The sequence below is a fragment of the Pinus tabuliformis genome, chromosome 1_2 (genome assembly GCF_031772625.1).
Source record: "Pinus tabuliformis cultivar Carrire ecotype Pingquan chromosome 1_2, CPIR1, whole genome shotgun sequence".
Classification (NCBI taxonomy): Eukaryota; Viridiplantae; Streptophyta; class Pinopsida; order Pinales; family Pinaceae; genus Pinus; species Pinus tabuliformis.
In genome coordinates this window covers 3,594,992-3,739,170 of record NC_142298.1, presented here as the reverse complement: position 1 = coordinate 3,739,170, position 144,179 = coordinate 3,594,992, and the positions used below count along the sequence as shown (strand labels likewise).

Genomic DNA, 144,179 nt, shown 5'->3' with positions numbered 1-144,179 from the left:
AAGGTTTTTCTACCTTATATCCATGGGGTTACAGACAAAATCGCTAAAATCCTAAGAAAGAAAAACATTATCACTCATTTCTCAGCTCCTGGTACTATCAAGCAAGGATTGAAGTCGGTAAAAGATGATATTGACAATCATCAGCTTAAGGGAGTCTATAAAATAGACTGTTCTTGTGGAAAAAGCTACATAGGCGAAACAGGTCGTTCCCTCCAGACTAGGCTCAAGGAGCATGGCGCTGATATTAGGAATGGAAGATCTCGTACCTCAGCCTTGGCAGAACACTCCTCGAAGACTAAGCACCATATTTGCCTGGAAAACGCATCAATTATCGCAAGGGAAGAGCAGCATCAGAGACGAAAGATCAGAGAAGCCCTTGAGATTATTAAGCATCCTCATAATCTGAACAGAGACAATGGTATGGAAATTAGCAGTAGCTGGCTTCCCTTGATCAGTGAAATCAAAAAGCGTCAACCCATCCCCAGGTAAAGCCTTCAGCAGGTAAGTTATCCCTCTCCTATTCTATTTTTATTGGTCAGTAGCTTTTATTTATATCATATGTAGTATTATTAGCATTAAAATACTATAGTATATTAATTTCTATATAGCTATTAATTAATATATTTTAATTATTATATTAATTAAATATAAATATGAATTATTTATATTTGTTAATATGATTTGATATAAATATATTAATTTAGTTTATATAGAAATTAATATATATTGCCCTAGGATTTTGATTAGAATTAATTTATTATCCATTTATTTTATAGAAATGGCCTCTTTAATATAATACTTAACACTTTAATGCTATAATTCATTAATTTCTATATAATTATTAATTAATATATTAATCATTATATTAATCAATTATAAATATTTATTATTTATAATTGTTAATATAAATTAGTTTAATATATTAAATTAATTTATATAGAAATTTAATACATTTTAGTTCAATCAATCAATTTACTAATGTTAGTTTGAGTTCTATCCTTTTTATTCAATAGGTTTTAAACCTAGATATAAACTTTGCAAAAATTTTAATAAAAACTTTAATAAAAATTTTAATAAATATTAATATAAAATAAAGTAATTTATTAAAATTAAAATTAAAATAATAAAAATAAAATTTTTGATTCTAGCCGACAGTGGGTTATTCCTTGAGATTTGTCCTCATTAGTATTTATTCTATCTGAAGTGCTCTTCTTTATCATCATTCTTTAACCCTGAAGATGGATCCCATTTGGGATTTGAAACGTTGGTGTAAAAATGTTCATATTGTGGATTCTCCGGTTCCTGATTCACAAGATAAAAACCACAGATCTCTTAAATCCAATAACCATGTTATTTATGGAAACATCCCTTGTCAATGGAGGATCTCATGTGAATATCTATATGCTTGCCTTATTCTAAGGGTTCTTTGTGTTAGAAGTCTTTTGCTATATTTTTGAATCAAATTTGTACATAATTTAACAAGAATTAGTTATAATTTTAAATTTGATTTATCAACTCCACACAATCCTTATTTATAAAAACTTTTATACTAGTTTAGTTAAACTCATTTAAACATTCAAAAGAAATTTTAAATAACTTAAAAATAGTTTTACCAAGTTCCAACCCAAAACTCTATAAATAAAAAATCCCCACTTTAGTGTTTTGTGTCATATTTGATTTAAAAAATGGCTACAGACATGTTGAAGAGCATTAGATAATCATAAAGTTGGAGAAAATGGTGTAGTGTTGTAATACATTGAATAATATGTTCAAAATTAATGTTCTTCTCTATATATAATTCTGTCAATGTGTACTTAAATCTGTTTTGCAATTTTGTTTCTTATTTTATATCTATTTCCCAATAGCTACCGACCCATGCAGATAATTGAATTTCAGTGTGGAGCTATTTTCAACAGAAATAAAAAGGAACAAAAAGAAATGGTATAAAAACAAAAAGCAATGGTAGAAGAGACCATGCATCTGGTTTTAAAACAAACAAAACAAAAGTGAGACAATAAAAAGGATGTCTAATGTGGAGAAATACTTGTGAAACCATGTTGGAATTTGGAATTCTGATGTCCTTCTCTCGGTTCTTCTTAGCTGGCAGGGACAACATATATATTTTAGTAGTTTTTCGTAATCATAAGACAAGTAGATTGGTTCATAATCAGAGTTTCCCCTTCCAAGAGTTGGCATCAAATCAATTTGTTTTTATTTGCTAGACTTCCTTGCTCTCCCTTTGGTCATGCACCTCCCTTAGGTTCTACACCCTTACTTCAAAATAGACATAATACTATGTCTTGCAGTAAAAAGCTTACAAAAGTTTTTAAGCCCTCGACATAGGGTTTGAACCCTTGACCAATAACCCCCACCAAATAAGCAAATCAAAGGAATTGATATAAAAGAATGCACCAAGGTAGATTAGCCTTCCTCATGGGTGGGCTCTATTCCATTGTATGAATCAGCCAGTTGAGTTGTGAACATTGAGGAGTTCTAAAATGGGAGTGACCAAGCACTTTTTATCACAACCCTCGTGTAAATATTTTTACATTGATTAACAGAGGAAGAAGGTTGGACTGACTATTGGATGTTAATCCAACAACCTCTGGGCTCCATTACATTTATTTATTCATTCAACAACCTATTGCCGCCAAGTAATTAATAGAGGAAGAAGGTTGGACGCTCGTCATTATGACTGTTGGATGGTAATCCAACAACGTCCATGCTCCATTACATTTATTTATTCCTTCAACAACCTCCTGCCACTGCCAAGTAGTGGCATACTTTAGACTCTAGAACTTATAGGTTAGGTTGTCGAGGAACAAGGTAGACTGATGGTCAGCCAGGCTGCAGCCATTTTGTAAGTTAAATTTTCAGAAATGTCCAATGGATTGGCAGCCCTTCTTACGACATTTTAAAATATTACTTAATTTTTTTTAAAACGTGTAAAATTCAATTTTTATTTTTTTTTTTACTGGTGATTTTCGGTTAACACTTCTCTGACGTGTTGGAGGCCTCTTGACTGGTTGCGACGTGTTCAATTTTGAAAAATTTGATGTGATAAGCCAATGTATTTGGGTTTGGTGTAAATAGGCATGGCAGAGATGTACTTCTGGAGAACAACTGCAAGTGCATCCCTAATTCAACGACTACAAGTGCAGTTGTAATTACCAGTGTGGTGCTTGTAGTTGTACACTTGATTCAATATATAGTCTCTTCCATAGTACTAGTCTCTCTAATCGTTTGATAAATCCATTAATATCACATAATATGTATTTTCATCGGATAGAATCCACTACTACATAAGGGGGGGTTTTAAGACAATATTTAAGACAATTTTTGGGTAAATTGTTTTAAATTGAGATAAAAAAAACTTGTGTATTGTCTTTAAGAGAGTGTCTCAAAAATTATTGTCTTAAAGCTTATTGTTTTAAAAATTATTGTCTTAAAGATTATTGTATTAAAAAATATTTTCTTAAAGATTATTGTCTTAAAAAATTCTCTCTATAAAGACAATATATAACACAAGAATTATTGTCTCTTAGGAGACAATTTCATTTTTGTCTCTCTGGAGACAACTCTCAGATTAGAGACAATGTCTTTAATAATAGCTATTGTCTCTCTAGAGACAATAAAATATTTAAAGATCACTTTTGTTTCTCTATATAGACAATATAAAACAATGAAACTAGAAATATCTCACCATTGAAATAAATCGATATAAAAAACATTTAATTAAAAATAAACTACAAAATCGTTGATTAATTCATGTTAGCGCATAGTGGAATCGAACCACCAACCTCCTGCTTGTAAGGCAGGCACTCTTCCATTGAGATAGCATACTTTAAACAATTACGTGAAGAGTTATGTCTTTTCTATCTTGTTTTATTAAAATATAATTCCAATCTTAATTTCATTTGAAATTTCAAGTTTCCTACTAGTTTCATAAATTTCCAGCATGTTTGGATACAGTTCTCTGTTGTGGCCCATTCATTAGAGAGTTCTTGAGAAGCACCATTTAAAAATAATTCAATGCTTCCATAGCTTAAGACTCTTGTTTACAAATATTCTGTCATTGGGTATTGTGACAAACAAAAAAGTGAAGGCAAAGATGAAATTTTTTAACAACTCCCCACTTCCATAAAAAAGTTGTTCCGCCTAAATTTGAGGATTGTTTAAAACTGATATTCTATAAAAAAGTATTTCCACCTAAATTTGAGGTCTGTTTAAAACTGGCATTCTAGCTTTGAAATAAAACATGCTAATTTGTTTCCAAACAAAATATCACAAATTACTTCAAAATATCAATGCAAAGATTTCATGTATAAACTTTATGCCAGTACCATGCTAAATTTATCAAAATCATATAATGATGTCTAAGACAAGTCAATTATGACTTCTGAAATGATATCCTTCAGAATTTATTATTGCATTCCTCTACTGTCAAATATATTTGCACTTCCTATCCTCTGCAATGAGGAATAGTTTTAGTTATGGCATAATGTTCATCTACTAGACTTAATCCTATCATAACATGTATCCATATATTTTGTTGCTTCATGTCTGTTCTTGAAGATCGACATACACAACAAAATGCAGAGGCAGGAAGTAGTTTACCTTGACCAAAACTGGATGCAAGACTTATCTTTGTGCACTTGCATGTGATCGCCATCAAACTTGCACTCAACAATAATTTCTTTCCCTCTCATCTAAAACATGGGACAAAATGATCAGAATGCCTAAGAATCCAATATATAGTGGAACAAAGTTAAAACAGAGAATTTATACATTATAGATTTTTATAAACACAGTTTGTATTTGGGCAATAGAAAACAAACATTCTTTACATAAACGATGCATACAAAAGGCCTTATTTCCAAGGGTAAGGTAGAAATCTCGAGAGTAAGATTACTATCGAGAGTGACCACTGAAGGCATATTACACTTTGATACCAACTTCCAAGTTATGTCTTTCCAAAAAGTGGGAAAAAGATTAATTATATTTGTAGAAGAAGGTGGGATGTTGTTTCTATCATAAGTATTCAATTAGCAACTTCACATGACAACTTGTACAATGTGATTCCATTTTGAATGTGGATCACAAAGCGAGGATTAGAAGATAACATTACTAATCCACATAGACGTTAACATCTACCTTATGTAGTTCCCTATACAAATAAACATACTCTTGAATTTGAGAGCAAATTTACATTCATGTAATCTGCTTAGTTAAGGAATAGTTTCAAGCATGCTAGGATTGTCCATATTTGAAGTTGCATACACTGGTTGATATTGTACATGCTAGTCAATCTAGTATTGGCATCCCCTCATTCAATTTGTAATGCATAGCCATAGATGTAACAACACATTGTGTGTGTATTCGATGTCTATTCCTTGGGAGATGGCATTTGGTTTTGGTCCCAAAGGCATGCCCACGAAGACTTCTAGAAAATCACACATTATTGCTAAGTTGCTAACTTTTTCATCAAAAGAAGAATGTTTTTCCTTTCCAATTTATGTTATATCACTCTAACTGACTACACAATAAAACTACTAGTAAACATTATACTATACAACAAAATTGGTAAATATTATTCTGTATCTCTACATCCAAATTGCATAGACAAAATAATCCAGATGTCATAACAGTATCAACAGATATAATCACACTAGCCGTAAACAAAAAATAGGAAATAGTAGCAATATACAACAAAAAATAGCCACAATATTGGCTAAATTAAGCAATAAAGGTTTATGTCTTACAAATTCCCAAGTAATGTCAATAGAATTCATTCGCTTGGAGTGCTGACACTTGAACGGCTTGCCTACCACAAGATCCTGATGAAGCTTTGAAAAGAAAATATATTAGCTCAAGAAAAAAATATAATAAGATTGAAATTAATATGATAACGAACAACATGTCTTGTTTAAAATAGAAACAAAACCTTTAAATGGAGCCCGAGAAAGAAAAAATAATGAAAATGGTTAACATCAACCAGAAATTAAACGACTGAATGAAAGACATATTTATCGGTTTTTATGGGTCAAAAGAAGTGTTGATAGGTATCATTCATATCAAAGCTCAATGGAAGATCTAAAAAAAACCTGGAGCAGATACCGAACATAACGACTCTGTATAGGTAAGCAGAAATTTTCTAAATCTACAAAAGAAGCCATCATGTCCTGAGTATCAAGGTGAATCTCATAAAGAATAGAATTTTCTCCCAACCCAATCCTGAGATCTACAAATATGGATTTTGAAGAAGAGATTGGTTGGAAAAGAAGATATTAATACAAATCAAGAACCATGACCTGATGAAATAAACACCATCTCTACCTCCTAATTCATAAAGAGTAACATGCAGTTAACTCTTACATAAGCCAGGTTTGTTCTAGAGAGATTGGGGATGGAGGATTGGGTAGCCCTTATACATCTGTGTGACTAAAGAACTTCATCTTTTTGGTATGCCTAGACATCCCAAAGGGATTGCCCCTCACTTGGACAAACAATGGGTGGCCAAGGATCTTATCACCCGCTAGTTGACAAGGTACTAGTCCACTTGAAAATAACATTCTTATAAGCACAAAGTTTGGAGATAGATTCTACTATTACAAGGGTCGTTTGTCAAGATATTGGGGATGGATTTTGCTTGTGCTTTGTGTTGCAAGGATGAAATGGAAGCTACAAAATATTTATTTTGGATGTGTTATCAGGCTAATTTTGATTTCTTCAGCCCTACCGTGCTTTTGTGGAAATGTCCTCTTATGGGTGAGACTTGGATTGTTCAAAACAACTGAAACTATCTATGGTATCTAACACAGTTGATTGTTATTTCCTTTTTGCCGAAGCACCATTGTAAAGTTATTATTTAGGATCCCTCTTATTTTAGCCTAGGGGATGTTAGAAGCTTTAAACAAGAGTTGGCTCTGCTTGTGAGAGTGAAACTCTGTGCATGTCATGATGTTGAGTCTCTCTCTTGGTGTGAAAGATCATATGCTTCGCTATTTTGGCAAGTTTCATTATAGGATTTTTATAAAATCAATAGTTCTCACATTGCACATGAGAAGGAACTATGAATGAGGTTGTTATCCCTCCAAAGTCCTTCCACTTTGCTGTAATCTGGAATATTGGGGAATTTGCAGTTATAACTACAAATTTCGTATGGCACATGTTATGTGTTGCTAATTCATGAGTTGCGTGTTATAATGTGAAAACTGGATGGGTTGCTCATTAATTAGAAGGGTCACTACCTAATTCTATTTTCTTATGATCTCATGTTATAATTTTCCTTCATCATTCTATGGTTTCACATTATCTTTCGGCTACATCTTCATAATGTCAATGGTGCCTCTTATAGAAGGACCCTGATGTACTCCCATTAACCTAAAGGATCTACTTGGACTAGTAACGATACATCAATGTATGGCTTGACTACAACTTCTCTATTTAAATGCAAACCCTCTTTGTTTGTATTACTTGACTTCATAACCCTTGGTTTAACCTCTACTAGAAAATCATCTTGAGGAATTGGATTGATGCCAATAAAGAAAGAACACCCTCCAAGCATCTGCCTGCTTCCTGCTGTAATTCTAGAGGGTAAGGAGGGGTAGTGATAGGGTTAGGGAGGGACAGGCAGCTCGGGATATGGTTGACAGGGCAGAAAGACTGCATCACCGACTACCCTGTGTCTTTTCTATCTCAACTTATTAAAATATAATTCCAATATTAATTTCATTTGAAATTTCAAGTTTCCTACTACTTTCATAAACTTCCAGCATGTTTGGGATACGAATCTCTGTTGCTTCCTGCTGTAATTCCAAAGGGTAAGGAGGGGTAGTCATAGGGTCAGTGAGGGACAGGCAGCTCATGATATGGTAGTCAGAGCAGAAAGACTGCATCACTGAGCACATTTTGTCTTTTCTATCTTGATTTATTAAAATATAACTCCAATCTTAATTGCATTTGAAATTTCAAGTTTCCTACTAATTTCATAAATTTCCAGCATGTTTGGGATACAATTCTCTATTGTGGCCCATTCATAAGAGAGTTCTTGAGAAGCACCATTTATAAATAATTCAATGCTTCCATAGCTTAAGACTCTTGTGTAAAAGTATTATGTCATTGGGTATTATGACAAACAAAGAAAGTGAAGGCAAAGATGAAATTTTTTAAGAACTCCCCACTTCCATAAAAATGTTGTTCCACCTAAATTTCAGGACTGTTTAAAACTGATAATCTAGCTTTGAAACAAAAAATGCTAATTTGTTTGCAAACAATATATCACAAATTACTTCAAAATATTAAGGCAAAAATTGCATGTATAAACTTTACGCCAGTACCATGCTAAATTTTTCAAAATCATATAATCATGTCTAATACAAGTCAATTATGAGTTTTGAAATCATATCCTTCAGAATTTATTATCACATTCCTCCGCTGTCAAATAAATTTTTGCTTCCTATCCTCTGCAATCAGTAATAGTTTTAGTTATGACACAATGTTCATCTGCTAGACTTAATCCTATCATAGCATGTATCCATATATTTTGTTGCATCACATATGTTCTTGAAGATGGGCATACACAAAAAATGCAAAGGCATGAAGTAGTTTACCTCAACCAGAACTGGATGCAAGACTTATCTTTGTGCACTTCCATGTGATTGTCATCAAACTTGCACTCAACAGTAATTTCTTTCCCTTTCATCTAAAACATGGGACAAAATGATAATAATGCCTAAAAATCTAATATATAGTGGAACAAAGTTAAAACTGAGAATTTATACATTTTAAGTTTTTATAAACACAGTTTGTATTTGGGCAATAGAAAACAAACATTCTTCACATAAATGATGCACACAAAAGGCTTTATTTCTAAGGGGAAGGTAGAAATATCCATAGTAAGATTACTATCAGGAGTGACCACTGAAGGCATATTACACTTTGATACCAACTTTCAAGTTAAGCCTTTCCAAAAAATGGGAAAAATATTAATTATCTTTGTAGAAGAAGGTGGGATGTTGTTTCCTACAGAAGTCTTCAATTAGCAACTTCACATGACAAATTGTACAACGTGATTCCATTTTGAATGTGGATCACAAGGTGAGGATTAGAAGATAACATTTCTAATTCACACAAGCATTAACAACTGCCCTATGTAATTCCCTATACACATAAACATACACTTGAATTTGAGAGCAAATTTACATCCACGTAAACTGCTACTAATTTCAAGGATGCTAGGATTGTCCACACTTGATGTTTCATAGACTAGTTGGTATTGTACATGCTAGTCAATCCAGTATTGGGATCCCCTCATTGAACTTGTAATGCACAACCATAGATGTAACAACACATTGTGTGTGTATTCGATATCTATGCCTTGGGAGATGGCATATGTTTTTGGTCCCAAAGGCATGCCACCTAAGACTTCTGGCAAATCAAAGCTTACTGCTAAGTTGATAACTATTTTCATCAAAAGAAGAATGTTTTTCCTTTCCAATTTATGTTATATCACTCTAACTGACTACACAATAAAACTACTAGTAAACATTATATAGGTACAACAGAATTAGTAAATATTATTCTATATCTCTACATGAAAATTGCAGATACAAAACAATCCAAATGTCATAACAGTATTAACATATATAATCACACTAGCCATAAATAAAAAATAGGAAATAGTAGCATTATACAACAAAAAATTGCTACAATATTGGCTAAATTAAGCAATGAAGGTTTATGTTGTAGGTTTTAACCCCGTACAGAAATTACCTGCATATGAATTCTAAAACACAGAAAAATAAACAATGCAAGAGCATAACACATAAAACACATATACATAGAGATTTTCCCACTTGTTATAGACATTTTTGGGCACTGCAACCCCAAGCATAAATGTCCATAAACCAAGGGCTCCTAAGTCCCTAAAGGTGTTGTTCCAACCCCTAAAAGAACAAGGTCAACTAATTACAGCATCTCCCAGAAGTTCGCCATGAAAAACTACTCAGAACTGGTCAAAACTTGACCATTTCACCTGCTCCATAGTCAAAGTGCATTGCATCCCACCTGAATACACACAGTAGGTGCGATGCATGTTGAAAAGCTATTCTATGGGGTGCGATGGGCGAGAGTGGACAAATGGCAGGGTCAATCCGCAAAGTGGAGGAGCATGGAATCTTCCAGAAACTTCTCCTGTGACACTTGCCTCTCTGCATTCGACCAGGGATGAGTAAGAGATCATCAATCTCCAAGTGGAATCAAGAACTATCAGAGAGAGGACACTAATCAAATCTCAAAAGCTAACTCATTCCCCTTGCAAACATCTATATATGGATCCCTCATCCCAAAGATCCAGAGGCTGGAATTTTGTATCTTGTAAGGAAGTGTTGTTGGTTTCTTGGTGCAACATCATAGTGTTGGGTGATTTAAGCTTTTCATGAGGTGAAGAAGGGCTTTCCTGCTGAGAGGATGATGCTGGGTCAGAACAATTGGTTGTAATCCTCTTTGCTCTTTCTTGATTATCATTAAAGCTATTCACGTTTTCCTCCACATTCTTGTATGATTGATGATTTATGCATTTGTGTGGTCAATATACATCTGGTCCTATATTGTTTATGATAATAGATCTATGTTCTTGGATAGTGTTATGCTACTTTGATTCTACAGGTACTCTTTGAAGTTGGGTAGACAAGGAAGCAAGTGGTAAAGACCTATCAAAAGAGAGAGGAAACAAGCAAGGAACCAAGCGCAAGAGAGAGGTTGGTCTCCTTATTCTTCTCTCATCTATTTCTCATAAAGGAAAATGAAAGTAGTTTTTAGTTTGTTTGTTTCTAAGGTAGCTACCAGCCTTAGTGGGACTAGCAGCTCTGCATAGACACTAGTTTTCCTGATAACAAAATGGCGACTCCACTCGGGAGCAAATAGATTGTTTGTTTGTCTACATTTGTTTACTTTATAAACTTACAGATGGAGCCTGAAGTCAAGCCAGCTAGCCTTCGAACTGCATTTCCTATGCAAGTGCAAAGTAGATCAACACTGCTTCAATCTATCTCTGGGTTTTGTTTATGAATTAAACAATTGATTTACAAGCTCTCTAATTGCCCTCGGGGTGGCTCTAGTAACCTCTTTAGATCTACCCCTGTGATTGATTTACTGATTACCACTTGCTCAGCCTAAATCCCTGAACTGAACTACAAACTCTGACCTGGAACCCAATCAAAGTCTCGTCCTTGGTCCAGCGCACTGTCTATTCTGTGAACTCCAAATGCATCGCACTTCCCGAGTGTAGTAGGTGCGTTGCATTTCAGTTTCACTGTGCTACAGCTGCGCTGATCAGACAAGGCTTTGTTCCTAAATTTTGGTTTCTGTGTTCATGCTTTTCAGCTCTATTCAGGAGTTTTGCTGCCTGTAGTCAGTACACCTCTGTTTGAAACCCCTTTCCTTGCTATTATTCCGCCTCCATTGTGCAAAGAACTGTAAATGTTTATGTATTTTTGAGTCATTTTCAGTTCTCCTTTACAAAGAAGTAGCGTAATCGTACTGTCGTTTCTTGATTTGAATGTGTCGCAAGTGTCGTTTTCAATCATAGAAGAGAATCTGATTGTTCTTGATAGTCGATTACACTGTTACTCTTGTATTTGATTTGAGTTAGTAGTTTTTCAAGTGTCGAAAGCAAGTTTTCAATTCCAAATAACAAAGTGTCATCATTGTCCTCATTTTGTTTTGAAAAGAATCTTGTTAGCAATTGCCGCTTTGAAAAATAATTCAGATTTGCGCTTAGCTTTCTTTTTATCATTCACACATTAAGAAGGCTGAAAACAAATACATGCATGTGCATTTGCATTTAGACTGTTTGTTGGTTTGATTTAGGACAGTGCATATAGTGTGTGCTCTCTGCTCTTTGTTGAAATAAAATCGTCTCTCTTTCCTTAGTAGCTAGGATTTTCATTGCAAAAAGAAGATTAAACGACTGTTTATCATCTTAGATTGCATTTTAGGAACTGTACATCTACATCACGCGATGAACCTGAAAGGCAAATTTCTTAAGCAAGATCAACTATAAAATAAATTTAATGAATCTAAAAACACTTTGGAACCTAACGCACAACATTTAGAAGTCTAGGCCAGAGACGTATTTCGGCGTCGTAAAGCCTGATAACTGTTGTTTTCACTATTGGTTGGGTGATTCCTCCACTTTGAGACAATAAGTGCCAGTACGGACTTGTGCTCCCATGTACCGTCGAGTATATTTTGGGGGACCACAATAGGCTTAATCCTTTATCCATAGGAAGCCGTGTCTACTACCCTATCGATCGCAATGCACTGAACACAACATTCAGGAAGATTGACTGTCGTACCGTAAAAAGTATTCCGCAATTTTGCGATTGGTTTGGTAATCCCTCTGTCTAAATTTCCAGAGCAGTCCCTTTCGTTCCTTTTCAGACTCCTTAATGGAAAAGGTCCATCTGAACACTTGTCACTTCAGGCTCATTAAAAATCGAAGGCGACTAGAGTCATCTTTTGTTGTTTCTCGACTCTTAAAAATTGAAAAAACAAGTTGTGTCAAAGCGTCTAAAATTCATCTAATTCGGAAACATACTTCCCCTTGATTTTTAGTTGATCGAGTAATCCGCAATCGTGGAAGAAAGTCAATTGAAACCTCGTCGTTCGCGGAGGCTTACGAGTCAACTGTTTTTGTCTCCAGAGTCGAAATTGTTACGGACAAAGCGAACTCGTTTAACCTGTTCCAAATCCCCTGGTAAAGTTAGAACAAGTGTTCCAACACCATCGGAGGCTCCGGTTACTCCAAACATTTCTGGTATCCCTGCCTTTACAGAAGAAGTTCAGCAGCCACCAAAGGAAAGTAGAACTAATCATATTGTGAAGGTAAACACTTGTGTTACCGAGCTAGCTCCATCTACAGCTGATTCGGAACGTGTTATTCCCCAAACATCTGTCGCTGCAGATTCTACACCTTCTCCTGCACCAGAAATATTTTACGGACCTGACGGTCTACCTCTTCCACCTAGTCTGATTGCTATAGAAGAGATTGTGGATGATCCTCCATCTAGTACTCTATCGCGATTTGGAGTCGGGATCACTCTATATCCTTCTTCGTCAGAAATTAGTCTATCGCCATCGGAATCTCCTGTAGAATCGCTAGGCAATCTTTTGGATAGATTAAAAATGTTTGAACAACCGTCGACATCTAGGACTGTGTCATCCGACACAGCGACGGCAGAACTTCCTGCCATCACTCCAACAATGTTCACCGGCATACCATCTGTCCCAACTAGCTCTCAATCACTAGATGGGGCCCACTCAGGGGCTATTTCGACAGTATGGTCTGTTCCTATTTGTTCATCTGGAATAGTATCCAGGAACTCTTATGTTGAGTCTCAGCAAATTGATCCTTCAGGGCATCAATTTGGGCAGTCTGGTCCTCAAGGGCAAACAATTCCTTTAAGTACCGAATTATCGCCATATGGGGGGCAGTATACCCTTTCAATGACTTCTCCGGGAGGACAACTATACGAGAGTTCACAACAAGATTCAGGTTATGCTGGAATTACATCTAGCGGTTGGGTACCAATACTACCTCAACAACCAAGAGTTGTATATTCAATGCAACACTGTTTACCTATGTCAAACATACCAACTGCACCGACTATTGTGACGGTGTCACAAGTACAAGCGCTGCCCATTGTATGCCAACCTCAGGTTTCTCAGGTTGTAATGCAACAGCCTCTTGTCCCTGCGACACAACCACAATCGCCAACTAGTGGAATGACACAGGTCCAAATGGGTACAATTACCCCTCATCTTGGTCAAACAGTCAATATTGGACAACAGCACATGGCTTCGCAACCATGGCTGGTGCAATACCAACAACCGCAATTCCAACAAGTATACCAAGGATCTGAGCAACAAATATTTGCAAATAGTGGGCAGCCGTACATTCAAAACGGTCAAAATCAACCATTCTACAATGGTTACGCCCATCAACCTTACCAAATTTACCAGCATCAAATGCATCATGCTGGTATGCAAAGACCAACTGCTCAGGCAATACCATCTTATCCTGGGTATGCTTCGCCAAACCTGAATCAACAGTTACCCTTTGTGGCAAATTTGGAGTTACCAGATCTAAATAGGTTAACAAACGATCCAATTGCTTACGCCCCTTGGTGGCCGGCGATTCCGCATAAACTTCTGTCAGATATTCCTAAATTTAATGGAAATCCGGGTGAAGACCCATCGAATCATGTGATGACATTTCATCTGTGGTGTTCATCAAACACCCTAAATGATGATTCGATTAGGCTTTGCCTTTTCCAGAGGACGTTAACTGGTCTGGCAGCAAAATGGTATATCGAGTTACCCAGAGCTTCGTTTTACAACTTCAGTACACTAGCCACAACCTTTTTAACCCATTTTCAGTTACCGATAAGGTACGAAACGGGAACAAAACTTCTTACCAATTTCAAACAAACAACGGCCACTCACATATCCGATCATATTCATGAGTGGCGACGTCATCGTAGAATGGTAAAAACGTATATTCCTGATCAACTTTTAGCTGAATGGTTTATTAAGTCATTATTACCTTCCATTACAGAAGATGTGGCAAAAGGAGGAGTCGTCATTGAAGAGCAAGTTATTGCTCGTGTGCAATATTTAGACTTGATTTATACTCAGTCTGGCATGCTCTATGATAAAATCCCTGACGCTCCCAGACCGGAATTTTCCGTCCCCCCTCCTCCTAAATCGAACAATGAATTTCATGCTGGCAATGGCGTGATTGGTACGACAGACACGAAATCAACAAAGGCTACATCTAAAAAGGCCCGTAATATTTCCAGTCAAAATGAAAAAGAAGAACTTCTCGCCTCAAAAGTAAATGTCGTCTCGACAGATAAAGGCAAAGAAACCAAGGAACCAGGAGGCAAGAAGAAAAACAAAGGGAAGAAGAAGAAACAGGAGGAATCATCACCTGAAAAATCTTCAGCAAACCCTCCTGGATATAGGAAACCAAAAAATCCATGCATAATATGTGATGAGGATCATTGGGCAAGAGATTGTCCACATAAGGCTGAGCTTAAAAGATTCTTCAAGAATTCAAAAACCTACGTAGTATTGACTGATCCATTTCCAAATCCAGGAACAAATCTGGTTGCTAGTGAAAATGCTTCCCTGTGCCAAGTACTGATGTTGTCGGTTTCGAAACAGCAAAATGATGCTTTGATATCGACAAGGAACAAAGATTACGGGAATCCACAACTGTCGAACAACAAGGATAAAGATCAACCTAGTAGTTCGACAACAACTTCGACAGAAGTTGCGCCGCCCATCATTCCTGAGTTAACAATAAAACCGCCAAAGGGAGTAGTACAGAAGTCAACATTTAATCCTCGTGCCAGAGCAGCACAACAGTATAAAATAGTGGAAGATCTGGCCCTAATCGCCATCCGCTATGTCGACACTTGAGGTACTGCAAAATTGTCCATCCCAAAAGCAGGCTTTATTATCAGCTATAGGTGGGATAGACCCAAAGGATTCTAATCTTGTATCCTTTAATCATAAAGGATACGATCCTCAGTTACCAGCTCAACTAGCTTTCCTCATTCAAGTGAAAGCCCTCAATAAAATTGTTCATCAAACAATTATTGATGAAGGGGCATCTACATGTATTATGTTGATGAGTTGCTGGAAAACTTTAGAATCGCCAACCTTGTCGCGATCTTCGACAACATTAAAAGCATTTGACGGACGAACGTATACCCCATATGGTATTCTAAGTAACTTGCAAGTTGAACTAGGAGGGAAAACAGTAGAAATAGATGTTGAAGTAATCGACGGAAACCTCGATTACAACATCCTACTGGGAAGACCATGGATATATGCTATGGCTGCAGTTGTGTCGACCTACTTTAGGAAGATTGCATTTCCTTTTCAAGGAGGAATTACGATCGTCGACCAACAAACATTTCTCCCGAATAGTTCCCAATTTATAGGAAGCATTCCGATGATCCATGGAAGCCCCCATACGCTTCAAAATATCAAAGTAGGCCTACTAAGAGATCCTATATTAATGGGGACCTTTGCCCTTCTGCCTCCAATCAATCTAGCAGAAGTGGCGACGGTAGGAACATGCAATATGATATCTTCGATTCAAAAGATCTCAGAAAACGATATAAACATGGATCATACGCAGGTATTGCCTCCAAGCCCAATAGAAATATTGTAGCAATCAATGTTTTCAGCATGGGAGGCAGACCCGAATCAATGCTCATCAAGCGTTTGGATAGATAGGTCTAAGGAATATGACACCCCTTTAGATCCTTGGTCGCAAGTGCATTACACCGACGAAGGAATTTTCAATCAATGGTAATTGAAGGGGCGCCATGGGAAGATTACCACCATCCTTCCCATCTTCCAGATTGTAAAGAAGATACTCCTGATGACCTTCATCATCCTTCAGTTTTTGATTTCCTATCAAATACTGTAAACACAGTGGATTCCAAGAAAAACTTGTCTAGCATTGAAGAGACTATCGCCATAAATATCTCGACCAAAGCAGATGTTGTAGAGAATATTTATGTTGGCAAATGTTGTTCTCCTTCAGAACTAGAAATATACAACGCTCTTTTTCGCGAATTCAGAGATGTCTTTGCTTGGTCATATGATGAAATGCCAGGCATTGACTCGAGTATAGTTGAACACGAAATCAAGATGTATCCAAATTTCAAACCAGTACGACAATGGCTACGATAGGTGCACCCCAAGAAAGCCGTTGCCATCAAGGCAGAAGTTGAAAAGCTTCTCCATGCTAGTTTCATTTACCCAGTTCCTCTAACTGATTAGGTATCGAACATTGTTCCTGTAACGAAAAAACAAAGAACGATTAGAGTTTGCATCGATTATAGGGATGTAAATCAAGCTTGTCCAAAAGACAACTACCCTACACCCTTTATTGACCAGATAATTGATGAATGCACCGAATGTGAAATCTTTTCATTCATGGATGGATTCTCCAGGTATAATCAAATAAATATCCGCCCACAGGACCAGTCAAAGATTGCATTTATTTGTCCGTGGGGCACATTCGCATATCGCAAATTACCCTTTGGTTTAAGAACACAGGGGCAACGTTTCAGAGGGCCATGAATTATGCCTTCCATTACATCAAAAACATCGTTCAACCATATCTTAACGACCTTCCGGCTCATTCGTGAAAGCGGACCGATCATCCGCAGCATTTGAGAGCAATATTCTACGTTGCCGACACTACAAGATACGACTCAATCCACACAAATGTGTGTTTTGTGTCAGTTCTGGTCGTTTACTTGGCTTTGTAGTGTCAAAGGATGGGATTCGTCTCGACCCATGTAAGGTTCAGGCAATCATAAATTTGCCTCCACCTTCAAATTTGCTTCAGATTCAGAAACTCCAAGGGAAAGCAAACTTTCTGAGGAGGTTCATTCCAAATTACGCCGAAATTGCTAAAGGTTATACACGTCTATTAAAAAAGGAAGTGCCCTTCGTCTGGGATCAAGTTGCGCAAGCTTCCTTTGATGCTTTAAAAGAATCCCGAATGAAAGCATCATTAATGTACGCTGTTGATTATCAAAAAGACTTTAACCTGTATCTGGCTGCAGCGGATACAACCATCGCAATGGTTTTAGTTCAAGAAGACAACGGAATTGAACATCCTATATATTATTTAAGTAAGAACTTAAATGATACAAAAAGAAAATACTCCTATGTTGAAAAGCTGGCACTCGCAGCTGTTCAAGCGATACAGAGATTTCGACACTATGTCCTCTTTCAAAAAACTACCATTCTGTCAGATTGCAACCCCATGACTTAAATATTTTCGCGACAATTGTTGGGGGGAAATATTCAAAATGGATAGCAATTCTACAAGAGTTTGATCTGGAATTTGTAAAATCCAAGTCAAAGAAAGCCCTGATTTTCGCGGAATTACTATGCGATCTCCCATCGTCGTCCAATGATGAAACATCAGATGAAACAATCGTGGATGAATCTTTGTTTCTGATATCTTCAAGCAATCTGTGGTATGGAGATATAATCATCTATCTCCAAACCCAAAAATATAGGCCTAATACCTCCCGCTCCAAACAAAAACGTATTCGATACCAATCAAAAGACTACATGATCGTTGGTGATACACTTTACCGTCGTGGTGTCGATACAGTTTTGAGGAGGTGCCTCACCCATGAGGAAGCCAAAAAAGTCCTGAATGATTTCCATCCAGGCACATGTGGGGGGCATCAATCTGGTTACGTTACCGCGCAAATTTTTTTACGAGCAGGATACTTCTGGCCAACAGTGTTCAAAGATTGCATAACCGCAGTCAGAAGTTGCCATGCCTGTCAAATTTTCGATAGCAAAACCAGAAGACCACCCACACCTCTGCAGCCAATAGTTGCTGTTGGGCCATTTTCCAAATGGGGCATTGATTTCGACATGTAACCCCACCTCGACCGAGGGGCATGGGTATATCATAGTTGCAGTGTACTATTTTACCAAATGGGCCGAGGCGATGCCTACATTAGATAACACTGGTGAAACAACTACCCTTTTCTTTTTCAATCATGTAGTTGCCAGATTCGGCATTCCACAGGCTATAGTCACAGATCATGGATCACATTTTCACAATCACATGATGGCCGAATTAGCTTCCAAATTAGGGTTGTCTCACGACAACTCTACTCCATATTACTCGCAAGCCAAAGGACAAGTTGAAGCAATCAACAAGGTCCTGAAGCGCATGCTGCAAAGGGTGATTGGAGTCCACAAAAGGAGTTGGCACCTGATCCTATACTCGACCTTATGGGCATACCGAACATCGGTAAGGAATGCAACCGGGTTTACACCCTTCCAACTGGTGTATGGCCTGGAAGCAATCTTACCAGTTCAGTGTGAAATCTCGTCCCTCAAACTCGCAATCGATCTTCCCCCTGGAACTTCAGAAGAGGAGGCTCGTTTCTTGGAACTAATCCAATTGGATGAAACCCGTTGTGATGCCACTTTGGCTAACGAAGCCCATAAGAAATGAGTCAAGGCGCAGTTCGACAAGAATGTCAAATCCCGTATCTTCTCAGAAGGTGACTTGGTCTTACTTTACGACCAAGAATCCGATAAATTGGGAGCAGGTAAATTCAATTCTTTATGGATGGGCCCCTATATTTTTAAACGTGTATTAGCAAAAGGAGTCTACGAGTTAATGCATTACGACAAAATTCCACTGGCGCAACCCCGTAACGGGTTGTACCTTAAGCGTTACTATGCATGATTCAGTGTGGTAACCCATATGCTTTAGTTAACTTTTTTTTTTTTCGCTAAGGGTAATCGTTTTGGTCAAGTAAATCCACTTTTTACATTTGTCGCAGATGTCGAACCTATTGGAATTTTTTGTTAGATATGCCGACGGAGCAATTCGTAGTTCGCAAAACCTATCTTCTACGGCCTGGGCCATTTTTGATCCAAGCGGCGAGTTAGTAAGTTTTAGAGGGGTATGTATTGGTCGATCAATGAATAACATCGCTGAATATAGTGCATTGATAGAACTCCTCTCTGATGCCATCACACATGGCATACGCCGACTTGTTGTTAGGCTAGACTCACAGCTCATCATACTACAACTCACAGGTATCTACTCCGTCCAAAATCCAGCTATCTATCGCATGTTCCTAAGGGTCAAGATTTTGGGAAGGCAATTTGATTTTATTCAATATCAGCATATTTCCAGAAGCTTAAACACATTAACTGACTCATTGGCAAATTATGTGTTAGATAGACATTTGCAACATTTATAAAAAGAAGCATTTCATCAATATTTGCATTCGGATCATGTAACATAACCAAAATGAAACTCTGAAAATCAAAAATATATATATAACTATTTATGGTTTACACATAATCTTCTGTAACCAAGACAAAATTGGTCAAGTGACCCAAAACTCAAAATGCTAGGGGGCACCCTAGTCTAATGATGCTGGTGATAACAAGTCACCACCTGTGCAATCATGCGTAAAAGCCTAGTCCATCGACTTGGCACGCCGGTAGTATGTCACTGCAACCTCAGAGGCATCTCATCAATCCTCACATCTAGAATACCAAGAGTGAGGCCCTCGACCTGATCCTGTAATTCTGAAAGAGTCTCGGCCACATCGAGGTCATGAAGAATAGCCCTTCCCACAGCCTCTCCTGCTGGAGCGGCAAGTGGCACTCTCAGGCGTACCACTGGCCGAACGGGACCAACATCTGCATGAGCACATGAGTTCCGATTAGTCTTGATAGAATATAGCACAAGGACATTATAAAGAGAAACGATAAATAGAAATATGGTCAAAGAATTTACCAATGGCACCCCACTACTCGCCAGCCTGTAGTACCAAATCTGGGTCACCCCAGAAATCCATACCAGCATATGGATACTCGGAAAAAACCATCTCCCGACGATCAAACCACCTGAAGAAGGTATCAGAAAAGGAAACCTGAGACTGACCAACATGTCTGGACATATGGTTGACCCATCTCTGCATCCGTGGCTCAATCAGTGGAGGTAAACCAAGTGAAATATACTACGGCTACATCAGCGGGATCTTTTCCAAGGCAAAGGCAGTCAAAATAGAACCATATCCAAAGTTCTTCAATCTTCCATTTTTCACCTTGGTCAATTGTTCTTTCATCACAAAGAGTATTGCATCACACCAGTTGAACACCTTCGGTTCGAGGCATTCTAAGGCATACTACATATAAGACCGGTTGGCCACATGAAGAGCTGCACTACCATCCATCCTACCAAAGGTGAACAGAATGGTCCTCAGGGACCTGTCAGTGACATCTCGGATGTTGATCTTGCTGTCTTTACTCGGCTGAGATCCCTCTCTGCAATACCTGCAAATGTAATCTCTCACAGATTCACCCCCACGGGCCGAACCTGATAATGAGATAGGGGCACCCCGCCTCGATAAGCCGGTCAAAAAATAGATGTCCACGATAGTCAATGGGATGGATTTGCCCCTAATCTGGAACACCTGGCTGGTAGGGTCCCGAGCATCGAGAAAATACTGCAACAAGTTGATTTGTTGCCTCATGCTAGAGATGCGGAAAAACTTGAACAGGCCATAGTTCCGCAGTGCATTTACCGTAATCGGATCATGTAAAGAAAGCATGTCCTCTTCTTCATGCTCACGTTCTCACCATGTAATAGGCATTTTTCTCCAATGAATCTCTGAAAACAAACAAGAGAAGAGTTAGATCCTGATTTGGTGAAAAACAGGCAAAAATTTCCATTGAAAACTGTGCACAAATTTCCCTCCTTACGCCCATCGCACCCCCAGCAGTGTTCTGGGTGCATTGCATGCTAACTGTCCAGTGGGTAGGCCAACATGCAATGCACCTTTCGATATAGAAAGGGTGCGATGGAGCCAGGGCGAGTTTTTCAAACCCTAGAGGCTCAGAAAAACCAGAAATCAGGCTCAGAATGCAAAATGGAAAGGATGAAATGAAAGAGCTCGGGTTTAGCTCCTACCTGGTCCAGACGGCGCCAAAAATCATCCACAGAATCTCCCGGAATCAGCTGGTGAAAATCAAGGGGGAAAGCACCTCCAAGGCTCCAACAGACCAAAGTTCAAATGAAATGGTAAAATGAGGGGTAAAAGCACTTTTAAATTACTTTTTACGTAATTCAAGTAAAATATTAGTGTCTTAACTCATTTTCCAAACATATATTGTTCATTTCTAACTAGTTTGATGAAGCAATTGAGCATGCAGTACAATATTTGAAGGAACAAAGTTATTAATGGTAAAGTCAAGAAATGACCATTATATCGAGTAGTTTTAACGCGGAATTCAAGCTCGTTAAAAAATAAACATAAGAAATGAGCAAGTGTTTCCCCCAGCATTTAAGCTCATTAAAAAATGAACCAATTTCCGGTAAATAACCATCGTGAATGTATTACTTCAGCCTTTGAAGCCTTGGTCGTGTTCTCATCATCACCTCCACTCTATATTGGCCGATCATTCACCTCCACTTGATTTTTTACCCCTTTTGAGGAACAGCTACGAAGAGTGATCTTGTTAGCCATCCTTGTGACACTGCCATGATTGGAAAATTCCAAACCTTACCTGGAATCAGCTGCTACCCGAATCTATCACTCGTTCCTCAAAAAACAAGTCTCCTTTAAGCTCTTTTCAACTGACTCGTAAAATATGAAAAGATTGCCAAGCCATTGGCCTCTCCAGCTCGTTAAAGTGACCGGAAGTGCTATCTCTCCTTTAGATTTTAATCTTTTTGGACCTGAGGGATTATTACACAAAACGATCGAGCACTTGTTTTGTTCGGCACGTTAAAATTACCGAAAATTCATCCCTTTTGTATTGTTTTATGCTTTTTCAGACTCAAGGGATTATGTGACGAAAAAAGATTTTTGGAGTTTCCTTTGCGTCCCTTTTCAGACTCTCTAAAATTGAAAAGGACCGAGTTATCTTTGTCGTTAAACTCTTTAAAACCTAATAGCGACAAAATTTCCCATAACAGACAAGAACGAGTTTCACTATCGCTAGGCTCATTAAAACATAGCGATGGGTTTGCCCGAAGGGCAAATTATAGAACAAGCATATGTTATCCTCCTCAAGCTTGACAAAAATAAAGAGGTACTGGTCAACAATGACTGGGGAAAAATTGGGAAGAAAACCTGAAGAAGCTTTGTTGGTAGCAAGTCGCTCTTGAACATGACACTTTCACTCCGCATCCGAGTTGGGTTGGGTTGTTCCATTCGCTAGTCACATCACCATGGTTCCATCACACCATCCACATTTGGGGTTAATGCTACCAATCCATCATGTTAGTGTCCCCGATATGTTCAAGAGAAGTCACTCAGAGAATTCACCTGTGTCTCGCCCACTATAATACATTTTCGCTCCATTCTTTCATGACCGCCACCCTGAACCTTATATCACCAGATCGTTTTCACCTCCATTAAAATCATTTGCTCTGTTTCGTGTCATTGATGTGGGATTCACTAAGGCCCTCCTATGACGGATCGCTTCTTGTCGACATCAGCTCATTATCCAAGAAGTCGATCTAGGAACAACCCTTTCAGTACTTTGAAGCTTGCATGCCTCAATGGCAAGTTTCTCACTTTCGGTGACAGGTTTACATCAATGGCCTTCGACCGAAAGATTTTGTGTGGTGTTCGATGCCAAGTCCCTTATTCACACCACGTGAAGTGTACTACAGTACCTTGAGGGTCATCACCATTATCGGTGATTCCTCTCGCGCCTGTTAATAGCTTACATCATTGGCTGGTAATCAGGCGATGTCTTTCCATGTTCGACTCCAGAACATCTCTCACGTGGATTGACTTGTACTTTGAGTGAAGATCAAACGAGATTGAAGACCCTAGATCTCGTTTCATCCATCTAGGCTGCGATATATATTCAAGAAAATAAAGACATCAAATGTACATCATTGCTGCACAGATAATCATCCAATATAAGGGATGATGGCTCTACCAGAATCATCAGTCTACACTCAGACGATTTTCTGTCCTATGTACACGAAAATGAATTTATAAAGCTGAGCATGGGAATGCCCGCCTCAACTAGATCATGAAAATATTATGAATATAATGTATTGTATTGTATCTTATTACAGGTCGCCTTCCAGCTCGAAAAAACTTCGGATCCTCATGATAAAGCATTTCACCCGACATCAAAAGATTAACGACCTCATGCTTTAGGGGGCAACTTTTATAGACATTTTTGGGCACTGCAACCCCAAGCATAAATGTCCATAAACCAAGGGCTCCTAAGTCCCTAAAGGTGTTGTTCCAACCCCTAGAAGAACAAGGTCAACTAATTACAGCATCTCCCAGAAGTTCTCCATGAAAAACTACTCAGAACTGGTCAAAACTGGACCATTTCACCTGCTCCATAGTCAAAGTGCGTTGCATCCCACCTGAATACACACAGTAGGTGCGGTGCATGTTGAAAAGCTCTTCTATGGGGTGTGATGGGTGAGAGTGGAAAAATGGCAGGGTCAATCCGCAAGGTGGAGGAGCATGGAATCTTCCAGAAACTTCTCCTGTGACACTTACCTCTCTGCATTCGACCAGGGATGAGTAAGAGATGATCAATCTCCAAGTGGAATCAAGAACTATCAGAGAGAGGAAACTAATCAAATCTCAAAAGCTGACTCATTCCCCTTGCAAACATCTATATATGGATCCCTCATCCCAGAGATCCAGAGGCTGGAATTTTGTATCTTGTAAGGAAGTGTTGTTGGTTTCTTGGTGCAACATCATAGTGTTGGGTGATCTAAGCTTTTCATGAGGTGAAGAAGGGCTTTCTTGCTGAGAGGATGATGCTGGGTCAGAACAATTGGTTGTAATCCTCTTTGCTCTTTCTTGATTATCAATAAAGCTATTCAAGTTTTCCTCCACATTCTTGTATGATTGATGATTTATGCATTTGTGTGGTCAATATACATCTGGTCCTATATTGTTTATGATAATAGATCTATGTTCTTGGATAGTGTTATGCTGCTTTGATTTTATAGGTACTCTTTGAAGCTGGGTAGACAAGGAAGCGAGTGGCAAAGACCTATCAGAAGAGAAAGGAAACGAGCAAGGAACCAAGCGCAAGACAGAGGTTGGTCTCCTTATTCTTCTCTCATCTATTTCTCATAAAGGAAAACGAAAGTAGTTTTTAGTTTGTTTGTTTCTAAGGTAGCTACCAACCTTAGTGGGACTAGCAGCTCTGCATAGACACTAGTTTTCCCGATAACACCACTGGATCCCAAAACTGGGACTACAACTTGATTTTTCATTATGTTCCTTTCAATGTTATAATACATATTTATACATGCCGAAGCATCCAATACCATGGACCGAAAACCATCGCGTCCAATACCATGTGCAAAAATCATGCACAGAACCATAGGTGGGTCCACCCAACCTAACATAGGGTCCAAAATCAAAATTTTCCAGGGCGCTACCCCGGACCCCATAAAATGGGGTTACGGGTACCCCTCAAACCCCTTGTTAACTACGTGGAAAGAATATAACAGAACCCAACATTCTCCCACTTCTTGTTTTCTTTCCACAAGAGGGCCACAGGAGAGCTTAGTCATTTTTCCAACCCTAAAACGCCCATTGTTTCTCTACACCAGGAGAACTTCTCAAGGCTCACAGATTTTGTCAATGCATCTACAGTATTGTTCTAAGTTTCCACCTTTACCAGCAACGCCCTTTTGTCTTCTATCATATCCCTCACAAAGTGATATTGAACATCAATGTGCTTTGCCTTTGAATGATAAGAAGGGTTCTTTTCCAAGAAAATTGCACTTTGGCTACCACAGTATATCCTTATAGCTCCCTGTACTAACCCCATACTTGAACACAATCTCTGCAACCAAACTGCTTCCTTGCTTGCATGAGTGGCTGCCATGTATTTTGCCTCTATAGTTGATAGTGCCACTACAGATTATTTTTTACTCATCCAACTAACTGCACCTACAAATAGGTTAAACACATACCCACTTGTAGATCTTCTTTGATCCAAATCTCCAGCCCAGTCTGCATCAACAAAGCCATGAATATCCAACACTCTGTCCAATCCTAGTCTTCCTTGGTAGCACAAACCATAATCACTAGTGCCATGCAAATACCTGAAAACCCACTTCACTGTTGTCCAATGCTCCTTTCTTGGTTTTGACATAAACCTGCTCAATACTCCCACTGCATGTGCAATGTCTGGTCTAGTACAGACCATTGCATACATCAGGCTACCGACTGCACTTCTGTTGGAAATAACACTGAGGGGGGGGGGGTGAATCAGTATTATCAGATCAATAAAACCTTTCCAATTTCATACTCAGAAACATATACGCTACTTCAATTAAGTGAACCTGCGTGTACATGCTACTGTGTCTAATGCAACTAGCGTATATCCAGAGATCTTATGATTCAGTTAGCTTAATCTTCAGTAAATGCATCAGAACATTATTAAGCATATTAACAGTAAACAGGTGCAGTATAACAGAACAGAACATCACACAAGAGCCACACACATGAACACCATGATATAAGGTGGAAACCCAATGTGGGTGAAAACCACCTACTGCAATTCGTCTCTTTCTTCTTTAATAAGAAACTTCTTTTACAATGTACTGGTGCAGTCCTTTACCAGTACGCAGGCTACAACCTGCAGAGGGCTACAACCCTCTCTCGTTTTCCAACTACTTCTGGAAAGGAGCTACAACCCCCTCAGCTCTTGTACTAGCCGATCCATTTACTAGTACGTAGGTGCTGACCCTACAACCTTCTTTCCTTCAGGGACCACGTTTCATCAATTTTCAGACTGGATCCAAGAGTACAAAACAAACATTACTGCAATACAATCATCAACTTATACTTGCATCATAATTCATTAAACAACCCAATACTGAATCACTGAAACCCTATCATCAAGAACACAGAACCCAAACCAGAGCCCAGAACTCTGCAACAACCACCAGAATCAACAGCAACCTGAAATATCAAATCTTATTATGCATACGCTACTTCACTGTACCAAAACCGCGTGTATACGTGCTTTCTCCACAGGCAACCCGCGTGCAGATCTAGAAATAATTACTTATACCTTCGCTGTCAGATCCGACCCTTGCCAAGCGTCCCGAACAGATAACCAGCAATACCAGATCTTCTCACTTCGTCAGACACACAATGCTTGCCCCCTTTTGCCTAATGATCTTCTCCTTATATAGCCTTAGGCACTTCACAATACCACGGACCAAAACCATAGTAACACAATACCATCAACCTCGAAACTAGGGATCGACACGCCCGTCGAGACACCATGGTCCAAAACCATAGGCACAACTTCCAAGGACTAACCGCCACAGACCAAAGGTACTTTTCACATGTACGCGCTTTTCCTGAAGCCAACCTGCGTGTACATGCTGGTTTACCTTAATGAACCTGCGTATATCTCTTTCTTGTCCTGCTGTACTGAGATCTGTCCTCTGATCAAGTTGCCATCACTTGTACCTGTCTCTGAGTGAGTTGCCATCAAGGACAACACTTGTATCATAATGCCAACAATCTCCCCCTTTGGACTTGATGGCAACCACCACACCAAGTCACTCTCCCCCTTTGACATCAAGGGCAAAGGGCGGACCAAGATATTCTCTTCTTTGGTATACCTTCTGCTGTCCATACTCCCCCTGAGTACATGCTGAAGTTTCTAATTTGGCTCCCCCTTTGTATATGCCGAATTGTATCAATCCATCCATGCTCCCCCTGAGCAGATGCAGGTTCTAAGACCAGCAATAACTATTTATCATAAGCCTGCAAAACCATTCCTCAAACAATAAGATGTATCATTTAGTTTCATCATCAACTTCTAACCATAATGCCAACAATGAATTATTTGAAGAATATGCTCCCCCTGAGTGTGAGCCAACCATGACTGAACCCTTTCCTGAGTCTGTTCTGCTGCTCCTGAGCCTGAGTCAACCATGACTGAACCATTTCATGGGTCTGTTCTGCTGCCCTTTCTACATATACGCGACTTTGCAGCCTGTAACTCGCGTATATACGCAACTTGTCTTCATTATATCAGCGTATGCAAGATGGAATACTGAATTTCATCACTTTCAGATTCCCCTGTGTCTGTTATGTCAGCTGTCTGAATTATGCCACACCTTTCTGTCTCTGTCTTCTTCAATTCCTGGAACTGTGATGATGTATGGTCCTCTTGTTTTGAATTTTGAAATCTGCTCCTGCATTCCCTTGCTTTATGTCCATAGTTGTTGCATGTATAACATCTTACATTTTTCATGTTCCTTTTATCGCAATCAATTGCTTTGTGTCCATATGCATTGCAGGCAAAGCAATATCCTCTGAAATACTTGGGATGCGATGATCTTTTTTGAACCATTCTACTTCTACATCTGGCTGCAACATGTCCAAGATTATGACATACATAACATTCAACATTATTCAGTGGAGGAAATAATCATCTATCACGTCCATAGTTAGGAGTAAAGGATCTTCCTTGAGGAATTTCTTTCCTTGGTTGTTCCTTGTTGAGCATTTCAGATTTCTCATTAGAGTTTCTTGCCTCACCTTGTGAACTAGATTCACCTTCAACATATTCATGAAAACCAAGACCAGTCTTGATAGCAGGAGACCTTTGACTATTAAGAATATCATCCAAGACTTTAGTACTATCTTGAAATCGTAAAAGCTTATCCTTTTCTTCTATTTTACCTTTCAAGATATTTACCTCAACTTGATGTTGTTCTTCCTTTCTCAGATACTGATTCCTTAGGTCTTCTCCAGCTTTTCTTCCTTCTTCCACTTGTCGCTTTAGTTTGGTCACTTCATGTTCTTGATCTTCAAGATCTTCTCTGTTCTGTTCTCTTGATTTTTTAAGATCTTCTTTTAGAGAGAGGATCTTTGATTCAAGTCTCTGAATAGTTGTGCTCTGATCCTTTACTATATCCTGCAATTGCTCCCTTACCCTGATTTCTGTCTCCAATTGTTCTTTTAATTTGGCAACTTCTTCAGTTTCTGCATTCTTCTTTTCATGTGCCATGAGACTCTTAATATCTTCGCTATTATTGGATGAAGCATGTGCCATGAGACTTCTAATATCTTCACTATCATTGAATGAACCTTTAATATGGGTATAATAGCTTCTACCATCTTCTTCAGATATCTTTCCTTTGTTATGAGGGCATCTAGCCGCATAGTGACCAACTCTACCACATAGAAAACATTTGAAAGGTAGCTTACCTTTGAACCGTCCAGTTCCCCGTTCAAGATTCTTGACAAAATTTACCTCATCTTCTTCCTCTGACACTTCGAATGCGGCTTCTGGTGGTACCTCTTGTCGCATTTCAAAAGCAGTTAAGATCCCGTGAAGCTGTGACATGGTGATTTTCTACACATTCTCCTTTTCTTCTATGGCAGATACTTTAGAATCAAATTTAGTAGACAGAGATCTCAAAACCTTTTCAACTAAGACAACTTCCTCAAATTCTTCACCCAGATCCCTCATACAATTCACAATCTCATCCATACGCAGGAAATAATTAGCTATGCTTTCATTACTATGCATCTTAAGAGTTTCATACTGGATTCTGAGAGTTTGAAGCTTTGCTCTTTTTACCTGATCATCTCCTTCGTAGCTTGTAACGATTTTGTCCCATATTTCCTTAGCTGATTTGAAATGCATGATCTTCATAAATTCTGATTGAGTCAAACTACTCAATAGGACAGTAACAGCTTTGGCATTGAGCTCATATTTCTTTTTCTCTGCTGGATCTGTAGGAGTTGCTGATGGGAATTTGTATCCTCCTTCTACGATTCCCCAAACTTCTGCTCCAAGTGATTGTAGATATGCAGTGGTTCTTATCTTCCAGTGAGTAAAATTGTTCCCGTCAAAGACTGGTGGCCTGATGTGTGCCTCTCTTTCTAGATTAGCCATTCTGATGGATCTTTTCCTTCAAGCGATCAAGCTTCCTCTGAAGGACCTGCTCCGATACCAATTGTTGGAAATAATACTGAGAGGGGGGTGGGTGAATCAGTATTATCATATCAGTAAAACCTTTCCAATTTCATACTCAGAAACATATACGCTACTTCAATTAAGTGAACCCGCGTGTACACGCTACTGTGTCTAATGCAACTAGCGTATATCCAGAGATCTTATGATTCGGTTAGCTCAATCTTCAGTAAATGCATCAGAACATTATTAAGCATATTAACAGTAAACAGGTGCAGTATAACAGAACAGAACATCACACAAGAGCCACACACATGAACACCATGATATAAGGTGGAAACCCAATGTGGGTGAAAACCACCTGCTGCAATTCGTCTCTTTCTTCTTTAATAAGAAACTTCTTTTACAATGTACTGGTGCAGTCCTTTACCAGTACGCAGGCTACAACCTGCAGAGGGCTACAACCCTCTCTCGTTTTCCAACTACTTCTGGAAAGGAGCTACAACCCCCTCAGCTCTTGTACTAGCCGATCCATTTACTAGTACGTAGGTGCTGACCCTACAACCTTCTTTCCTTCAGGGACCACGTTTCATCAATTTTCAGACTGGATCCAAGAGTACAAAACAAACATTACTGCAATACAATCATCAACTTATACTTGCATCATAATTCATTAAACAACCCAATACTGAATCACTGAAACCCTGTCATCAAGAACACAGAACCCAAACCAGAGCCCAGAACTCTGCAACAACCACTAGAATCAACAGCAACCTGAAATATCAAATCTTATTATGCATACGCTACTTCACTGTACCAAAACCGCGTGTATACGCGCTTTCTCCACAGGCAACCCGCGTGCAGATCTAGAAATAATTACTTATACCTTCGCTGTCAGATCCGACCCTTGCCAAGCGTCCCGAACAGATAGCCAGCAATACCAGATCTTCTCACTTCGTCAGACACACAATGCTTGCCCCCTTTTGCCTAATGATCTTCTCCTTATATAGCCTTAGGCACTTCACAATACCACAGACCAAAACCATAGTAACACAATACCATCAACCTCAAAACTAGGGATCGACACGCCCGTCGAGACACCATGGTCCAAAACCATAGGCACAACGTCCAAGGACTAACCGCCATGGACCAAAGGTACTTTTCACATGTACGCGCTTTTCCTGAAGCCAACCTACGTGTACACGCTGGTTTTCCTTAATGAACCTGCGTATATCTCTTTCTTGTCCTGTTGTACTGAGATCTGTCCTCTGATCAAGTTGCCATCACTTGTACCTGTCTCTGAGTGAGTTGCCATCAAGGACAACACTTGTATCATAATGCCAACAACTTGCATATGGAACACGGGACATATCCTCTTCTCTTCTTGTGTCTTGGGACACTGTTCAACAGATAACTTTACACCTACAAGAATAGGAACCTTCACCAATTTACTACCCTGCATATTAAACCTCTGCAATATTGTCTCAACATACATCCTCTGGTTTAACTAGAGTTTCCTCTTTTCCCGATCTCTTTTAATGTCCATGCCAATAATACAGTTTGCAGCGACAAGATCTTTCATGTCGAATTTGGAGTACAATTGGGTCTTCAAATCCTGGATAATTTCTTTGTCATTTCCAACCAGCAACATATCATCCACATACAAGACTAGATAAATAACACGGTCACCAACTAATTTAAAATACACACAATGATCTGCTTTGCTTCTAGTGAAGCCAAGTCCCTGTATAAATGTATCAAATTTCTGATACCACATCCTTGGTGACTATTTTAACCCATGCAGAGACTTCTTTAACTTGCATACCAGTTCTTTCTTACCCTTCACCGCAAAGCCTTCAGGTTGTTTCATGTAGATCTCCTCTTCGAGATCCATGTGAAGAAATGTTGCCTTCACATCCATTTGTTCTACCTCAAAATCAAAAGCAACAACAATAGATAAAAGTAATCTAATAGAATTTACCTTGGCAATAGGAGAAAAAATATCACCAAAATCAATTCTCGGCACTTGGGAATAACCTTTTGCTACCAACCGAGCTTTGTATTTCTCCACTTTTCCTTCTACATTTGTCTTCTTTTTGAACTCCCATTTGCTGCCAATGGGTTTCCTTCTAGTTGGAAACTCCACCAAATCCCAAGCCTCATTTTTGTGCAAAGATGCCATTTCATCAACCATGGCCTCTTTCTAGAGTTTTCCATCCTCTGAATCCACTGCTTCCTTGACAGTTCTGGGATCATCATCAATAGATAAAGCAAAATTTGAATAGAAAGCAGATGGACTATGCCTTTCTGGTTTCCTTCTTTCTCGAACTGATCTTCTTACACCCGGAGTTTGTGGCTCTTCATCTTCTGATTCCTCCTCTGTTGTAGAGTTTGATTCTTACTCCTTTAGCTCAAACTATATCTTCTCAGGTTCCTTTGCTTTAACTTCATGTTTAATAATATCTCTCACCTCTCTGAACACCACATCTCGACTATACACTACCTTCTTTATTAATGGGTTCCAAAGCTTATAACCCTTTAAACCATCCTTATACCCAATAAAGATGCACTTTTCAAATTTACTATCCAACTTGGTTTGTTTCTCCTTTGGGACATGTACATATGCATCACATCCAAATACCCTCAGATGTGAAAGAGAGGGTTTCTTACCAGTCCATACCTCTTGTGGAGTCTTGTCATCCAACACTGATGAAGGTGACCTGTTGACCAGGTATCATGCAATATCCACCACCTCTACCCAGAATTCTTGTCCTAACCTGGCACCACTGAGCATCCCTCTTGCCCTTTCCATCAACGTCTTATTCATGCTTTCTGCAACTCCATTTTGCTGAGGTGTATATCGAATAGTCTTCTGCCGTGCTATACCACACTTCTTACAAAATTCTTCAAATTCCTTACTGCAAAACTCTCCACCATTATCTGTCCTCAGCACCTTTATCTTCTTCTCTGTCTGGTTTTCCACCAGAGCCTTGAATTCTTGAAACCTGTCAAAGACTTTAGATTTCTTCTCAAGGAAATATATCCATGTATTCCTTGAGAAGTCATCTATAAATGATACATAGTACACAGACTTACCTAGTGATGGAACCTTCACAAGTCCAAACACATCACAGTGCACAAGCTCTAATATCTGTTTTGCCCTCTTACTTCCATAGGGGAAACTCACCCAATTCTGCTTCCCATATACACAATTTTCATAGAAATCAAAATCTAGAGAGCTATTACTCATACCTTCTGCCATACCTTTACCATGAAGTATTCGAAGGCCCTTCTCTCCAATATGTCCAAGCCTTTGATGCCACAACATGGTCCTCTCTCCAAAGACCACTAGATTTTCTGCTCCACCTTTAGGAACCACAGAATTGTTGCACCCATCAACAACAGTGATACCTTGTAGCTTGTATAGAGTTCTAATCCGAACTCCCTGCATCAATACCAGCGCTCCCCAAACCATCTTGCAGGTATCCTTCTCGAACACTGTTTTTACACCTGCATCATCCAACTTTTTGACAGAAATTAGATTTGTGGCCAATGCAGGAATATGTAGAACTCCTGGAAGTGTTCTAACCCTTCCACCTTGCAACTTCAACTTTAATTTTCCACGACCAATGATTCTAGCCTTCCTATCATCCTCCAAGAAGACATCACCACCATCATATTTCTCATACTCGCTGAACCACTCTCTATGGGGAGTGAATTGAAAGGATGCACTTGAATCAATCAACCATGCCTCATGATCTACATGTGTACTTGAAGAAGCCAAGTACACATCCCCACCTTCATCTGAGGTGGTTTTGGGCTCTGTAGAAGGAGCATCATCAGATCCCTTTCCTTTATCAGGAGCTTTAGATTTATAGTCCCTTTTGAAGTTCCCTTCCTTTCCACATTTCCAGCACACCACCTTTACAAGTTTTTCTGGAGATTTAGATATCCCACTCGATGAATTATTTTTGTTTATGTTCTGGGACCATCCTCATACAGACAAGGCATCACCATTCTGGCTCTCCATATTTTTCCATCTCATCTCCTCTGTCAACAAGGATGAGACTATTTGATCAAAATGCAAGGAAGTTGCATTGCTACCTATTTCAATAACTAGACTATCCCACGAATCTGGTAGAGAACACAACAAACTGATGCACTTATCTTCAATTGAAATTTTAATATCAACTGATGCTAACTGACTTACCACAGTATTAAATGCATTCAGATGCTTTGTCACCAAGTCTCCATCTTTCATCCTTAGGTTATACAGCTTTCTCCGCAGGAAAAGTTTATTCACCAGAGACTTAGATTGGTACAAAGTCCCTAACTTGTCCCACAAAGCCTTCGTCATATCTTCCCCTGATACATTCAACAATACTGAATCTGAGACACACAATCGTATTGTGCTCTTTGCCTTCTGATCCAACTTCTTCCATTTTTCATTGGTCACTCCCATTGGTTTAGTACCTGGATCTACTGCGATCCACTAATCTTTATCCACCAACAGATCCTCCATCTTGAGTTTCCACAACTCAAAACTCTGACCATTAAATTTCTCGATCTCTATCTTTCCACCGCTCGCCATCTTCTTTCACCACTAGAATTGATCTTGCAGATCTCCCACTGAACAGGGTCTACCACAGGCCCTAGCAAAACCCCTCAGCAATAAAGGCATCCCCTTGAAGCCAAAAAAAACTGTGATACCAAATGTAGGTTTTAACCCCATATAGAAACTACCTGCATACGAATTCTAAAACACAAAAAAATAAACAATGTGAGAGCATAACACATATACACAGAGATTTTCTCACTGGATCCCAAAACCGGGACTACCAGCTTGATTTTTCATTATGTTCCTTTCAATGTTATAATACATATTTATACATTTCAAAACATCCAATACCATGGACCGAAACCATCGCGTCCAATACCATGTGCGAAAATCATGCACAGAACCATAGGTGGGTCCACCCAACTTAACATAGGGTCCAAAATCAAAATTTTCCAGGACGCTGCCCCGGACCCCATAAAATGGGGTTACAGGTACCCCTTAAACCCCCTATTAACTACGTGAAAAGAATATAACACAACCCAACATATGTGTTACAAATTCCCAAGTAGTATTAATAGAATCCATTCGCTTGGAGTGCTGACACTTGACCGGCTTGCCTACCATAAGATCCCGATGAAGCTTTAAAAAGACAATATATAACTCAAGCACAAAATATAATAAGATTGCAATTAATATGATAATGAATAGCATGTCTTGTTTAAAATAGAAGAAAAACTTTTAAAAGGAGCCAGAGAAAGAAAAAATAATGGAAGTGGTTAACATCCACCAGAAATTAAATGACTGAATGAAAGAGATATTTATCGATTTTCATGGGTCAAAATAAGTGCTGATAGGTATCATTCATATCAAAGATCAATGGAAGATCTGAAACAAACCTGGCGCAAATATTGAACAGAACGACTATGTAGACGTAAGCAAACATTTTTTAAATCTACAAAAGCAACCATCATGTCCTGAGCATCAGGGTGAATCTCATTAAGAATAGAATTTTCTCCCAACCGAACCCTGGGATCTACAAATATGTATTTTGAATAAGAGATTGGTTGGAAAAGTAGATATTAATACAAACCAAAGACCATGACCTGATGAAACAAACACCATCTCTTCCTCCTGACTCGTAAAGAGTAAAATGTAGTTAATTGTTACATAAGCCAGGTCTATTCTAGGGAGACTAGGGATGGAGGATTGGGTAGCCCTTCTACATCGACATGACTAAGGATATTTTATCATTGTGATATTCCTATACACCCCACTGAATTTTCCCCTCACTTAGACAAACAATGGATGGCCAAGGATCTTATGGCCTGCTGGTTGACAAGGTACCAGTCCACCTGAAAATAACATTCTTATAAGCACAAAGTTTGGAGATAGATTCTACTCCTACAAGGGTTAGTTGTCAAGAGATTTGGGATGGATTTTAATTGTGCTTTGTGTCACAATGATGAAATGGAAGATGCAAAAATATTTAGTTTGGATGTAGTATGAGGCTGATTTTGATTTCTTCAACCCTACCTTGATTTCATGGAAATATCCTCTTATGGGTGAGACTTTGATTGTTTAGAACAACTACAATTCTCTATGGCATCTAACATAGTTGATTGTTATTTCCTTTCTGGCGAAGAATCATTGTAAAGTTATTATTTAGGACCCCGCTTCTTTTAGCCTAGGGGATTTTAGAATCTTTAAACAGGAGTTGGATATGGTTATGAGAGTCAAACTCTGTCCATGTCATGATGTTCAGTCTCTCTCCTGGTGTGCAAGCAATGGGAATAAGACCACAAGCAACATAACCGAGTTCAGGGAGGTCACCAACTTTTCCAGTATTCAACCATGCGTTAGATGCTTAACTTTTGCGTGTTTGTGCCTCAGACTAGTCGAACTGGGCGTATATTACACAGTATTTTGTCACCGACCTCGCATCCCCTAATCCCGGGTAGAGTCGGTCCTTGAATGACATCTACTCTGTGTCATACATCAAAATATGTGTCCACATCTTCCATATCACTCAAGAAGTTTAACTATGCTCATTAATCCTGAATTTGACCCTTTTTACCTATGTTTTAAGATCATCGTAGGACATCAGTATCATGCCTGTGACGATGACCTAGAGTGAATGAGAACCTCGCAACAACATCACAAGAGTACATCTATTCTCTGCGACGGTCAGATTTTAGGGATCATCGCAGGTCATCAGTATCCTGCTTGCAACGATAGCCCAGAATGCACTAACACCTTGCGACGTCGTCTCTGATTCTTAGTGTTTGACCTGCGATGACCCAGATATGGAGAATTTGTTCAAACATAATACTTCTAGGTGGTTCTGGAGTTGGTTGTTGGGTGAAAGAAGTTCGCCTCTCCTCATTTGAGATGGTGGTTCCACCTTTTGAGTAACCTCCCTTGAAGATAAGCTTCCTCTCTCGTCATTTATGGAGGCTCCTCCTCTTATAAAAGCATCCTCCATGACTATGATCAGCTAGTGCTAGTTGAGTTTTTGGTGTGCTAATTCTTAGCTTATTGGATTGATAGCTTACAGTTTGGATTGCCTTCCATGGTGTGGATTGAGAGTGTAAGATGGTTTTGTAAGAAGTAAGCCTTGTTGTGATTGCCTTAGTTTCATACTTGTGCTTTTGCGTGAGAGAGAGAGAGTCATCAGTATTTTTGGGAGACCTTTGAGAGTGAATGCTTATGGAGACATATTGATCGAACCCTTCAAGGAATCTTGCGACGTCAAGGCATGGTTGTAAGCTTTACTGTTGTTTACATTAATAAAATCAATGGTTATTTCCTATATCATGTATGAAATGTATGTTGATAGTTTATGGTTCCTTGACTCTATAAGTAGATAGTTTGTTGTTGTGCTCTATTATGTGTTTTGTCGTGTCATGTGTCATTTCAGGTGAATCATTCATTAAGTAGAAGAAAATGATAGCTGAAGCGACATAACAAAGACTTCATCAAACACTGGTATAAGGTAGGCCTCTTCAATGATAACTATTTAAGGAATTAGCTATTGTCTTTATCTTGCTATGACTAGACCCACTCTAGGGCTAGAGGGGTTATCTCTGTCCGCAGAGGGAAATTACCTACATCACAATTTGGCAACTCTGCTAGGGACTCCTTTGTGTGTTGTCTCTTGTTTTTCTCTTGATTTGTTTTTTATTGAATTACATAGTGTCTCTTTGTTTGGAACTAATCCATCAATGTTTTGGATCACTTGAGTAGATCTGGTAGTCCACCTCACTATCTGAGTGATAAGCCTGGTGTATTTTAGCTCTCTTTGCCTTGTTTTGCCTCTTAATTAAGATCGTCATTGTTTAACTCTTAACAGATGCGACGAATCGCTCCTATCCTTTTTACCCAAGATGTACGTTGCGGATATCCAGTCAGACAGCTGTGACGATTCCTGAAATCGAACTGTTACCGAGAACAGGTGTACCTTTACGATTACGTCGCTCAGTTGCTAGTGTCATGCCTATATGATGATTTGGCAATCCTCTCATGTTTTCAGTCTTATCCCTGCGACAATTCCTGTAGGGTTGCTTTTTACAACCCTGCATCCTTAATATGCCAATGTAGCTTGTCCTTTGTTGTCTATTACATCTTATTAAACTTGTTTTGATTGTGTTTGCTAAGGCATGTCCTTCTTGGTTCCATTTATATGAATTTTGGCTTTTTGGACTGTGTAACCTAGGTCTTTTAGGGTTCCGTCAAGAATTCATTGGTTTTGGGTTGCTTGTCCTTTCAAGTTTCTGAACTACATCCACAACAGTCTTGTTGATTTGTTTGAAGCTATTATGTTTCCCATCTTCTTGTTTGATCAGTATTAATTGGTCATCAAATTAGCTTGTTGTGTTGATTAGATTTCCATTCACTATTGAAGCATAGATTACATTTGCCTTTTGATCAGTCAAGTTGTGCGTTAGCTTGTTTTTTATTTATTCCAAAAATAAAAAACAATTGCACTCATATAGTATACGAAAATGAAAGTATGTTTGCATTAGTAGATTCTTTATGATTAGGAATTTAAAAGGGAAATTAAAATCTTTCATTTTTCATCATAGTAGTTGCGAGATAAGCGGAAATCGATGCATTGTGTTTCCTATTGATTGGATTACTTTCTTGCACTGTTGTTCTTGCATTTGCTTGTTATTGTCTTTGTTCGCTTGGAAATGAACTCCTTACCCTCATTTAGGTGGTTGTTCATCGAAACGAATCGTTTTTTCTCATCTAATTGAATTCTAGGACTATTAAAGATACATTCGATAAGGCCTTGAAATTAAGGCTTAATTCAAGATTAACTGTTAAAATCTATTGAATGAACTAAAAAACATATTGGAACCTAATGCTCACATATTTAGAGATCTAGGCTAGAGATGTGTTCTGGCGTTGTTAAACATAGTTCCTATTGTTCTCACTAAGGTTGGGTGATTCTTCCTTTTGTGATACAATAGATGCTAGTACAAACTCGTGCTCCCCGTACAGTCGCATATATACTGGGAGACACTACTAGTTTATCATCCTATTATTCGAGTCTACCACCTTACAAGTCATACTGTACCAAACACAACATTCAGGAAGATTGACTGTCGTAAGGAAAGTCCTTGGTCGTTTCACTTTCATTTTTTTACCAAGGTGTATATGTAGTTTTAAGATTTGTCTGGTAAACCTCTTGCCTAGAATTCCAGAGCAGTCACTTTTGTTCCTTTTCAACTATTTAAAAGTAAAAGGATTATCTGAGCACTTGTCATTTCAGGCTCATTAAACTTCGAAAGTTATAGAGACACCTTTCATCCTTTTCTCAACTCTTAAAATATGAAAAGGCAAAGTTTTGTTTCAATGTTGTAAAATTAACTACCCACGAAATATTCCTAGTTCCAATTAGCATTCTTTTCAAGGTTGATTCCAATGGCAACATTTCCAGAGTCTACTTGTCAAGGTCTCCCCCCAGATGGGAATCTTGGTCCTTTTCCCTCTTTTGGAAATGTTGGTGCTCCTTATATGGCAATGTTTTCCTTGACTGGGTTAACCATTGGTCTACCTGTTTGGTTGTTTTCAACCTCAGTGGTCCCGAGAATCCCAACTCTTGTTCCATCATCTCCTTCATTTGAATCATGTCACGATGATTCTAGGGTTTACCCTTCACCTTATTCCCCTATTTCTTCACCCTCCTCTTCTACTTCTCCTGGTGAACGTTCCAAATCTAGTAACCAGGAGGCTAAGAAGAAGAATAGGAAGACAAAGAAGACGAACTTAGATAAGCAAGAGGCCAACCGTGCGACAATTTCTCTGAGTGCACCTCTGATAGAAAAAACTTCTGATCCTCCACAGAAGGTCAAATTTCCTTGTAAGCTTTGCAAGGGTGACCATCTCCTCCAAGACTGCCCTGGAATTCCCAGAGTCTTGGAGGTATGGTCTCAGATTTCGGATGGACTATCCTCATCGACCTCTAGAGATCATGTCAATGCTACATGCTTGACCATCGATGGTAAGAAGAAATGGAAGATTCGATTTCCCTGTAGGTTATGTGAAAGCGAACATCTTCTATACCTTTGACCTCTCATGGATAAAGCTTCCAAAATTTTGGAAAACCCGGCAGTTCCTCAACCCCAGTTTCCTGTTGGTTATCAGAGGCTTTCTTCTGATACTCCCCAGATTGGTAAAGAGACTGACTTGGATTCATCTCTTTCCCATCCCGCTCTTCCTAAGCATGACTGTGTTATGTCTGTTCCCGACCAACCATTGGTCAAAGAGAGTGTCGGCTTGGTTTTGCCACCAGTTGTTCATTCTGTTCTGGAAGAGCCTGATGATCATACTGCTCATGTTATTCTCATCTAGTCAGATTCTCCTGAATCAAAAAGTGACCCTCCTATCCTTGCTGCTCCGAAGAGTCCTTCTTCTATTCCTACAGAACATGGTGGCAATCATATGATACCCCCACCAAGTAGTTATGTCGTATCCTTCGATTGCAATCACTTGACTGCTTTCCGCCTCCCATCTTATGTGCCTTTCTCGATCATAGTACATGCCTATAATATGGTAGTACCTGGCACTCTCTTGGATGAAGGTGCATTTGTTAGTCTCATGACTTCCACTACTTGGCACGCTTTGGGCTCCCCACAGCTTGTGCCTATCACCCAAAATCTATTGGCTTTCGACGGAGGAACCAGTCAACCCTTAGGGATCCTTCCAAAGTTCCCTATTACTTTGGGAGGTAAAACCGTCTATATAAACATGATGGTCATCCAAGGTGTGTTGTATTTCAATATTCTCCTCAGCCATGACTATACTTATGTCATGGGAGCTCTTGTTTCTTTAATTTTCTATGTGGTTTGTTTTCCACATGATGGGAGAATTGTGACTATAGATCAATTGTCATTCTTTAGTCACCAGGTACCTCCTTTGCAATCATCATCCTGTTATAGACATTTTTGGGCACTACAACCCTAATCATATATGTCCATTAACCAAGGGCTCCTGAGTCCCTAAAAGTGTTGTTTCATACCCTAAAGGAACAAGGTTAGCTGATTACATCAGCTCCTAGAAGTTCTCCATAGGAAACTACTCAGAACTGGTCAAAATTGGACCATACAGGTTGCTCAGTGCTAAGGGTGAGATGCATCTCACCTTCCCAGTGTAAAGAGTGCGATGCATACTAAAAAGTGCTTCTGTAGGGTGTGATGGGATAGAGTGGACAAATGGCAGAGACAGTTTGCGAGGTGGATGATCATAGAATCTTCCAGAAACTTCTCCTGTGACACTTGCCTCTCTGAATTTTCCCAAGGATGAGTAAGAGATCATCAATCTCCAAGTGGAGCCAAGAACTATCAAAGAGAAGACAGTAATCAAAATCCCAGAAGCTGACTCACCTCCCTACAATCATCTATATATGGATCCCTCATCCCAAAGATCCAGAGGCTGGAATTTTGTATCTTGTAAGGAAGTGCTATTGGTTTCCTGGTGTAATATCATAAGTTGGGTGATCTAAGCTTTTCATGAGGTGAAGAAGGGCTTTCATGCTGGGAGGATGATGCTGGGTCAGAACAATGGGTTGTAATCCTCTCTTCTAATATTCATATTAATAAATCTATTCAAGTTTTCCTCCACATTCTTGTATGTATGATAGTATATGCATTTGTGTGGTCAATACATATCTAGTCCTATATTGTTTATGATTGTAGATCTCTGCACATTGAAGGTATTACACTGCTTTGACTTTACAGGTACTCTTTGAAGCAGAATGGTCAAGGGAGAAGCGGAAACGACCGGTCAGTGAGGAGAAGGAACAAGAAAAGAACCGAGCGAAGGATTGAGGTTGGTATTCTTTGATCTTCTCCTGTCTACTTCTCATAGAGGAAAACGAGAGTAACTTTAATCTGTTTGTTTCTAAGATAGCTACCCATCTTAGTGGGACTAGAAGCTCCGCATAGACACTAGATTTCTCGATAACACATCCCCTATCGGCTCTTGTTTGCTAGCAGCACCTTCCCTGCCACAGGTCAATTATGTGGCTTCCCATTCCACCTGCATTAATGATCACACAGATGATCTAAGACATCATGTACTGGGGGCATTGGGACCCAATCTGTCATTGGAACTTGATGACCTATATTCCTCCTGGACCATGGTCCTTCCATATAGTGAAGACCTCTTGGGAGCCCTGTTTTAATATGGTCCATGCCCAGTTTCCAAGGATAGTTCTTTTCTTGTGTCAACCTCATTAAAAAATGAAACAAGGAGTATAGAGCATAGTTCCTTGTCTTGTGTCAAGCTCGTTAAAAAATGAATCAAGGCGTCTTGAGGAGAGTTCTTGATCTTGTGTCAACCTCGTTAAACAATGAAACAAATGTCTTGAGTATAGTTCTTTTACTATGTCAACCTCATTAAAAAAATGAAACAACTCCCGTTTCCCAATCAAGTCTTTGATTGAGATCTTGTAAAATCCTAGTCGAGTATTTCCAAGATCTTGAAAGTGAACCTTCATTCCATCCACCCAGTTGAATGCAATGAAGCTTGGGGGACATGTACCTTGATTGGATCATTATGTTGGGGGCATGGGAACCTTATTCAAGCATAGTTTTTCGTTCCAAGCTTGTGTAAACATGAAACCAAATCCAAGCATAGTTCTCCATGTTTCAAGCTTGTGTAAAAAAGAACCCATGCACTGATGTACCTTTTGGTTTGGTGTGTAAAACGATTTCTTTCTTATTGTGTCTTTTGTCTTTTATGTAGATGTTAAATATATTGACTGATGCATTAGTGAATTATGTATTAGATAGACATTTGCACAAATTATAAATCATAAACAAGCATTCAGACATAATAAGTAGATACAGTAAAACATAGATAGATCCATATCATGTATTGCACACCGTAGCGCTCAAAAAATATGTATCTGTCCAAAAAATATGTGTGTTCAGTTACATTGTGAGACACATGTCTCTAAAAAATCTGCAGAAAAGAAGCCTAGAAGTCTACTATGCATTATGCTCTCTATAGCAGACTACTAATCGGACCACGCATCGAAGCAGTCAGTATATCTTGTTCAACACACCCAGGTGTGTCGCTGTTACTTCTTGGGATCTCCTCGAATCCTCTGTAGTCTGGGATCCCCTCAGTTAAGCCCTCTATGTTACGGGCTATCTTCTCCTCAGCGTCTCCACCCGGAGGTGGTAAGTCAATCTCTCTGGTAGCCCTCTCGGCAGTAGGAGCGAGACCTACTAGTCTCTCAGGTCCAACATCTACAAAGAATTTAACATAATAATTAGGTCATGTATATTCAAAATCCAAAAACAACAAAAAATCACAAAACATTTGTCAGTAAAATTGAGTATTTTACCTCTCTCATCCCAATATTCGCCAGGAGGAAGCAGCATGTGTGGATCACCCCTGAAGTCCATCCCATCGTATAGCCAATCCTTAACTATGACTTGTTGACGGCTCATCCATTCAACAAATTATGGACCCCATGATACAGGCTGCCCACCGCCTCCTCGTGGCATCATGAGAGACCAATGACTAATCCGTGTTTGTTGTGGTCCTGGCCATCCCACCGTTGCGTCCTGTCTCTGGAGGATTGGTACTCATTCCACCATGAGCGGTATCAAGATTGAGCCGTAGCCGAACTATTTCGCCTCACCCAGATGGCACATGGTCAGTTGTCTCTTCATATTGAGAGACACGGCCTCTACCCAGTTAAACATAGTAGGATTCAAGTAGTCTCGGGCTAACCGTAACTAAGTCTTCGTCACCTCATGCTGAGCTTGGGACCCAGCTGCTCTAGTAATATTGAAGAGCAACAACCATAGTGACGAATCATTAATAGTGATAGTTTGTAGCTTGCCACTTGTTGATGATTTTCGTGCTCCTAGGGGGCACAGTCTTGCGATAAGTGTATCCATCGAGTCTCCAGTAACCCGAGTTCCCACCATGCAGGGCATCTCTCCTCTTCTTGACAACCCAGTCAAAAAGTAGATATGCATGGCATTAAAATCAATTTCTTGCCCGCGGATTATGAATTTGCCTTTGTTTGGATTCCATGCTTAGATCAAATACTCTAGCAGATCCATTTGTGCTCTCAAAAGTGGCGTTAAGAAGAATTTCAACAACCCACAGTTTCGCAGGATGTTCAAACATTGAGGATCTGCCATGCCCATCTCATCATCATGGTCATGGGTATGTTATTTACATACGAATGCCATTTTTTATCCCTGCATGCATAAACATCCCTTTGTTAAATGCCATCCAACCATTTTCACCTTTTAAAACTGATTATAAATGAAGATTTTTGGGTTTCAGTGCTCGTCGCACCTGTTCTTAAAACAACTGCGATAGGCCAATTTGCATAGTTCACAAACTTTTGGGTTGTCACTGGTGTACATCACCTTCTTGCGACAATCTCATTTTTTCCCCGTGTAAATTTCTTGGTCGTCGTAACCCCGAGGGTGAAACTTGCGAAATCGAGGCAGAATTTTTGTTCAAAAGATTCCTTTAAATGCCGATTTAAAACATGAAATTGCATCTAATTTTGGCGTAAAAACAAAGGTAAGGATAGGGCAACTACCTGGAAGAAGCGTGAAAGGAAATGGACCACTGAGCCTCCTAGAATCGATCACCCAGTTTCACGAGGTATGCAATGTTTGAAGTTTTAACTACAATAAAAAACACAAGTAAATTGGTTTTTTACCATAGTGTCTCTCTTATAACCTTTTTTCAAAAATTTAGGGTTTTCCTTCGGGTTTGACATTAGGGTTTTGGCCCATATGCGTGCTTTTGTGAGGCAGATCTTATGATTTTGTTTTCTTGTGTAGCCACAGGTGTTTCGAGCACTGGCGATGACCGATGCATGGATTATATACTCAAGCAATACTGGAAAAATCCTTTCCGAGTCAACTTTAAGCTCTTTTCTAACTCTTGAAATGTGAAAATATTGTTGAGCCCTTGTTGTCTTGAGCTCGTTAATGGTTATGAAACATCGTGTCCCGAGTAAGTTTTTTATTTTTTTGAGCTGGAGGAACTATTTATGAAAAGTACTCCTTGACTGAAATGGTCAAGTGATTCTCTCAAGTATCATTTTCTACCTTTTCAGGCTCGAGAGACACAAAATGTACAAAAAGGGACCATTTGGAGTTTTCTTTTCTGTGGTTTTTTCAAACTCTCTAAATATGAAAAAGACTCTGAGTTTTACATATGATAGACTTGTTAAACTCTAATGACATTGGACTCGTTTCCATGATGAGTCCCAAGGTTCTCCTCCCTAGGGCTTGTTAAAATTTCACTGGGTTGGATTTGTCTGAAGGACAAACTTATATTGCAAGCATATGATATCCCCTTCAAGGTTGTGTTTCAAAAATAATTGGGGTACTTGCCAGCCATGGTGGGGGGGAATTTGGAAATATTCTATTGATTACCTACGACAGCTTGTCACTCTTGAACATCGACAATTTGTTGCTTGTCGCCAGGTTTGGGATATCCTCACTTCGTCATTGGCCTTCCAGGGTTTGGGTTCTTCATTTTTCCTCATTCCATTCGATCCCTGCTATCTTCGCATGACCTTCAATCCCTTGGTACCAAAATGTTGCCACATTCTGGAGTCATGTCACCGATATGTTCAAGAGCTTAATCCCTCTGCAGTTTGCACCCTTACATCCTCCTCTGATTCTCTGTTTCATCCATATTCATCTTGTTCCTCTGTCTCGTGTCATTGATGTGGGAAACATTATGGCCCTCCTACGATGGATCACTTCCTATCGACATCAACTCTTTATCCAAGAAGTTGATCTAGAGACTCCTTTCAGGTACCTTGGATCTTGCATGCCTCAATGGCAAGTTCTTCACATTCGATGATAGACTTGCATCATTGGTCCTCGATCGGGTTATTTCACAAGTGTTCGACTCTAGATCATTCTTCACACTTTGTGGATTGTACCAACAGTATCTTGAGAACCATTGACATTATTGGTGGTCTCTCTCATGCTTGTTAACGGGTCACATCATTGGCCGGTAATCAACTGATTTTCTAGTATGCTCGACTTCAACACATTTATTCACATATTAGAAATTGTACGATGGACAGGTCAAGATTCAAGGCCCTGGGCTCAGATTACACAAGTCTAGGTTGTGTGGATTATTTATACATAACTCTTCTGATTGGATGGTTGTGACCATATCTGAGTCATTCTAGATGGTTGCGACCATACCTATGTTTTCATATGGTCTTTTTGACTAGATGGCTACGTCCATACCACAGACCAGTTCTATTTGTCTTTTGGATGGTTGCGCCCATACCTTGACTACATGTACCTCTTTCACTATCAGAGATATGAGTTGTACTTACATCTGCAAGTTCTTCACGATGGTGTTCCAGTCCAGTTATGGTTTCATAAATCATTTCACCCCTCTCACTCTCTCGGCCTTCATGCTTTAGGGGGCATCTGTTACATAGTATTTTGTCACCGACCCCGCATCCCGTGATCCTAGGTAGAGTCGGTCCTTGAATAGCATCTACTTTGTGTCATACATCAAAATATGTTTCCACATATTCCATATCACTCAAGAAGATTAACTATTCTCATTAATCCTGAAGTTGACCCTTTTTACCTATGTTTCAAGATCATCACAAGACATCAGTATCATGCCTGCGACGATGACCCAGAGTGAATGAGAACCTCACGACAACGTCGCAAGAGTACATGTATTCTCAGTGATAGTTAGATTTTAGGTATCGTCGCAGGTCATCAGTATCCTTCTTGCGATGATAGCCCAGAATGCACTAATGCCTTGTGATGTTGTCTCTGAGTCTCAGTGTTTTACCTACGATGACTCAGATATGGAAAATTTGTTCAAATAGAATACTTCTAGGTGGTTCTAGAGCTCGTTGTTGGGTCAAAGAAGTTTGCCTCTCCTCATTTGAGATAGTGGTTCCGCCTTTTGAGTAACCTCCCTTGAAGACAAGCTTCCTCTCCCCTCATTTATGGAGGGTCCTCCTCTTATAAAAGCATCCTCCATGACTATGATCAGCTAGTGCTAGTTGAGTTTTGGTGTGCTAATTCTTAGCTTGTTGGATTGATAGCTTACAATTTGGATTGCCTTTCATGTTGTGGATTGAGAGTGTAAGATGGTTTTGTAAGAAGGAAGCCTTGTTGTGATTGCCTTAGTTTCATACTTGTGCTTTTGGGTGAGAGAGAGAGTCATCAGTGTTTTTGGGAGACCTTTGAGAGTGAATGCTTATGGAGACATACTGATAGAACCCTTCAAGGAAGATTGCGACATCAAGGCGTGGTTGTAAGATTTACTGTTGTTTACATTAATACAATCAATGGTTATTTCCTATATGATGTATGAAATGTATGTAGATAGTTTATGGTTCCTTGACTCTATAAGTATATGGCTAGTTTTTTTGCTTTATTATGTGTTTTGTCATTTTCATCTCTTGTTTTTGGTGAATCATTCATTCAGGAGAAGAAAGCGATAGTTGAAGCGACATAATGAAGACTTCACCAAGCACCGATATAAGGTAGGCCTCTTCTGTGATAACTATTTAAGGAATTAGCTATTGTCTTTGTCTTACTGTGACTAGACCCACTCTAGGGCTAGAGGGGTTGAATCTGTGTGCAGAGGGAACCTACCTACATCACAATGTACCTGAGATAAAAGCAAACACTTGCACAATAATATGATTGAAAAATGAAACTGACTAACAATGAAGAAATAAAAACCTTGTCGTAAGGGAGAAATTGTGGGCAAAATGGGTTACCTATAAAGTCCATGTGAACATAGTGCCGCCCATAAATCCTACATGATTAATCAAAGAGAAAGGGTTCAAAACGATAATTAAAACAATTAGACACCAGAAATGGATTTTCATAACTACCCGGGAAGTACTCACCTAAGTTCAGGAAAGTGCCTAACCAAGGAGAGACATAATATCAAGGAATTTTGTGTATTCCTCTGACAATAGTAGGAAAAAGAAATAATTAGCGAGAAGCGGATGTTAAACATTGCATGGAAGAAAACATTAGAGTTCATAGATATAATGAATAAAAAAACATAGATTAAATTTGTTACCTACTTCACGTGGGGTGGTAGCCTAGCAGAGTCGTCGCGGGGATTATCTGCACTCTGTTATACACCAAGGGTAGACAGAGGTCAGGTAGCTGTCTATAGGGATCCATCATCGTGACAAAAGCTGAACCCTCCTCTCCACTTCTGCGCTGTAGACTGTAGCAAGAAGTCAAACCCTCCTCTCCACTTTTGCATTATAGATTGTAGCGAGAATGATAACCTCAACGCAGAAGATAGGAAAACAAGGGTAGGGTTTGTCCAAGACAATATGAACCATAGATCGAGCATAGTGCATCCAAGTGAAGAGAGGCTTCTCAACCAACTAAACGCTTCGGTTGTGTGCCTAGCGGACAGGTGTATAACCTGTACAGGTCGGAGGACATAAATGACAAAATAGTTGGTATGGAGGTAGTATGCATCCCACTGGGTTCATGGTACAGGTTAAATAGATATAACAACTATGTATTAAAGAGAGAGAAGTACATGTCACTATCATTATAAATAAGGTATGGGTGAGATACGGACGGTAATTAGGGTAGTATACATGTCATTATATAACAAGAGGTGTTGCGTGGCAGCTAGTCCCTACCCTATGTTGTTGTTGGTTCAAGTTGTATCTGACACAAGTAACATAGCAAGCAAAAATAATACTAGCTAGCTAGATTTTATACTTGCAGGTTAGTGCTCGTTGTGCTCGTTGTGCTGTGCCAATCAAACCAATGGAAGCACCACTAATAGTAGAGTAAGCAACAAGGGTTATAGTACCTATTGCAAGACCCATTCCAAAGGCTATGAAAGAGACAATTTCTCAAGATAGAGAGACTCTACAGTTCTCACCATGGTCAAGCTAATAACAGGAGCATGCTGGTTGTAATTTTGGTGAAGCTCTTTGCTATGACCCATGAACCTCATACTTTGAACATTGAACTACCTGTTTCTTCACGAACTAACCATCTTAAATGAGAAACTCCTTTATTAAACCAGAGTGATTTTATAAGACTTGTGAAAATGAGGAACTGAGATATAAGAACATCTGTATGCCTAGGTCTCAGAGAGGTCTACCTAACCTTTTAGCACCCACTAATAGCAGAGTAATTACAGTGCCCCAAAAATATCCAGGATACCTTTAGTGAGTTCAATATAATGAGTGAAATAACAGAAAGGGAGGCCACTGGAATCTCGAAACCCTTGAGTTTCTTGTCCATGGTACTTGCCTACTCAATAGAGAAAGTTTGCAGCTGTGTGAGGCAGTCGTATGTCATAATTGTACTCATGAAAATGGGTAATAGTCTCAACACTGATTTTGTTTCCTCTACCTGTGTGACTGTGCAAAGTTTCCATCGACTTTTGCAGTTGAGATCCTTCAATCCAGTGTTGTTGTCAAGGATAGTTTCCTTGTCCAAAAACCTGAACCAGCACGACAAACCTTATACACATTAGGTATAGACCTTTTAAAACAAAATTACACTTCAATTCATACATCATTCACAAATAATTATTTTCCTACTACATTTATGATAACCAATTGTGCAATTTCGAATTTATCTCCCCTCTTAAGCTAAAAATTGATGTAATTGATCATTAATTTTTTTTGTTTTATATTATGCAAAGGTTTTATAAAAAAAAAATTCATTGTTATATGCCAAGATTTTATAACACTTGCGATTATGTTTAAAAAGGTATTTTTATCAAGGCAGAATTGGGAATATCTAGGAATCCCATGGATAACAGTTAGGTTGAAATATTGATCCACTACGAGAGCTAGTTCCCTCTATAACCTTCTCTTAATGATGAAGTTGTGGATGATTTTAGGAAGGTAGGATGGCTTGATTTCTTTGATAAGTTGGAAGGATAGGATGATGTAGTAGCACTGGAGTTTGCCCAGAATTATTAACATCCCCAAGAGAAACACTCTAAAAACCATGAATTCTACGCGACTTTCAGGGTATTTAGGATCTTTGTAAATGAAGAATTGCTTAGTGAATTACTAGAATTCCTGGGGGGTAGCCTTGGGATAAGGTGATAGAGTACTCAACCTCAGAGCCAAGACCATGTTTTTCAGATCCTATCATAAGTATGAAGAAAAAAGAAATGGGGTGAAAAGGGATTCTCTTCCATATGAATGGGGAGAGATAACATATCATTTCATTAGTTATTGAACCTGTGAGGGAAGGCTAAGAATTGTATATGCTTAGTATTTTCGAATTTTGCATAAAATTCAAAACTTGAGCCATCAAAAACTAGAACAAAGGATAAGTATCCCCCATTTCCTACTGCATTCCCGGTAATAAATGTGTGTTAGAATTCAAAAGGGGAAATTGGATGTTGTATCACATCACTGCTTAGTTAAGTTGATTGTTAGTCATGAGTTACAGAAAAAACTCCCTCATCTGTTATGGAACCAATTTGTCTCTTTAGGGAGAGGGCATTATAAAATCTAAGAAACAAAACACCCCACAACACCTCCTTCAGTGAGAGTAGAGGTTCATAAAAGTGGGAAGGAGTCTAGTCAGAAAGAGTCCAAAATGACAAGGGCAACGATTTCAGATGAATAAATTGCTCATACATTAATCCATCTATCCACTCTGGGCTTTATGCCCCCAAGATCCAAGTATCCCAGGGCCTTAGTTTTGGTAGTTCAAATGCTCAGGAAAAGAAAAACGATTTTTCAAGCAACATAGAAAATGTCAACCTAATGACCAAACAAATTAATTTCATACATTACCTGTTCATAAATTTAAGTTGACCATTATATTGAAGTACGATAAGAACTCAACAAATTATATCAATTAGACCATGTTAAATAAGGACCACATCCAAATGTAGATTAAAAAAGAAAGTGAAATTTGGGAAATTATGGAACAAACCAGCTTGAAAATTGGCCATGTGAAAATAAAATGACAGAACACAACTAGAATCTGAAAAATTTGAACTATTATTTATTGGGAGTGCAAAATCATGTGATTAATTGCATTATGAACAAAAAGTATGATAAGGACTGAGTACCAAATCATATCAAGTGCAAAATCCTGTGCCTAATTTCACTATGAACAAAAAGTATGATAAAAACTCTATACCAAATCATATCAATTAGACCATGTTAGATAAGGACTAGTTCCAGATGTAGATTAAGTAAGAAACTGAATAGGATCATTTCTGAAACCATCTACCTTGAAAATTGACCAAACTGAAAAATAGAATAATGGTACATGATTTGAAATTGAAGAATTTGAGATATTGTTTATTTGGAGTGTAGAGTTTTGTGCATAGTTTCACTATGAAGAGAAAGCAAGCAAGGAGTTCCCTTTTGTACAAGAGATGTTGCTTTGTCTTTGGTTGTAAACTTTGTAAAAAAAATTCATTTCTATTTCAGCCTGTTCTTTGAAGTGACAATAGCTGCACTATATTTTCCATTCTATCACCTAACACTAAATATTAATTAAATCTTAACCATAAGTAAGGATCCCTTTCATTGCAACGTCCTAACTCTCTAGGTCATGGTAGAACCTCCATAATAGAAAAACTGCCAAAATAGTAATAATGGAAAACATAAAAGTTAGTGCAAACAAGAAATAAAAAGCAATAGAACCTCTCACAGAAGCACTCATATTTGGCACTTTAAACATACAATTTAGCAATGCATGTCTGCTTCTCTATACAGAAAATTTCAAGAATACTACAAGAACAAAGCGACCATGTGGAAAAGGCAAGTCTGTTAACTTTTGAAGAATCTAAGCAATAGTGAAGTTGCTTAGGTTAGCTCACCAACAAAATCTATGGGGTGTAGTGTGATTGAAAGATCAAACATACAAGCTACTAGTTAATCTGTCCAAAAATGCCCTCTTTCAAATGGTGCTATCTAGATCCTTTCAATGAGATGCCTTACAGAACTGTTCCACACAAAAAATTACTCCCTTTGTGCTAGATATATGCTGGATGGTGAATAATGTCGATGGTTTTTTGATGGGGATGCACACTATGAAATCTGTACCCAATGAAAATCAGATATTTGGCCTCCTTAAAAAGCTACAATTCCCATTGTTTTCTCTGTGAAGAAGAGCTTCTCCACGTTGAGCCGCTCTATACTATCCCTTGTTATGTTGGGCTCGATAGATTCAAAAAATGCAGAGAAATATTCTAAAGCATTCTGAAATCAAACTTCGAACTGGAAAGAATTTAGGTGAGCTTCATATTCCCCAAGTGTTACGACTTTGGGGGATAGGGCATGAACTACTATGAGTATTTTCAGTAGGGGTTCAAGGGAATCTCCTAAAGATTATATAATTGTAACATAAAATTTATGGCAATGCATTAATCTTGCTCAATTTTTAGGGTAGACAATTCCACCTAACTCATATGTTTTGACACTGGATAGAACTCAAACTCTAGGTCAAGCAATTTAGCAAACTCTGTGAGCCTCCTTCCGACATCCAGCAAAGAGGAAGTAGGGTTTTTTCCTAGTGTTGGGGTAGGGATACCAGTGATGTTTATTTTGTGGAGTTTGTTGCTTGGCCTCGTTGCGAATTCATGCAATAAAGCTACCCACTGTACACCCTGCACAATGTCGAAGTTGACTATGTGAATTTTCTCTTCCTTGTCTTATAAAAGAAATTACTTTAATCACTAAATTAATTGCTAAGGTTAATGGTATATTACACAACTTCTGTAGGCCTAGACACTTAGGTTTGTGCAAAAGTACCTACCTGAACTACAAAACATCAACACTTTATTGTTCGAATTTTGGACAAGGCCATCATGCTAGTTTTATGCTTTTGTATCTTGTGTGCTTAGCCATTTCTTTGATGTGCGTGCATTTCCATTTCCATTCATGTCATCATTCCAAAACTCATTCTCTTTTACTCTTAAATTAAGTCCTTGATGACAGGGATATCCCTATGATTTTGTTTCCCTTAGATTTCTGTCTATAACTCACTAATACTTTATTTATCTCAGCTCTATTCTATTCATCCTACCTCACTACTAGGTTCTCTTTTGCAAATCTCATATTTTAGTTAAAGTTATCAGAACCAGAACTAGAACCAACCTCAAAGGTCAGACTATAATTGAAATAGAACTGGACCAGAACCAACCAATGAGTCTAGTTTATGATTAGTTGTCTAAAAAGTTAAAAATTAAAAAAAAAAAAAAAACTTATTTATGTAAATTGAAACAATTATATACCAAATATCCAAGTTTCCTCATGTATATAGCATGTAAGGTTGAATATGGAAAAATAGCACTGAGTGTGATACATATGCAAAACAAAATACATATACATCAAGGTTCTAAATGGCCTCTAGATTCCAAAAACCATAAAGCGACAACCTACAACCTACAGGCTACACAAATAAATACATATCATCAGATTCATCCCCACCTAATAGTGCCATTGTAAATAACTTGCTCAATGCCATGCAGGTCAAAACTGTAATATCATTGTACTATGCCATTGAAAGTTTCATAATGGAAAGATATGCGAGAAATGCCACATAATAATGACACCAATTGCATAGTTGGATACATTTGTTTTGATCTAAGATCATTGATTAAGATTAGAAATCACAAGTGCTGGTGTGGAGTGGAGTTGTTGCTTAGGTTGTTAAAAGCCATTATTTATTATTAGATGAAGGGAAGGCAAGCATCTTTTTATTCCCCTTGAGTATCTAATTTAAGGTCCAAGTAATGGGCAGAAAACCAAGCAGGAGATTTATTCAGAAGTTACCAAGTTTGGGGAGGTTGTGGAGCTATATGAGGTACCTATGAGGAGGCCAGTCTTGGATGACTTGCATCTTCTATAGACCCAAGTATTCTTGATTCATCAATGATGAAATTTAGATACAAAATTTTCTCCGTTACAAATGAACACTTTCCAGGGAAAGCATAGAACATATGTTCCTGAAGAGTCTACAGAAATACTTGCCTAACTTGGTAAAGGTGTTCTTATTAAGTGTCCCTGTAAACAAGGATGTCATTCGGGCTAAGTCAATGGGTTTGGTGAACTTGATTCTTTAAGCTCAAAATTTACAAATTTTGTCTAATCCCAAATTTGTTAGATTTAAATTTGAGATCACTGAACCTCAAGGCATACTTGAATATGTGAGCAAACTAGAAAAAAATCATCAAAATTCATTGGAGTTTGATTGGGGTTTGACTCATGAATATAAAACAATTAACAAAAAGAAAGGTCTTAGGTTTGAATAAAAGTCGCAATCTTCACTTTTATATTTAGAGCACTAGAGTTGTTTTCAGCCATTAAGGATCTACCATATGGTTTTGGTTTTACCAAAGCATGATGTGAAACTCTGGGATTGCCAAAAGCTTTTGGGCATGAACTGTTACTGAGTTTGGTGTTCTCTTTGTCCCTCTCCATTGAAAAGAGGTCCTTTTTCAGGATAAAAGGAATATCCCAGAGGCGTGAAGGATTTAACAAGATCAATGTGCATCTCCATCTTGTGGAAAAAAATGTTTCAAGCATGTCCTTTCATGAGATAGCTAAAGCACAATTCCATTGGGGAGATTAGATGTCTTAGTATTAAGTGAAAACATGGACTCTATTGGGGTCAAATTCTTGCCCTTCTTGCCTTTCTAGTGGTAGTATACTTTTGTGATGATAATTTGGCTTCATAACGTATAATTCTCAAGGTATTTTTTTAAGTAGTGAAAAATCTAATGCATTTTCAACAAACCAACTCAGTTCAACTATTCAACTCATATGGATGGTTAAATTCAACTATGCCAATCTTCCCTTCATTGCTTTTAATATTGAATCATCCTTACAATTCTTTTTTTGCTGGAAGATGAGAGAAGTTGCATCATAAGCCTTCATAAATAATGTATCCTAGTGCTACTCTGTTTGCCTTAATGAAATTTGCAGTCTAGGTGCTACTTAATAGGAGCTTACAATCAACATGGCTTTTCAAAACACCAGTACTTATGAAAATTCTAATGATAATGATATAGAATAACTTAGACAACAAAGAAATTGCAAGGCAAGCCAATCAATACATAGTTTGCAGACTTGAAAGAAAGCATTCGCAGTAGTTATTATTTAAAATAGAAAATTCTAGCTACATAATGGGTTTTGGGGACATTGCATAAAACAAAGACTTCGATTCTTAGGTAATGGAGGCTTTGTAACACTTGCTCTACATATATAATTGAAGAGAAACTAGGAAGAACTGAGAGGTGTGAAAAACAAGGAAGAATGAGACGAGAGGCTTTTTCTCAATCCCTTCTTTTCCTAAGAACTTGATTTAATCCAAGGCTACAGAGTTGCCATGCACCCCCGACAATGGTAGATGTCAATCATCCCACCGTTGCCTGCAGCCTACAAGAAATAATTGGTCTACCTAGCTAAAAAAAAATTGCCAAGGGATGCATGACATGTGCTAGAACTAAAATTACTGAAGCAAAGAGGGAGGAGAAAAATTACAGACATATTCACATGATCATGATATAACCTTTATTTATAGTCACAATGTGTATGTATGTACACAAAGCATAATTTGATTTCCATCCTAGATGCAGAAAATGTTCTATGTATACTGAATAATCAATTACCACTATACAAGGGATTGCCAGATTCTTAGAGACTAGCAACAACACTAGGATGATACAGTGAGGAGGGGCCAATTTTTCCATGCCAAAGAGAGAAAACCCAAGGATTCATCTAGAGAATATGCTTCAAAATAATTATAGAGAATATTTTGATCTTGGCTCCTTGCATAATGGCTTAAATTGGTAAATTTGAATCCTGTTGATTCCATCAAAATATGCCACTGATCCCTTTCTTCCAGTCTGATTTTTCTTTCGACTTCCTCAAAAGCTACAATTCCCATTATTTTCTTTGTGAAGAAGAGCTTCTCCACATTCATCCGCTCTGCACTATCCCTTGCAATGTTGGGCTCCATAGATTCAAAAAATGCAAAGAAATATTCTAAAGCATTTTGAAATCAAACTTGGAACTGGAAATCATTTAAGTGAGCTTCATATTCCCCAAGTGTTATGACTTTGGGGGATAGGGCATGAGATAATTTGAGTATTTTCACTAGGGGTTCAAGGGAATCTTCTAAAAGATTGTATGACTGTAACGTAAAACTTACTGCAATGCATTTCATCTTGCTCAATTCTTAGGGTAGACAATTCCACCTAACTCAAATGTTTTGAAACTAGATAGAACTCAAACTCTAAGTCAAGCAATTTTGCAAACTCTGTGAGCCTCTTGTCGTTGGCCAACAAAGAGGAAGTAGGGTTTTGGCCTAGTGTTGGGGCAAGGATACCTTGGATGTTTATTTTGTGGGGTTTGACACCTAGCCTCGTTGCGAATGCATGCAATAAAGTTGCCCACTGTACACCCTACATAATGTCGAAGTCGACTATGTGAATTTTCTCTCCCTTGTCTTATAAAAGAAATTACTTTAATCAATAAATTAATTTCTAACTTTAATGGTATATTACGCAACTTCCACAGGCCTAGACACATAGGTCTGTCCAAAAGTACCTACCTGAGCTACAGAACATCAACACTTTATTGTCTAAATTTTGGACAAGGCCATCATGTTGGTTTTATGCTTTTGTACGTTGTGTGCTTAGCCATTTCTTTCATGTGAATTCATTTCCATTTCCATTCATGTCATCATTCCAAAACTCATTCTTCTTTTACTTTTAAATTAAGTCCTTAATGATAGGGATATCCCTATGACTTTGTTTCCCTTAGAGTTCTGTCTGTAACTCACTAATACTTTATTTATCTCACCTCTATTCTATTCATCCTACCTTGTGACTAGGTTGTCTTCTAAAATTCTCATATTTTAGTTAAATTTATCAGAACTAGAATTGGAACCAGCCCTGAGGGTCACACTGGGACTAAAATAGAATTGGACTAGAACCAACCAATGAATCTGGTTTATTATTAGTTATCTAAAAAGTTACAAATTTTAACAAAAACTTCTTTATGTGTATCCATGTAAATCGAAACAATTATACATCAAATATCCAAGTTTGCTCATTTATATAGCATGTAGGGTTGAATATAGAAAAAATGGCACTGAGTGTGATACATATGAAAACCAAAATACATATACATCAAGGTTCTAAATGGCCTGTAGATTCCAAAAAACATAAAATGCCATCCTATAACCTGCAGGCTACACAAATAACTACATATCATCATATTCGTCCCCATCTAATGGTGCCATTGTAAATAACTTGCTCAATCCCATGTAGGTCAAAAGTGTAATATCATTGGACTATGCCATTGAAAGTTTTATAATGGAAAGATATGCTGGCAATTCCACATAAGAATGACACCCACTGCATAGTTGGATACATTTGTTTTGATCTGAGATCACTGATTCAGATTAGGAATCACAAGGGCTGGTGTGGAGTGGAGTTGTTTCTTAGGCTGTTAGAAGCCATTATTTCTTATAGGATGAAGGGAAGGAAAGATTCTTGTTATTCCCCTTGAGTATATAATTTAGGGTCCATGTAATGGTTAGAAAACCATGCAAGAGCTTTATTCTTGAGTCATCAAAACATATATTCCCAGAGAGTCTACAGAAATACTTGCCTAACTTGGTAAAGGTGCTCGTATTAAGTGTCATTGTAAACAAGGATGTCATTCAAGCTAAGTCATCGAGTTTGGTGAACTTGATTCTTTAAGCTCAAAATTGCCAAATTTTGTCTGATGCCAAATTTGTTAGATTAAAATTTGAGATTGTTGAACCTCATGGTGAACTTGAATATGTGATCGAACTAGAAAAAATTCATCAAAATTCATTGGAGTTTGATTGGGGTTCGACTCATGAATATAAAATAATTAACAAAATGAAAGGTAAAATCTTAAAAGACAACCCTAAACTCAATTTTCACCTCTGCCAAGCTTCATTCCACATTTGAATCACGATTGTGGCCTATAGACTCTTGGCATTTGTGAATTGAAAGCTTGACTAAGTTGTGAGTCTTGACTACATCTCGCAAGTGGACTTGATGTCCCCTAAGTTCTTGCCTACAAATTCTAGTGAGTTTCCACAAATCTGAGACCCTACAGGTTGGTGTCATCGTGCGACCTTAAGTTTGAAATGATTGTGGAACATTGCTGAGTCTATCGACTAAACTGGAAAAAATACAAATATCATATATAATGCTAGTTACCCGCCTATGCAGGGGCCTTATTCAAATTTATCCACTTATTGCTACTTCAACACCACCAAGGCCTTAATACCTAAATCTTGCAAATTGGGTATGGAAGTGGCAACAACCTCCAACAAAGTAAATTTATTCACAAACCCTAGATTTGAAATACATTCTTGTGGTTGGTTAGGGTTCCCTAAATAGTTTTTTTAAGGGATTTGGAGGCCAATTGGGTATGTTGGTCCTGTAAGTGATCCATACATTTAGAAATATTTAAGTGCTTGACTGCATATTTGAAGAGGAAAAATGAGATAAAGTAGCAGTGCACGGGACTTGAGGTTTTGGTATTTTTGCGTGAGCACTTTGTTCCAAATTGTGCACACCATTGACGCTGAGAGAAAATCCTGTGGTCTTGCTAACAATGTCAAGATGAGGAGGGACAATAGTTACTATTGCTTATGCGGCTTTTGGCAATCTCGATGCTGCTCTCCATTTTCCCCTTTGGTTATGCGCTCCCCTCTATTGAATCAACTGAGCCAGTAGCATGAATAGGAAATCCACCCTTTGGGTATGGGCTCCCCTCTACTGAATCAATAGGAAATCCACCCTTTGGGTATGGGCTCCCCTTAGGAAATCCACCCTTTGGGTATGGGCTCCCTCTAAAGAATAGGAAATCCAAAGTGGAATGGGAAACTGGTGTGTATTTGCGAAAATTATAATTTTACTATAGGAAAAAAAATTATAGTTTTACTATAGGAAAATACATTTAGACGATTTGAAAAAGAGTTTAAAACAAAAAAAAAATTAATCGTGAAAAATATATAAAGGGGGATAGAGTTACAATTGGTTCTCATTTATATAAAGGGGTTAGAGTTACAAAGGGTTCTTATTTAGAAGAATTATATTACACAAAAATTATTAAACAACTATAGGAAAAGACATTTAGACGATTTGAAAAAGAGTTTGAAACAAAACAATTTTTGATCATGAAAAATATATAAACGTGGTTATAGTTACAATTGGTTTTCATTTAGAAGAATTAGATTTTTTTCAGTTGCATTTTTTATATCCATTATTGTTATAAAAAAGGTTAATGTATATTTAATATTAAGATAATACGCACAAATTATTGAACAACTATAGGAAAATACATTTAGACTACTTGAAAAAGAGTTTGAAACAAAACAACTTTTGATCATGCAAAATGTAGGAAGGGTGTTAGAGTTACAATCGGTTTTCATTTATAAGAATTAGATTTTTTCTGGTTGCATTTTTATATCAATTACTATTATGGCAAAGGTTAATGAATATTTAATATTAAGATAATATGCACAAATTATTGAACAAATATAGAAAAATACATTTAAAAGAATTGAAAAAGAGTTTGAAACAAAACAAATTTTGATCATGCAAAATATATAAAGGGTGTTAGAGTTACAATTGGTTCTCATTTAGAAGAATTATATTTTTTTCCGATTACATTTTTTTATATCCATTACTATTATGTCAAAGGTTAATGCATATTTATTATTAATATTTCTATATAGGGAGTGAAAATATTATTAGGGGATGTGTTAAGTTTTGGGTGACATAATATCCATAAACATCAATAAAGAAAATAGATGAAATATCACATAGTAGTGTGAGAGATCATGTTGGGATGAAGATAGTTTTCACAAAGGGAGTTGTGCTTATTATTTGGGATCATCTTCATTCATGGTTCCTCTAGGGGATCTTAATAATATATTCACCTATGGAATGGTATGTTGATATTTTTAGCACAAGACAAACTAGATAAAGTGATGAGTGACATTGATATTCATCATCTATAGTTCATGTAATATATCACAAAAAATTCCCTTTGCATGTCCACCCACTTCTCTAATGATTTTGCATAAAAAACATAAAATATTGATGATTGGTTGCCATAATATATCTAAAGGATCTAATATACATGTAAATATGAAAGTCGTTTTTAAAGACCTAACTATCTAAGATATTTATTTAAGAAAATGTTGATATGGACGGCCATAGCGATGGGCTACTTCCATTTGGTACAAGATATGATATCTGAAATAGTGTAAAATTGGGTGTTAATTTACTTAGTCTATGTTGAGATACATGTTTCACCATATCATAGAAGAAACTCCTAAGAAAATGAGGGTATAAGGTAGAGATCTCACACCAAGTCCAAAGTTTGTTAATTTCATGGTCTCTAGTTTGGATTCCATTTCCATAACTCAATTGCATGCTCATATTAATAAATGACAACCAATAAACTAATGTGATAATGCATTTTTAATTTCCTTGAAAAAAAAACTTCTTGTTTGACCCCTTTCCATAGTGAAAGTAGATTTCTTTCACTAAACTAGATTTCTAAACTAGATTTCCTTCTAAACTAGATTTCTCTAGACTAGATTTCTAAACTAAATTTCTTTCTCTAAATATGGGGAAGGAAAATTTACTTTGGATCCTACACACTAGTAGGATTGGCATTGAGGGACAAGCTTAGAAACATCTTATTGCAGAAAAGAGAAATCATTCCACATTACACTCCAGGTTCATTCAATGTCGAGATGAGCTTGGAGGACTTGGAGAAAATATTCCCTTTAGAGAACTAGTGATCCTAGCCCTCCTAGAGATTCTAAAAGCCGGACATAGCTATTGGCACTCTGTAAATGAAAGGGAAAAATTACCAAATTGGGAGATACTTCGGTCCGATTTGGTGTAGGAAGAAATTCAACAGAATACTAGAGATGGAATAACATCCAAATCTGAGGGGAAAGAGATTTTTTTCCTTGGTTGGAAATGGAAATAAGGGCAAGGGAGAGAAGGCCCAAAGAAAATGAGTGACTAGTTAGAAAAATGGAAAGAAGAAGGACTTGAGCAAGATAAAATGTTTTCACTGCCATGAATTTGGGCACTATGCAAGAAAATGTTCGCACAAGAAGAATAAGAAGCCTTCAAGAGGAGCAAGAGGCGAAGAACTTGCCTCCCAATTCGAATTAAGCTTCACCCTGATTGCATGTATGGACACCACTATAATGGGGAGTGCGTGGTATCTATATTTACATGCCTCGTTCCATAGGACATCATGTAAATAATTCTTTAGTAGCCTAGAGGAGAAGGATCTCCATATGCACATAGAAATTGGGGATGATGGGTGGTACAATACCAAAGGAATTGGTATTGTAACCTTTAAGAGGGAGTCAGACTCCCATCTTCATCTAAAAGATGTCATGCATGTATTTTGTGTTAGAAAATTATATATTATGGAGCAATGGAACACATAAAATATTGCAGAAATATAAACACAAAAACGCATAAGACAAGAGAGAGACATAGATATACGTGGTTCACCCAATTTGGGCTACGTCCACCCCGAACAGCCAGTCCTTCCTTTCTATTATCCAGCAAAATGAAGAGACACAACCTACAACAGATCTGCTATAATATCCTCTGTTTTCTCTCACAGTCTCACATCTTTGTTTCTCGCTCAAAAAATACACATCTATTTCACAGCCTCAAATACAATGCCCTCATACAAAGAGAGGGGGTTTCCTTCTAGGGAAAAAAACCCTAAACTAGACATAAGTTCTACCGTCAGATCATCAACCTAATGAACAACCCAGAATGACTAGAAATTACTATACTTTTACAAGGTAATTTTACATCTATTTTTGGCTTCAGGGACGCTGCCCCCGAGCCCCCATCGGGGGACTGCTAGCCCCTGAACCCCCCAGTCGGGGGGGATCAACCCCCTCGGACCCCCGCGGGGGGGACAAGTCCCCCCGGCACCCCCCCGCATGGAGGGGTGTACAAACTTCCTGGGGTATACATCTGGCTGAAACAAAGACCTCTGAACAATCATGCTCCACACACAACACTTTAGATGAAGAGGAACGTGCTCTCTATAGTTATATTGGAGGATCATCGCTATGATGTTGTTTTCAGTAAGGGGAAATCCTTTCTAAGACATGTAGCTACTGGGCAAGTGAAACTTAATAACTCATTATCACTCGTAGCTCTTTTTTGGAGCAAGAGCTCATAACTAGTTAAAACATTCTTTGTCACATTTAATGCCTCTTCACATTTCTACTCTTTTTCCTTAAATTGTGATGACAACCCTAGATTTTCAAATACTTCATCATTTCTTCTCTTCCCTAATTGTGTTGATCTTCCTTTAAAGTTTGTTATGTATTTTTCTTTTATTTTTCTATATATTACTTCCTACCGACATGCCATGTCCTCAAGGCTAATTTTATTTTCATCCACCAACCTTATCCAATCATTAATTACAAGATTAGTTTCAATGCTTCCTGTAGTAAAAAGGAAAATGTTCTTGCAAAAATTTCCTTCAATTTGGAAATGGACCACCTTGACATAATACCTTGAAAGCTTAAGTATGGTGCTCCTCACCATCCACTAAATGGTTCTCAAACCAATGAACCTACTTCATAGCGACATCGAAAAATATATTATCTTCACCATTGCTAAAGAAAGAAGCACATATTCTCCATTCCCTTTTTCACTCCATAATGGTGATCTTTAAGTTGTTTCGATGAGAATCGAAACCACGACCTCACATCGTCTACAGTTTTGAACTCTTCTTCCTAAAGAAGGTAGTCACCCTTTCACACTTAGACTATTTGGATATCCTTTCATGCCTAACCCCACACTTGGTGCCTATTGTGAGTAGGATGATGACGGTAGGTGTGGAAGTGTCTTCCATGTGACTCATTAATAGAGGAAACTAGTGGCCTCAGACACAAGTGGACAAGGCGAGAAGTAGTTGAATGACCTAACACTACATATTGAGAGACATTAACAATATTAAAGTGGCGTATTGATAATCTTGAGGATATCTTGGAGGAAACAATTATATCCATGGAGGTGCTAGCTGATGCACATGAATTTCACAGTAATTCTAGATGAACATTGTGGAAAATATGATGTTAGAATGATTTGAGGACCATATAGGTGAATAGATCACATACTAATTGTGTGATGAGGTGCATTTTTAGCCTTAGTATAGGCATGCCAAAGAGTAATTTGGATTGAGCACAAATATTGGAAATGTTGACACCCAATCTTTGGGATTCAGAATAATTATGTAAATACTCTAAATAGAAAAAAATAAAGGAAGAGAAAAGATGAAGAGTCATTATGAGATGAAACCCAAGAGTCTCCCTCTCCTTATATATAGTCATAATATCTTTTAGTGCTCAACACAATTTAATTCAGAGTTACAAACCTGGCCTGACATGGTATCAGAGCAACAGGTCCCAATTCAGCTCTCTCCTTTTTTAATTCATATTCATTGACATATTCCCTACCATTATTTCCTTAATAAGGGTGGGAACAAAAATTGTGGTCATTTAAGTCCTTAAGATGGATATTAAGGCTTTTCTCCTGAAATTTTCAAGGTGTGAGAAGTAGTAAACATGACACATAAAGTTGATTCCTCCAAATATTATGCTCTAAAATATGGCTAAAAAATAATATATTGATCCAACCACAATTATTTATACTTTCCTCTTGGATCTTATCTAACAACATATGAAAAAATTTCTTTACCTCGAAAATCTAGGTAAAAGGCCTACTCACATTGCTTAGCAGAACATAATATGCATTCCTCAAAATCCTCCACCTCCTCAAGTTAAAAAATAATATTAGGGGAAGGAAAAATTACTTTGAATCCTAACACACCAATAGGATTTTTGCTACTTGCTTTATTAAGAAATTTAACCCTATTAATGAAACAATATGACTGTGTAATCAACAAATGTTAACGCTCAAAATAGTTTTGCGAAAAAATTCCATCACCTAAGGACAACATATAGATGAAGGAGATACTAAAGATGAGGCTCCCATAATAGGTACAACTTAGCCTCCACCCATCAATATCCCATTCTAGTAGTTTGAGTTAATTTGATTTCCCTCTTTAATGCATCCATCACTACAACACGTGAACTCTTGAAGCCTAATATTTTCATATATTGAAAAGGCTTGGTTGATTCAATCCCTCTACTCTAGTACTTCTCACATGGATACGTTGTCAATATATTATGTGTAAACTTAAGATAATCTGTGATCCCATTTTTAGTATCATGAAATAAATATTCCCATCCATTCTCTACTTTATTTTGTAGAAACATGAGAAGGAGACATGAAAACTTGACTTACTAGTGATGTGACTTCTAAATAGTCCACAACATCATAAGATGATCCATAGAAGCATCACTAAAATTCAACTCATATTAAATGGTTATCAATTTAATAATTTATTATATAGTTTAATATATGTTATTTTCTAAATAAACCATGGTTAATAATAATTTTGTTAACAATAACAAAAAAACTTATATAATAGAATATGTTTGTGTGTTTTTTTGTTAGCAAAAACAAATTTGATCATATTTCTATTCGATTTGAAAAAAATACACATATTAGATACTTATAGTATTCACAAGGAATCAGGGTCATTATATTATTGTTACAAATTTCTATATCAATATTTAAAATTCCAACAAAAAAATTAAGAAGCCCATAACCCTTTATAAAATTGATTGTAAACATCTAGTATTTTAAATATTTATAATTGAATTATACCATGATAAAAGTTTAATTACTTCCAATAAGGAAATGATGTACTCTATCGTCACATAGAATAGAGTACTCTCACAAAGGTCTATGTAGATATGACATTCTATTCGTTCAAAGTTGATTATTGCAAAAAATATTTGGAGTTCTACTCTTGACCTAGCCATAGACCTTATTCTCCAGATATTTCAAAAACAAGTCACGCGTGAGCCATCAATCCATTACTATGTTGTCTCTTCTTAGCCTTGTCCTCAATTACACAAGAAAAAGTGATGCCATCCTCTCCTTATTCTCCCTCCTTATATAGAATACATTGATGGTAAGGAACCCAACCCCTATGGTCCACCTATCATTATATAATTATTCCTTTGTCTTAACATTTTCCATTCACATAAACCTACATTATATATTATTCTTCCTTTTTCTTCAATTTTGTAATAATCAATATAATAATTAATTAGTAAAATTTATACTTGTTACAAATTTCAAATTTATGAATGGAATGTCAAGAAAATGTATCATGTAGATATTGAACATTAAATATCTTAAATCAATATATAATTTGCATATCTTTAAAAATTGCACCACTAAAAGCTGCACCAATGCACATTTTGCACATACCAAACAAGATTTTAGAAGGAGACCAAAATTCCAGATGAACACCACCAGTGTAGAACTTTAATTTGAAAATCCCAAAAACCCAACCTTCCCATTCAATAAGAAAACAATAGATAGGAAATGTAGGTGAAAATTTTGAAAAACATAACCACTTGGTTCTTTCTCATATAACTTTTCTTGATGAATGAAAATAGTGTATTCTTTGTAGAAAAGTATGAGCATTGAAATGATCCATGACAATTGCATATTTATGGGGCTTGGCTTTCAAGGAAAAGTCCAAAGTTCACTCTAAGCTAACTACGATCATCAATAAGCACTTGGCGAATGCTATTAGTCAACCAGTAAACCAACCACACTAGAATTTGAAACTGAATAGGTAAAAATGAAAACTAAGTATGTTAACACAAGAGTTCAATAAGAACTTGAATTTGGTTACTCATGCCTACTAGGGAGATATCTCCATTGAAGGAAATCATAACACAAGGGCAGTAGTTGCCTGCACGTTGGCAAACTTAGGATGCACTATCAGAGTCAATTTTGTAGTTGTTAGATAATATTATCTTAAATTGATATGTTTGTGTCTTAATTTTTAATTGTCTTAAATAGGTTTTGTCTAAAGTGGCCATTGTCTTAAATATAAAGTTTTGTCTTAAAATATTTTTCTCTCAAATGTTTTTGTCTTAAATATAAAGTTTTGTCTTAAAATAATTGTCTTAAAATGTTTTTGTCTTAAAATAATTTTTTCTTTATTTGTTTTTGCCTTAAATATAAAGTTTTGTGTTTAAATGTTTGTCTCAAACTACTTTTGGCTTAAATACAAAGTTGTCTCAAAATATTTTTGTCTTAAATATAAAGTTTTGTCTTCAAATATTTTTTGTCTCAAACTTTTTTTGTGTTAAAATATTTTTGTTTTACACTATTTTGTCTTAACTATAAAGTTTTGTCTTAAAATATTTTTGTCTCAAACTGTTTTTGTCTTAAAGTTCATATTTAAGACAATTCAATTGATAATAACTTCTAATGTAAAATAACTCAAATAAAAAGTGATTTTTAAAACAAAATATTTCTTTTGTCTTAAACAAAGGTCTTAAAAATACCCTTCCTGTAATAGTGATGGATGATAGTGTTGAGTAATAAAGTCTAACCATACAAAGACTTTGATATAGATAAAATCTGGATATTCATTGTGGCTTATAATTTTCATGTAGTGTTCGTTATTGTACTACTCTGTAGCTAAATTTATCTCTGATTTCATTTTCACATTCTTGATGGGAGTTTACACAAGTGAAACACCATTAGTCTCTTCGCATTTTTCATTCAGAAAAAGGAGAGGTCATGATTTATAGAATTCGTAAAAAGCACGTAATACCAACACCATTTATTGATGGGCTCTTTTCCCGTATAGAATACTTAATTGAACTGTACACAAGAAATTCCGTCAATTCTTGCAGAATTGAACCTACGTGCTGAAACAAAAGTTGCGATTGGAAAATAGAGGGGCCAAGAAGATGGATTTGGTTTCAGATTTCGTCTAGTTCGACATATGAATTTGGAATGGGAGTCGAACTGATTTGGAAGCTAATTCGATAAAACTGAAGTAAACTTTTCATGAAATATGAAGAATCCTCTAATTATTCCATTTATAGTTTAAAAAATCATGAAAAATCCTCTAATTATTCCATTTATAGTTTAAAAAATGTATATTACTTTATGAAAATTTTGTACACTTCTTCTTGGTAGTGGTTCCATTGATGTAACTCCTAATAAAGTCCTGATTTGGATCATGTAGGTCTAGCACTAGTTGTATCGCCGCCTTGGAGTCTCTTAAAATATATCAGTGTTGACTGGGTGGAAGGTACCATCAGCACCGTCGAATATAAACGTTGTCAAATGGAAAAGCCTATTATCAAAATCTAAACGATGTCAAATTGCATGACTTTGAAATGTTTAAAGCATGTGGTAGACTTGACTCTGCTTTTATTCGTTAGATTTTAAAACAATCTAATATTTTTATAATCCTTAATCAAATTTTAAAATATTTTCCAAAATTTACGATACAATTAAATTCCTTGGTGTGATTTAAGGTATAAATCTTTATTGAATTCCTTAGTGTGATTTAAGGTATAAATATTTATTAAAAACACATTGAATTCTTGTTACTGTAAAAATCACTTCTACCAAATATGTTAAATTCCTTAGTGTGATTTATGGTATAAATCTTTATTAAAAACACATTGAATTCTTGTTACTGTAAAAATCACTTCTACCAAATATGTTCCCTTTCTCATTATCTCCCAAATTTCGAAATTTATGGTTCACTATAACAATATAGTATTACCTACATTGGAGAACACATTAAATTCTTGTTACTATAAAAATACTTCTACAAAATATGTTCCTTTTCTCATTATCATTTCTACCAAATATGTTCCTATAACAATCTGGTATTAGATGCTGGTATTAGTTACATCTATAAACAATTTGGATGGGCAAGCAAGCTTTTAGTTTGTGTTTTTCTTTTAAATATCGTTTACTATAGTAATCTTAATCTATACTAACTATTTCCATACACAACATTTCATAACATGAGATTCAGATTGGGACCAAGATGGGGAGGAAAACAATAAGCTTTGCTGACTGTAATTCCGGAGGCAAGGTCTTGTTACTGCAAGTAGTAGGGTGACCAGCTCTGTGAGATGATGTGGAATGATTTACGATGTTGGGACGATGATGTTGGGATTGATCAGAGATATTCTACCATCACCATGGCATTAGTATATGTAATTGTTCCTGCCATTGAGTGAAATTGTGTTCACAATGATACCATAGACTGTATAGTTTAGTTCACAACTTTGTTAGAGGTCATTCTTTGTTTTTCTTAAATATGTTTTTTTTAGGATTTTTTTTGTCTTATTATAAGTAATGGTTTTTAGGTTGTAGATGAGTCTTTTTCAACTGTCCGACCCATTTGATTGAGGAATTATTAGAACCAAGCCTCCCCAGTTGTTACTGGAAGAGATTTTCTAGCTAAGCCAATGTATTTTTTGTTGTGGTTACTTTAGAGTTGCTAACCATTTAAGGTATTGATTAGTTTCACCATTGAGTTTCTGGTAATGGTAATGGTGTATTACGTTGGCTTTAGTCTTTATCTTTATCCGAATTGCAGATTTTAAAAATATTTTTAAATCCAAAAAATAACAATTACCACACTTATGGATTGGAAAAACATTTAGGTTCCAATGACCATAAGTTATAATATCTTCTTTTCTGTTAAGCCAGTAACCTAGCATAAGTGGCCAAAGATATATTATAGTAACCTTTATCCGGTGTGTATACTTAGAATGTCAAACAAAAGCGATGTAAAATTATCATGAAGGGGAATAAAAGTGAGACTTTTACATTTTCGAGGAGTTTCAAAAGTGAGGTCGATGCATTCTATCAAGTTTTATATTACTTACAAAAAAAATAAATAGATCATATTATTAGTCCCTGCCATCTGGCAATGGCCAGGGACTATAGTAATCAGAAAAGATGTACTTAACATTAGTTCACCTGCTTGAACGCGTCTGTTTATCGAGTATCAGCAAAGTTTTTTACATCATAGTGGTTTATGGTCTTATTTGGCCTCTTCCCGAGGCAGAGGCGCTGAAATCATATCTTATGTTGTATTTGTCCTGGTCTTTCTCATTCATTTTTCAGATGTTAGATGATTAATGCTAACATTAATCTGACATTAATCTGGCCATATAAAATGCTAGCTCTAGCTCTTATTGCATTTGAGCTATCAGGAGGCTGAACCGATTGATATCATTGTTGCAATGTGTCACTCTGCATGCTGCTGTGGTGTCATGCTGTTGTGGTGTCTACAGAACAGATGCTATTGCTGAGGGTAGACAAAACAGATGTTGTATAAGCATACCTAAAAGCATATCCAGATGATATGCATAACCAGTTGTTTCAGGTGGTGAAGAACGAGACGATGTTGCTGAGGGACGAAGCACCACATCCATGACCTGCAATGCTCCTTGCGGAAGCGACACAGGCTCCCCTGCTAAATACTGTGCCAGTTGCCTCAAGTGAATCGTTGCGGCCTGCATGAATAGCATGTGGTAAGTCCTAACCCGCCTGAACATAAAGCTCGCTTTTGATTCCAAATTTTCCCATTTCCAAACTCATTATACCTCTCTAACTCTCACTGGTACAATTACTCATAATAAAACATGCAATTATAATACTACTGTACAGGTTTCCACAATTATTACAGTTAATATCGTAGGAACCAGATACAAGCATTTTCTGAAGGTATTCAAAGTCCCAAATAATACAGCTGTTAATTTATAATACCAGAGTCCACATGATATAATAGGGAAGGCAGATAGAAATTCATAAGCAATTAGAAGGTGAAAATGCAGAAACCAAATTTACCCATTCGATTGATTTTCAAATGCATTTTGATGAAGCTAACGAAAAGAAATATTGATGACTAACCGAGCTGAAGTCCACACATGGTGCCTGTGCGAGATGAAGTGAAGGCCATGCCTGTCCTCGTATGAAGAAACATTTGTTTCATGTGGGGGATATTTCAGATCCTTGGGTCTCTGTAACGTCCCATACATGAAAGGCTGGCCACGATTGGACTCCCCAACTTCAAGAGTTCATTATCTCATGGGGATTGAGGATGAGACGTCGGAAAGATCATTAATAGTTCCTTCGCGTCTCAGCTGTGCCAGCCTCTTTGACCTACGCAGGCTCTGGGGTTTTACCTGAAATGAAAAAAGAAACAACATGAGTCGTGACTAACCACTCTTTATAGTATCATTGCATTATCAGAATTTATCAAGCGCTGCAGAGGTCAGTCGGTCCTTATAAAACCCAGGATTACTCACTATATCTTTCCTTTTTTTGCAAACATGCTAGAGGTTGGAGTGCGATTGATATGGAACTCTCTGTGCCAACCTCTCTGACCTACGCGGGCTCTGGCGTTCTACCTGAATTGAAAAAAAAGAAACAAAATGAGTCGTGACTAAAACAATAATATCAGAATGACAAAACAATCATGAATTATTTGTGGTACCATGGCTCTCTTCCTGTTTAATGATTTGCAGGTTGCCGTGGAGAAAATATGTATCGCTTAATAATTTGCAGGGTGCAGTGGAGAATGCACCACCGCTAGTCGTAGCAAGGTACCAGAAGCCCTGACACAGAGGCATGGAACAACTCCTTGTTCTGAAACCGAACCCTGTAATGATTTGCCAAGAGGGAAATAGGCTGTCCAGAATTGCCAAAGCCGGGTCGCCTCAAAATGTTAAACTTTTCGGCAAAAGAAGGGGTTGCCGGATCATTTGTGCGCCACCGGCAGTCGTTGAATTGGGCATAGCCATTGCTCATTTCCTTTTTCACTTTATTTCTTCAAAGATTGAGGTACAAGATGTTCGAACAACGAACAGAGTGAAGCACAGTACCAGAAGTCGTGACACAGAGGCAGAATTTACGAATATAACACAAATCTCACTAACCCTGTAATGATTTGCCAAGAGGGAAATAGGCTGTCCAGAATTGCCAAAGTCGTGCCCTCGGCCTGCATGATACGCTGAGAATAGGTTGCTTACAGCGACGGCAATAATGGCAGTGCGACCGACAACTTACAACGAAGGCGATAATGGCATACTCAAGCCGATACCTGGGCATAGAAATCACGGAGTTAAAGCCGGTTTGACATGTTACACTATCTGTGAAACATGCAGCCAATAAATTATGTGCACAGGTGTTATGCTCTGGAAAAACATGATAATTTGACACGCGTCGGGTATTCTGCATGTTTCGGCGGGCTATACCTTCCTATTTGCCTTCTTTACTTTACGATTTATTCGCACAACCCCAGCTACTTCAGTGCTTCCAGAATCAAAACACGGAACCACACCTTCTTGCTTTTAGGAAAGACCCCCCGGCCCTACTCGATTCATGGAAGACTTTTATAGATAACTTCATGACATTGTCTCGGTCGATTTGGTTTACAGATCTACATGTAATCTATTATTGCTTGATATATTTTTATTATACTATATGGTTTTTACTTGTGAAAAAGTTTAGTATAATATGGTTTACTATAATAATCATAAATGGTTTAAAATAATTGCAATATATTTACATATTAATAAAAAATATTATATGAAAACAACTAAAACTAAACTTCCTGCAAAGTTATCATTGCACGGTCTGCAACAAGTGAGGGTTCCTCTAGTTGAATGCCCTTTCATCCGCTATATAATTATCTATATAGTAGAATGCATATATTCGTTAGAGAACCCGCTCTTAACTGCCTCCAAGTCGAGATGCCTCACAGCGGCGAGGCCATTTCTGTTGAAGAGTCGTAGAATGTGCTCGAACAGGAACTCGTCGTAAGGAATCGCAAGTCTGTTGCGCTGTGCGTAGCCAAATTCCTCCTCGGCCTGCTCGAGCAGTGCCCTAAACACCGGGTAGCTCAAGTACGCCGCCTTGATAACAAATCGCCTATTGCAATTCTGCACAACATACACCGCCACGTGTCCCAACGGCACGTCTGGCGGAATGGGCAACAGCGAGCGACGAGACACATAAGTCACTCAGCACGACCGCGAGAAAAGCAACTTCCCAGCCAGAGCCTGAGCCGCTTTGCGGACGCTAGCGAGCTTCCTCCATTTTCTCACGACCTGCTTCAGTTTCACAACATGGCGGATCTCGACCCATTTGCTTTGCACGTTCATGGCGAAAAACAATTATGAAACAAAATCAATATCTCTTGGTTACTTTCAGGACGCACACGAAACAAAAGAGAAACTCCTAAACGCAGCCTATGCGCATGAAATATGGCAGGGACTAGCTGCACCGCAGCCCTTCTTGTTAAAATTAAAATCAATTTTTATATTAATATTGTTATAGAAAATCATAAAAATAGTGTAATTAAATATTTTGAAGATAAATAATTTTTACATTTAAGATTAACTACTTTCAAAATTACACTATTTATAATATTGGAAAATAAAACATTAAAATTAGTAAAGCTGGAACATATTTTATCAAAATAGAGAATTTTACATTTAAGATTAACTATTTTCAAAATTTCACTATTTTACAATATTGGAAAAAAAACATTAAAATTATTAAAGCTCGAACATTTTTTTATCAAAATAAGGAAAGGTAAAAAAATTTACATTGCACACTAGGTGACCAATCATAAAATCGGAAGAAATTTGAGTAATAAAGAATATCTAAAATATACATAAAATTTGTTTCGAGATAAATGTTGGATTGACAATTATCTATCTATTCCACAGGGTAGTTAGTTTTTTTGTTTTGAACTTGTGGTAGTAGAATTTTAATTCTTAAAATGGTAAATAATATGGTAACAATCACTTTTAATAAATTCAAAAATAACATTATATATATATATATATATATATATATATATATATATATATATATATATATATATATATATTTATTTATTTATTTATTTAATACGAAACTTGGTTATGAACATATATATTATTATGCATTCAATTATTAATATGGATTAATGCTGCTATAGTATGGGACAACTCACACATAATATATGCACAGATCACAATGCCGCTACGATGGTTAGAGTTAATTGTTCACATGGCCTCAGGTACTTTAGCATTCACTACCCAACCTTGGTTTACCTAGTCCTCGTATGCTGGGACACGCGGCGTGATCTCGACCGAGGATGTTGCATGCAATTGCTATCTGGTTCTACATTCTTGTGCCATTTGTCCCGCCTTATCTCTGTCGATTCTTGTCTGGCGATCCAATGGTGGTGTGGGTCTAGGGTTTTACCACCTAACCGCTTTCTCGTGCCCAACATCTGGTGAGTTCATTGTTACTGTCAACCCGAGGCTTCTTGCTTCTCTGTGATGGCAAGTTGATTTGTTGAAGGTTACAGTTTGGCAGTCAATCCTCCTATGGCTTACCCTGGTTATGATGTTCATTTCGAAGAAGGCAAGTATTATTAGTTATATAAATCCAAGTAAGATCAATGGTTTTTTTTTTTATTTCTATGCAAATGTGGAAGAAATTGTTTGATGCTGAAATTGACAAGTTGTCGCCTCTGTCCAAGTTATGTCAAGAGTATCTCAAAGCGATGGGAATAGTTATGCTCTAGGATTTAGAAGGTAAGCTCATAAATCCGAGATATTCATGAGTCGTTGATAATTTTATGAGCTCAGAACTATTTATTAAGGGTTTTGATGTACGTGCAGGTGGTCGTTTGAAGAGGACATCCTCCAGATTTAGGTATAACACCTTCCTAATATTGATATATGTGTTTTAACAATTTTCCTCTCTATTAGATAACCTTGTAATACTTTCATATCTAATTATGGTCAATGGCAAGTACTCTTCCCTCCCTGCTCTGCTCGCGCAAGCTTGGAACCTACTCTTCGAGATTCAATGTCTTAGGGTTTTATTGGTCATTTCTAGGTTGGCACTCTCGTTCTTAGCAGTTTAGTTAATGAAGGGCTTAATGCTCCATCAAGCCAAGCTCAGAATGTTACCTAGATTTCTTTTACTCCTTATTTAGTTGGTCGGAATGCCTCTGTTCTAAATCTCAGAGTATTAAGATTTATTAATTGTTGCTCGGTCCTTGCGGAATAATTGGTTTAGTGAGGGTTTATACCAGGGGTTTATTCTTAGATAGGCTTAAAGTCTTTATGCCTTCTATCCTGTCATAGACTAGTAACTTTTTCGTGGGTGATAAATGAGGATGCACCTCTCCTCGTTCGGCATTTCTGAACAAATTTTTATTATGTTTGAAAGTTGTACAATGTAGCTAAATTATGGTGCGTTAATCGATATATATATATATATATATATTTAATATGAAAAGTGTAAAACACAACTATTTCTTGGGTGGAATTCATGAAGGGTTTTGCACAGTTCATTCTGTTGTTTATGGAATGAAAAATATGCTGAATATTTAAGAGCGTAGGCTTATTTTTTTACTATGTCAGGTCCTACTTCATACTAAAATTACTTATTGTGTCCTTTGCATATTTTCATTAGCGATTTTTTGTTGTTTCATATACTGAGAAAATACATAAAACTCGTCTATTATTTTAATGCATTTTTAAAGAATTTCCTTGCTCAATCATTCTGCATAAAGGAAATTTCTTTATACTAAAACAAATAATATTTCCTAAATTAAATAATTACTCTATAGAACAATACTAACTCTTAATAAAACATTTCATGGTACTCATTTGTTTAATAATAGCAACCAGTAATAAACAATCCTCTTTGGAAAGTCTCTCCTCCTAGCCACGAGTCTGGCAATTACATCCAGACCCTCCCCTGAGCACTTTCTTTTGGTATCACAGTTAATTATTTCCAGCTATAGTTAAGTACATTGCATCACTGGAGTCCTATCCTACCCCCAAGTCCTGTACTCTTTTCTAACTGTCTTTCTTGAGAATTCTCCCACTGGTTTATTTCACCCAGCTCAAGGATCTCTCCTGGATTCTTTTTCTCCCCTCTAAATCTCCCTTCAGGGCAGATGGGTAACTGTCTTTGTAATTGTTTCTTTTAATTAATGTAAACAATTTCTATTTTTTTGTTAAGGTATCATTACCAAATATTTAGGTAACCACAATTTATTTTTCTTGGCCTTCCAACCTCAGTCACTTATTGTTAAACAACATAATGTAATAAAACTTAAAGTAACAGATAATAAAATTAACTTAGTAATTTCATGCACTTTGGGGTGTTACATATCCTCCCCCCCATATGAGGAACATCATCCCTGGTGTTCACTTCAACTTTCAAAAAACAATGCTGGATAAGCTTTCCGCATAAATTCTTCTTCTTCCCAGGTGATGACTCACTTCCACAAGGTGGTTTCTGTCTAGTCGAGAATACGAATAGGTTCTGCCAGGAGCTCTCCTTCTGGTTCAACCTGCACCCAACAACTCACAGTCATGACTCTATATAAAAAAAGTATATCTACAAGTCACATATCCCACTTCACCGTTTACCAGAATATTTTCCTAGTTAATGATGTGCTGAGGGTTGTACACATACTTGTTTAGTAAGGATACGTGGAATACATTATGGACCCGAATGTGGCTAGGTAGCGCAGGCTTATAGGCCACCGGGCTAATTCGTTCCAACTATTGAAAATGTCCATAGTATCAGGGTGCTAGCTTAGCACAACCTCACCACTCTAAGGATCTTTTCCAGGGTTTTACTCTTAAATATACGTGATCCCCCAGTTGAAATTCTTCGTATGTCCTCCTTTTATCTGCATACACTTTCTATCTATTTTGGGCTATCCTTATATTTTTTCGATTCTTCTTAACAATATCCTCCATTTCTGCTAGCATGTCAGGACCCAATGCTAGCTTATGAACTGGGTTGTTCTAGTCTATGGGCACCCTGCACTTTCTTCCATACAACACCTTGAAGGGGCTCATGCCCAATGATTCATGATGTCCATTATTATACACAAATTCCACTAAATGGAGCTAATCCTTCCACTTATGTGGCTGCTACATCAAAAACATGCATAGCATGTCCTCCAACAACTGATTTACACGTTCATTGGTTTGTCCATTTGACGGTCATATGCATTACTAAATCGGATCTGAGTACTCAATCCAAAAAAGGGAGTTTTCCAGAAGGTGGATGTAAATTTTAAATCCCTAACACAAATTACCACTTTGGGTATTCCATGTAAGCGCAAAATTTCCTTCATAAAGATGTTTGCGATCCCCACAGTTTTGTAACTCGATTTCATGGGTATGAAGTGAGCAGTTTTACTCAATTTTTCTACTACCACCATAATTGAGTCATGTTTCTTTCTGGTATGAGGTAAGCCGGTGATAAAATCCAGAGATATGGTCTCCCATTTCCATTCTGGAATGGGAAATGGTTGCAACAAACCTGTGGGATGCTGATGTTCTGCCTTCACCAGCTGACACTCCAAACATTTGGACAAGTATTCAGTGACATCCTTCCTTAACCCGGGCCAAAAATACCCTTTTTTGATGGCTGAAAATAATTTATGGTAACTCAGGTGGCCAGCACATGGTTTTCTATGAAACTCATCCAATATCAATTGTTTAACCGAGTTTTGGTTAGGGACATAAATTCTGTTCTTAAAAGTAAGAAGATTGTCAGGATTTATTTCAAATTCGGATGTTTCCTTTTTCAGCAGGGCCTCCTTTGTCTGTTGCCAAAGGAAAGTATACTCTGGATCTTTCATAGCTGCTTCCTTTATGATTTCAGGAATATTTGAGCTTGCTTGGCTCATTTGGACCTCATAAATGCAATGTACTTTTCTGCTCAATGCGTCGGCCACATGATTTTCCTTTCCTTTAAGATGTTTCATGTCGAAATCGAATTCACTTAAGAATGCTATCCATCTGGCCTGTCGAGCATTTAAGCTAGACTGGTTGAAGAAATTTGTAAGGCTTCTATTTCCCGTTAATAGCAGGAATTCATTCCCCAACAGGTAGTGTCACCATATTTTAGTGCATGCACTACTGCTATCAATTCAAGGTCATAAGAATAATATCATTGTTCATATTCCTTCAACTTCCATGATTCATAAGCAATAACCTTGCCTTCTTGTGTCAACACTCCACCAACACCCTCTTTACATGCATCTATGCAAACTACGAAAGAATTTTCCGGATCTGCCACTTTTAACACCAGTGCGGTGGTAAGCAAGTGTTTCATCTTTTAAAAAATTTGCTGACACTTGATTGTCCATTTGAAATCACACCCCTTTTTCTGTAAGGAGGTCATTGGAAAGGCGATTTTTTTAAATGCCTCAATGAATCGACGATAGTACCTAGCTAAAACCAAGAATGATCTGATATCAGCAACATACTTTGGGGCTATCCATTCCATGATTATTTCGAACTTCTCTAATCTACCAATATTCCATCTGTTGAAATAACATGACCCAAGTACTAAATCTGATCTTTGAAAAAGTCACACTTGCTAAATTTAGCATATAACTGATTTTCCCGTAGCATTTGCAATACTATTATGAGATGTTCTTTATGCTCCTCCTAGTTCCTAGAGTATATTAAAATGTCATCAATGAAAATTAGTACAAATTTATCAAGGTAGGGCTGGAAAATACCATGCATCAAACTCATAAATGTGGTTGGGGAATTTGTGAGGCCAAATGGCAACACCATGAACTCGTAATGACCATAACGAGTATGGAATGTTGTCTTGTAAATGTCCTCCTCTTTTATTCTTATTTGATGGTAGCCAGATCTTAAGTCGATTTTTGAGAACACTTTAGCTCCTTGCACTTGATCAAATAGATCATCAATACAGGGCAAAGGATATTTATTCTTAATGGTTAGCTTGTTTAATGGTGATAATCGATGCATAATCTTAGGGTCCCATCCTTTTTCCATACAAATAGTATGGGAGCTCCCCAAGGGGACACACTAGGGTGGATATACTTTTTGTTTAGGAGCTCCTGAAGCTGCATTTTGAGTTCTATTAACTCAGGTATGCTCATGCGATAAGGGGCCCTAGATATAGGGGTTGCACCCAAAATGAGCTCAATAGTGAAATCAATATCATGCTTTGGTGGTAAACCTAGAATGGATTCTGGAAACACATCAACAAATTCCTGAATGACAGGAATTTTTTCCAAGGAGGTCATTTTATTTTTGGTATTGGTAAACCCCACCTGAACAACATATATTTGACAACCTTTTCTGATACATTTTCCTAACTGATTAGCAGTAATAGGATGTAACTTGGTGTTGGTTTTAATTCCTTGGAGTTCCTTCCTTTGGCCTGATTCAGAAATAAAACTTACAGTTTTCTGTTTGCAATCCACTAGGGACCAACATTTTTCCAACCAGTCCATCCCGATTAAAATATCATAAGAACCCAAAGGAAGTATATTAAGGTCAACATAAATAGGTTGCCCTGAAATGGTTATGGGACAACGTTCTGTTTTTGCGATTACCCTTCTTTTTGTCCCAGTGGCTAATTGAACTAGCCATGGTTTTGAAAATTTTCTGCTCTACAGTTGACACTTTTCTACCACCTTAGGACTAACATAGCTTAAGCTAGCACCTAGATCAAATAAAATAGAGACAGGTTTCTTAGCAATCATACCTTCACATTCGATCATGGTGGGCTGAAATTATGCCTGATGATCATCCAGAGCAGCGTTAATTCTGGGCATGCTCCTTGCCACTTCCCCAACCGTGGATGCTTCTTGCATATTTGATAGTTGTTCTATTCTAGCCTTGTGTGGACAATTTTTGTAATAATGGGGTTCTCTGCATCCCCGGTGTTGCAGCGGCGGTTTTGATTGCTGATCATTGAAAGATCTAGTGACTCCTTCTGCCGGTCTGTTTTCAGAATATGAAACTTTGGGTTGATTCCTAGCTGGAAACTTGCTGAAAGGTTTTTGTTGTACATTCCTACTACTAGCAAATTTTGGATGTCTGTTTGGAATCAGGCTTCTACCCTTCCTATTCAACCCCCCTTTTGGTCCTTCATTCTTCTATTTCATTTGCTGGTAGCAAATGCGGGCTTTCCGCATGACATCGTCCATTGTCTTGGGGTAGTCAAATTCTAGTTTTTCCTTCATAAAGTTGGGTAAGTTGCTGATGAAGCGCTGAATTTTGGCCTTTTCCTCTTGCATGTAAGGCACATAGTGTAGCAAGGATGTGAATTGTGTCATGTATTCATCCATGGTTAAGGCTCCCAACCTTAACTCGTGAAATTCTTTTGCTTTTTCATCATAATAGTGCTCAGTTAGATACTTGTCTTTGAAATGTTTTTGAAACTCATTCCATGTAACTTGCTCTTCGTCAATTTTTCTTACTGCCTTGATTTCCTCCCACTAAAGGGTCGCTTTACCCCTTGCTGATAAACTGCCAATCATGCATTCATTTTATCAGTGTACTCATAAATCTGAAAGTACTTGCCCATATCGATTAACTAGGCCTCCATTGCCTCTTCAGATTCTCCCTCAAAGAGTGAGGGCTTAATTTTTTTAAATTCTCCTTGTAATTAAGATTTCTGTCTTTTGGTTTCACACTGGTTGGAAAAATTGTCTGAACATCCTTCTTCATCTTCCCCATGTTTTTCAACTGACTCAACATTTTCTTCTCCATGCTGAGCTGTCGAGGTCTTTTCCCGGTCTTCTGCACTAGGGTCTGGGTGTCATTGATTCTATCGATTGGACAGACTTCTTAGAATTCTCTCCTATTCTAAATGTAGTCGTTCATTATCCGTTCTTAAATTTGTCATTTCATCATGCAGCTGCTGAACAATTTTGACTAACATTGCATTAGCTTGCCAGGATTCCTTGGCCAGTTGTATCCAAATATCTAAATTATCATTCACATATGTTGTTTCGGGTGGTTTAGGTGGTATGGAGCTCCTCTGCATTCTGACCTTTCTTTTATTGTTACAGTCTCTCTGTTTACACATACATTTACATAGTTAATTATTATATATATTTTTATACAAACAACACATTTGTTTCATATATAATTGTGCATATATCACAGAGAGTCTCAGTGTACAAACCTTAGTTCTGATAACATTTGTAATAAAAAAAATTACTTACCCCGAAACCTAGTTATGGACACATATATAATATTATGTATTCAATTATTAATATGGATTAATGTTCTTGTAGTATCAGACATCTCACAGATATAGCATGTATGTGCTTAATATATGCATAGATCACAATGTTGCTACGGTGATTAGAGTTAATTATTCAAATGGCCTCCGATACTCTAGCATTTACTGCCCAGCCTTGGTTTACCCGGTGCTCGTACGTTGGGACATGCGGCGTGATCTCAACCGAGGATGTTGCATGCAATTTCAGTTTGGTTCTGCATTACTCTGCCATTTGTCCCGTCTTATCTCCAATGATTCCTTTCCAACTATCCAATGGTGGTGTGCGTCTAGGGTTTTACCACCTAATCGCTTTCTTGTGCCTAGCATTTGGTGAGTTCGGTGTTACCAGACCCGAGGCTTCTTGCTAGTCTGCAATGGTGAATTGATTTGTTGAAGGTTATAGTCTCATAGTCACTCCTCCTATGGATTTTCCTGGTTATGATCTTCATTACGGAGAAAGAAAGTATTATTAGTTATCTGAATCCAAGTAAGATCAATAGTTTCTTTTATTTCTATGCAGATGTGGAAGAAATTATTCGATGCCAAAACTAACAAGCTGCCACCTCTATCCAGGTTATATCAATAGTATCTCAAAGTGATGGGAACAATTTTGCTCCAAGATTCAGAAGGTAAGCTCATAAACTCAGGAGATTTGTGAGTCGTCGATAATTTTATAAGCTCAGAATTATTTACTAAGGGTTTTGATGTATGTGCAGGTGGTCGTTTGGAGAGGACATCCTCCGGATTCATGTATAACACCTTCCTAATACAAATATATGATTTTTATTAGTTTTCCTCACTATTAGATAACCTTGTAATACTTTCATATCTAATTGTGGTCAATGGCAGGTACTCTTCCCTCCCTACTCTGCTCACGCAAGTTTGGAACCTACTCTTCGAGATTCAATGTCTTACGGTTTTATTGGTCATTTCCAGGTTGGCTCTCTGGTCCTCAGCAATTTAGTTAATGAAAGGTTTAATGATTCATCGAGCCAAGCTCGAAATATTACCTAGATTTCTTTTACTCCTTATTTAGTTGGTCAGAATGCCTCTGTTTTAAATCTCAAAGTATTAAGATTTATTGATTGTTTCTCTATCCTTGCGGAATAATTACTTTAGTGAGGGTTTATACCAAGGATTTATTCTTAGATAGGCTTAAAGTATTTATGTCTTCTATCCTGTCATAGACTAGTAAATTTTGAATGGGTGATAAATGAAGATGCACCTCTGCTCGTTTGACATTTCCGAATAGATTTTTATTATGTTTAACAATTGTACAATGTAGCTAAATTATGGTGCGTTAATCGATATATATATATATATATATATATATATATATATATATATATATATATATATATATATATATAATTGATAAACCGTAAAACGCAACTATTTATTGGGTGGAATTCATGAAGGGTTTTGCAAATTTCATTCTACTATTTATGGAATCAAAAAGATGCTGAATTTTTATGAGCATAGGCTTATTTTTTATACTATGTCAGATTCTACTTCATACTAAAATTACTTTCCGCGTCCTTTTCATATTTTCATGACATATTTTTTGTTGTTTCATATACTGAGAAAATAGCTAAACCTTGTCTACTGTTTTAATGTATTTTTAAAGAATTTCCTTGCTCAATCGTTCTGCATACAAGAAATTTCTTTATACTAAAACAAATAAGATTTCCTACTTAGTCAATTAAATCATTACTCTATAGCATAGTACTAACTCTTAATAAAACATTTCATGGTACTTATCTATTTAATAATAGCAACCAGTAGTAAACAATCCTCTTTGGAAAGTCTCTCCTCCTAGCCACGAGTCTGGAAATTACGTCTAGACCCTCCCTCGAGCACTTTCTTTTGGTATCACAGTTAATTATTTCCAACTACAGTCAAGTACCTTGGGTCCCTGGACTCCTATCCTGCCCCCAAGTCCTATACTCTTTTCTGAATGTCTTTCTTGAGAATTCTCCCACTGGTTTATTTCACCCAACTCAAGGATCTCCCCTAGATTCTTTCGCTCCCCTCTAAATCTCCCTTCAGGGAAGACGTATAACTATCTTTGTATCTGTTTGTTTTAATTAATGTAAAAAGTTTCTATTTTTTTGTTAAGGTATCATTACCAAACATTTAGGTAACCACAATTTTTTTTCTTGGCCTTCCAGCGTCAGTCACTTATTGTTAAACATCATAACGTAATAAGACTTAAAGTAACAGATAATAAAATTAACTTAGTAATTTAATGCATTTTGGGGTGTTACAAATATTAAATTTAAGTATTACATAATTTATTAACAAGTGTTGTATGGTAGAGTCGCAATCACTTAAGTAGATGTTATGGGTTTAGAAAAATTACAAGTTGATATATGTAGTGGAAAAATTAGTTTCCTACTAACTTAGTAGTGGTTCCTACCCACCAAAAATTTATGCAAGTCCTTATCCTTATTAGGGAATTAACTTTTCATATTCATATATTAATTCACTATTTTTCTAAAAGCATAATATTTACTTAAATGACATGAGTAGTCAATTAAATTTTCAAGTTCATATATTAATTTTCAATTTAAAAAAAAAAAACATAACATCCACTTAAGTGGCATGGACTACGTTATATACATGCCTAGCATCAGTAAATACTAAATTACAAGTTGTAAGTATAGATAGATATTAAATCAAACAACCAATCAAAGTGATTAGTATGGAAAAAAAAACGTTTCATAAAATACACAAAGAGAATAGACAAACTACATGACATAAGTATAGAGTTGATAAGAAGTTAAAGGCTCCCAACCATGATATGTTTCAAAACGTAAAAAAATAAAAATAAAAGTATAACAAAAGAGTCAATAAAAATAAAGAAAAACTTGGTTTGGATTTTTTTAAGAAATCTAACACTCAAACATTCATATTAATCTATGAGACTACCTAGATTAATTGGTTTGAGTGAGATTCAAGTATTATAAAAAAAAAATATTAACAATGAAAATCACTTATAAAAAAAATTAATTACTCTAAAAAAATTCCAAATAATTTAACATAATCTTTATAACACTAATGTCTAACTATCCCTATATAACCTTTACATTTACTAAAATGGCTTCCTTGTCAGTTATCTAAATTTGCGATTGTGGTTAGATAATGGTGATCTTCTATCTCCTGCCTCGGATCATGGCATGTGTTCGTAACAATCATAGACTAGCGTGTACGTTTTTCCTTTGGTACGATATATTTCTTTTCCACACGAAAAAAGCTATATATGTATTAATCAGATGGACCATGTAAATCATATCATCTTATATAACAGGAATTATTAGAAAACCTAGATAATCCTTAGAGAAAGTTTAGCCCATTCCCAATGAAAGAACATATATAGTCATGTGCATAACGATGTAAAGAAACCAGATAAGAGCTACATGAGAGAAAATAATAGGTGTGTAAAAGATAATTCAAATCAGCTAACTCCATCAGAAAGCTAGTGATGAAACCATACCAACCCATATACATAGTATTTCTTATAAAAGTTTTAAGACTTCACCTGATGTTTATTTCTTGTAGCATACAAAAAAACAAAACTGTTATACAAAAAAAAAGAGATTATGGACCATATGCAAAGACTATCCAGGAAACGTGAACTCCACTGTGCCAATACTCTTGTCTTCCATAACTATATCCATCTGCACTTCTCCCACGATACCTTGCAGACCTTTTTCTGAAAGCTCGTCTGTAACCTGATTGTGTTCTCTGCCAGTATGACTGATTGAAGTTATCCATAGTTGAGTCGAGAGACCTTGAATTATCCTTAACCAAACAAGAAGTGTTGGTTGTTTAATCTGAGCCTTGCCTTTTACATGATCCAAAATTATCTTTGTATCCCCATAAATATGGATCTCAAGGATATTGAGAATTTTTATAAGCCACAACATACCCCAAAAGTCATAGCCTCTATCTTTTTGTTTGATCCCAAGCCAGCATTCCAATGTGCTTTGTAATGTATATCCTTTGACATTACTATCCAGAATCCACAACCGCATATATTATTTTGTGTCGTGCCTTAAAAAAAAGGAATCCAGAATTCCATGAGAGGGCAGTTACTCCTTTTATGTATTTCTATTGAAGTACTTTCATATGCAGGATACAGAGCATATAATGAGATGCTTGTTTCACGTACTAGTCCAAAATCCTCAGTCCTATTCTCAAAAATAAACTTATTTCTCCATTTCCAAATGGTCTCTAAGAGAAAGTATGGTATGGTCCTCCAGGAAGGTTTCCATTTACTCCACCACCCCATACAATCTGCAATGTCACGATAATGATTAAAAGGAAAATCAAAATGCATACCTAATTTAATCCATACCTGGATCACTTTTTCAAATTTGAGAAACATATGATCATTCTTCTCCACCTCCTGATTGCAGATCACACATATACTAGGTTTGTGCCATTGACACTTTTGCAAATTCTCCCATGTGAGATTCTTGTTATGATATACTAACCATGAGGAATAGATGATTTTAATAGGAATATGGTTTTTCCAAAGAGCAGTAAGAATCAGGTTCTCCATACTGTTGTTATCGCCTCCACACAAAGAAGTATATACATCAGCCACCCTTATATTACTAGCCTTCATTTTCCCCGCCCACACCATTTTATCCCAATGTTCCTCCCAACATATGCCTAGTACCTTCTAGCTGGCAAAAACATGTTTCCATTCCATAGCCAGGTTACAGACCATTCCCAATTCATGTGAAGTATTCCATATGGGATATCTATCCCTCCATGATTTAATCAATTGGTTCCATAGAAAGATGCCATGAAAATAAAGAAAAGCAAGTAAAGTATCAGAAAAATAGTGGTCCCCACCGGTGCCAAGTCTCTGGTCCACCCCAATGATAATAGAGTGTCCCGATCCCATACTCCACACTAATTGTTGAATGAAGAAATTTGACACCTTTTGCATACTATTCCAGATGGTTGAACCACTTTATATACTAATGCTGTGATTGTGGTACCAAAATAAAAAATCCTAATTTTTCATATATTTATGTTTTATCACCTTGCTCTTTATACCAGATCCAAAGATGGCACACCAAATTGATTTCACCCGCAGTGAAAATCCAAATTTCAAATTAATTATACCCAATCCCCCATACTTTTTGCGCAGGCAATATGAGATAGTTTGGTTAAGTGAATTTTGTTCTGTCCATTGCAACCAGTCCATATAAACTTGGCCATAATATGATTAATGTTGTTTATGGTGGCCGTAGGGATCTTATATAAGTTCGCCCAATATATCGCTAGTTGAGCAAGTACAACCCATGTGAGAATCACTTGGCCCCCTAGGGATAGACAATGGAATTCCTATCCGCTGACCCGTTTGAAGAATCGATCAACCAGCGATTTCCAATCAGAGTTCCTATAGCCATTTGGTTTAATGCGATATCCAATATATTGCATACCATTCAACATTGGTTCTGCTTCAATGCCACAGATATTTTTGATATAATCTATGACCTCCATATTGCTAGAATCATGATATACTATGGATTTATGCAAATTCATACTCAAGCGAGAAGCAATAATAAATTTGTTAAAAATACGATAAAGGTTCAGCCATGATAGGTGGTTTAGGATTGCCATGATAAGCACATCATCAATAAAAAACCATGTGAGATTTTGATATTATTACCCATAACCAGTGCCTAAACATAATCATCCTCCACCACTTTTCTAATGCGTAAACTCGAACATCCATAGCCAATATGAACAGGAGGGGTGAAAGTGAGCATCCCTAATGCAATCCACGTCCCGCCCGGAAAAAGTGTGTTTGATATCCATTGATAATGACTGCATAGTTTATATTCAAGACACAAGCCATGACCCAATTCACACATCTGGGTTGCAAACCAATTTTGAACAGGACCATTCTCAAATAACCCCAATCTAAGCAGTCATACGCCTTCTGCAGATCCACCTTCATAATGGCAGCATTGATGTGCTTTGTGTGGATAGAATGCATGCATTCTTGTGCGATGGAAACAATGTCATAGATTTGCTAATCCTGTAAAATCCAAATTGCTCTGGTGATATAAACTTGGACAAAATGCACCTCATTCGAACAACAATGGTTTTGGAGATAATCTTATAGATAAGATTGCAAAGTGAAATGGGTCTGTAATCACTGAATGTCGAAGATGGAAATTTCTTAGGAATAATAGAAATATGTGTTGAATTTATGCGTAGAGGGATATCCCCTCTGATCCCTGTCTCCTCCACCATATTCAATAGATCATTTTTAAATAGATAAAAAATGTGGAAAAAAATACCAACTGACCACCCGTCCAGACCCAGGATTTTATCCCTCTTAAAGGATTTTAAGACCTCCAGAATTTCTTCTTCATTGACCTCTTTAAAAAAAATTCATTGTCTTCGACATCAAACATAGTTGGAAACAATGCTAGCCCATATAAAATCTTTCGGATCATCCTCTCCTTTACGTTCATATGCACTTTAAAAATGTGCAACAGTAGTGCCACTTATGTCCTCCTGCGTCTAGTAACACCTACCATTCACATCATATATTTCCCAAATGGAGTTGATATTGCATATATGATTTGCATATTGATGAAAAAACTTTGTATTTTTGTCTCCTTACTTAATCCAAATTGCCCGACTCTTCAAACACCATGAGGCTTCAATAGGAGATAAAATATCCTTCTTTTTTTTCAAGAGCTTGAATGTGAGACCTGATATCCACATGAAGAGAATGTGAGGACATGTGAGGTAGTAGAGAGTCCTATTCTCGTTGGATATCACTAAGATCCTTCTATTGTGCCTGTACCTTCTATCTTTTCCATGATTTTACATTATTTTTGAGGATGTCCAGCTTAGCCAAAATATGTTGCATAGGGGAAGCCCCGATCTGTGAGCACGGGACCATATCATGTTAACAAAATCATTGAAATCCTGATCATCAAGCCAGGTTCGGTTGAATTTAAATAGCAGTCCATACCTACATATCCCCACTCGCCAATGCAAAACAATGGGTCTATGATCAAAGAGAAAATTACTAATAACATCTGAATATACATTTCCCATGTGCTCCATCAAAGTCTCATGAATAATGAAATGATCCAGCCTTTTCGTAATGTATGCCTCCCCTTTTCTAATGTTATCCTAGGTGAGAATAACCTTCTATGGGCATATATCAATGTAATTATGCTAGATAATAGCCTCACGGATCATACCTTCTATTGAATCCTTTTTTCTAGTTCTCCCCCATACTTCATCCAGACCAACAGTGCAGTTAAAATCCCCCGCAATAATCAGAGAAGCGAGGTTCATAATACCGAAAGCAAATAGTGCCTCCCAAAAGACCATCCTATTCCTATATGGACCATATAGGTTCAGAATATGAATACGTTCCGGTTACCCATGAAAATATCCCTCAATCAAGATACCAGTCGAAAAAGAAAAGGATTTTGCCCAAACCCAGAGCAGATCCCATAAAACCACAAGGCCACTAGAATGTCCAGCTGTAGCCATGGTAGAAATGTACCAATGTGGGAACATTTTCCAAAAATAAATAACAACATGAGGAACCAAATTCATGGTTTATTGAAGTAAAATGATACATGGGTGTATAGAAAGAAAAAGTTTCTTGAGATCCAGGAACTTTGAGGGGGTTCCCAAACCCCAGATGATAAGAGATAAAATAGCAGTCATGGCACACCCTGTGTGGGCATCTGTGCTCCAAGGGCCTGAGTGGAAGGTATATCAACAATAGGTACATCAACAAGAAAATTGTCTATAGGGGAGTTACAAGTATTCTATCTAGCACGTCCCCAAAAATGACGACTACCACGATTGCCTTTGTGCTTGACAATAATGTTTCCCACCGAGGTGGGGATGATATGGGGAGAAGAAATACTCAGAGGCTTATGAATGGTAAGAGATCGTAGGTCAAGAGTTTTCCTTTTACGTAAAAATTCCAAATCACTACCCACAGAGTTGGTAGGTGAGGTCCTTAGAGTGATGGGAGGGCTACTACTAATGCATGGACTATGAGGTTTATGAGATGGAATATAGGTAACATATGATGTGGATGGTATGTCATGTGTCGGATACATCTTAGAGTTGCCATGGCTAGGTGAAGAATAACCTGGGGATGGAGGATGAATAGGCAGACTAGGAAAGTGAAGTCCAGTGGGGATGAGATTTCCCAAAGGAAAAAGGGGATGACGAAATGATGACACAGGATATACTGTCATGTGAGCACCCATGAATAGAATAGTGCGAAGGATGAGTTCCATAATAAGTACATATATGACGATGTGGATCTTGACCCCGTAGATATGAATTTCCTGTTGCAACTCAATCCAACCATTATTTCTGCCACCCTTGCACCGCAAGCAATTAGCTAAAATATGTCTAGTTTGATGTCAATAAGAGCAGTGGAAGGGTACGGCCCAATAATCCAACCTATGTGTGAGAAATGTCTCTCCCTAGTGTAATCCAATATGGTCCGAGAAGCCCCTTCGATATTCTTTTTAAATAAGAATCCATGTGACCCATTTATCAGGGGCCCCTAAGCACCGTCGATCAACATTTTTAAATTTCCCTATCACGTTACCAATATCCTCCAAACCCTGTTTCATCTATAGCTCTATAGGCAAGCCAAGAAACTTCACCCAAATTAATTTACTCTGCAGGGTGTTATTCAGGGAATTGAACCCAATAAACCAAGAAATAAGCTCTAGGAAGCTCCAGCCATCGATCCATGTAACAGTTTTAATCTTCTACAGGTCTTATTGACTAAGGAAATGGAAACTATACCAGCCCCAAAGCAGCCTCACAACTGTCAGCATATAACCCAAATGGACTTCGACTTCTGCTCAACCCAAGATCTCATGACTAAATCACTTTTATTAGATAAATGTCAACGTCCAACAAGTACATGTTTTTGCAGGCTAGTAATACGATCACTCAACTTCTCAAAATAAAAAACTAGATTGGGTGGCGGTGACGTTGTTCTAATAGAGAGAACCCAATGGCCAGATCGGATTTCATGCTTTGCATGAGCACCACCCCTTGGATCAAGGGATGCACGACCACCCCTGGCACAGACACATCCCCCTAGAATGGTGTGCCATCCATCAAGAGATTGTGTGCCACTACGACGACCATCCCCATTACCATTAAACCTGTGTGACTCGGCCTCCATGGTGGCTTTAATGAAGCCTCCTGTGCCGACGTGTTAGAATCTAGGATAATCATACCACCCAGCATGATGAGACCCCACATTAAAGAACCCCCCCAAACTGAACAACCACGTCAGGTAGCCAAGTGTGCGAAGTAAATACAATATACAGAAGGTAGATGCAACAAATAGATAAGCACACTGGGAAAGTTAATGTAGATGACTCATCCTTGTACAAACGAACAAATTACAAAAACATCTGGGGATTGCAAAAATAAGAAATAAAACCCCTTATGGAAGCCCCGTCAAAACATCTCCCAAAAATCTCATGCCAATGACAACAAAAATCACCGAAAAACTAATGCATAAACCATGCATTATAATCCCAACAATATAATCAACATGCACACTATTCCCTGCAAATCCTCAACTATTTTTTTCCCTTTCTTCCTGTTGTTCAAATCTTCTTCTTGACTGCCCTCAAATTTCTGTTACACTCCTTGCTTTCCATGTTTTTCTCTTCTTTGTGTGTTTCTTGTATTCCTTGTGCTCCCAAGTGCTCTCTTTTCTATAGTGTTCTCCCCTCCTCTTTCTACCGTCCTCTCTTGCTTTTTTCCAAATTGAATGAATGATTGTCTCTCAATTTTATTTATTTATTTAATTTTCTTTTTCCTTCATTTCCCTCACATGCATATTTTTCATTTTCCTTTATTTCCTTTGCATCCTTACCACATGTTCCTTGCTAGCCTATAATAAACATTTTCCTTTTATTACCTTTTACCTCTTACCAATTTCCATAGACAATAATAAATAATTAACCACAAGCAAATCCTAATGAAATGTATTTTCCTTCATTCAACTTGGAATACATGTTTCATTAACTTGGTTTAATTTTTTATTTTATAATGTCCTTTTATTTACATGGAAACTTACCCCTGGGTTGTTACAAACCCTCCCCCTTGGGGGACCATTGTCCTTGGTGTTTGTATGACACTTGTGAAAAAACAAAAATGTTGAGAACATGACAAACATGCTGCTTATTGGAGCCTTATAACACAAATCGATACGATATTTACAATGGCACACACACGAATGCGCACACACACCCATATATTGTTAAAACATGTAGCATGAAAGACTCGATTTGACTTTAGCGTTAGTCAAATTAAGTAAATCAAGTTTCCACATTAGCAGGACAACTTGAAGGTTTTTAACTAGTGCGACATGGCTCTTGTCACTCAGTTAGCTCAGTAAATTCAAGTTAAGGGCTTGCAGTTCAGTTATGCATGTGTTGATAGCTAAATTTTAGCAATCTAGTTTAGTTGTTTTTAGTTGTATTCAGTTAACTAACCTCTAACTATTTATAGAGTCATTTGAAGGTCAGTTGTGCAATGGGACAATAGTCTAAATCAGAGATCTATCAGTTAACTGATCAATCAACCCAAAATAGCTAATGCAAGCATGAAATTTTAATTCCTTAGTTGATGTGGAGATGACAAGGATGTGTAACATGAGTTGTATAATATTTTGAGTGTATAATTGTTGCATGGTTCAGGAGATCAATCCTTGGAAATTGTACAAGAAAATAGGAGGAAATTTCTATATTTTAGGAGTTGATTTCCTATGGAATTTCACAAGGAAATAGGAGGCTAGATGAGCAAATAATTGGTGAAAGTTTCTCATTCTACAGAGAGAACAATTATTCTTTTGGAGGTTTTTCTCAGAGATAGAGCAAGCAATTGTAATAATTTCTCTACTCAACTGATTAATGCAAAGAGGCTTGAGGGTTTTTCCCAGTTGGGTTCCCCTAGAAATCATTGTGTACACTTGGCTTTTCTTGTTATATGTCTATGCATGTTGTTCTAAATTGTGATTTCCATTCTGCAAATTAGTAAACTAGAATTGTGTCTCACTTTTTCCTGTTTGAAATATTGCGCGGTTGTAATTTCTATCGAATATCTACATGGTATCAAAGCAGTGAAATCAGATTAGAATTGGTATTGGGAGAATGTCTTTCAAGATCGGGAGCTTTAGTTTTTCTTTAGGATCGTGAGAATGTCTTTCAGGGGACTAATATTGGTGTATTCCCTAGAGGGTGGCTCGAATTTCATAGCCTGGAAGGATAGAATGGAAGCACTGCTTGATGACAATTGCATCTTAGAATATGTTAAAACTGACATTGCAAAACCCCAACATTTTGATGCACAACAATTAGCCCAATGGAAGAAGGATGTTGCAAAGGCCAGCAAAATTCTTTTGGAAGGTGTAAGAGACTATGTGGTCTCAAATCTCTATGGAAAAGAGACACTGATTGAGATATTGGAAAATAGTAGTGACCATAGAAAACTGGCACTGAAAGACAAAATTTGAAACATAAGAATGCATAAGAATGATACCATTCCATAATAATGAGCTCCAAGTTCAAATAGGTTCGAGATGAGCTTGGAGGGGTTGGGGTGAATTTTGATGAATATGGCCTACTTAGCTTAGCTCTTTTAGGATTTACAAAATCCCAACATAACTGCCAAGGCTCTATGAATGGAAGGCAAAAATTACTGAATCGGGAAAGGTTTTCATCTGACTTGGTTCAAGAAGAGTTTAGGAGGAATACCAGAGATGGAACATCATCTAGAGTAGAGGATGAAGAAAAGTTTACATTGTTTGGGAAGGGGAAGAAGGGAAAAGGGGAGAAGACCTAAGGTAAACCTAAATCTAGCCAAAATAATTGCATGAAGAAATATTTGAGCAAGATAAAATGCTTCCACTACCAGGAATACGAGCACTATGAAACAAAATGTCTGCACAAAAATTCTAACAAGAATCCTTCAAGAGTAGTAGGAGGTGAAGCCCAGGCTTCATAATGTGAATTAGACTTCACCATCATAGCATGCATGGCCAACACGGATATGGGGAGTGCGTGGTACCTTGATTATGGTGCCTCATTCCATATGACAGGGTGCAAGGAGTTTTTCACTATCCTGGAGGAGAATCATGTCTAGATGCATATCGAAATGGGGGATGATTAGAGGTACAATGCTACAAGAATTGGTTTTGTCACCTTTGAGAATGAGGAAGCCTCTCCTCTTCACTTCAAAGATGTTATGTTTGTACCTAGGATAAATAAGAACCTGATCTCTGTAGAATTATTGTATGATTGTGTCTATGATGTTACTTTTAGTAAAGGGAAATCCCTTTTGAGACACATAGCTACTAGGCAAGTGAATAAGACCAGTGTTCAAGTGAAGAACCTATACAAAGTTGAGGTAGGACATTGCACTGCATTGAACAGTACAACTGGAAAAGTGCAGATTCAAGATGTTGGAGAACTCTGGAATAGGAGATTGGGCCATCTACACCATGATGCCTTTAAAAAATCATGTAGAAAATTACCACCAATATCCCAAAAGTGTCCCTTGACTAGTGGGATGTCTGCAAGGATAACACATTAGGGAGATACGTCAAACCCACTTTCCATGACTGGGATAGCAGAGCAGATGCAATCTTGGAGTGAGTGCACTCTGATGTTTGTGGACCCTTTTCTATGGCCTCCACAGGAAAGCATAAGTACTATGTTATTTTTATTGATGATTTCTCTATAAAATGTTGGATCTTCTTCATGCAGAAGAACAATGAAGTTTTCTAAAAAATTGTTGAATTCAAGGCATTGGTTGAGAAGGAGACTAGGAAAAATGTGAAGGCTCTCAACAACAAAAATCGAGGTGAATTTGTTTCACATGCCTTCAAGAATTTCTATTCCAAATAAGGTATTTGAGGAGAACTCACAACACACCATAACCCGTAGTAGAATGGGGTAGTTGTAAGGAAGAAATAAGAATAGTCGGAGTAGAAAAAGCCATGTTGCATGATCAGGGGCTACCATTACATCTATGGGAAGAACCATGTAACAACACAGTCTACTTGCAGAACTAGAGTCCTCATAGAATACCTGGCATGATCACACTAGAGGAAGATTTCTCTGAGGGAAAGCCTAATGTGTCTCATTTCAAAAATTTTGGAGCTTCAGTTTGTTGTCATCTCTCTGAGGATTTGAGGAAGAAACTTGAGCCTACAACAAAGTTTAGAGTTTTTGTAGGATACACCGAAACTCCACAAAATTATCAGGTGTATTTACCTTCACAGATGATGAAAGTTGTGAGGGGAGTTGTCAATTTCTATGAGGAGAATACTATGAGATGTTTGCTATATTGAGAGCTTAGTACCTGACTAGAGCATGAACCTATAGATATAAAGAAGGAGCCTTAGGATGAGCTTCAAGAAGTTGTGGAGAGACCACATGTAGTGCAGCGGACAAGAGGTAGAGTAGAGGCACCCATTCAACCAAAATATTCTAGAGAGGGGAGAAAGAGAATCAGAGAAGCTGATAGGTTGTTGCAAGATGCTAGGTAGAATGTGGGAGCCCCTACATCACAACACTGACATAGGAGGTCACCTGATATGTACACTAGTTACATATATCTCATGACATGTCTCATTAATGTAGAGCCTTATTCATTTGAGGAAGTAGTTTCTCAACCTATTTGGGTTGACGCCATTGTGGAAGAATATGAATTGATCATGAAGAACATTGTATGGGAGGTGGTGTCAAGACCAAAAGGGAAATTAGTGGTTGGTTCCATATGGGTCTACAAAGTGAAGCATACAGGTTATGGGAGCAGCGAGAACTACAAGGAAAAATTTGTTTCCAAAGGATTCTCTCAGGTAGAGGGAGTCGACTATGAGGAAACATTTGCGCTAGTTGCAAGATATTGCTCATGTATATTCATTCTAGCATTAACTATATAAATGGGTTGGAAAAATCACCAGATTGACGTGAAGGCCGCCTTTCTCAACTATGTTATTGAGGATGAAATTTACATAGAGAAACCAAAAGTATTTGAGACATATGATAAATATTCACATGTGTGTAGACTCAAGACAACATTGTATGGTTTCAAACAGGTACCCCAAGCATGGTACACTTGGATTGAAAATTATCTCAATGGATTGGGCTTCACCAAAAGTGAAGAAGATACGAACCTCTATCACATTTTGGTAGATGGCAAGTCACTTATTATTTTTTTATATTTTGATTATTTAATATTGACACGTGATGAGTAGTTGATCAAATTAAGTGAAGAGGATCTTGCAAGGGAATTTGAGATGAAATAAATGGGATTAATGCATTACTTCCTCGGGCTGGAAGTATGGAAAGGTTATGATGAATTGTTTGTGTCTCATGGGGAAATATTCCTATGAAATACTTTAGAGATTTTCACATGGAGAATTGTAATCCCATGGACACACCTATAGCTACAAACTGGAGGAACAAGAATGCCACTTCAGGAGAAGAGGTTGATTCTACCATTTACAGGTAGCCTGTGGGGTCTTTGATATATCTTGTCAACATAACACTTGACTTGTGCTATGCATTAAACCATTTGAGTCAGGTTATGGTGAGGCCTACCAAGTTGTATTAGAAAAAAACAAAGCATGTGTTATGGTACCTCAGAGGAACCACTGAGTATGGATTATGGTATATGAGGAAAAAGGGAGAGAAGCTCAAGGGAATCAAAGATGCAAATTTGGTAGGGAGTCCATTAGATAGGAAAAGTACTTTAGGTGTTATCTTCAGTGTTGGGTCCACAACTATTTCCGAGTACAACATGAAGCAAAGGTTTGTGGCACTCAGCTAAAAATAGGATGAATAAATGACTACAAGTTAAGCAACATTTGAGACCATATGGATGAGGAAAATGCTTGTGGGTCCTTTCAGTCTAGAGTTGGATCCAACATTGATATATTTTGATCATCAAAGTTGCATTAAGCTCTCTGAGAACTTGGTATTTCATGACAAATCCAAGAACATTGATATCTGGTATAATCATTTGTAGGACTGCATGCAAAGGAGAATTATGTTGCTAAAATATATTCCAACTGAGGAGCAATATGCTAACATCTTGAGAAAATCATTGTCAAGATGTAAATTCAAGCTCCATAGGTGCATGATAGGGTTGGTGAAAAATCCCTTTCTTGCTAAGAGGGAGTGTTAAAAAATGTAGCAATAAAGGCTTAATTTGACTTTAGCCTTAGCCAAATTGAGTAAATCAAACTTCCACATTAGCAAGAAAACTTTGAGGTAGTTAACTACTATGACATGGCTCTTGTAACTAATTTAACTCAGTAAATTCGAGTTTAGGGATTGGTTTCAGTTATGGATGTTTTGATTGCTAAATTTTAGCAATTGAGTTTAGTTATGTTGAGTTGTATTCAATTAACTTGCCTCTAACTATTGATAGAGTCAGTTAAAGGTGAGTTTTGTACTGGAAAAGCAATATAAGTAAGATATTTAACATATAGCTAATTAATCAACCCAAAATAACTAATGCATGTAGGAAATTAGACTTCATCAGCCGAAGTGGAGATGGAAAGGTAGTGTAACATTAGTAGTATACTAGTTTGAGTGTACAGTTGTTGCATGAGTCAGGAGATCAATCCTTGGGAATTGCACACGAAAATAGGAGGAAATTCCTATCTTTTAGGAGCTAATTTCCTCAGGAATTCAGAGAGGTAATAAGAGGTTATATCAGCAGATAGTTGGCTAAGTGTTGGCCAGTTTTTCTCATTTAGCGAAGAGAATAATTATTCTTTTACACGTCGTGCTCAAACCTGGAGCAAACAATTGTAACAGTTTCTTTATTCAATTGATTAATGCAATGAGGCTTCAAGGGCTTTTCCTAGTTTAGTTCCCCAATAAATGTTGTGTACTTATGTTTTTTCTTGTTACATGTCTATGCATGCTATTCTAAATTGTGATTTCCATTCCAAGGATCGATAGAGTAGAATCGTGTCTCTCTTTTTTCGGTTTAAAATCTTATATCCACATCTGATTAGCCACCTCCCATGTAGCTTCATTAGGCCCAAATTGCTTCCACTACACTTTAAGTTTCCTTATTGAATGATTCTAGACCATGAGCTTCTTTCATTGTAGGATGCATTGAGGCGTTAGATGGAAATCTCGTTCTGGTTCCACCTCTAATACAAACCAATCAATCACATCGTCAACATCATGTACATATATTTTAAGCATAGAAACATGAAAAATATCATGGACTTTAATTGATGGAGGTAAACAAGTTTGTAGGCCATTGGTACAATCCTCTCAAGGATCTGAAAAGGACCACAATATCGAGGTGCCAACTTCGCACATCATCCAATCTTCATGGACCTATTCTAGGGATTTATACACAATTACACATGCTCTCCAACCTTAAACTCTTTCAATACCCTATGTTGATCTGAACAAATATTTTTCCTATCTTGTTCTTTCTTCAAATTCTTTTTGATAACTTGCATTTCCTGCTCCATCTCTTTCAACATATCTGATCAAATCAGCACCTTACTAAATGGATCATTGGTTCTGATAGGAGTATTACAAATCCTCCCATAGAGGGCCTCAAATGGACTCATATTCAAGAATTCTTGATACGCATTATTATAAAGAATATCAACGAGTGAAATATACTCCCACTTCCTCTACTAATTCATGACATACATCCTCAACATATCCTCAATGATCCTATTAATTATCTATGTCTGCACATCTATGTTTGGATAATAAGTTGTGATGAGGGCTAATGCTATCCCCAAGCTTAAAAACAACTCATTCCAAAATTTGACATGAAATGGAATTTTTGTCTGATATAATCCTCTTGGGAACTCCATGAACCTCACTATCTCCTTAATGAAGACTTGAGCCACCTCACTAGTTGAATTAGTAGACTTTACCACAATAAATTGAGCTACCTTGCCCAACTTTTCAACCACCACCATGATGGATTCATGTTTCCTTGATGTCCTCAACAACCCTGTAATGAAATCCATGGAAATTACCTCCCATTTCCATTTCAGAATTGGATTGTGCTGCAACAAACTAGCTAGATATTTTCTTTGAAAATTCACCTGTTGGTAGTCCAAGTACTTAGCAACAAACTCAGCCACCTCTTTCTTTATGTTAGGCCAATAGTAGAACTTCTTAATAGTTTTCAAAGTCTTTTAGTATCCTCAATGGCCTGAATATGGCTTGACACAATACTCTCTCAAAATAAGATTCTTCAATTCACTACTATCGAGCACATAGATCTGCTCCTGAACCTCACCAAGCCATCTTCTATGAGGTGATACCCCTAATTATTACCACACTCACCTTCCTGCTGCAATCTCTGCTTCAGTCGTTGGTACCTTTCAACATGTTGTCCTATATGTAAGACACAATCCTACAAATCTATCCGATAAGAGCTCATAGTCGAAATGTGATTCACATGTACTCTTTTACTGAGGGAATCCTCAACCCAATTCTCCATGCCTTTGATAAAACTAATTTCAAATTCTATCTCACTGAAATTAGCTAACCATCTAGCTTGCCTTTCATTTAAATTGGGTTTGTCAAAAAAATACCTCAGTCCACTATGATCACTCACCAAAATGAATTTCCTACCAAGGAGATAATGTCACCACAACATCAATGCATGAATGATAACTTCCAACTCAAGATCATGGGTTGCATAATTTTTTTCATGCTCATTCAACTTCAGTGATTCATAGAAAATCACCTACACTTCCTTCATCAAGAATCCACCACATCCTTCCTTAAAGGAATCTGCACAAACCACAAAGTCCTTGTCGGGATATACAATCCTCAAAATTGGAGCATTGGTAAGAAATTTCTTCAACTATTCAAAGCTAGATGCACACTCAACATTCCATTCAAAATTATTTCCTTTCCTCTACAAAAACGTGATAGGATAGAAAATATTAGAGAAAATCTTGATAAACCTTTTGTAATAACCTACTAATCCCAGAAATGATCTGACCTCGTTCACATTCTTCATAGCTGGCCAATAAAAGATAGCATTATTTTTTTTTGGATCTAATTCTATCCCCTAATTGGAAACAACATTTCCCATGTATTGAATATGAGTTTTAAATAAACTACACTTGTTGAGCTTGGCATACAACTTATGCTCTCTCAAAAATCTCAATACTATTTCTATTTTCTCTACATTCTCCTTCTCATTCTTCGAATAAACCAATATATCATCAACAAATACTATCACAAACTTATTGAGGTAAGGTTGAAACACATTTTTCATCATACACATGAAGGTGGATGGAGCATTAGTAAGACCAAAAGGAACCACCACAAACTAATAACACCCATACCTTATGTGAAAAGGTAGTCTTATAGATGTCTTCTTCTTTGATGCATGCGTGAGGATATCTTGATCTTAGATGAGTCTTTGAAAATACTACCTCTCCCTTAAGTTTATCAAACAAACCATCAATTTGAGGAAATGGGTACCTATTCTTGATAGTCACCTTGTTCAATTACATGTAATCAATGCACAATCTAAGAGTATCATCCTTCTTCTTTACAAACAACAATATCGCACCCAATGGAGATTCATTTGGCCTTATGTATCCCTTCTTAATAATCTCTTTAACATGAAACTTCATTTCTGCCAACTTGGGAGTGATCATCCTATAAGGTGTCTTAGATTATGGTGTCTCCCTTGGCATCAACTTAATATAAAATTACACCTCCCTATGAGGAGGCAACTCTAGAATATTTGTAGAAAACACATCCTAAAACCACTACAAGATAGGATACCTTCTTAGGAATTCACCATCCTTGTCATCCAACCCTTTGTCACTGGAAACATGAACTACAAACAATAAAAAATCTTTCATGCACTTGTGCTTAACTTGCATTTTTGTAACCATCCTCATTGATGTGGGATTTTTCTTTCCCTACAAGACTCTCTTTTTTTCATCATCATCTAGGCACTCAATGATCTTTTCATAGCAACATACCTTGGTCCTATGAATAAACAACCAATCCATGATGAAAAGCATGTTATATGCACCAAAAGGAAGAAAATTTGGGTTTATTGATGTAGGCATGCCATTAAGCTCAAATTCACAAGACTTCACCCAATGATGAACTCTTCTCTTGGTCCCTGTAGCCAACTACATGAACCGATATTTCACATGCACTTCCTTATTCAAACGACACTGATCCATGAGGTGAGGACTAATATAGCTATAACTAGATCATGGATCAATCAAAATAGAAACAAATTGATGACAAAGCTTACCTTCCATATCGATAATGGATTTATGTTGGTCTGCCTTCCTATTATCAACTACTGCATAAAACCAGGGAATGCTCTAACCTACATCCCCAACTATCTACGCCTCCTGAGAACCGTACATATGAGGCTTGCCACCCTAATAAAATGGACAATCCTTCTTGAAATTATCTCTACCTAAAATCAAACACTTAAATGGTTCTTTGACACTATTTTTATTTTCTTCTCCAAAGGCTAAGACCCATGTCCTTTCTCCACTACATTAGACTTCTTATGAGGAACCAAATTTTCCTTCTAACCTACATTCTGATATCTTCCTCACTTCTTGGGCCATTTTCCTTTAGCTTTCTTGCCACCCTTGCGGTCACACTTGAACATGGGCCTATGCATTTATTTTTCATAGCAATGCTTCCACTTTCTGATGGCTTCCTCAAATGATTAAGGCTCATCAAACTCAATCTGATCTTTGAATGATAATGACAACCCACTCATGAACCTTTTGATCTTCGCCTTTTCATCTTTGAGATATGTCACATACCTCAACAACTTTAAAAATATGGTTGTATAGTATTCATTTATCATGGAATACATCTTGAGCTAAAAAAATTCTTGACCTTTCCATCATAAAATATCTCTGAAAAGTACTTGTAACAACCTCGGGTTAAAAATACATGTAATAAATGATAATAAAGGAAAACTAAGACCAAGGTAGTGAGACATGTATTCCAAGTTGAATGTTGGGAAAAACATTGTAGTGAGTGTCACTTTCAGTTTACTATGGCTAAGGAAATTGGAAAAGGCATTGGCAAAGGCAAAGAGGAATTAATTGACATTTATTTAAGAAAAATAAAGGAAAATAGGAGAATTGGTATTTGAAGGGTCATAAATTTGCATGAAATGAAAATTGAAGGAAAAATGAAGGAAAATGTAAGAAAATAAAGGCCTCAATAATAAAAATGCTTATGAGGATCAGTTCACAACTTTTTATCAATTTGACATTAGAATTAGTTTAAGAGAGAAGAGCACCAACAGGAGAAATAAAGAGAGAAAGAAATAGAAGGAAAAGGACATAAATACCATGGATGACGGGACATGTAGTCCAATATGAATGCTGGGCAAGACATCTTCAGGGGTGTTCATTTGGTTGTTTATGGCTAAGGAAATTGGCAAAGGCAATGGCTAAGGGTTCGGAAAGGAAAAATGGTGTTTTTGGCACATTTATTTATGAGAATAATGGAAATTAGGAGAAAAGGAAGGTGAAAGGTCACAAATTACATGTGAGAAGGAAAATGAAGGAAAATAATGGGAAAAAAATAAAATAGAGACCTCATTGATAAAAGGGCTTCTAAGGATCAGTTGGCAAGTTTGGTTAGTGTAACCTTTTGTTAGTTGAGTTTTGAAGCTCTACCATTACTCTCTCTCTCTCACTCAACACTTAGACTTTTCTTGGAGAAATTTGGCATTAGAGAAAGAAATACAAAGAAGGCAAGAGGAAGCAAATATCAAGTAGGGGAAGGTAGGGTCAAGCATCTACAATAGGATTCATTGCAGGTATCGAATTGCACGTATATTTTCCTTGCTAGATTTGGCATGCATGGGATTACATGTGGTTCTTTTCTACCATGGAATGGGTTTTTCCAGGTGTGAAAGTATTGTCAGCCTAGCCTTGCCATTTCCCGATAGCTCTGATGAGATGGGTTCTCTCATTTAGTTTATGTGGAATGGATGGATTAGATTCGAAGATGAGTGGGGTGGATATCTGAATTGAAAAACATATGGTCTAGTGGTCCCGGAAGTAGACTAAGGATCACAAAGCCATTGTCCTAGTAACCCCTGAATTGGACCGTGGGTTGCAGTAAAGCGATATTGTGTGCATTGATGGGCATAGGAATCCTTGCTGGTGAATGACATGATATATGGTAAAGCCAAGATGTGGATTTTATATTCGTTAGGCCTAGTGGTCATGGCATGGGATGCATAGTAAATCCTGGAGAGTATGTCTCAATGTAGGGCCTAATGATCCCTAGATCCGACTATGGATGCATGGTAAATCCTGAGAGACTAGGAGGAACTCAATATCCTCACAATGTACACAGAGAACTCCAGTGGAATCCATGTTGATTGGTTTTTTTTTATGTGTTCTATGAGTCCTACATTCATGCTTGGAATATGGCATGGGGGTGATTGGATGAAGAGAGACATGGCTCAGTCAATATATGGTCAGGTGGAATGTGGCAGTCCCATCTCCGGTTGGTTCATTACATTCATTAATGAGAAATTTATTCCCTTGATTTTCATGTTTAAATTTATTGATGTATATGTGGATTTTGATGGCTCATATGTTTATGGTATTTTTGTCCCTATTATGTTGGTTATATGTATATTTTATGACAACATCTATGTATGGCTCTCAGCATGTTTTTACTTGTATATTAATGGATAATGTATCTATGACCTAATAGATGATAATGTAGCAATTGAAATGAAGAAACAATGGTTCATAGTGATTCTCAGATAAGTATGAGATGCATACACTTAATTATGTTGTTTACACCTGTATATTACATATTGATGATTTGTTTGAGGAAATACATGTCATGGCTAGTAGGGGTCTGGTTATTGCAAGAGAAGAACACATAAAACACATTTACATAGAGATTTTCCCCTGGATCCCCAAACCGGGACTACCAGCTTGATTTTTCATTATGTTCCTTTCAATGTTACAATACATATTTATACATGTTGAAGCATCCAATACCATGGACCGAAAACCATCACGTCCAATACCATGGACCGAAAACCATCGCGTCTAATACCATGGACCGAAAACCATCGCGTCCAAAAAGCATGTGCGAAAATCATGCACAAAACCATAGATGGGTCTGCCCAACCTAACATAGGGTCCAAAACCAAAATTTTCCAAGGCGCTGCCCCGGACCCCATAAAATGGGGTTACGGGTGCCCTTCAAAAACCCTATTAAATACATGGAAAGAATATAACACAACCCAATAGGAGTTTTACTGATGCTAAGTTATTACTCCATTCTGGGTACTGGCCTAGGCTCTAGGCCTGAAAAATGGCTTAAATCTTGGGGTTGTTCGCACAGACCTGGAAATTTCGGTCTCTAGCTGCTGGCATGCAAGCCTGTGAGAGTGACTTTAGGTTGTTGGTCGCTCCCTTGCCCATAGCATGAGAGTGACTATGGCCTAAGAGATCCATAACAATACTTGGACTGAGGGACAGACCGACTGAGTGGCTAACTTATCTCCTGAGGGTTATGTTGATGATGTTGGATGATTGTGTGTGATGTTTCATCAATTCCACTTCCTTAAGGTCACATAGGAATTCAAATCTGATCATACTAGCCTCTCATCTCATGTTTACCCCTGTTGGCATGGTTACTTGGGTATATGTGGGAGGTGGGTGTTACAAAGTGGTATCAGAGGCATGGTTCAACCCTCAAACTGGATGGGTGGTGTGTGTTGGTCATGCATGCATGTCAGTTGCATGTATGTCACTCACACTTGCATTTTATATGCTTCTTACATTTTTTTGATGATTGATTATTGTTGAAGTAAGGCTGTCATGGAGAACTTGTTGTTGATTTTGTGGAATGCGTTGTCATGAGTATATGAATGGTGTAACAACCCTGGTGAAAAATTCCATGTAATAAATGTAAAAATATATAAATACCATGGATGATGGGACATGTATTCCAAGCTGGATGATGGACAAGACATCCTAAGGGGTATTCATTTGGTTGTTTACGGCTAAGGAAATTGGCAAAGGCAATGGCTAAGGCATTAAAGATGAAAAATGGAATTTTTGGGACATTTATTTATGAAAATAATGTAAATTATGAGAAAAGGAAGGTGAAATGTCACATGTTGCATGTGAGGAAGAAATTGAAGGAAAATAATGGAAAATGAAGAAAATAGAGGCCTCATTAATAAAAAGGTTTTTGAGGATTAGTGGACAAGACTTGGTTAGTTTAGGTTTGGAGCTCTCTCATTATTTTCTATCTTTCTCTCATACTCTTGGACACTTTGAGTTTTCTTTGGGCACTTTCGCATTGGAGCAAGAAAGACAAACAAAGAAAGAGGAAGCAAAGATTAAGTAGGGAAAGGCAAGATCAATAGCTACAATAGGCTTCATTGCAGGTATCAACTTGCCTCTGTGTTTTTCCTTTCTAGATTCGGCATGCAAGGGATTGCATGTGTTTCTTTTCTACCATGGCATGGATTTTTCCATATGTGATAGTATTTTCAGCCTAGCCTTGCCATTTCCTGATAGCGTTGATGAGATGGGTTCTCTCATGTGTTTTTTGTGTAATGGTTGGATTGGATTCAAAGTTGAGTGGGGTAGATCTTCAAATTGACAACATGGTGGTAGTGGTCCCTAAACTAGACTGAGGATACACGAAGCCACTAGCCTAATAACCCCTGAACCAGACTGTGGGTTGTGGTAAATCCATATTGTGTGCCTCGGTGGGCCTAGGAATCCTTGCCGGTGAATGGCGGGATATATGGTAAAGCCAAGAGGTGGATTTTTTCTCCGTTGGGCCTAGTGATTCTGGGATGGAATGCACGATAAATCCTAGAGAGTATATCTCAGTGTCAGGCCTAGTGATCCCTGGATCAGACTGCAGATGCACGGTAATGCCTGAGAGACAAGTAGGCAATGAAATTCCTCACAGTGTAGACAGAGAACTCTGGTGGCATCCACATTGATTGGTGTTTTTGATGTGTTCTATGAGTCCCACATTCATGCTTGGAATATGGCACGGGGGTGATTGGCTGAAGAGAAACTTGGCTCATCCAATTTATGGTCGGGTGGAACGTGGTATTCCCATCACCAGTTGGTTCATTGCATTTATTAATGGGAAATTCATTCCCTTGATTTTCATGTGCAAATGTACTGATATATATATATATATATATATATATATATATATATATATATATATATATATATATATATATATATATATATATATATATATATATATATATGTATGTATGTATTTTGATGGTTGATATGTCCATTGTATTTATGTTCCTATTATGCTAGTTATATGTACATTTTATGGAAACAACTATGTTTGGCTCTCATCATGTTTTTACTTGTGCTTGAATGGATATTGTATTTATGACCCAATAAGTGATAAGGCACCAAAATACATGAGGAAACAATGGTTCATGGAAATTATCATATAAGTATGAGATCCCTACACTTAGTTGTGTTGTTCACACCTGTAGGTTACATGTTGATGATATGTTTGACAAAATGCCTATCATGGCTAGTAGGGGTCTGGTTATGATTTTGTTCCTATTATTGCTTTTGTATCCTTGTTACCTTATATTCTTACCAATTCTAAATGATCATTCCATTCTGGGTGTTTCCCTGGCTCTGGGATGAAAAAGGTGGCTCAAATCCCAGAATGTTAGCATTAGTGTTGAGACTAACTCACCTGGGCAGTGTCTGGGAAGCATTATAAAGCACCTGGGTAGTGTCTTGGGAGCGTTAGTCCTGAAACTAACTTGCTCGGGCAGTGTCTAGGGAGTGTTACCATGCCCCAAGTCTTGTTGAGCCCCAAAACTACCTCTCTTCCATGCATTTTCTTAAACCCTTTCTCTTCTAATTTCCCACATTAGTGCCTCCTAAGCTATAAAAAGTTGTTACATGTTGATTTCAGGAGTGTATTTGAGTGATTTTCAAATTATATCATTGTGTGTGCTATTTGATCTCGGTCTCGTTTATCAGCTACAGAATGTAGCCGCTTTCCATAGCTAACTCGCAATTCCGCAATTGTTTTCATTGTTCTGTAGGTTACAGGTGTCAGTAGGAGGAATGAGAGACATGGGCAACTCAGGAATGATCGACACATGGATGAGGTCCTATTTACTTAGCCAAATTCGGAGGGAAAGGTTTCAGTCAAAGGGTGGTCAATAGAGAGTTCTACATCAACCAAAACTTTGTTCTTGCATGTAAAAGAAGCCCGAAGCCGTTCCTAAATTCGTGGATCTGTTTTTGCCACCTATAGGCCATCTCCATAACGCAATCAACATCCAGCTTGCATAGATTTACTGCTCATGCAACCGAGAGGCTGAATCCTCAGATTTTGACCTGTTCACATGTCTATTGCTGAAGAAATTCCTCTGAGATACAGTTATCCATTTTCTCTATAAATATAAGTGTTTGCAACGTAGATAGTTAGTTCTTGATACTGTTGATATAGCATTATTTTGTTGTTTTGTAACCGAGAGACATATTCCTCTGTTTCATAATACAAAACCCTGTTTTTTAGATGGTTGTTTAAACGTGGTTTGAAGTAACAACGTGTTAGTCCAAAGCTGTGCAGGGGGACCTTGCCTAGCTGAGGTCCCTAATTTTGTTTTTGTATAGTTTTTCATGTATATTTTCTCTCATTTGAGTTGTACATTTCTCATGTTTTGGTTATGATTTTAATCATTCTAATCCTGTACATGTTTTTGCAGCTTGTCACATTTTCTACTAACACTGATAAGTGCACTTCAAAATAGGTCTTTAAATTTGGTTATGCTTGAGCTTCTTAGTGTAGTTGTTGCATCAAGTGGTGATTTGAGACTTGCTTCCTCTGCTGGACTTTAGTTTTCAATTTCAGTTGTTTATGCTTTTATTTAGTGAGATTTGTTTACTGTTCAAGATAGCTTAGATATCAGTTCTTCATGTTATATGATGATATCTCTGGAGCCTTTAGCTTAACCTCGTTTTAGAAGTTAATTAGCGAGCTATTGTGATTATAGGTGATGTAATTGATATTGCTTTCATTAGTCTACAAGTAGATAGTTTAGATGTCAGTTCTTTCATGCTATATGATGATATTTCCGGAGTCTTTAGCTTAACCTCGTTTTAGAAGTTAATTGATGAAATATTGTGATTATAGATGGAAAAATTGGCTTTGCTTTCATTAGTGTGCAAATTAGATAATTTAGATGTCAATATTTTCATGCCATATGATGATATTTCTGGAGTCTTTAGCTTAACCCCATTTTAGAAGTTAATTGACAAAATATTGTGATTATGGATGAAATCATTGACTAGTTTCCAGTTTCTTTACTTTTTAGTTTTGAGTTGCAGCAATTTAGTAGATTTCAATTCTGCAATTAGGATGAACAACAGAGATAGTAACCTTATTTTCAGTAGTTCATTTTTAGTTTGGTTTATGTAGTTGCATGTTTACACTCTTATTCAAGTTCTAATTTTGTAGATAGCGTGTTTTAAGATCTCTTAAGTTCAAAGTTTGGAAATTATTATAAGAAGCATAAACGTTGTCTTCAACTCGACATCCACACCTGATCTTTAAACGTATCCTTAAAACTTTTCTAGGATTTCCATTGCATTAGAACACTTTAAGAGACCAACAAGAATAGAACCCAAAAATAAGATAAAACTGAAAATAGTGAGGTAAGAAAAGGGTTGTCTAGCACATACAGTGCACTACAATTCATCAGTTTACAACTCCCAGATTGATAACTTATGTAGCAATTTAGGACACACTAAATTGACTAAACACTTTGGCACCCTTGCCAAGGAAGTGTAACTAGGTAGCCTATCTCTTACATTAAAAAAAAAAAGGAAAAAATAATAATTTCTTGAAGTATGCTCTCCTCTTGCACCTAGTGTGATCTAGACGATCAGAAGAAAAAAAAAATTATTAGTTCAATAATTTCTTCAGTATGCTCTCTTCTTGCACCTAGTGTGATCTGGAAGATCAGAAAATGATTATTAGCCCAATTAAAAATCATCAAAAAAAAATGACATGCATAGAGAAAGAGATTTTAGGGGAAGGTTTATAGCTAGGGGAAAAAGTTCGATTTTTACAACTCCAACTACTTCAAGGAACAGACAATACACCTCCATCCCAGACTCATACTTCCAGCCTTAGGATTCTTCAAATTCAAGGGTGAGCAACTAAATTAGAAGATTCTCCCACTCCATCTACTAAATCTGACCTAGGAGAAGAACCCTTCTTCACCTCCATAGGGGAGCCTATTACAGTGGAAGAAGTAGAATTACCTGGAGAAGAAGAGGATGTAGAAACTCTCTCTCATCAGCCATTAATAGAAGAGCCAGAAGATTCTGAGGAAAATATCATGGCAGAAGAAGAGCAAGATGGAGAATCTTCACTATTTGGAGGAAGGGTAGAGGTAGAGGTAGAGGAAACAATGGAGGTGGTAGAGGTAACAATGGAGGAGATAGAGGCAACAATGGAGGAAATAGGGAAGTAGATAATTCATTTGGATTCCCTATAGTAGATGAGGAAACTCATACAAGAATGAAAAACATTTCACCATCTATCCTCCCAAACTTTTATGGATTACGAATTGAGGATCCTGAAACATTTCTATTTGATTTTGAAGTCTTAGGCCGAGCTTATGACTATCTAGAAGACTCTCAAAAACTCAAAATGTTCCCTTCAACATTGAAAGGGGATGCTTTGAAATGGTTTATGGGATAAGTCACATAATCTATTAGGACTTGGAATGATATGAGGTAGCCATTTTTGGATAGATATTTGGATTATTGCATGCCTACTAATCATAAGGATGAGGTATTCAAAATGATGCAAAAAGAAGATGAGAACTTAGAGGATTTGCTTGATAGATTTCAATACAACTTAAAGAGAGCCAAAATAAACAATTTGGATGAGGAAACCTTGAAAGCCCTTTTATTGAAAGCCATTAAAGATGAATGGATAGATATTTTAAACATGATGGGGAAGGGAGACATCTCTCAACTTCCACTAAGTGACATAGCAAAACGATGTGTCCATCTCTTAAGGGGAAAATCTAAAACTGGAAAAGGGCCTAGAGATCCTTCTCTTATTAGAGCAAACAAATCTGCATCTAGGACAATAAGTAGGGTAAAGATCGGAAATATGCTTGAAGAGTTCAAAACTGACATTCTAGGGAGCCTTAGTTAACAGCTAGACACCCTCAAAATTCAACACAAGCAGAAAACAAAAGTTGATGCCTTAGCTATCTTTTGCCCAAAATGTAGAAAGAAACATGCTCTAAGAGAATGTCCCTTAGATGCAAAAGTTGTATAAACATGTATGATTTGCTTAGAAAGTCATGAGACCAAGGACTGTCCTTTAATTCCAGGGCTTAAAGCTGTCTTTCAGGAGGACCCAAATTCTGTAGAATCTCTTTGTTTTGTTTCAAGAATACCTTGGCAAGGGCAACAAAATCAAGGATTTAACAATCTAATGAAGTTTCGTCCCCCACCAAATTGGAATTCTTGGCAACAACCTTGGCCTCAACCTCAAAATCAGTATCAATATCAATCATGGGAATAATGGGTACAAAATCCTTATGGGATATTTGCTTAATATTATTAATATCCTCCATATTTTCAGGGCTATCCTCCCCCACAAAACCAACAACAAAATTCATAACTTCCAAATCAAAGCCTACAACTTTCATTTCCATTTCCACAACAACAACCTTCTCAACAAAATCAAAATTCTCAACTCTTGATTCCATTTCAATAGAAGCCAAATCAACTACTAGACAAACCATTACCAAATCCCAACAACAAAAACCCTCAGAATGCCTACATGGTAGAAGGACAACCATTTCCTACTTACATGATTGTTCCTCCAGATCTTAATGATGTTCAACTTATATCTGGGAGGATTTTAGAAAAGGAAAAACCTTCTATACATGTTCAAAAGCAAGATGCTTCTGAGGATAATTCTCTGGAAGTCAATAAAGGTTTTGAAGAAGCATCCCTTCAAAACCCAACCATTCAAAGAGAAAAATAAAAAGCGTCAACCCCCACAACTCCTATAGTTGCGCAACCTATATCTACATCCACACCTCCTTTTCCTGAGAGATTACAAATTGATAGTGGGGTGGAGAAACAAATCTTGTTGCCTGACTATGATTTCCTAGATGAATTAAAGAATGTCTATATCAATATTCCCTTGCTACAAGCCATTAGAGAGATTCCTATTCTAGCAAAAACAATAAAGGAGTTGAGTATCAAAATACTAGGTAGGAAACAAAGAGACGCAAAAAGAATCCACCTGGTAGGAAAAATAGCAGATGTCATGATGGGAAAGATTACCATACAGAATTATGTGGATCTAGGTAGTCCAATTGTCAAGACACACATAAATGGAATAGAAATTCCAAATGCATTGATTGACTTAAGGGATGCTATAAACATTATGAGTAGACAAACTATGGAACAACTTAAACTTCCTAATCTTCTATTCACACCTACCTTATTGCAACTTGCAGATAGATCAGTAATCAAACCAGATGGTGTACTAGAAGATATTTCGGTCTCCTTGGATTCTTGGGAATATTCGGTGGATTTCATGATTTTGACTCCCAAGAATAATCTAGGACGACACCCACTCATCTTAGGAAGACCTTGGCTAGCCACAGCTAATGCTTTTATTAGTTGTAGATCTAGTGACATGTACATTTCTGATGGTAGTTCAACAAAGAAATTTACTTTGTATCCTCCAACAAAAGCAATTACAGAAGTAGGAGACAATGAATGGGTCGATGATGAAGATGTTATACAACCTGTCTTTACTCTCTCTGAAGTTAGTGAAGATAGTCAAATCCTGAACACATTAGAAAAATTTGAAACATCTTCAGAATATGATCACACACAATTTCAGTTAGATTTTCATATTGAATACTTGTCATCAAGGCAAATGTCTCTCTACTATATGGAAGAGTTTGGCAGTTCTGCAGTTGAAATTTTTCCAGGTAAAACATTGAATATCAATAAAAACTTGGAAAAGTTACAATAAGAAGAGCTAACCAAAATCTTACAAAAAAATTCTACTACATTTGCATGGGAGTATACTGATATGAAAGGTATTGACCCTAAGACTTGCATCCATCATATCTATATTGAGGAAAACTACAGACCAATCAAACAAGCTCAGAGAAGGATGAATCCAAATCTTAGGGAGATTGTGAAAGAAGAGCTCCAAAAATTACTCAATGTGAACTTCATTTACCCAATCTCAGATAGCCGATGGGTTTCTCCCTTGGTGATAGTGCCCAAAAAGAATGGTAAATGGAGGGTGTGCATTGACTATAGGGAATTTAATAAATCAACATTGAAGGATCACTTTCCTTTGCCCTTTATCGATCAAGTATTAAATACATTAGCAGGCAAAAAGTACTTTTCATTTTTGGATGGTTTTAGTGGTTATAAGAAAATTCGGGTAGCACCTGAAGATCAAGATAAAACCACATTTACTTGTCCATGGGGAACTTTTTCTTACCGAGTGATTCCTTTTGAGTTATGTAATGCACCTGCAACATTCCAAAGAGTAGTACTAGGAATTTTTTCTGATCTAATCCATGATTGTGTAGAGGTATATATGGATGATTTGATAGTCTATGGTAATACATTTGAAGAAGCCTTGGAAAATTTGGAAAAAGTCCTTATAAGATGTAAAGAAACAAACTTTTCATTAAGCCATGAAAAATTCTTTATGATGTTTACTGAAGGTATTGTTTTGGGACATCATATTTCAGGGGATGGGATTAAAGTAGACAAATCCAAAGTTGAAGTCATCTCCAAGTCACCTATTCCAAATTGTCAAAAAGATGTTAGAAGTTTTCTAGGATTTACTAGATATTATAAAGATTTATAGAAAACTTTACCAAAATAGCATCTCCACTCTTCAAACTGCTTACAAAATACTGTGAATTCAAGTGGAGTCCTGATTGCCAATCAACATTTGAAGCTTTGAAAACAAGAATATCTGAAGCACCTATTTTGAGAAGACCAAATTGGAAACTTCCTTTCCATATTTCTACAGATGCTTTAGATACAGTGCTAGGAGCTATATTGGGACAAAAAGACTTGGTTCCTTATGCCATTTACTATACCAGTAAAAATTTGACTCCTGCTGAGTTAAATTATATTGTGACTGAAAAAGAGTTCTTAGTTGTTGTTCATGCAATTAATAAGTTTAGACATTATATAACAAGCTATGAAACTTTTATCCATACTCATCATTATACAATTAGATATCTGATGAACAAACCTATTACTAATGGAAGACATACAAGATGGCTCCTACTTTTATAGGAATTCAATATTACTGTGCTAGATAGACCTGGGAAGCAAAACACAGTTGTTGATTTTTTGTCTAGGATCCAGAATATCAAAGAAGACTCTCCTATAGAGGATAAGTTTCCCGATGAATACTTATTTGCAGTAACTACTAAAACTCCTTGGTTTGCAGATATGGCTAACTATTTGGTTACAGGGAAACTACCTCCACATTTATTTCCTAGTGAAAGAAGAAAGATTATTCAGGATAGTTCAAGATATTCATGGATTTCTAATGAATTGTTTAAAACAGGGCCAGACTTTGTGATCAGAAGATGTGTCAGGGAAGATGAAATTCCTAATATTCTCAAAGCATGTCATGATGAACCATGCAGTGGACACTTTTCTGACAAGAGGACAGCTTATAAAATCCTTTCTTTAGGATATTATTGGTCGTCCCTCCTCAAAGATGCAAAACAATATGTCAAAAGGTGTGACAGCTACCAAAGTGTAGGGAAACCTACCCCCTCAAATGAGAGTCCATTACAACCTTAGGTACTCATCGAACCCTTTGAAATTAGACCTATTAATCCCCCATCCAAGTAAAAATGTATATATTGGTATGTACTGATTATGTCACTAAATGGGTAGAAGCCAAAGCATTATTTTCTGCTACTGAAAATACAGTAGTTAATTTTATTTATGAGGATATTTTTACTCGCTTTGGTGTTCCAAGGGAAATTGTGACAGATCAAGGAAGTCAATTCACATCTAGAATGATGGAGAAGCTTATGGAAGAGTACAAGGTCAAGCATAGGAAATACACTCCTTATCATCTGCAAGCAAATGGTCAAGTGGAGTCCACAAATAAAGTAATTGAAGGAATCATTACCAATATTGTGCATCTTCATAGAAGATATTGGGCAGAAAGGCTTCCTGAATCCTTATGGGCCTACAGAACTACATGGAGGAAGACAACAAGACACACTCCCTATGAACTTGTTTATGGGAAGGAAGTTCTACTGCCCATTGACTTCCAAGTTAAAACCTTCAAGATGGCAATTCAGAGAGCTCAATTCATAGACCTGGGAGGTGAAACTCCAGATCAGTCACCAAAAAACACTCCACCTGATCAAAGTCCACATTATTATCCTTCTCCTCAGATTTGGAAACTAGTCTAAGGAAGACAACACCAAAAATTGATCAAACTCAGTAGCAGATGTATGATTTCATTGAATCATTGGAAAAGACTATAGCAGAACAAGGAACTTCATCTAATCAGCCAGGTACAACTCAGGAATATTTGATCCAATCATTACAACAAGAAATTATGAGCTAGAAGTCCTGAAAAGACATATCCAAAGGGAGAATGAGACATTAAAAGAGCAAAACAAATTGGACAGAGTTATCCATGACAATATCATGCTGCACATATGGTTATAGCATAAGAAAAATAGAAAACTAAAGAAGAAAAATAGGAGGTTGAGTAGAGCCCTCATCAATCTCAAGTGCAGATGTCTTATGATGAAGCCCAAGATGACAGTGATAGCAAGAAGGAAGAAGAAAAGGTTAGATTTCTTAGCAGAAGTTTCAGAGCAGATGAATTGAAAGAAGGATAGTTACAATTTTGGTTGCATGAGGACATGCAACATCTTCATAGTGGGGGTATGTTGAGACCTAAAACTACCTCTCTTCCATGCATATTCTTAAACCCTTTCTCTTCTATTTTCCCATGTCAGTGCCTCTTAAGCTATAAAAAGTTGTTACATGTTGATATCAGGAGTGTATTTGAGTGATTTTTAAATTATATCATTGTGTGTGCTATTTGATCTAGGTTTTGTTTATCAAATACGAAATGTATCCACTTTCCGTAGCTAATTCTCAATTCCGTAGCCATTTTCATTGTTCTGTAGGTTACAGGTGTCAGTAGGAGGAATGAGACACATGGGCATCTCAAGAATGATCCACACATAGATGACGTCCTATTTACTTAGCAAAATTCAGAAGGAAAGGTCCCAATCAAAGGGTGGTCAACAGAGAGTTCTACATCAAATGGGACTTTGTCCCTACACGTAAAAGAAGCCCGAAGCCATTCCTGAATTCATGGATCTATTTTTGCCACCTGCAGGCCATCTCCATAACGCAATCCAACATCCACCTCGCATAGATTTACTACTCATGGAAACCGAGAGGCTGAATCCTCGAATTTTGACCTGTTCACGTGTCTATTGTTGAAGAAATTCCTCTGAGATATAGTTATCCATTTTCTCTATAAATATAAGCGTTTGAAACGTAGATAGTTAGTTCTTGATACTGTTGATATAGCGTTATTTTGTTGTTGTGTAACCGAGAGACGTATTCCTCTGTTTCATAATACAAAACTCTGGTTTTCACATGGTTGTTTAAGCATGGTTTGAAGTAATAGCATGTTAGTCCAAAGCTGTGCAGAGGGCCCCTACATAGCTGAGGTCCCTTATTTTGTTTTTGTATAGTTTTTCATGTATATTTTCTCTCATTCGAGTTGTACATTTCTCACGTTTTGCTTATGATTTTAATCATTCTAATCATGTACATGTTTTTGCAGCTTGATATATTTTCTAATAACACTGATAAGTGCACTTCAGAATAGGTCTTTAAGTCTGGTTATGCTCGAGCTTCTTAGTGTAGTTGTTGCATCAAGTGGTGATTTGAGACTTGCTTCCTCTATTGGAATTTAGTTTTCAATTTCAGTTGTTTATGCTTTTATTTAGTGAGATTTGTTTACTGTTCAAGATAGTTTAGATATTAGTTCTTCATGCTATATGATGATATCTTTGGAGCCTTTAGCTTAACCTCATTTTAGAAGTTAATTGGAGAGCTATTGTCATTATAGGTGAAGTAATTGATCTTGCTTTAATTAGTCTACAAGTAGATAGTTTAGATGTCAGTTCTTTCATGCTATATGATGATATTTCTGGAGTCTTTAGCTTAACCCCATTTTAGAAGTTAATTAACGAAATATTGTGATTATAGATGGAATAATTGGCTTTGATTTCATTAGTGCGCAAATTAGATAATTTAGATGTCATTATTTTCATGCCATATGATGATATTTCCAGAGTCTTTAGCTTAACTCCATTTTAGAAGTTAATTGATGAAATATTGTGATTATGGATGAAATCGTTGACTAGTTTCCAGTTTCTTTACTTTTTAGTTTTGAGTTGCAATAGTTTATTAGATTTGAATTCTGCAATTAGGATGGACAGCAGAGATAGCAACCTCATTTTTAGTACTTCATTTTTAGTTTGGTTTACGTAACTGCATGTTTACACTCGTATTCAAGTTCTGATTTTGTAGACAACATGGTTTAAGATCTCTTAAGTTCAAAGTTTGGAAATTATTATAAGAAGCATAAACCTTGTCTTTAACTCGACATCTACACTTGATATTTAAAAGTATCCTTAAAAATTTTGCTAGGATTTCCATTGCATTTGAACACTTTAGGAGACCAACAAGAACAAAACCCCAAAACAAGATAAAACTAAAAACAGTGAGGTAAGAAAAGGGTTGTCTAGCACATACAGTGCACTACACTTCATTAGTTTACGATTCACAGATTGATAACTTATGTAGCAATTTAGGACACACTAAATTGACTAAACAAGTCTCTCAAACAATAGTGTGACCCAAGGATAGAGAGTTTGAGTGGTTGACTTGTCTTCTGAAGGTTATGTGGATGATGTTGGATGACTGTGTGTGATGTCCTGTAGATTCCATTTCCTTAAAGTCACCAAGGAGGTTGAACCTTACCATAGTGGCCTCTCGTCGCATGTTTACCGAGGCTGGCTAGTTGCTTGGGTAGATGTGGTAGGATGGTGTTACAGAGTGGTATCAGAGCATGGTTCAACTCTCAAACTGAATGGGTTGAATGTCTATTGGTCATGCATGCATGTCAGTTGCATGAGTGTCTCTTACACTTAAATACTTGTTGCATTTTCTTGATGATGGATTGGAGTTGTAGTATGGTTATCATGGAGAATTTGATATTGACTTCATGAAATTTATTTGAAATAATTATGTGACTGACGATATATGGTTATTTATCACTTACATATTGATTTTATGTTGCCTACTACATCCTTGTATGTTAGGTTACATTTTGAATATTTTGATTACATGCATGAGTCTTGTAGGTTGATTACAAGAACTGATCGATTATGTTTGACTACATGTGTTTATGCGTATTTGGAGTTGATTAGGAATTTCTTATGCATGTTTTCGGTTGCATGTAGCAATGTGTACAAGGGAGTAATGGTTGTTGTCATGCATCAGGTCATAATTTGTGTAGTTGATATGGTCATGCATTCATGATTGAACTTTAGCTAGAATGGTGTATACATGGTTTTGTACTCATGTGTTATATGGCTATATACAATTGTTATGCATGTTGGTCTTGGTTATAGTTTGAATATTAGGTCAAACATGCCTTGTGAAGTCATTGGATGCAATTTAGGTCATCATGATCCTATTGGTTGTTATGATGCTAATGTGTTGGCTGAGATAGAGTAGGAGATGAAGATCATCATAATAAGGTTACAACATTGTACTTTGGGGTAAGAGTAGATCGTCATACAAGTATTGTATGTTCGGCATGCATGTATGTAGGTCAAGGATTTTTATATACATTAGGTTTATATACATCTTTTGATGTTATGGTTACATTCATGATATATGTTGGTTGATTAATGTAGTTATAATCATGTGTCCGATAGTCAAGAATGATAATGTAGTTGTATGCATTATTATTTTTGTTTTATATTAGATAACCTGATGATTATGCTATATGTTGTTGATGAGTATGTTATAGCTTAACTCTGTTGATTTTTATATGACAGTTAGCTTGATGATTTGGTTTTATGTTGTTGATGAACATGATATATAGTTTATTATTGGTATATGCTATTAAATGGATGATTAGAGTTATTTCATTAAGATCTTGACGTCGTAATTTCGAATGGCCATATGTGTGATGGCTATGTTCACTACATTGAAGATCTTGATGTTATATATATTGTGTTAACCTGGTTTGACCTATGCTGATGGTTATGGTTGCAATACTCAAGTATGAGATAACATATTTGTAATGTGGTGTCGTACTAATTTAGACTGATCATACATATGTGATTATTATGCATGAATGACAGATTCTTATGAGCTTGTAATATGAACATGTTAATTAGTTACTGTTATGGATATCATGATTTATGTTGACATGTTGTAAAGTTATATCTCGCTAACTAGCTTGATTATGCAAATAATATAGCCTCCCCTCAGGTACACTAAGGTATGAGTTTGATTATGTATCATACTTGGGGTTTCATAGTTGATTATGTCGTCTATTTGATATTTGACTATTTGGTGCCTATTATGTCATCCAATTTATTTATTTAACATGGTATGTTTGCAAGTGGTTGAATGATTGATGACTTAATTAATATGAGTATGTGTTCAAATTATTTTGTTTTAAGATGATTGTACTAACATGTATGTGTTGAGACAATTGATATGTACTTGAATGTAGTTTATGGTTGTAGTATTATGAATGATGACCATGAGTTGAATATGGATTATGACATGATTGTTAGTATTGGTAATGGTTGATTTCAAATTGATAAATATGGTTGTCTTGATATTTGGAACATGTGATTGACATGTGTGGTCAGTTGTAGTGAACATGCTTGGTATTAGTGTGACACGATAATAATTGATGTGTCTATATAATTAACAATTGTGTGATGTGATAGTACATGGTAAGACTCTCTTGTAGCAAGGTAAAAAGGTAAAAGAAAGGAATTGGACAAGAATTTCCTTGGGCTATGTTTGGAAACCCTAATTCCAAATGAGTGATTGCTTTGCATACAAGAGGTCTTCTTAACTTTAATCTAGTCTCGCATTATGTGGACACATGCTATATTCATCAACATGTACTTGACTTTTATACTAGCTATTCTTTAGTTACAAGAGGATTTGTCAAAGGATTGGACTCCCTTGAGAGATGGTGTGGATGTGTTCAATTGTAAGAAATGTGGTTGACACAACAAGATGAGGTAACTAGTGTAGTGTTATGTTTATTTATGCACTAATAGTTATGTGTTAATGAAAGAATGTGGTAGGGAGTTGTATGGCAAGAAAGGTTGCCATGAAATCTTGAAGAAGGCTCGAGTTGAGATTTCCCTAGGAACCGTGGGGATTGTGTCATGGTGTTTTTTGTTAGTCTTGTTCTTTTTGTCTTTTATGAATTTTTGAGATTGATTTGTGGCTTTGTTTATGTCTAGTGTATGGCCATACCACTTTGTTTGTGGAGTCATGTTGTTATCGGTTTTTATGGTCTTCTTCTTATTTATTTCTTGTCTTTTCTTTTACGTTTTGAGTCTGGGGAATTGGTTGGGAAAGAAGAAAGTTGATGGAGCTCGGGGAGAGATTTGTGGTACCCAAAAGGTAATGTAAGATTCAGATGAAGATCGGTGCATGAGTAAGCACAGCAGAAGGTAAGCCTGTGACAGTCAGTTGGACTAGCTGGGTCCATTGTGGTAAATGGATGGTAGCAGTATAGTCATGGGAAAGGTAACAGGAAAAGGTAAAGTGAATGGATTTGAGGTGTCATATCCTTTGGCTATGTTGGGAATTGGTGTTCTCAATTTTGCGCATGTGTTACATGAATAAAGGAATTTCTCTTAATCTAGACCTTATGTTATGTAGAAATTTTGTTATGATCATGATTATGTTGAAGTTTATATATGTATACATGTATGCATGTATGTCGTTTTCTGATAGGATCATGATTATTTTATGCTAACATTTATATATGTATGTATGCATCCATGTATTTATGTTACTATCTGACAGGGTTGTCCGAGATCATTCTTGTGGAGGAATGATTTCTTATGCAGGAGAACAACATGAAGAGATTCCTGGTTCATGAGGAATCAAGTGGGAAGAGTAGTAATGAAAAATATACATGGTCAGTATCATGTGTTTATGGGTTGATATTATGTGATTATATTATGTTTATGTTATGGACATGTTATACCAAGGGATACATTAGAAAAGTGAAAGCAGCGTGATCTGGGCATGCTAGGATAAGCATGGATGAGATATTGAAAGCAAGGTTTCTTGGTAAGGACAGTGTGATTTTGAATGTGTGGTAGTATTGTTGTGCATATTTTTTTATATGTTGTACATGTTGCATCTATGATGATTGTGCGCATGTAGTATTGCGCATATGTAGTGTGTATACATGATGTTTATGCAATATTATGTACAGGGTGTTAGTATAGATAATGTTGTATGAACGTTGCATATTCAGTGTTCGGTATATATATGGTGCTATGTACATGTTGGATGTATGGTGCTTTGTACATATTGAACTATGTGTATGATGGATATATGGTGTTGTATACATATTGTATTGTGTTCATGATGTATATGCGGCATGTGTGCATATGGTGCTCTGTGCATGTTGGATATGCAGTGTTGTGTATGGATGATGCTATGTACATGTTGGATATGCAGTGCTATGTACACGTCATATTGCGTGCATGTTGTACATATGGTGCTATGTATATATGGTGTTGTTTGCCTGATTGAAAAAGTGGTGTTGTGAGCATGTGGTGCCGTGTACATGTTGCACATAAGGTACTATGAACATGCGGTGTTGTGTACATGTCATGCATGTGATGCTATGTACATATGGTGTTGTGTACACATCATACATGTGGTACAATGTACATGTCGTATTGTGTACATGTCGTATAGTGGTGCAGTGTACATATGGAATTGTGTACACATTGTGTTGGTGGTGTCATGGACATGTGATGTTGTGTACACGTTGTGTAGGTTGTGCTTCGTACATGTGGTACTGATGTACGTGTGGTATTGTGTGCATGTCATACATGTTGTGTTAAGGGCATATGGTATTATGTATGTGTATCATGTAGTCATGACATTGCAGAGTGTGTACTCGTTGTGTTGTACTCTGTGTAGGTACATCTATTGCGTGGTATTGCATATCAGGTATAGATGGATGCATTGTATTGTACTGGGTGTAGGTGTATGTGTTGTATGTCAGGTGTAGATGAATGTATTGCATGGTGTGGTATGCCACGTGGTTTCATGTGTGTGTTTCACACTATGTGTCTATGCACATGGTTAAGGAGAAGGCACTGGGTATTTGTCGGGTGTAGCAACTAATCCAGAGTGCGTACAGAATAAAGACAAAGGTAGAAGCTAAGGATTGATGAAAGGATAAGTATCAATATTGTATTTTGGTTTTAGTATGCATGTGATTTATGATTATGGTCTATGATGATTACATGTGATCTATGATTTTGATTTATGATGGTTACATGTCATTTATGATTTTGATGGTTATGTTTTGAGCTAACATGATGTGATATTTTTATACATGTTGATTTGGTCAAATATGCTAGTTTGACTTGTTGTAATAGGAAGTGAACATGATTGAAAATGTACCTTATTGAGGAGCTACCAATGAGGTATGATGTGAATTCATTTTAAAACAGATGGAAGATTATGTGCATAGTACAGGAATCATGAACATGCCCGATTGGATAGTTGAAATCAACTACAAGAATTAGAAGTTTGACATGGTAGTTTGGTGGTTGCTTAGGGTGGTTTGGTAGTTTCTTTATGATGGTTTAGTATTTGATTTATGTTGGTTTAGTATATGATTTATGGTGATCGATATATGCTTCATGATGGTTGATATATGCTTTATGATGATTTGATATATGATTTATGTTGGTTGATACATGCTATATGATGTTTTGATATATGCCTTATGATGTTTTGATAGATGCTATATGATGATTAGTGTATGATTGATAAATGTTTGGTGTATGATTTGGCATATGTTTTGGTATATATTTTTTGATGAGGTTATTATATCTACACCTGTGTATTGATGCAAATATCGTAACGAGTTGTGTTATAAGGCTCCATTATGCGAAATGGGTGTTATGTTATTGTGCTATCATGTGGTTAAGTTATCATGATGTTATGATGTCATATGAGTTTTTAAGTGGGATGATCATTGTAGATATCGTAATGAGCTATGTTATAAAGCTCCATTATGCAATATGTTGTCATGTTTTCATGATATTATGTCTTTAGTAGATCTTTCATTGTAAATACTGCATCGTGCTGGGTTATAAAACTCCATGAACAATACGTCTTTTGTGCAGGTTGTTGAGGTATATGTGTGATTGAACACCGAGGACGGTGTCCCCCAAGGGGGAGGGTTCTGTAACAGCCCTGGTGAAAATTTCCGTGTAATAAATGTAAAAAGATATAAATACCACAGATGATGGGACACATATTCCAAGCTGGATGGTGGGCAAGACATCCTAGGGGGTGTTCATTTGGTTGTTTATGGCTAAAGATATTGGCAAAGGCCATGGCTAAGGCATTAAAGAGGAAAAATGACATTTTTTGGACATTTATTTATGAAAATAATGGAAATCAGGAGAAAAGGAAGGTGAAAGGTCACATGTTGCATGTGAGGAGGAAATTGAAGGACAATAACCAAAAATGAAGAAAATAGAGGCCTCATTAATAAAAAAGCTTCTGAGGATCAGTGGGCAAGACTTGGTCAATGTAGCTTTGGATCTCTCTCATTATTCCCTCTCTCTCGTACTCTTGGACACTTAGAGCTTTCTTGGGGCACTTTGGAATTGGAGCAAGAAAGACAAAGAAGGCAAGAGGAATCAAAGATTAAGTAGGGAAAGGTAGGATCAACAACCACAATAGGCTTCATTGCAGATATCAACTTGCATGTGTATTTTCCTTTCTAGATTCGGCATGCATGGGATTGCATGTGTTTCTTTTCTACCATGGCATGGATTTTGTGAGGTGTGATAGTATTTTCAGCCTAGCCTTGCCATTTCCTGATAGCTTTGATGAGATGGGTTCTCTCATGTGTTTTGTGGGGGTTGGTCAAATTGGATTCAAAGCTGAGTGGGGTAGATATATGAATTGACAAACACATGGTGGTAGTGATCCCTAAACCAAACTAAGGATACATGAAGCCACTAGCCTAGTAACCCCTGAACCAGACTGTGGGTTATGGTAAAGCTAGATTAAGTGCCTCTGTGGGCCTAGGAATCCTTTCCGGTGAATGGCAGGATATACAGTAAAGCCAAGAGGTGGATTTTTTTCTCCGTTGGGCCTAGTGATTCTAGGATGGAATGCATGGTATAACCTAGAGACTATATCTCAATGTAGGGCTTAGTGATCCCTGGATCAGACTACTGATGCACGGTAAAGCCTGAGAGACTAGGAGGCACTCAAATTCCTCACAGTGTAGGTGGAGAACTCTAGTGGAATCCACATTGATTTTTGTTTTTGATGTGTTCTATGAGTCCCACATTCATGCTTGGAATATGGCATGGGGTTGATTGGCTAAAGAGAAACTTGGCTCAGTTAATCTATGGTCGGGTGGAACGTGGTAGTCCCATCACTAGTTGGTTCATTGCATTTGTTAATGATAAATTCATTCCCTTGATTTTCATGCGAAAATGTGTGTATATATATATACATATATGTATATGTATACATATATATATACATATATGTATATGTATACATATATATATACATATATGTATATGTATACATATACATATACATATATGTATATGTATACATATACATATACATATACATATAAATACATATATATATATATATATATATATATATATATATATATATATATATATATATATATATATATATATATATATATATATATATATATATGTATGTATGTATGTATTTTGATGGTTGATATGTCCATTATATTTATGTTCCTATAGTGATGGTTATATGTACATTTTATGGCAACAACTATGTTTGGCTCTCAGCATGTTTTTACCTGTGTTTGAATGGATATTGTATTTATGACCCAATAAGTGATAAGGCATGAAAAGAAATGAGGAAACAATGGTTCATGGTGATTCTCAGATAAGTATGAGATCCCTACACTTAATTGTGTTGTTTACAGTTGTAGGTTACATGTTGATGATATGTTTGACGAAATTCCTGTCACGGCTAGTAGGGGTCTGGTTATGATTTTGTTCATATTATTGCTTTTGCATCGTTGTTACCTTGTATCCTTACCAATTCTAAATGATAATTGCATTCTCGATAGCGTCCTGGGATATGGGACAAAAAAGGTGGCTCAAATCCTGGAATGTTAGCATTAGTGCTAAGACGAATGATGAGCCCCACTTTTTGGTACAATTTGGGCTCATATTGGCCTACTTTACTTGCTCAACCATTCATCTTTTATCACTTATGCATTCATTTCTTAGTATATTCGTGTTGTTTGTAGGAAGAAGGGCAGGCATTATATCTATGTGGCTAATACATGGTGATTTCAGGTTTTTGGCATTAAAGAGAGCAAAAGATCACGTAAATGGAGACAAGGAGACAGCAAAGGTGACGTTGCAGGTTTATAGGGAGGTTGTCTACAGCCTTAAATGACTTCCCTCGTAATTTTCACCTTAACTCCGAGCTCCAACAGCTCTCCCCACCGAGCTCAAAGGCAGTCAACATGTTCTATAGGATCAGCAGTTTATAGCGGTTAGACTTTCATTTGGACAGCCAAGCCCCACGAATGAAGGAAGCCAGCTTGATCTTCATTGTGTATAAATATGCAGGCCGTAGCCTATGTTAGGAGCTTTTTGAACCTTTGGATTACTATTGTAATTGCTGAGCACGAGTTACAAGCTCGGTGTTTGTTTTTGTGTAAGCCAGTTTTGGCATGACATTAGACTTTTGATTATGAATAAAGGCAAGCAGATTTGGATCTAGTTCTGAGCTTTTAAGGGAGCTATAGCTCTCAGGTTAGGGCCCAACCTGAGAGCAATAGATCTCCTCTGTTTTGTAGTGTTATTTGCCTTTCGTTCCAGCACTTTGTTTCCTTGTTTTAACATGCATTTCAAGAGCACAGTTTGATGATTTGATTTCTTTAATGAGATTGAGTAGGTTTAGCTTATGGTTAAATTGCTTTCAGTTGTTTAGCTAGAATAGGAGGTTGATAATTCACTGGAGCTCCAAGAAAAACGTTGAGAGAGACCCCACTACCATCTCTGTTTGGAGACTGGGGTGCAGTCTACACCAACCACCAAAAAAAACGCAGTCTTTTACCTTTATGCAAGCTGCAACACAGTCATTTTCATTATAGATCTTTCCATGCACTTCAATCTTGAACCATACTCCTTCATCACAACTTCATGCACCACTTCTCTTCACGATTTACATTGCTGTTCATTGAGTTCATAGCACAGGTAGCATAGGTTAATGAATTCTCGTTTTTGGTGACAGTCATAAGCAATTTGTTTTATTTACACTGCTCCACATCATTCCATTTCCTTCTTCTTCGTCTTGACCACGCCTAAAGCCACATCCTTGACCTCTGTTTAGCTCGTTTAGCTTCCAACTCTTCCATTGCCCACGTAGCTTCATTTTCTTGACCTTTCGTTGTTCTAGCCTTCCATCCACCAACCAACTTCGTGCACTCTTTCTCCATCCTATTTCTCTACCCCTGAGCCATCACCAGCTCCATCTCCATCTTACCTGTTCCCCCATACCACTCCATCACTTCACCATCACCCAAAACTTCCACGGTAGGACATCCTGTAGAAGTTAACAGACTTCCTGTAGGATTCCTGAGTTTCCTGTAGGATCCCCTGCAGACATCCTGTAGGAGCCCACACACTCGGTTGCTGAGCATCTGAACGTGAGGAACTTCTGTGGACTGATGCTAAGGATCCCTTGGGACCTCTCCTAGCCCCCTTGACCTTTCCCAAGCTTTCCTTCCCTCTGCACCACCTCTGCACAACCAAACCCTAATAAGAACAAAATCACAATCACTCCAACCATTTAAGCAAAAACATAAAAACAATGTTCTTTTCACTAGAAGTAGTTTAATTTCATGCATTTCACATCACTAGAAGTAATGGCATCATCTTTAGACATTTGCACTCTCACTATTGCATCATAGAGGTTAGAATAGTCAGATTAGGGTTTACTAGGGTTTCCATGCTTTGTTGGCTTTCAGTTTCCTTTTTGCAAAGTAGGTTAACTTTCTTCGAGATAGTTTTCGTCCATCACTCATAAAGCTTCTTCTGAGAGCATATAGAAGTTGGCTTGAGCCCTAGCGGACTTGTGCCAGCTGACCAAGTGACAGCTGCGACAAGAGCTAGTACTTGTGCATACAGCACCGTCGCTTCCAAGTTTGTACGAACTACCGGGTTGATAAAATTAGAGATAGGAAGCCCCAGGAGTTGTAGCATTATTGCTACAATACTGGAGCTCACCATCTTTTTGGCGCCGTTGCCGGGGAAGCGTCAGAGTATTAGTAATTGTTGCTTTTCTTCTATTTTCTTACTCTTGCCTTCTGCTCAGTAGTTTATTTCATTTCCATTCTGCAAAAGTAGCATAGGCATTTCCTACTTTCATAGATTAGCATTTCTTGCTTTCATAGATTAGCATTTCCTGCTTTCATAGATTAGCATTTCCTGCTTTCATAGATTAGCCTTTCAATTCCGCAATTTCAATTCTGCAAGCATAAATTAGCATTTCCATTCCTGCAATTTCATTTGAGCAAAGTAGACTAGTTCTTTCCTGCTTTCAATTTAATTCTGCATCTTCATTTCAGTAAGATAGTTAGTTGTAGATCACTCTGTTTCAGTTTTGCAGATACCAAAGAAAAAAGCAAAAGCAATCAAAAAAGAAAAGTCTTTTCCATTTCATGCCTCGTAGGAACCGAGATAAATCAGGCAAATTCCTACCCAACACCCCCACCACATCACTGAGTCACCCTTCTCTCTTCTTTGGTGACAGTGACCCAGAGGAACCTATAGGTGAACATCCTGAGATATATGAAGATCCTATAGAAGAAGAAGAGTTAGAGACCACTCCATCTGAAGCTATGGCTGACAATAGAAGAGAAGATGAGAGAATAGAAGGTGCCTTCCCCATCCGAGAGACCAATGGAGAGATGAAAATGAAGAACATTAGCCCCTCCGCCTTACCTCACTTCCATGGACTGACCACTGAGGATCCTGATACCTTCTTGTTTGAGTTTGTTGTCCTTTGTAGAACCTATGACTATATTGAAGATGAGCAAAAGCTGAAACTCTTCCCTTCAACTCTTAAGGATGCAGCATTACGCTGGTTCATGGGGTTACCTGGGAATAGTATCACTACTTGGGCTCAGATGCAGCAAGCTTTCAATACCAAGTACAGGGATTACTGTAGGTCCAAGGAAACCAAGGGAGAAATCTTTCGGATGACCATGGGAAATGATGAGTCCTTAGAGGATTATGAGGAGAGATTCCAACTTAGCTATAAGCGGGCCAGGTGCACACTTGACCCTGAATCCCTCAAGTTGGTCCTGCTGCGAGGAGTCCCTGAAGACCTCTTAGATACCCTTCACATGTTAGCTGGGGGGGACATTTACCAACTGCCTTATGAGGACATCAAGACTGTGTTTAGAAACCACTCCAGGGCAGCTAGGAAACGAGGTAGAGGAAATCTCCTCTCCACTAGTGTCCCTTTCTCCAAACATGAGTTTACAAACCAATTAGAAGATCTTAAGAGTGAGGTGAGACAGACCATTGCCATGCAGCTGGACACATTCAGGATCCAGCAAAAGAAAGAAGAAGCTGAGAGAGCCTTGGCTGTCTTCTGCCCTAGGTGCACAAGGAGACACCCTAAGAACGAATGCCCATTGCATTCGGTCGAGGTGTGTTTCGTTTGTGAGGAGGGCCATCCCACAAATCAGTGTCCAACCTTACCTGGGTTTAAAGCCATGTACCAAGGGACAGAAGCCCCCACCGAACCTCTCTATTTCATCAACCAAAGGAGGCCACAAGGATCTAGACCTTATCAGCAGGGAATGCAAGGGGCACCTCAAGCTTATTACAGCCCCAACCAATCGACTCCTATGCCTTCCTGGGGTCCCCCTGCTCATCCTTCCTGGTCCATGCCTCCTCCATGGTCTTATCCACCTCAGTACCCTACTCAACCTACTTCTCATTCATATCATTCACATGCCCAGCCACAGCCTCAGTGGAATGCACCTCAGTCGGGGTGGAGGCCCCAATACAACACTCCTCCTGCCATTTTGCCTCCACCACCAGTTCAACCTCAGCCTTTACCTCCTGCTCCTCCAAGGCAACCTCAAATGCCTGCTCAACCGAACCCGAACCCCAACAATAGACAGGCTCAGCAGGTATACACTGGGGAAACCTCATGCCCTACCTATGCTGTGGAGATCCAGGAGATCAATCTTCGATCTGGAAAGACTCTTCCAGATCGCCAACCTCCTCCCCCAGAGGATGAGGAAGATAAACAGGAAAGTGAACCAAAGGCTATTCCACCCTTTCCTGAGAGACTAACAGCCACCACACAACCCAACCCAGAGGAGGATGAGCTTCTGGGTGAGCTCAAGCAGTTGTGTGTGAAAATACCACTTCTCCAAGCCATCAAGGATGTGCCAATATAAAACAAACTGGTTAAGGAAAAGTGTTTCAAACACCCAGGCAGGCGGAAGAAAGATGCTTCAACCATTAATGTCATAGGACAACTGTCTGACCTTATGCTAGGACAAGTCATCTGCCCAAAGTACCTAGATCCTGGAAGTCCTGTAGTAGATGTCCACATCAATGGCACCATCATACCTCACACCTTGATTGATCTGGGGGCTGCTATTAATGTGATGACCAGGGATACCATGCTCAAACTCAATCTTCAGGATTCCTTGAGGAAGACCTCGACAGTACTGCAACTAGCAGATCGCTCCACCGTGACTCCCGAAGGGATTGTGGAGGATGTCTTGGTCTCTATTGACTCTTGGGAATACCCTGCAGACTTCCTGGTTCTGCAACCAAAGGCAAAGCTTACTGGATATCCTCTCATTTTGGGAAGGCCTTGGTTAGCTACTGCAGATGCTTACATAAGTTGTCGTGCAGGAAACATGACCATCAAAAATGGTCCCATGTCCAAGCAGCTAGTCCTATACCCTCCTGCCCAACCCTCCTTAGAGCATGACTTACCACTCTGGTTAGAAGAAGGAGAGGAAGACGAGGTGTACTCAGCACCTCTGTGCACCCTAGATGGCACTAGAAGAGACCCTCCAACCGAGGATGACTTGATCGAGACCCTGATCCAGAGTCCACCTTCCAGTGCACTATCCTTAGAGAAATTGGTGGAGGATGCCCAAGCTAGCACCTTAGTGGATCTTTGTACAACCAACCCTGTCACTCCCAGAGTCAAGAATGTGGAGTTCGGCCCTGAGAGAGCATTGAAGATCAGCTCCTCCCTATCTCCTTCTCAGGAAAAGGAGTTGTGTAGCCTGTTGGCCAGCCACCTAGATGCTTTTGCTTGGAGCTATAAGGAGATGAAAGGAGTCCATCCCTCGGTCTGTACCCATCACATATACATCAAAGAGGATTGTAAACTGGTTAGGCAACCCCAGAGGAGAATGAATCCAGCCCTTAAGGACATTGTCAAGGAAGAACTGCAAAAACTGTTGGATGCCGGATTCATCTACCCCATCTCAGATAGTGAATGGGTGTCCCCTCTGGTCTTGGTTCCCAAAAAAAATGGAAAATGGAGAATCTGTGTGGACTACCGAGAACTGAACAAAGCTACCAAGAAAGACCATTTCCCTCTACCTTTCATAGATCAAGTGTTGGATGGACTGGCAGGAAAGAAGTTCTTCTCTTTCCTGGATGGGTTTAGCGGGTACAACCAGATTCAAATCAGCCCGGAAGACCAAGATAAGACCACCTTCACTTGTCCTTGGGGTACCTTTGCCTACCGTGTCCTTCCCTTTGGGCTATGCAATGCTCCTGCTACCTTCCAGAGAGCTGTCTTAAGCATCTTCTCGGAGCTGGTCCATGATGCAGTGGAAATCTATATGGATGACTTTACTCCTTATGAGGCCAACTTCCAGGAAGCATTGTCCAATCTGGGAAAAGTCCTAACCAAATGCATCGAGATGAACTTTTCCTTAGTCCTGAAAAATGTGAATTCCTAATGACTGAAGGGACCATGCTAGGCCATACCATTTCTTGCCAAGGGTTACAGGTGGATCCTAACAAAATTGCTCTAATCAAGAAGGTTCCACCTCCACAAAAGGTAAGAGATGTTCGGATTTTCTTGGGATTAGCGGGATATTACCGGAGATTCATTAAGGACTTCAGCAAGCTAGCCTCGCCATTGTTTGGCCTGTTGGCAAAAGATGTGGAGTTTAAATGGACTGACGATTGTCAGAAGAGTTTGAATGAATTAAAGGACAAGTTGGTGTCAGCCCCAATCCTGAGAGGTCCAAACTGGGCCCTACCTTTCCACATCCACACTGATGCCTCGAACAAAGCCATAGGTGCAGCTTTAGGACAAGTTGAGCAAAAACTTCCATATGCCATTTACTTTGTTAGCAAAAACTTGTCCAAAGCTGAGCTGAATTACACTGTAACCGAGAAAGAATTCTTAGCTGTGGTCCATGCACTGAACAAGTTCCGACATTATATCACTGGCTATCAAACATTTGTACATACTGACCATGCTGCAATCAGATATTTAATGAATAAACCAGATGTGAATGCTCGTATTATTAGATGGTTACTTTTATTGCAGCAGTTTGATTTGACCATTGTTGACAAACCAGGTAGAGAAAATGTTGTTGCTGACTTTTTATCTAGATTGGATTTGTCTGCAGATGAGGATGGAACAGTGGATGACCAGATGCCCGATGAACATCTGTTTGCTATTTCAGTACTCTCTCCATGGTTTGTTGATATAGCAAACTACCTTGTTTCAGCACAGTTCCCTCCACACCTATCTTCGAGAGAGAAGAGCAGAATCATCAGAAAAAGTGCCTCATTTACTTGGATCGGGGGCAATCTGTTCAAGCTTGGCCCCGATCAGATCTTAAGGCGTTGTGTAAGGGAGGAGGAAGTCTTTGATATCCTCCTCACCTGCAATGATGGGCCTTGTGGAGGACATTTTGCAGCAAAGAGAACTGCCTTCAAAATCCTGCAGGCAGGCTACTATTGGCCCACACTTCATCAAGATGTCAGAAGATATGTCAGCCAGTGTGACCAATGCCAAAGAATGGGGAAACCGACCCAAAGGGATGAGATGCCTCTCCAACCTCAGGTGACTCTTGAGCCATTTGAGAAGTGGGGTATGGACTTTGTGGGCCCAATCAACCCTCCTTCGAGGCAAAGGTCTTACATCATTGTGTGCACCGACTACCTGACAAAGTGGGCAGAGACCAAAGCAATCAAAGCAGCAACAGAAGAAAAGGTGGCCGAGTTCTTAAGAGAAAACATCTTCTATAAGTTTGGCTATCCAAGAGAGCTGGTCACCGATCAAGGGAGCCAGTTCACCTCCAACCTGGTTGAAGATCTACTAGCTCATCACAAGATCAAGCATAGGACTTCCACCCCCTATCACCCTCAAGAAAATGGGCAGGTGGAAGTCACCAATAGAGCATTAGAAGGGATCCTGACTAAGGTGGTGAGCAGCAGCAGAAAGGACTGGGCAGATCGCCTGGTTGAAGCCACATGGGCTTACAACACCACTTGGAAGACCACCACCGGCTTCACACCTTATGAGCTGGTCTATGGGAAGAAAGCTTTGTTGTCCATTGAGTTTGAATACAACACTTTGAGGATGGCAGCTCAGTTGGACCTAGATCTCAGCCATGCACAACAAGAGAGGTTATTGCAGCTGAATGGACTGGATGAGCACCGAATGCAGGCCCTCCTTCACTCAGAAGTGGTTCAACTTCAGAGAAAGGTATGGCATGACCAACATCTCCATGACAAGCAGTTTCAGCCGGGAGATTGGGCTTTGTTGTATGACTCCAGATACAAAGATTTCAAGGGGAAGCTGAGAACCAGATGGCTAGGGCCATATTCAGTGGAAAAATGTCATGACAATGGATCTGTTCTTATTCGGACCATTGATGAGGAAGCCATCCCCATGCTTGTCAATGGGCATCGATTGAAGATCTACAGGAAGCCTCTCTCAAGACAAGAGTTCATCAAAACTATGGAGAAGGCAGTGCTGGTCATAGAGAAGGGTTCTGCCTCTACTTTGGGCATACCCTGAAGAATCTAAAAAAAAAAAATAATAATAAAGATCCTTGGGTGAAAACCTTTCTGAGGCGCCCAAGGCAGGTGATAGGGGTGAAAACCTCATTGAGGCGCCCCTATTGTCTTTCAAAAAAAAAAAAAAAAAGAGATAAAGATTCAAAAAGATCCTTGAGTGAAAACCTCTTTGAGGCGCTTAAGGCAGATGGCAAGGGTGAAAACCTCAATGAGGCGCCCCTGCGATCTTTCAAAAAAAAAAAAAAAAAAACAAGATCAGCAAGTTTATCATGTGAAAATTGCATGCAGATTGCAAGTGTTCTATGGAGGAGAGGGAGCCTCTCAACTCAAAGCCAAGGGTCCTCATCATGCAGCCAGGACACCTCACCAGCACCCCCTCCAAGAATACTCATTTTTTCCAAGGTATGTGCAATTTTATTACAGCTTGAGTCTTCTACGGGAAGATGCAGATTTTCTACAGGAAGATGCAGATTTTCTACAGGAAGGTGCAGACTTTCTACAGGAAGCGCAGCCTTTCTACAGGAAGCTCTGTATTTCTACAGGAAACTTCCTGTAGAAGCTCAGAACGGCCCAGAATTCATTTCATGAGGAGATCTAACGGCTAAGGATCGGTTTGGACGCATGCAAGCCACTGTTGACACCCTTGCACATTGCTGTTATCTTGTTCCACCGTCCTTGTCGACATGCAACAAGATTGCCTGCATCAGCAAAGCAGATCGATGAGTTCTCAAAAAAAGGCAAATTGTAAATGAAACAAACGCTAGAGATCTCACACAATATTCATCACAGTCATCCAGAAGCTCCGGGAGCGTGATCATGAGGCCATCCATCATCGTGCAGCATGCACCCAAGGAGGAAGAACTGTTCCAAGACATCCCGCGGGAGTCCTGTAACAGTTGAGCCTGCTAGAGTGGATACTCTTCACAGCGCTGGCCATATACAGTGAAACGCGGGCACATGCAACCAAAGCGTCCAATCCATCGGGCAGCCTACAACCATGAACCTCCGAGACTGTGTAAGTTCGCCAGCAGCAGGTAAATCGACTCATCAGCGTGCAAAGAACCGAAACATCGTGTGCAGCCGCGCAGGTAAGTGTCTCGACCCTTCCTTCCCTCAGATTGCATGAATGTTACTTTGATTGATTGCTAAGTGTAAAGGTGAATGGGTTGAGCGGCCGTATGGCCACTTGGCCGGCCACGTCGGCCAGTTAATGGTCTAGATTGGATGTGTGAGTGGCGGCCATGACAAAAAAAGAATGGGCAGCATGCACGTGAGAAATCCCGTCGGGGAAAGAATGATTAACAGAAAAAGGCGGCGGCAGATCCGCGGGAATTGATGCGGCAGCAAGTGAACGCACAGTTGAATGATGGGGACGATGTCACCCAACGGTCCGGCGGGGACAGCTCATCCCCGCGCCACGGATTTCGCCAATTCAAAATCTAATCGGCTAGATTGCCCGCATGCATTTATCAACCACCGTTTTGAACTCGAGCGGCTATCCAGACCTTTCTGCAGTTCGATACGCCGAGCCTTTGGCTATCAGAACGCTTGTGAAGCACGCTCAGAGCGCAGGCCAACTGCAGTCATCCCGAAAATCGCGCGCTGCATTCTACAGGAACGCTCATTCTACAGGAACGCGCTCATTCTACAGGAACGTTGTTTCTACAGGAACGCAGTTTCTACAGGAAAGCGGGTGCCTCACGTAAAAAGGTGGCAAATTGAAAAGGTAACCCTGAACTCTTCATGCAACTGGTTATTAAAGGTGGCAAAATCGTCGTCCACAGTTTGGTTATAGAAAAGTGGTGGAATTGTTGTCTGCTGTGTCTATACTGTCATTCTACAGGATGTCAGGGTAATTAGACTGTGTTAAGTTCCTCAGGGATAAATTTTGTGGGTTATGTGCATGACAGAAGCGTAATTCTACGCTCTGTCTCAGTGGACCAAATCTCTTCCACAATCACCACCTCGGGGTAAGGAAGCTGTGTTATCATGCCGGGTGGGTTTATTAGACGAGAACCCACTGATTCAGCCAAGTTAAGGGGAAATCAGGAGGTGGTGGAGCTCTTCACACGAGCACAATGGATATCATTTTGTGATAAGCTGCAGGGTTACGACGATGAAGTGGCCGAGGAATTCTTGCAGGCTCTGAGGCCGAAATCCAAGACACTGGCCACAGTAAATTTCAGGGGCCTAAGCCTCAAGCTCACCTCGCAATATATCAGTAGAATCACTGAACTTCCAATGGGTCTGCCGTGGGATAAGGAAGAACGGAAGTTGAGCCAGCAAGCCAAGAAAGAATTCTTTCCACCTGAGGAGGAATTCTCGGAGGACAAAAATGGGGTGCGAAGAACAAGTTTGTTGCCACCATGGAACGAAGTCAGCCTGCAAATCATGAAGTATATAACCTGTGAAGGTCGTTATAGCATCGTGTATGCATATCACTTTCGGTTGCTCACTGAATTAAGGCACCGGATTGATCTTCCTGTAGAACAGAAACTGAGCATTCCTTATTTCCTGCTACAGTCTCTAATTGAGTGTGCCACAAAGCTCAAAGAAGGCATACCAGATCAGGTAGCCCACCATGGGTTGATCAAGCTTCTTGTGGAGGATGCACTCCATTCATATAAGGTTCCCCTCTCATGGGAATCATTCAGAAATTTAACAAGAGATGGAGACATAAGGATGCTGGCTGAAGAAGGTGGTTCCTCTAGCAGTGAGGAAAAAGAATCAGTGGCTGAGGGAAAGAAGGAAACGAGCCCGAGGACCCCGACCACAGTGCAGAAGCAAAAGCGGGAGAAGAAGCAAAAGGAAAGGGATGCTGAGGAGAAAGCTGACTCACCCATCTTGTCAGCAAGGGAGAAAAGGTTGCAGAGCAGAATGGACAAAGCTGGAGAGGTCCACGTCAGCCCAAGTCCCTCATCAGCACCCGCAACAAAACAAAAAGATAAAACCCCTGCAGCAAAGCAAGCCAAAGTGGAGACACCTGTACCTACAGGAAAACAGAAGCAGGCTTCTACAGGAAGCCCGAGAACAGCGTCTACAGGAAAGCAGAAACAGGCTTCTACAGGAAGCCCAAAAATAGAGACGCAGGCTTCTACAGGAAGCCCAAAAACAGAGAAAGGGTCTTCCACAGGAAGCCCGACATTGGTCAAACCAGGGTCTTCTACAGGAAGCCCAAAATTAGTAAAGAAAGGGTCTTCTACAGGAGGGCCGAAAGTGGATAAAGCAGGGTCTTCTACAGGAAGCCCGAAATCAGAAAGGAAGGGGCCTTCTACAGGGAGCCCTGGGAAAGTAAAAAGCAAGAAAGAGAAGGCTGGCATTCTCGAAAAGGAGGCAGCAGCTGCGCTGGCCGCCCTCAGTACACCTGCAAAGCCAAAGGAGAAGAGAGAGAGGGAGATCCCTCTACCTTTTGAACCCAGGAGAAGTCAAAGAATCAAAACGGGCAAGCCGCAGCCTCCACCCAGCAGCCAAACCACTTTAGGGAGTGTCCCTACTTCACCCAGTGAGAAATCTCCCTCTAAAACATCAGCCACCCCCGAGAAGGGAAGCCTAAAAGTAACTTCCTGGACTCGAAAGATAGGCCAATCGGCTTCCGAAGCCCAGCTCAAGGAAACGGGAAAGAGGGAAGAAGTTCCACCCTCGTCACCACCAGGGGCAGAAAAGGCAGGGCCACCAAAAACAGGAAAGGAAGAGCATGTTCCGGTCCCTAGTTCTCGGCCAAGGACAAGGAGCAGGAGCAAGGTTGCTCAAGGATGAGCAAATGTTTTAGCTGGGGGGTGATGATGAGCCCCAATTTTTGGTACAATTTGGGCTCATATTGGCCTACTTTACTTGCTCAACCATTCATCTTTTATCACTTATGCATTCATTTCTTAGTATATTCGTGTTGTTTGTAGGAAGAAGGGCAGGCATTATATCTATGTGGCTAATACATGGTGATTTCAGGTTTTTGGCATTAAAGAGAGCAAAAGACCACGTAAATGGAGACAAGGAGACAGCAAAGGTGACGTTGCAGGTTTATAGGGAGGTTGTCTACAGCCTTAAATGACTTCCCTCGTAATTTTCACCTTAACTCCGAGCTCCAACAGCTCTCCCCACCGAGCTCAAAGGCAGCCAACATGTTCTACAGGATCAGCAGTTTACAGCAGTTAGACTTTCAGTTGGACAGCCAAGCCCCACGAATGAAGGAAGCCAGCTTGATCTTCATTGTGTATAAATATGCAGGCCGTAGCCTATGTTAGGAGCTTTTTGAACCTTTGGATTACTATTGTAATTTCTGAGCACGAGTTACAAGCTCGGTGTTTGTTTTTGTGTAAGCCAGTTTTGGCATGACATTAGACTTTTGATTATGAATAAAGGCAAGCAGATTTGGATCTAGTTCTGAGCTTTTAAGGGAGCTATAGCTCTCAGGTTAGGGCCCAACCTGAGAGCAATAGACCTCCTCTGTTTTGTAGTGTTATTTGCCTTTCGTTCCAGCACTTTGTTTCCTTGTTTTAACATGCATTTCAAGAGCACAGTTTGATGATTTGATTTCTTTAATGAGATTGAGTAGGATTAGCTTATGGTTAAATTGCTTTCAGTTGCTTAGCTAGAATAGGAGGATTGTAATTTACTGGAGCTCCAAGAAAAAGGTTGAGAGAGACCCCACTGCCATCTCTGTTTGGAGATTGGGGTGCAGTCTACACCAACCACCAAAAAAACGCAGTCTTTTACCTTTATGCAAGCTGCAACACGGTCATTTTCATTAGAGATCTTTCCATGCACTTCAATCTTGAGCCATACTCCTTCATCACAACTTCATGCACAACTTCTCTTCACGGTTTACATTGCTGTTCATTGAGTTCATAGCACAGGTAGCATAGGTTAATGAATTCTCGTTTTTGGTGACAGTCATAAGCAATTTGTTTTATTTACACTGCTCCACATCATTCCATTTCCTTCTTCTTCGTCTTGACCACGCCTAAAGCCACATCCTTGACCTCTGTTCAGCTCATTTAGTTTCCAACTCTTCCATTGCCCACGTAGCTTCATTTTCTTGACCTTTCGTTGTTCTAGCCTTCCATCCACCAACCAACTTCGTGCACTCTTTCTCCATCCTATTTCTCTACCCCTGAGCCATCACCAGCTCCATCTCCATCTTACTTGTTCCCCCATACCACTCCATCACTTCACCATCACCCAAAACTTCCACAGTAGGACATCCTGTCGAAGTTAACAGACTTCCTGTAGGATTCCTGAGTTTCCTGTAGGATCCCCTGCAGACATCATGTAGGAGCCCACACACTCGGTTGCTGAGCATCTGAATGTGAGGAACTTCTGTGGACTGATGCTAAGGATCCCTTGGGACCTCTCCTAGCCCCCTTGACCTTTCCCAAGCTTTCCTTCCCTCTGCACCACCTCTGTACAACCAAACCCTAATAAGAACAAAATCACAATCACTCCAACCATTTAAGCAAAAACATAAAAACAATGTTCTTTTCACTAGAAGTAGTTTAATTTCATGCATTTCACATCACTAGAAGTAATGGCATCATCTTTAGACATTTGCACTCTCACTATTGCATCATAGAGGTTAGACTAGTCAGATTAGGGTTTACTAGGGTTTCCATGCTTTGTTGGCTTTCAGTTTCCTTTTTGCAAAGTAGGTTAACTTTCTTCGAGATAGCTTTCGTCCATCACTCATAAAGCTTCTTCTGAGAGCATATAGAAGTTGGCTTGAGCCCTAGCGGACTTGTGCCAGCTGACCAAGTGACAGCTGCGACAAGAGCTAGTACTTGTGCATACAGCACCGTCGCTTCCAAGTTTGTACAAACTACCGGGTTGATAAAATTAGAGATAGGAAGCCCCAGGAGTTGTAGCATTATTGCCACAATACTGGAGCTCACCAACGAACTCGCCTGGGCAATGTTTGGGAAGCATTATAAAGCACCTAGGCAGTGTCTAGGGAGTGTTAGTCCTGAAACTAACTCATTTGGCCAGTGTCTAGTGAGCGTTACCCTGCCCTAAGTATCTCAAACAAAAATGCGACCCAGGGATAGGTAGTCTGAGTGGCTGACTTGTCTTCTGAAGGTTATGTGGATGATGTTGGATGACTGTGTGTGATGTCCCGTAGATTCCATTTCCTTAATGTCACCAAGGATGTTGAATCTTATCATAGTGACCTCTTGTCGCATGTTTACCCTGGTTGGCCAGTTGCTTGGGTACATGTGGGAGGAGGGTGTTACAAATGGTTACATATTGTTATATGTCACTTACATGTTGTTGTATGTCACCTAATTACATCCTTGTATGCTAGGTTGCATTCTTGTATGTTTGATTACATGTATCTTTCTTGTAGGTTAGTTACAAGAATTGATCGTTTACATTCGACTACATGTGTTTATGCATATGTGTATTTTGTTAGGCATTGCTTATGCATATTATTTGTTGCATGTGGAAATGCGTACAATGGAGTAATGTTTTTTGCTATCATGCATGAGGTCATGGTTTGTGTAGTTGATATGGTCATGCATTGATGATTTGACCCTCACTAGAATGACATGTATATGGTTTTGTACTCGTGACTTATATATCTATATGCAGTGGTTATGCATGTATGGTCTTGGTTATAATTATGCATGAATAGTAGGTCAAACATATCTTATGAAATCACGGTATACAATTTAGGTTATCAGGGTGATTTTGGTATGTTATAATGATAATGTGTTGGCTGAGATAGAACGAGTGATACAAATCATCATAATGAGGTTGTAACATTGGAATTTTGGGTAAGTGCAGATTTTCATACAGGTATTGTATGTTGGCATGCATGTATGTAAGTTAAGTATTATTATATGCGTTAGCTTTGTGTACATATCTTTTGATTTTATGGTTACATACATGCTCGATGTTAGTTGATTAGTGTAGTTATATGCACATGTGTCAGATAGTCAAGAATGATGGTAACCTGTGGTTGTATGCATTGCTATCATTGTTATATGGTATTAACTTGATGATTACAGTTATTTCATTAACATCTTGATGTTGTAATTTGGATTGGTCATATGCGTGAAAGTTATGTTCATTTCCTTGAATAACTTGATGTTATATGTATTGTGTTAACCTGGTTTGACCTATGCAGATGGTTATGGTTGCGATATTTAGGTGTGAGTCGATATATTTTTGATATGGTGTCATACTAATCTAGATTGATCATACATATGTGATTTCTATACATAGATGACAAATGTTTATAAGCTTCTGATGTGAACATGTTAGTTAGTTACTGTTATGGATATCATGATTTATGTTTGAGTTGATATGTTGAGAAGTTATATCGTGCTAACTAGATTGATTGTGCAAACAAGATAGCCTCCCCTGATGTACACTACGGTATTAGTTTGCTTATGTAGTATACTTGGTGCTTCATTCTTAATCATTTCATCTATTTTATGTTAAGTGTTTGGTGGCTATCATGTCATCTAGTTGATTTATTTAACATGGTATGTTTACAAGTTGGTTGAATGTTTGATGAGTTTCATAAAATGAGTATGTGTTCAAATGATATTTTTTTAAGATTATTATGCTAAGACATATGTTTTGAGACAGTTGATATGTAATTACGTGTAGGTAGGTGATAGTTGTAGAATTATGTCTAATGACTATGAGTTGACTATGGATTATGACATGATTGTTAGCCTTGGCAAAGGTTGATTTCAAAGTGATAGATATGATTGTCTTGATATTTGGAACATGTGGTTGACATGTGTGATAAGACGTAGGAAACATACTTGGTATTAGTGTGACGAGGTAATAATTGATGTGTTTATATAACTAACAGTTGGGTGACGTGAAAGTACATAGTAAGCCTCATTTGAAGCAGTGTAAAAGTAAAAGAAAGGAATTGGTTAAGAATTCCTTTAGCTATGTTCAGAAAACCTAATTCCAAATGAATGAGTGCTTTTCATACATCAAGTCTTGTTAACCTTGATATTTTCTGGTATTATGTGGATACATTTTATATTCATGAACATGTACTTGACAAGTATGTTAGCTAGTCTTTAGTTACAGGTGGATCTCTCAGAGTCCCTTGAGAGATGATGTGGATGTGCTCAGTTTCAAGCAACATGCTTGGCACAACAAGATGAGGTAACTGGCATATTTTTATGTTTATTTATGTACTAACAATTATGTGCTTATGGCTGTATGATGTAGGGAGTTGCATGGCAAGAGAGGTTTCCATGAAATCTCGAAGAAGGCCCAGGTTAAGATTTCCCTGGGAACCGCGGGGATTGAGTCATGGTGTCTATTGTTAGACTCATGCTTTTGGTATTTTGTGATTGTTGCACTTGATTTGTGATTTTGATTGTGTCTAGTGCATAGTTATGCTACTTTGTTGTGGTGTCGTATTGATTTTGGTTTTCATGGTCTTATTGTTGTTGTTTCCTTTCTTTCCTTATATTGTTTTGAGTCTTGGGAATTGGTTGGGAGAGAGGGAATCTAATGGAGCTCGTGGAGAGATATGTTTTACCAAACATGTAATGTAAGACATGAATGAATCTTGGTGCATGAGTAAGCATAACAAAAGGTAAGACTATGATAGTCAGTTGGACTAGCTGGGTCCATTATGGTAAATGGATGATGACAACAAAGTTATGAGAAACGTAAACAAAAAGGTAAAGTAAATGGATTTGAAGCGTCAGATGCCTTTGTTATGTTGGGAACGACTATTCTTAATGTTGTGCATATGTTGCATGAATAAAGGAAGTATTCTTAAACCTTGACCTTAATATGTGGTAATTATGTTATGACCATGATTATGTTGATGTTTATATATGTATACATGTAGGTGTGTATGTATGTCATGTTTGAGAGGGTTGTCATGGATCATGATTATTAATGTTAAGATTTATGTGTGTGTGTGTGTGTATCATTATCTGACAGGATCATGATTGTTTATGCCAATGCTTGTATTTGTATGTATCTATGTATCTATGTCATTGTACGACAGGGTCGTCGGGAATCATTCTTATGGAGGAATGATTGCTTATGCAATAAAATGACATGAAGAGGTTCCTCGACTTACGAGGAATCAATTGGGAATAGTAGTCATGATAAATATATGAGGTCAATATCATGTGGATATGAATTGATATTGTACGATTGTATTACACCTATGTTTATGTTATGATAGGTCATACTGACAAATACATCAAAAAAATGAAATCTGTGTGGCTTGCGCATGTTAGGACAAGCATGAATAAGGCACTGGAATCATGGATACTTGGTAGAGTAATTGTGGTTTTGGATGTGTGGTACTAATGTTATGCATATGTTTTATATGTTGTACATGTTGCATTTGTGATGTTGTGTGCATGAAATGTGGTGCATGTTTAGCGTGTGTGCTTGTTGTTTATGCAATTTTATGTAAAAGGTGTTAGTGTAGATAGTGTTTTATGAATGTTGCATATTCAGTGTTTGGTATGGATGGTACTATGTACGTGTTGGATATACCATGCGGTGTTTATATTGTACTGTGTGCATGATGGATATGCAGTTTTGTATGCATATGGTGCTCTACACATGTGGTATATGCAGTGGTGTGCACAGATGATGCTATGGACATGTTGGATATGCAACACTATGTACATGTGGTGTTGTGTGCACGATTGTACAAGTGTTGTTGTGTGCATGTTGTACAAGTGGCACTATGTGTAGGCGGTGTTGTGTACATGTTGTAAATGTGGTGCTATGTACATGTGGTGTCACATACATGTCCTTCATGTCATGCTATGTACATGTGTTATTATGTGTGCATTATACAAGTGGTGTACTCTACATGTGGTGTTGTGTACACATTGGGCAGGTGGTACCATATACATGTGATGTTGTGCACACATTGTGTAGGTGGGGCAGTGTACAGGTGGTACTATGTACATGTTGCACATATGGTATTCGTGCACATGTGGTATTGTCTGCATGTGGTACTACATATGTGCATTGCGCAGGTGCATGTATTGTGTGGTGTTGTACATCGAGTATAGATGTATTGTGTTGTGTTGTACGCCTAGTGTATGTGTATGCATTGTGTTATGAACTAGATGTAGGCATATGTATTCCATTATATATACTAGGTGTAGGTGCATGTATTGCATGGAGTTGTATGTCATGTGTGTTGTATGTGTGTAATGTACACTATGCGTATATGCACTTGGTTGAGGAGAAGGCATTGGGTGTTTGATGGGTGTGGAAATCGATCTGGTGTGTGTAAAAAGAGAACAAAGGAAGAAGTAAGGATCAATGAAGGATAAGTATCATTATTTTATTTCTGTTTAATTATGCATGTTATTTATGATTCTAGTATATGATGATTACATGTGAATTATGATTCTAGTTTATGATGGTTCCATGTGATTTATGATTTTGATATATGATGGTTATGTTTTGAGCTAACCTAATGACATAATGTTGATATTGTCAAATATGCTAGTTTGACTTGTTGTGACAGGAAGCGAACATGATTGCAAATGTACCTTATTGACGATATACCAATGAGGTATGATGTGAATTTATTTCAAATACAATGGAAGTTATGTGCTTGGTACATAAATGCATGAATTTCCCAATTGGGTGATTGAAATCAGTTGCAAGAATTAGCAGAAACATCAAAAGGAATTGGAAAATGCAGCAGTATGCTAGTAAAGCATTCAGGAACAGGGCCATTATGGGATACCGGTACCCAATAGTGTCCATTGATTTTCATGAGCATGCTATGACTGGTATGATAGTTTTGAGGCAGGTATATGTCTTGGTTGTTTGGCCTTCCAATGCGAGGAAGCCTGGCGAAGGGATGGAGTGACCAGGATGGGGTTGCCAACGGAACTTGGAAGGTGAGTGACTACACAAAAGGGATTTACCGAATTACCTGAGGGAATTTGTAGCAAAGAAGGGAAGGTTGGGGATGGATTTGTTTTGGTCATTAGCATTTCTAGATGGAATCATATGCACATTGGTGTGCACCCTAGAACAATGGCTCGGTAACTGTTCACTGAGAGGACAAGTAGCGCAGGATTGTAGCACTGGACATTGGATGTAGATTTGAATTTGTAGTGGATTCTAGACTTCTTGGGAGTGAGGTGAATCTCGATATTACTTTGAGGATGGAGGTGTGAGCCTCTAGGATTCCTTGTTGTGGATACAGACATCGTATACATTTATTTTTTGGCTTAGAAAATGTGCATATATGTATATGTGGTTATTGTAAATACCATAATTATTTGTGTTATAAAGCTCTAGTATGCGATATGATTGTTATTTGGTCATGTTGTCATGAATTTTTTCTTTTGAGTGGGTTATTCATTGTAAGTGCTACAATGAGCTATGTTATAAAGCTGCATGGGTAGTATGTTTTGTTTTCAGCGGTCTTGTTTGTTATAGGTGTCATTGAACACCAAGGATGGTGTTCGCTTTTGTGACAACATTGTTGAAACTTCGATGTAAAAATATATAAATACCATGAACGATGAGACATGTATTCCAAGCTTAATGTTGGGCAAGACATCCTAGGGGTTGTTCCTTTGGGTTTTTATGGCTAAGGAAATTGGTAAAGGCAATGGATAAGGATTTGGAAAGACAAAATGTCATTTTTGGCACATTTATTTATGAAAATAATGGAAATTAGGAAAAAAAGGAAGGTGAACCTCTATCACATTGTGGTAGATGGAAAGTTAATTATTCTTTTTTACATTTTGATTATTTAATATTCACAGGTGATGAGTAGTTGATCAAATCGTGTGAAGAGGATCTTGCAAGGGAATTTGAGATGAAATACATGGGCTTAATGCATTACTTCCTTGGGCTAGAAGTATGGTAGAGGTTATGATGAATTATTTGTGTCTCAGGGGAACTATTCCTATGAAATACTTCAGAGATTTCACATGGATAATTGTAAGCCCATGGACACACCTATAGCTACAAAATAGAGGAACAAGAATGCCACTTCAGAAGAAGAGGTTGAATCTACCATTTACATGTAGCTTGTGGGGTCTTTGATGTATATTTTGAACAAAAGACCTAACTTGTGCTATGCAGTAAACCAACTGAGTCAAGCTATGGCGAGGCCTACCAAGTTGTATTAGAAGACAACAAAGCATGTGTTATGATACCTCAGAGGCACTATCGAGTATGGATTATGGTATAGGAGGGCAAAGGGATTGAAGTTCCAAGGAATAAATAATGCAGATTGGGAAGGGAGTCCATCAGATAGGAAAAGTATTTAAGGTGTTATCTTCAGTATTGTGTCCACAACTATTTCCTAGTACAATAGGAAGCAAATGTATGTTGCACTAATCTCAACATAGGATGAATACATGGTTGCAAGTTAAGCAACATTTGAGGCCATATGGATGAGGAAAATACTTGTGGGTGTTTTCAGTCCGGTGATGAATCCAATAGTGATATATTTTGATAATTTGAGTTGCATTAACCTCTCTGAGAACCTGGTATTTGATGACAGATCCAAGCGCATTAATATCTAGTATAATCATTTGTAGGACTGTGTGTAGAGGAGAATTTTGTTGCTACAATATATTCCAACTGAGGAGCAAGATGCTAACATCTTGAGAAAAGCATTTTCATGAGGTGAATTCAAATTCCACTGGTGCAGGATAGGGGTGGTGAAAAATCCCTTTTTTACTAAGAGGGAGTGTTAAAAAATGTAGCAATAAAGGCTCAATTTGACTTTGGCATTATTCAAATTAAGTAAATCAAATTTCCACATCAGCAAGACAACTTTGAGGAAATTAACTAGTGTGATATGGCTCTTGTCACTAAGTTAACTCGGTAAATTCATGTTGGGGGCTTGGATTTCAATTATGTATGTTTTGATTGCTAAATTTTAGCAATCTTGTTTAATTATTTTGATTTGTATTCATTTAACTTGCCTCTAACTATTGATAGAGTTAATAAAGGTTAGTTGTGTACTGAGACAACAATCTAACTTAGATATTTAACATATAATTGATTAATCTACCCAAAATAACTAATGCATGCATGAAATTCAAATTCCTCAGCTGAAGTGGAGATGGCAAGGTATTGTAACATGAATAGTATACTAGTTTGAGTGTACAGTTGTTGCATGAGTGAGGAGATCAATCCTTGGGAATTACGCAAGAAAATAGGAGGAAATTCTTATATTTTAGGAGCTAATTTCCTCAGGAATTGAGAAAGGAAATAAGAGGTTAGATGAGAAGATAGTTAGCTAAGTTTTGGCCAAATTTTCTCATTTAGCAGAGAGAACAATTATTCTTTTGCACGTTCTGCTCAGATCTAGAGCAAGCAGTTGTAATAGTTTCTTTATTCAATTTATTAATGGAATGAGGTTTGAGGGGTTTTTGCAGTTTGGTTCCCCTAGAAATCATTGTGTACTTTTGGTTTTTCTTGTTGCATGTCTATGCATGTTGTTATAAATTGTGATTTCCATTCTGAAGATCAATAGAGTAGAATTGTGTCTCTCTTTTTTTCAGTTTAAGATCTTGAGTGGTTGCAATTTATATCTCTCTCTCTCTCTCTCACACACACACACACATATAAGCACATTTTCTTCAACCAACAAATAAAGAAGGATATAATGGCCACATCTAATTAGTCATCTCACATGTAGCTTCATCAAGCCCAAAGTGCTTCCACCACACTTTAACTTTCCCTATTGATCGGTTCTAGACCATGAGTTCCTTTCATTGTAGGATGCATTGAGGGTCTAGATGGAACTCTCGTTCTGGTTCCACCTATAATACAAACCAATCAATCACATGGTCAACATCACGTACATATATTTTAAGCAGAGAAACATGAAAAACATCATGGA

General features: G+C 37.9%; 1 long non-coding RNA gene across 11 annotated transcripts; it reads left to right on the top strand.

Annotated features, from left to right (window-relative positions):
- Nucleotides 1–72,866: 72,866 nt before the first annotated feature.
- On the top strand, nt 72,867–134,626 carry LOC149204014 (uncharacterized). Of its 11 annotated transcripts, XR_016252354.1 has the most exons (7): nt 72,867–73,039; nt 73,158–73,212; nt 73,300–73,333; nt 80,291–80,346; nt 80,434–80,467; nt 80,567–80,653; nt 122,588–122,754. It is a non-coding gene; the product is annotated as an uncharacterized LOC149204014 (long non-coding RNA). The 11 variants fall into 11 exon arrangements; XR_016252353.1 differs by lacking the exon at nt 122,588–122,754 and adding an exon at nt 134,282–134,626 and having other exon boundaries at nt 72,867–73,212; XR_016252352.1 differs by having other exon boundaries at nt 72,867–73,212.
- Nucleotides 134,627–144,179: the final 9,553 nt, after the last annotated feature.